Raw genomic sequence first — 144,179 nt, 5'->3', positions numbered from 1 at the left:
CCTGTTAAGAAACTATGAAAATGCATAGACTTATATGATATGGATGTTTATCAAAAGCCACAGTATCAAGCAAAGAGATATGGGAAATTTGGAATGAGTAAATAACTTTCAATCAAGTGAGAAGGAAAAGATAGAATGAAGGTAAAGGTGGAGCCTTGGGGTGGCAAAGATGGTTTCATAGAGGAAATAACACTTCATTAGGACTTGAAATCAATGAGTACTTTTTATATGTCATCAGACGGGACTTCAAAAGAGGAAGGTGAGGAAAAGTGAAGCCCATTCTAAGTACAAGAGATGGAGAACAAGGAATGGAGATAGGAAAGGACAGGACAATGATAGGGTGAAAGTATTAATTCAATGTGGCTTGAACATAGAATATGTGAAAGGGAATATCATGTAAGGTTAACAAGAGTCATACATAGAATCACAGAATCACAAAATTGTAATTGGGACTTGACAGTTCACTGGTCCAACAAGTGCACGAACAAGAAGCCATTTTAGCCTTGCCTACACTTGACTAGTAATCATCCAATCTTTGCCAAAAGACTTCCTAAAACGGGAACATACTACCTCCCAAGGCAACCTCTTGGTCTTTCTCAATTTTAGGAAGTCTTGCCATACATTACGCCTAAATTTGTCTCTCTGCAATTTTTATCGCTGATCAGTGGCCAAGTCCTGAAAAGTCACACTTACCCTAACAGTGAAGGAAGCCACTGGAATCCCTGATGTTCTTCAAATAAGACATTCCATTTTACAGCTCTGGGAATTTTCACTGACTTTCTCCACTAGGCCTGGAATGTTCTCCTTCCTCACCTCCACACTCTGGCTTCGACCTCCTTTAAATTCCTAGTAAAAGTCCCACTTTCTACAGGAAGCCATTCCAAACTGCCTTCTCTCTTCTGATTATTTCCAGTTTATTTTATCTGTGTCATGTTTGTACATAATTATTTGCATGTCGCCTCCCCCATTAGATTGTGAGTTCATCAAGACCAGGGACTGTGCTTTGTCTCTTTTTTCCTTTTGGCATACCCATTCAAATTCAAAATGCTAAATAAATGAATTAATGAATTAAGTGAATGCTTAATCAATGTATATTGACTGACTGCCTGACTATTTGATAGGCAATGTGAATCCAAATAAGTTTTTTGAAAAGAGTGACATGATCAGAATGGTGAGGAAATAGATGAGGCAAGAGGACTAGTTAGGAAGAGAAAATAACTTCTAAGTTATCTAATTCCTAAATTCAGATCTTTCTGTATTACTTTTTTCTCAAAGTTCCTATAACTTCCTATAACCTCTTGAAAGCAACATTTCTCCTTTAAAATGGCAGTAATGTTAAAATTACTAAATCTTTCAGCAAAAGATTGAAATAGCCAGTTTCTGGGAGGGGATGCAGTTTAGAGAATTCTACAGGATCAGTAGCTTTAGTATTTCATTTTTCTTTCATATTCATTGAGAACAAGTATTTAAAATTCAATTTGACCATTTAACTCAAACATACACATATGCAACAAATTTAGAACTCATCTTGAATGAGATTGGAGAACTATTACATAACATTCAAACCAAAATACAAATAACCCAGAATTTTTAGATAGAAGGGCAAGAAGCTCTTGGGCTTTTTCTGACCAAAGGGCATCAGAAAGGAACAGATATTAAGCAAAGTAGTTTTAAATAAATTTTTTATACATACATTGCATTTTACTATTTGGCTTCTGGTGTCTGCCATTAGAAAGCAATAGAAATAGGGGAAGTTGTGTAGGCAGTGATTGTGTGATTAATTAGCAGGAGGACAGATGAATTGCTTGCATAACTTGAAAGAGGGCCAGGAAACTTAAGGACTAGAAAGGGGAAAAAATACACTTTGGGCATTAGGAAAGGAAAAAAAAAGTGAGGAAAAAGGAGTTAAGGAAGGAGAGAAGAGACACACAGAGACACACAGAAAGGGAGAAACAGAGGGAGAGACACACTGAGAGAAGGCACCAAAAGTACTTTCATAATTTCTATGGAACATATTTTGAAGTTATTCATCTATCGTATTATACCAAGATGCCTGAACACTGAGTAGAGCTAGGAATAAAAGAGCATTTACTTCTTCTGTCTCCATTATCTTACAGTGAAATGAGTAGATAAAAAATGACAAGGACTCAATTAGGCAAAGTTAGCATACCTCTGGCAAAATGTATATTATGTATTGCTCTAATCACCACAAGAAGGTAGGGGCTATAATTATTCCCATTTTACAGATGCGGAGACTGAAGTATATAGAGTGACTTGTCAATGGTCATAACAGCTAATGAGGATCAGAAACTGAATCTGAACTCAGGCCTTGGCAACTCCAACTCTTATATTCCAGCTATTGTATCTGGCTGTAATTTAAGCCTATAACTTGATGCTTCCCTTATTATTTTAAAAATAACTTCCAAAACCAAAGGGGAAGTTGGAAAGAAGAATAAAGATGTGGATTTATATACTAGCCTATTCAAAACTTCAAAGATGATGGAAAGAACTTTGATTTATTTCCAGAAGTTCATTTATTCATTCATTCAATCATTCAGTCAATCATTCATTCAATAGGTATTTCTCAAGTATCTGCTACACACAAGGAATATGTGCATACCTATGCACAAGGCAGAGACATGTAGCACAGGAGTGGCTTTGGGGGTGATTGTACAAATTAATCCTACCTTTTATTTTCCCTTGTAGAATGTTTTAATCCAAAATAGTTCTTCTATCTTTATATAGAGATACCTTTGACAGAAAAAAGCACAGGATCATCATTGTTTTGGAAGAATAGTGGTACCTCTAGAAAGCTCATTCTCTAGAAAGTTCTAGGAGATATGCTAGAGAGCACCAGTAGATGGCCAGTTATATACCTTCGCTAAGAGGAATTCAGATTTCATTGATGATGTGGATATTTTTATTATGCACTTTAGGTGTCTCCATTCATTAACTCTTCTGTAGATTTCTACAACTGAGGGTAATGAGTAGATTCATTTTTTAATCTCGACATTATCTATTAGGGAAAAGCTTCTCCAAAAAATATAAATAGACAGTAAAAACAAATATACTGTCCATGTGTCATTAACCAAGATTAGTGCTACAAAGATAGACTACATAGGTAGACATATAGACCATGAGTCAAAAAGATACCACCCAAGTAACATTTTGCATCTGGGGTGTTGCATTCTGTCTGGAAAAAAATCCTTCTTAGTGTGTGTTCATATATGTATTTACAACAGATACATAGACATATATGTGGATGTATAGATGTCTACACACACATACAATATACAGATATGCATGTCCACATATATTTAAAAGCATATGTACATATATATGTATACATATATACCTAAACACCACACATGTATATGTGTATACACATGGCATGTATGTATGTGTGTGTATACAGATGTACATATACATATGTATATATGCACTTAGATATGTGTGTGTACACACACACCCATTTTTACACCAATATTCCCCCAGTAATGTTAAATAGCAGTGCTTCATGAAACACCATGATTTCAAATGGATAGAATCTATAAAAACCCAAATGACAATGAAAAAACATATCAAACATAAATAAGGTTTTACATATTACCAAAATATAGCCAGTTCATAAGAAGCAGCAAAAAAAAAAACTGCTGTAGATAAATATAATCAAATATATAGATTCCAAACACAATACAGATATGGGAACTAGAGTCTAGGAACTGAAACTTGAAATAAGCTGGGTATGGATAATGTATTTAACAACACTTCATGGAAGTAGGAGATCCATTGATTGGAACAGTAGAACCAGAACAGGAAAGGGTGATGACCTGAGGAGACACAGGACCTGTATCACAGGGAAAGCGAGAGCATTGGACCAAGTAATTCACAATAGCCTTTCCCACTCTAGGTCTATGATCCAGTGTTAGGGGGAACAGAGTTGATTAGAATGATTGAACAATATTATTGTAGAACAACTTTGGTTAGAGAGACATTGTGCAGTAAACAACAGGACATAAACATTGGCTTATCTTAGATCCCCTGTCAATGATCTCACAGTGTATTATTCCCATTTTGTAGACAGGGCAACTGGAACTCAAGGAGTCTAAGTGTCTCATCCACAGTCATAACACTAGTTAGGGAAATGATGTGACTTTAACTCTTTTCACTATATCTTCCTTCCTATCGCAAAATGCTGAAGTGCTATAAGCTGGAATAAAGTTCTAAATGCAACAGACTTTTTATACTGGAATATAAATAAATCATAGGAAATGCTCAGATTTCCCATGTTGCTCATCTCCTTGCCCATATTTCAAATCCATAAGGTGTGTGTGTGTGTGTGTGTGTGTGTGTGTGTGTGAATTAGATTTCTACTCTTATTTCCTCTTTGGTGAGGTTTGTTCTTTCACCAGTACAGATTGCGATCCCTCTATGATTCATCTCCCTGTTTGAACCTTGTTTATGTCTTTTCATATATCAACCAAGTAGGGTCTGCCAATGTCTTTCTCTCCTGTTTTTAATAACCCATGAGCATTGCTGCAGTGATTAGACTCGCCACCTGTTGTCTCTTCTTCTCACTATGTAACAGATTCACATTCTTTTCTGCTTATATGTCATACCTAGAATTTTTTTCTATTTCTCGTGATCAGCCCATCATTTGGTAATATGTCACCCTATTTATGTTTGACATGTATTTCCATTATCATTTGGGTTATTTATAGGTTTTATCCTGAGATCACAGTGTTTCTTGAAGCACAGTCATTTAACATTACTGGGCGAATATCAGCACTAAAGAGATTGGCTTTTGCATCAGGAAGCAATTCAGAAGAAATGAAATCACTTTACATTTTCCCAAATATGATCCAGCCAGATCTCCTCCTACTCGATTCTGGGCTCAATACCATTATCCATCTGCAGCATCTGCCCGAGCTATGCTTACTGATGGACTAATGTGACAGGCTTCTTATCCAGCTGCATTCATAGTTCAGGCAATATATATTTTTCATATATTTTATCAGACACTGCTGTGGATTTCACTAAGAAAGCTTTGTAGTATCTGGGGTTTAGAGCAATTATTAGGGGAAAGGAAAGGATGAGAATAAGTATTTATTAAATGCCTTTTACGTGCCAGGCACCGTACTAAGCTCCTTACGAATTTGTTTCATTTGATTCTCATAACAATATTGGTAGTGAGGTGCCATTATTATCCCCATTATGCAGTTGAGGAAACTGAGGCAAACAGCTTAAATGACTTCCTCAGGGTCACATAGCTACTCAGTAGTGGAAGCTGAATTTGAACTCATACCTTCCTGACTCTAGGTTCAGCACTCTATCCTCTGTGCCATCTAGTATTATCATATGTGAAGTGGAACATTTACAAAACTTCAGCATCAATAATCATTATTTTGTTTGGACTTTGAGTAAAATATCTCATCAGGCTGGGAGGGAAACAGCAACAGTTACAGATAATCACTCCAAAGCCAGGAGGGTCCAGAAGAGACCCTATAGGCAGGGGGCAGGGGCCCCATGTTGTCTGAACTTCAGAGTACAGTAGGCTCAAGGGGAAAGGGAGGGGAGGAGAGGAGAGGGGAGGGGAAGGGAGGAGAGAAGAAAGAAGGGGAGGAGAGGGGAGAGAAGGGGCAGAGAGGTTCAGTCGACTTTCTGCTAACCTGTGCCACTTTCCAAAACAATGATCTGCACCAGCACTTTATCTACTAACCATTTGAAGTCCATGTCATCGGATTATGCCACAATCTCCAGAGTATCCAACAACAACCATTCAGGACGGATTGTTACCTTTACCAAGTTGTCCATGTCTCTTATAACCTTTCCCTTAAACATCCGTGTAGATGACACATCTGATACTAAGATCTGACAGTTTTAGCAGCTCTTCTACTTCACAGATCTTAACTATATTTTAGCCAAGATCTTCTTCAGCAAAGAAGGACAAACATAATTCATGATATTAGGCAGAACATTACTTAAACATGTATCTCACTGTTTTACATTTTTTTCTTGTCAATACTCAGCACAGATTGATGATACAATAATATCATTTAGTTAAAGAAATGCCTTTAGTTGGATTTGTCATAAAGTCTTCTATAATTTTAATGTCGTGGGAGGAAAAACTTTCAAATCTGTATTTTTCTATCTAGTCATCTTAATTTCACTCTTTCAATAAATATGTGATCTCATTACTTTGGGTACTCTACAACAAGTGAAGATTGTAACATCGATTTTAGCTCCCTTTCTTTGAGTTGGACTCTTGCCTTTGTTTTCCTTTACAAGGGTCCACCCAGAATGCTAGGACCCTTAATCTACCTCTCTTGATATCCTGAGAAATACCTCACTCTTACTACAATATGGCCAAAGTTCCTATTTCAGTCATACAACTCTGATGTTATCTTTGTGCCATTTTTTCCCATGTACTTCTCCAATAAAAATGTCATAAACAAATCATTCCTATCACATTCTTCTTCAGTGATCTTTGGATAACTCACAACTTTAATTCTTTGAGGATTATGGCACTGTATGACTCAGTCACACTGCACATCTAGAAGATTAGTGATATTAAAAAGAAGGTCCTTCATTCCATTAAAAGTACCAAACAATGTTTCATAGGAAATTCAGTCTATTCCTTCCCATTGAACTCTCAAATGAGTTCAGTACCCATATACAGTGTCTTTATAAAATCTAAGAGTTGGCTTTATTGTCTACAGGCATTAAAAAAATCATTTCATAGAATGCTTGGTAATCTCTACCTAATCAAATCTTTTTTTTAAAAAAATCAATTAACAATGGACTGAATGCAATCTTATATTCTCTATACCTCTCAATCAGTTGTATAACTTCAAAGATATGGTCCTACTGTGGAAAATTCCTTTACTGTGAAAGCTTATTTTTACCAGCTTCTTATTTTTGACAGAGTGGAGACATATGCAATTTTCATGAAAATTTAGTAGAGATGATTAAAGAAAGTATCCGGTTTAGTAGGGACAGATGTCTTCCTAGTTACTTATTTAGGGGTGTGGTGGGGTAAATGAACTAGATTTCTCTCTTTACAATAACTAAGAAATGGATCCCTGAGTGCTTTTAAAATTGGATTTGTAGTTTGGGCTTAAAACAGCAGTTGGGAGAATAATTTACAAGTTCTTGTTTTACTAATATGTGTCTTTTGTATGATTTAACCATCCTGAGATTGCCTCCATTACAGTCTGGATGAGAGATGGCCACATGAGAGTTGGCAAGGTTTATATCCTATTGACACCATTTCTTTTCTGGAAATCAGAGGTAAATAAAGAAGGATAATGGTAGATTTTGAAAAGATAGCAATTCTGTACCCAGAAGGGAGTAAAACTCATTTGTGGACTCTGATGTCAAAGCCCAGACTAATGCAAGATGTATGATTGACATAGCTCTGAGCTCCCATATAGGAAAATGATATGCCTCAGACAGGTGTGGGCAGAACTCGAGCCAGAGTATATAGGAATGTATATATTACTCAGTCTGTTTCAGAAGAAACAGTGGCTAAAACAATGGGGGATAGATGCACACCAAAGCGGCAATGAAATACATAAGTTTACAAGGTAACATGATAAACTTTGGCAGCTCAGACATGTAATTAGTTCATCCTGAAATTGACTGAAATCCTCATCTTGTAAAATTGCCATTTGCTCTAAGTTCTAAAACATAGTTATCCCTTTGCTTTGAAATGACCTAAAAAATAGAAGGCTTATTGGTGTGGTGGATTCAGCACTAAATCAAGAGTTCAAATTCTAATTTTGCCACTCACTAGCTCTGTCACCTTATGTCCCTGAATTTCAGTTTCCTTATTTCTAAAATGAAAGGTTTGAACGGGGTAATTTTTATGGGCATTCCAAGGTCCAAAATGCTAAAATTTTATTCAGTCTTTTAAGCGAGGATTTACTCAAAATTTACAATCACATAGAATAAGCAAATATATTTGGCTCACATTTCCAATATTACTCACCCAAGAAAAATGAGAGTCCAGAGTGAATTCTCTAGAAACTAATGAACAAAGAAAAACTGAAATTATTAAAAATGAAAAAAAGTTCATTTAATGTTTGAGTGCAACACTACCATGGTGATTATAATCCCACACAGTGCCTCCTGCTAACGCGTATCTTACCAGCTCTATTATGAGATAATTCTTTGCTACAGTTTCCAACCAGGGGACTAGCAGTCACAAGTACCTTGCTTAGTAACTTTGAAAATCATCCAGGGTTACTAGTATTGATAAGGTTTCTGGAAATCAGCCATGTTAAGGGCAAACCATGACTTGAAGAGAGATCCTATTGGTCCTATTAAGTGACCTCATTTATGGCTGACATTTTTACCGTTCTGTTCCATGTTTCTGTCAAAGACTTGGAATATGGCAGACTTCTTAAACTTATGAAAGACAAATGTGACCTACCTCTCAAGAAACTGAAGGAAGTGAGTTATGGCATTGAAGGCTAGAATTGGAGCTTAATATCCTTTGGTTTATGTCAAATTGGCCTGATTTGGTACCCCTTACTCAAATTTCTGGATATTTTAAAAGACTGTTTCCAAAAATAGTTGGGGGGTTTCCCCCTTAAGGGTCATCTTTCTTTATTTCTTGCTTGTTTACTTTGTCACATCTTTCTTTCCCTCCCCATTGTTCCTTCCTTCCTTTTTTCCTTTCTTCTTTCCTTCCTTCTTTATTTTCTTCCTTTTTTCTTTCTTTTTCATTTCTCTCCTTCTTAGGAAATTTTGAGAGTTATGACAATTAGCCGCATTACTCAAGGGAGAGGGTGCACTGGGGAATGGGGGGCGGAATCAGTATGCTGTAGCTATCTATTCCTGAGCATGGCCTTGAAATAGACTGAGACTCAGTGCCACTCAACTGCTTTCTGAAGACAGAGCTAGTGGAGTGAGACATACTTTTCCTACCCCTCAGGCTATCTTATCATTTCCTTCAGCTCCTGATCCCCTGGATGCAGAGGAATTAAGAGCATAAACCTCCCTCCCACAAACAACTCTGTCAGCAGAAATGCCCAAAATTAAGCTTCTTAATTTAGCACTTTTATGTTTTAAACCAATCTCCTGCTCACTCACTCAGGTCCAAGTCAGGTATTTATAAAAGTTCTCACTTATCTGACAGAGTCCAGCCTCTTCCAAATAACTTTCCCCTTCTCCAGGGAAGTGCTTATTCAATATCTTGTCTCCTCGTGCAAGGAAGGGAATCATCTTGAGGATGAAGAGCTCCACCAGTTACCAAACATGGATGAACTCCTAACTAGACCACCCTGATTTCACTGAATGAAATCTCCCAGGTTAATGAGGCTAAGGGATAGTCAGAGAGTCATTAGCATCAATCCTAAAGACTTCTGGGAGATCTGCTTTATTAGGCTGCTTTCACAGGTGAGAACTGGACCAGCATAAGAGGACTTGCAAAGGGCAAAGGAAAGCTGCAGGAAGGTAGATAAGCGGTGCTGAAAGTATGGGAGAAAATGTCGAAAGGGAATTTGGGAAGACATGAAGAAAATTCTGTGTATCTCACAGTTTTAGTCTGGAACAACTCTGCTTAGAGAATCCAAACTTAGGCTATCTCAGGGATCTCTGTTGCTCAGAAAATCTCGTAGATTTTTTCAGTTTATTCCACAAGGGCTAGACCTGGTTTTGTTCAATTTAAAGTTTTTAGGCGGCACAAGAAACCTGGTCGAAGGATTCTTTTCTGATTTCTCAATGTATTACTTAATGCAGCCAACTGAGTGCTATAATGGTCTGCAGTTGAGATAGTTGCACACAGATTTTCATGTCATTCATATATTTAGAGTCTGTGCTTAGTAGAAGGTGAAGCTCTTTGAGAGCAGGGACTTCCATTTTTGTCTTTGTGTTCCCAAGTGCCTAGTACAGTGCTTGTACATAGTAGGCACTTAAGAAAGGATTGTTGAATTGCATCTTATGTTGTAGAATTGAATAATGGTTAATTTCATACCTTATTATACATGGCTACTCCCTTCTCTGATTTAGATTATGCTCTCTTTCCTATAGATTTTTGTTCCTATATGTTTATGAATTTTCTTCGGAGGACCTCTTCAGTACACTGAAGGGCTTTTTCCTTTTAGCTATGCTCCTCATCTTCCTCCTCACACATTAAATCTATGAAGAAATGATCTGTGAGAATTAGGTCTAGACTGACTTTAATGGTTTAAGGACTCACTGACATTTCTAGTCTCTCAAAAGACACCAGCTTTCTAGATACGCTCTATTAATGGAATAGAGCTACAGTGTTGGAATGGACCATAGAGATCACCCCATCCAATCTCCACATTTTACAGAAGAGTAAACTGAAGGTAGAGGAGGGTAAGTGATCTGCCCATGATGACACAGCAAGTGAATGACAAGCGTTGGCGTGGCAACTTAGATGCTGGGAAAGCACTGGATTGGGAGTTAGGAGGCCTAGGTTCATGACCTAGCACAGTGGAAGAAACATGCTTTTTCTATGCTTTTATTTAAAGTCTGTCAGAGACACTTTTGTTGTTATTACAAGCAATTGCTAGGAGAGCTATTGGATTGACAGTTTCCCTTTTAACAGCCCCAAAGCTCTGATTATAAGCAATTTTCCGCTAGTATATATAGAGCCAAAAAAATGAAGAAGTAAAATCAAGGGCAGTTAGGCTGGATCATAGCTATTACTAAGTACAAGAAAAAACATTATTCCATAAAAGGAGAGATATGGACAAATTATGTAGTTCTCAGATATGGCTTTGTAATGTCTTGTAACTACCCAGGCTTCTCGGTATATAGAGTGCTGGAAATAAGTAGTTTCCCTAGAATAAGGAAGAACTGTATTCAAATCCAGCCTCAAACACTGATTGGCTTGTGTGATCCTGGGCAAGTCACACTGCCCATCTCAGTTTTCTCATCTGTAAAATAGGTATGATAGTACCACCTGCCTCCAAGGGTTTTGTGAGGATGAAATGATATGATATTTTTAAAGTGCCTTCTAAATCTTAAGTTGCTATACAAATTCTAGGTATCCTATTCCTCCTCTTCCTCTTCATCATCATCATCATCATTTTATAGCATTATCCCGGTGATAAGAGAAACATTAGGAACGTTAAGAAAATATTGTGAAGGTCTTAGTTCTTTGGATTTACAGAGGTCCCAGTGCCCAGCTCCTCAATTTGTATCTTTTTAATGCTGCTACACTAAATTATTTAGAGGATCTCTTGGGTCTTCAGGCTTCTAAAATACTAGCAATGTGATCATGGGTAAAAATCACAGCATTATCTTGAGCTTTAGGTTCCTCATCTGTAAAATGGGGATAATTCTTATAAACTTATATTACCTATCTCAGATGAATGCTATATAACTGTGGGTAACTGTAATTGAATTTATGTCTTCAGACTTCAAATCAATTGCCTTTTTCATTAAACATGGAGCAGTATGTCATTTCAAGCTATACTTCTATCTGATACACTACTGTCTTGACTCTTCCTTCCTACCAATGTAACTTGAAGAGAGCACAATTTTGGAAGAGCTTTCAGATTTATGGGAAAGGTGAGAGCATCTTGTACCTCTTGTTCTATAAGGCATATTCTACAAATTAAACTATCTTTGGCCACTGGTTTTCAAGAGCTGATAGTTTCCAAAGAAAGTCAACATAAATAATTAATATTTTCCATGTAGTCAATATTTAAATTATATGTCTTGGTTAGAAATGGAGTATACAAAATAGTACACCTAATAATAGTAATGGAGTATACGTAATGGAGTATACCATAAAAATATATGTCTGAAGTAAGTATAATCATAGGGGTTTTAAAGTAAGAGGAAGACTGTCTATAGTTCTCTACCAAACTAATTTTCATATCAGAGTTACAGTATGAGAAGAAGAACAGTAATATGTCCAATAATTCACAAGAGGAAAAGCAAATTGAATGAAACCAGCAATAAAACTCATGTATGATTTCATATGCCTATAAACACATGTATGAAGATAGACAAACAAGGCAGATTGGAGATGTTAACACATGAAGGCAAATTAGATGGAAAAGCTATCAGTGAGACTTCATGGTTTGGTACCCATTATTTCAACATATTCCGGAAGAGTGTGCAAATTATTCAAAAGGCATTGAATCAATTTTTAAAGAAGATGATGGTGTAGGAATTCATTGTTAAGAAGATACATTCATGTGATTATAAGAAATTTTTGGCTAGTATACATACATATATGTGTATGTAAGTATATGTATACATGCATGTGTATGTATGTATATATTTTATGTATAAAATATGTAATATATATATAAAATCAGGGGCAGTTGGCCTATATCATTAACTGCTATTAAGTATAAAGAAAACATTCCATAAAAGGAGAGATTTCTTCATGTAAAAAAATCTAGGAATGAGAAGAAAGAGACACGGTAAAGTACAGTTGTATCAAGATCAACAGATAGAAAAAAAGAAGCAATATTGTCACCAATGTACACAGAACATATGGACAGAAGGAAGAAATTGATAAGAGTTTCAAAAAACACAGCATCTCAAAAGAAGGCATGATAAAGTAGAGATGAAGACCTAATTATCTGTCCTTCATCTAGTGCTCTCCCTCTGTCTAAAGCAATGTAGCTAATGATTTCTTGATTTGCCTCAATGATAATTTTATCCTCCAAAAGTTGGTTGAGGGGATGAGGAAAACTGAGAATACATACTCAATTTTCACCAGTAAGGAAGACCTCACTGCTGAAATAGAAATGATGTGAAGCTTAGTGGAGAGTGATCATTTCATCTTAGAATTATGAGAGAGAAGAAAGGAGTGTGGAAATAGTTTGACATAGATTCTAAACTTTGGTAGAGATTTCAAAGGGTTCAGAAAGCAGAAAGGATTTCATGGTCTAAAATATTAGAAAAAATTCAGTCCAAGTTAGAAGGGAAATGATAGGTAGATGTTGCAGAGAGGCCAATTTAAACAAGATAATGATAGCTAACATTAATATAGATATTACTATGTGCCAGGCATTGTGTTGAGCACTGTACAATTATTATCTCATTGACCTTCACAATAGCCCTGGAAGGTAAATGCCATTATTATCATTCCTATTTTACAGAATAAAAAAATAGAGGCAAAGAAAGGTCAAGTGACTTGCCCAGGTAACAGAGCAAGTAAATGTCTGAGTTTAGAATTGAACTCAGATCTTCAGTCACTCTGTGTACTGCACCACTTGTTGCATTGTTCAGTTGTGTTTGACTTTTTATGAACCCATTTGATGTTTTCTTGGCAAAGATATTGGAGTGATTTGTAATTTCCTTTTCCAGTTCATTTATAGATGAAGAACTGAGGCTAACAGGGTTGAGTGACTTGCCTAAGGTCACTTAGCTAGTAAGTGTCTGAGATCAGATTTGAACTCTAGAAGATGAGGGCATTACAATATATTTATCAACCAATAGCAGTTTAGTCAGCAATTCATCTCACCAGACTTGTGACCCTCTTTATATATAACAGGACCCTTCAATCATGTCACAATCTGATAATATGAGGAACTTGTAATGTAAAACAGTTGTATAGCATGGACAGGAAAACCTTGATTTTAAAAATTGATCTTCATAGCAACAAGCTGCTTAGGATCATTGAAAGTGACATGCAACAACCAAACTGAAATTGAATCTAGTAAACATTTATTCATTTCTCAAGTGCCTGCTAGGTGCTGTCCTAGGTACTGGGGATACAATTAATAAAAGGGGGAAACCAGGAATCACCTGGCATGGAGCACACTTGTGCTCCATGGAGTTGAACCAAGGCAGAGCAATAGAGGCAGAGTAGAGAAAGCAGAAATCCAATTTCTGCCCTCGATAAAGGAAGAGGCCAAATAATTTGAAGACAGACAAAATATTGTCACTATATGCATTTGTCTAGAAGAAAATCAAGAAAGCTACAAAATAGACTTTTGTGCATGTGTATGTGCATCTCTCATATTTGCTTCTATCTTTCCTTTGTCAGCCAGCACTCTTTATACCCTTTACACACTTGGATCTGGACTACTTCGATAGCCCTAGCCACAAGTCTCTCACCACTCCATTCCCTCCTCCATTCAGCTCTCAAAATCATCCTTTAAAATGTAGGTCTGACCATGTCATCCTTTACCCCCATTCAATAATACCTATGACTCCCTTTTGTTGTTGTGCTTGTCCTTTTCAAAGACCATGTCATCAGAGAAATGATGACATGACTTACACTTGACTTTGTCTTGAGTGAGGGAAGGCTGTGCAGGTCACCAGCCTCCCTTCTCCTCCAGAGCCATCTGGATCCAGTGACCAGATATTCATCAGGGTGATTGGAGATGGCCCAGGATGCGATGGGACTCCCTTTTACCTCCAGGATCAAACATAAAATCTTGTTTGACCTTTAAAGTTGTTTATAACCTAGCCACTTCCTGCTTTTCCAAACAACTTGAATTGTATTTCCCTCTATACTCCTTGACATAGAGGGGCACTGGCCTCCATGGTGTTCCTTACACAAGACACTTAATTTCTGCATTTTCACTGGCTATCTCCCATACCTCCAATGCTCTCCCTCATCTTCTGGCTTCTTTGTTTTCCTTCAACTCTTAGCTAAGCTGCTACCTTCTGTAAGAAACTCTCCTAACTCTCCTCCCCCATAATGCTCATACCTTTCCCCTGGAATCATTACCAATTTATCCTGTTTATATGTATACGTATATATACATATGTGTATATATACACATATGTGTATATGTATATGTACATATATGCGTGTGTATATGTGTATGTACACATATGTGTATATGTACATATACATGCGTGTGTATGTGTGTATGTACACATATGTGTATATGTATAGTGTGTGTGTACGTGTTTATTTGTACATAGCTGTTTAAAGATTGACAGAATCATCAGATTCTGAGCTCCTGGAGAACAAGGATCATTTTTTTTTTTTTGCCTTTCTTTGTGTAAGTGTTTAGCCCAGTATCTGGCACATATTCAGTACTTAAAATTCTTACTGACTTCTTGACTTAAAAAGGCACACATGGGAAATAGAGAAGTTGATAACTGTGTATGTCCTGAGAGGTGCACACATTCAGCTCAAGCTCCTACTCTTTCTAGGTGTCCTGTATTCTGTTCATTTCCCTTTGTATAATGTGCTAGCCCGTGCTCAGGAGAATGGCTCTGAGGGACTAAAAGATCCCCAAATGGCTACTGAATCATCAGAAAAATTTTCCCTTACTTTCTATATAGTTTTGGTATATGTGAGCTTTGTTGTAGTCTTATTTTTAAAAATTTATTAATCTACTTATGGATTTACAGACCCAGAATCTTCTGAGGAGTGTAAAAAAGCCCTATGGGCCCCAAAGCCCCAGTGGGTAAACAGTTGAGGCTGCTAAAATGAAGGTGTCCCAAAGTTAGCCAAATCTATAAATACGTTCTCAACTGGAAAGCATGAGGAGGAGACATGGAGAACAGGGCTGATGGGAGATCATTAAATGTGTTTGGTCCAGGCTCTGTTGGCTCAGTTCTTTGCTTTAAAAAGAAAACATTCTTGCATAGCCCCTAGTGCCATATATACTATTAAACAGAATATTGTTATTGATCATGATGGAGAAAATGGGAGTTTGCTCTACAGTAACTCCAAAATCCCAGCCTCCTTCAGAGACCAGCATCAGCTTCTGGGCCCATTTTATATAATGCATTAGAAATAAGTACTAGTCTGTATCCCATGCTGTCTGGGTCATTAGTATTAAGAATACATCTGAAATAATGAAATGAAATCATTTCAGTGTTACATAGAAATGGCTAAGTATTGGTAAAAGAGAATTGAATTGTTAGGAGATGTGAGTTCTAATCCCAACACTATCATTAGAGTCTTAGGTGATGTTAGAAAAGCCTCTTCCCTTCTCTGGGCCTCAATTTCCTTCACCAACACAATGATTAGGTTACCAGGGGTAGGGAACCTTCAACCTCAAGGTCATATGTGGCCCTGTAGATCCTCAAGGGTGGCCCTTTGACTGAATCCAAATTTCATAGAACAAATTCCCTTAATAAAGTGATTTGTTCTGTAAAACTTGAACTCAGTCAAAAGTTTGTACCCAAAGACTTAAAAGGCCACACGGAGCCTCCAGGTCACAGGTTCCCCACACATGGAAACTATCACCAAGCTTTTATCAGCTCTAATATTGTGTTATTTTTCAAAGCTTCCAGTCACTTGAAGTAGTCCAGGGAGACTACTGGTATGTAAAAATTAACAGCTTGGGGTATGTTCTCATGGGTTAGGGAGAAGAGATACTGTGTAGTCTAGGAGGCAGAGTGGTAAACAGTGCCAGCCTCTGTAAAACGAGCTGAGTGACAAACTCTGGGGGTAGGTAAAGCAGCTATTGAGAGGACAGACTACGTTTAGAATGAGTGTGGAACAGACTGCAGGTCACTCAGTCATCTCTTTAGCCACACTTGAATGACTGGATAGCAGCTCCGTCAGATGTGTCAGCTTTGAATAGGAAGAACACTGACATATGGGCTGGTAAATCTCCCTTCCTTTAAGGTATTGCCATTTCAATTACACTACCTGGAGGGATAGGATTTAGACTCCAGTTGGTTGAGGCATTCAGATGTCACCCAGGAGTTTCTCTGTTCAAAGACAATTTATTATCAGAGTGAGAGTTGAAACAGACCTCCAGCCTTCCTCTGTTCTACCTCTCTCTGCTTCTGAACAGGTAGCTGAAAACTCCTTCTCTCTTCCAAGTCTCTACCTAAAATCCCAGTTACTGACTGCTTTTAGGGTCTAAATTTTTATTTTTCAGTACTTGCCTCAAAGAGAAGAGGAGTGTTTTAAGGAAGAGAAATCAAAACGGCCCCCAGTTCTGTGTCTTTTTTCATATGATGATCCTTAACTTTCTCTCCCAAAGGACTCTGCCAACGTCAAACTGATCTAGGAAGCACTCAACAACAACAAAGATAAAATAATAATAAGGATAAAATAACACACTCCTTGCCCACGATACCCCCTCTCTTACCCACACATGATAGAAAGGAAGTTTAGAATGAAGATATAAAGTATAAAGAGTAAAGTGAGTGAACATCTGGATAAAGGACATTATGTATTTGAGCCTTAATTTTTAGTCTTAAGATAATAGCTCACTTTCTGTTACAGAAAATGCCATGATAAGAAAAAAAGTTCAAACTTAGGAGGGAAATTAGAGAAAATACTCCTTTTAAAAAAATGCTTTGTTTTGCTTGAGATTAGATGACGGGGTTCAAACACTGAGGTCCCTACTCTTTTTATTGGAATTTACACAAAATGAAGAGTGTATTCTCAAAAACTTTGAGGTGGGCACTCTCAAGAATATTAGAAAAGGATGTAGACAGACTTTTCATAGATGCATCTGTCACAGATCTCATTACAGTCATTATTTCATAAACACCAGTGTTTTCTATTCCCAAGACCTCACAAAATAGCCTGGTGCCCCAAATTTCCCCAGAGACAAACATATTCCCATGAAACACAAACAAAAATAAAAAAAAGCACTTAGAAATTGCAGACCTTCCTTCTCTAGGAGTTCAAATGCCCTGCCATAAAGATGTCTTATCTGACATGTCTTGTTCATACTTCTGTCAAGGCATTCAGCTCAGCAGCCAGGGTATACCAGTGAATTCAGTAACAACCCACCAAAACATCTGGATTTGCTCTGCTTTTACATACTGCCTACAGAGAGCCTCAGTGGGAGAAAGGCTAGCCTCTTTAGGGCTATTACTAACAACTCCTACCTTCCTATAACATACGGACCAGAGTTATTATCATCATCCTTATGAATGTCTTTACCCCTTTCTGCTAATGATCTACCAACTACATTCTTGGGCCTGGTAAGCAGACTGGGGAAAAAAAGAGGAACTCTAAATTGGGAAAAGTCCAGTGAAAATATTAACCCTCTATGTCTGTTCACTTTGAAAACATTTTAAAATTTATATCAGTCTTCTATTTTTTATATCACCTTCATTTCCAAATATATCCGTGTTCCCTCCTCTACTCAGTAGTGAGTTAGCCAATTAAAAGAAAAAAAAACTCTGACAATGTATGTAGTGTTCCACAGGTGTAGTCCCTCATTTCTGCAAAGAATCCTTCTTTATATAACTTTAAAACAGTCCAGGAGAATTCAATACGCAGTGTAGATGGAACAATATAGGTCAACACAAGCACCTTACCCATTTCCCTCTATGAGCCTTCATTTCCTCGCCTATCATTACAGTAGCCAAAGGGATTCATCTATAGGAGACGAAAAGACAGGGAAAAGCAATTAGTGAAGGAAGAGTTAACCCCAGGGGCCCAAGACCTTTCATGGTTTTAGAAATGAATTTTGGTACTTGTAGTTGATCTTTAGTCTTTGCATCATTATTCATATTTCTAAAGCATTTTATCTAAGGAACAAAGATGTTTCTGAGAATGAGGCATAGAGTTGGAAAGGTGTTAGAAATAACTTGGTCTAATTGAATTATTTTACAGAAAAGAAAATAGAAAATTGGCAAAGCTAGGTGACTTGCCTAAAGTCATAGACTCAGACCTCTGGATCTAAATTCAATGTTCTTCCAACTGACTCACATATTCCACAGGTGGCCCTAGAAGTCCTTGGCATCAAGGCATAAACTCAACTTGTTCAGTACCAGAAAAAGGGGGCTCTCCCTAAGAAATCCACAGAAATGTCAATTTCCTAGTCAAGAGAATCTAGTGGTATGCAAGTACAATGAAATCATTTGCTATGACAACAGCAATATGTTCCATGAAGTACAGAATGGGCATATGTAAGAAGATGCCAGTGATGATATAACAGCCACAAAGGTGGGACATCCTGAGCTCTCTTTTTTGAGTGGAATTTGGTGAAGAGTGGGGGATATTAGGAAACATTCCTTTTCCTGTCTCAGTACCTTCTTTTGTAGATGTTGTTCTTCATTTTTGCAATATGCTCCTCACCTTTGCCTTGTAGAATCCCTTACTTTCATCAAAGAGCGGTTCAAGATTCATCCCCTATATAAAACCCTTGTGGAGTTCTCCAACTGTCAGTCTGGTTTTCCTCTAATTACCTCATATTTACTTCGCTTATATTTGTTTCTGAGTCGGAGAATAGTATAGCCCGAGTTAGAAACATCTCAGTTAAGGTTCTACCCCTGACACTGACAGTATCCTCCTGTGCAAATCAGTTCTCAATGCTCCAGGAAACCTTTTAAGAGCAGCTTCTGATCTACACTATTGGAAGGAACTTTTTCTTCCAGAGTTCTTTATTATATGGCCAATACATTGCATTTGCTTCCATATAAAGGACTGCATATAAGTTAGCAGCTGCCCCCTCAGTTACATATAAATCCCTTGAGGACAGAGAAAATTTCATTTTTTTTTTTTAAGTAAAAGTCTTTTAGGGTAGCTCTACCAGCTCCAGCTTTTGGCTTGATAGGCATTACTGTGCTCTTACCTTTAGGTGTTACAGTGCTCTTTGCAGCTGGATTTCTACTGTGCTCTTTTAGAAAGGGCAAGAAATTTTAGTACAGAAAGAGCAGAAGGTCCTTTTCTTTGACTCCCTCATGGCCTTAGCTCTTAGTTTTAATTCCTCTCACATGGGATAGAGGAGAGATTATATAAAGCCTTTCCTGTTCAACAGTTCTTCCTATTTCAGTATGTGATTCCTTAGAAAGGACCTACCCTTGTTTTTCATATTCTTATTGGGATTTTGTGCAAATGGAGCAGCCTGTACTTTGGGGGCAAGTTCATTATCTTCATTGGACTTTTCTTATGTAACTGACCTAAGCAGAACTTCTGATCCCTTCCAATGTGTACATTCTTTTATACCCAAAAGGGTCTTTCCCCAATAATTTTCAGTCTAAACAGGGCACACCCTATGTTTGTATCTTCAGTGTTTCATCTAGTGTCTATTAAGTAGATGCTTCATAAATGCTAGTTGATTGATTGCCAATCTAAATACATTTCATATGTATGTCCTACTGACTCCACTTTATGCACTGTCACCACTCAAGGTCAGACACCCCACCTCTACTGTTATAATAGTCTCCTATTTGTTCTACCTTCTTTCAGGCTTTCTCGTTTCTTGTCCATGTTGCATACAACAACCAAAATAATCTAAGGCACAAATCTGATCATGTTACCCTGCTGATTAAAAACTGCCTGTGTTCTCCTCTCCTCATTTCCTCTGGGATAAAGCATAAACTTAGCCAGGTCTTTCATAACCTGAGTGAGATCTGACTTTTCAGTCTTATTTTAAATTATCTCCATTCACAAATCCTAGTCTGAAAACCACTCCTTGAACTGGATCATTTATTTGCCACCTTCATGCATTCATATGATCTTTTCTTTATGCTTGAAATGCACTCCATTTTCATTTCTAAAGTCTTAAGGAATCATCAGTGAGTAGGGCAGTACAGAGTAAGGCAATGAAAAGTCAGACTTGCCTTTATTTAAAGGGAACAGAAGTTTGGATGGACTACAATTCTGTCAGAGAATTAAACTTTGCCTTAATTAAGGTAACAGAAATGAACTGCCACTTTTCTAAGTTCTGTTCTATGACTCAGATTGAGTGGCTAGAGAATAATGTTGCAGACAGTGGTTTTAAAATAAATCTCTTATTTGAGAGACTACTATAAGTTCTATTCATACTGTTCCTTGTACATTTTTTCTCTAGTCTAAACATCCACTTCTTTTTGTGGCATCCTAGTTACCCTACACAACACCTTTTATCTTGATGTTTTTTCCTAAGATGTTGCTACCAGAACTAAATACAATACTTCCAATATAGTCTGACTGAGACAATGAAATGAGTGTCATTTTCCTCATTTGGGACATTATGCCTTGCTTAACTTTGTCTGAGATGTGTTAGCTGCTCTGTCGTATTATAGTGTTGAACTTTTCATTAACCTCCCTCTTCCCCTAAATGAACTGTTATCTAACAATCTCCCTCCCATAATTGCTTGTAAAGTTAGTTCTTCCAAACCAGGAGAGAAGAAATAGGGATTAAGGCAACAGCATATGGACTTTGGCAGAGCTCATAGATTTGGAAGATCTTTGAGTGTGAATCCAGCAATTACTTATATATTTGGCATTAGAGGGCTGGGCCATCTCCTCTCATTCTGATGAATATCTGGTCACTGGGCCCAGATGGCTCAGGAGGAGAAAGTGAGGCCAGCAACCTTGTATAGCCCTCCCTCACTCAAAACCAAGTCAAGTGCAAGTCTGATGTCATAGTCTTCTTTGAAAATGAAGGATGAACACAACAACAACAACAACTAAGAATCTTTGTCTTCCTTTAAGACTTAGCTCAGCTCAGGAGCCACTTTCTCTGTGAAGCCTTCCCCCAGTTCTTAGTTTTCTTTCTAACATACTTATTTGGGTGCATATTTCATCCCTCCCCTGGTTGCCTATAAGTTCCTTGAGGCTAAGGATCCCTTTACTTTTATCTTTGCATCAGTAGAATCTAGAAGAATATTATGAACAGTGACATAATAGATATTTATTCAATTAGACTGAGTAAATGAACGTCTTAAAACATCATAGAAAATGAATTGCAATATAAATAAATATATAGGTACTAAAAACTTGTAGAAATCAGATTTAAAAGTTTACATCTTTCAAAAAATGATGGACATGTTCTCATGACCTAAGACTCTAAAGGGAGATATAGTTCAAATAGATGAGACATTCTGGAAAATGTAACTGACTATGCAAGAACAAACTTGATAAAGAACCAAAAGGGAAACAGTTAAAGAAACCAATATAGCTACACAGGGACCTCACTAAGGAGTTGTAGTTTTCAAAAAGACATGTGTAAAGGGTAGATAGTTATACAAAACCGAGGAAAATTGTAGTCTAACAGGGAGACAGAAACTCATATGAATATTGTCAGCAAGATTAAATCCCAGAATGAAGTAAGGTTTTCAAAAATCCTGAGAAAACAACAACAAGAACAACAAAGTTTATATTTTGCTACACTTGGAGTAAGAAGATGAAAAAAGGTTGGAATATGTTTTCTCCTTAGGAAATACAACAATCTGCAGAGATGATAAAGATTCACAACTACTCATATTTTGCTTCAATTTTCTTGATCAATGGGAATGTCATCTTTAAATTAGAAAAGAAAGAACAGCATGGTTATATGGGAAAATAAAATGCAATAAACCATCCATATACTTTAAATGAACTTGAGTCTCCAAACCTAAATAAATTACATTCCAGAGTACTGAAAACACTTGCAACTAAGATAATGGAATTGCTGTTCATAATCTGTAATAGTTCATCATTTGCCTTATATAATACTTCTTTGAATATAAGTGTAGCCCTCCAATGGAATGAAATCTTTTTTGAGGTCAGAGATTGTTTTGTTTTTAATCTGTATTCTCATCATTTAACAGAGTGCTTTGCACATAGTAGGTAATTGATAAGTGTTTGATTAATTGAATAGATTATTCCACAAGACTTGAGGACAGGAAGGGGGGGAAGGTGGATTTTGACAATGTTGGTTGGCAAAATTCTATTATTTAATTTATCAGTATTTTCATCACCATCATCATTAAATATAAAGAAAGATACTGAGGCAATCATGAATTCCCTAAATGATAAATTTAACTCATTCATGTTTCTGACAAAGTTGTTGGGCTTGTTTATTAAGAAAATGTTTAGGATGGTAGTATTTTAAGTATAGATTATAGATTTAGAAGTAGAAGGTACCTAGAATATTGTATAGTCTAACTCCCACATTTTACAGATGAGGAAACTGAGGCCCAGAAAGGTTATCATATATCTTCATTTCTGCAAAATATTTAAAAGAATGCTCTCATCATAGACAACAGACAGAAAAATGCAGGTGGGGCGATAGTACCATTAAGTTGAGTCATAGCTGTTTGAACAACTATATTCAAAAGACTATTGATTCATGGATTGAAGCCAATGTGGAGGAACATCTCTAGCAGTTTGTCATAATACTACTCAACATTTTTATCAATGAAGACATAGAAGGCAGACTTACTAAATTTTCATATGACATAAATCTAGAGGGATAGTTAATGGGCTGGATGGTAGAATTAAAATTAAAAAAGACCTTTCCAGCCTAGAACAATGGGCAAAAAGTAATTAAGAGTAAAGTTTCAAACATATGTAAAATCCTACACATTTCAAATAATTGCATGAGAATAGAATTATTCATGTGACATGGAGTTAGAGATTTTGGTTGACAGAAACTTAATATGCACCCACAACGTGGCATAGCTATTTATAAGAGGTAATATGGCCATAAACAAAATGATGACCAGATGAAAATGACCTGAGGCAGTTAGATGGCACACTTGATAGAGCGTAGGATTTGGAGTCAGAAAAACTTGCTCCAGGTATCTATTAACTGTGTGAGCCTGGATAAGTCACTTAATTTCTCTGTATCTCAGTTTCCTCAACTGTCAAGTAGGAATAATAATAGTACCAAATAGTTGTTATGCGTATCAAAAAGGACAACCTGGTTTCATCCAAACTACTCCTATTATGCCCTCTGGAATGCTTGTTCCATCCTAAACCTTTTCCTCAATTCTCTCCCAGGGCATCTGCCTGGCATTGGCCATTCTCCCTTCTATTTCCCATCTTGATTTTCTCCTTGTTTTCCTGGTCCCATTATCATATTACTAGCTGTTGTTTCAGTCATTTTTCATTCGTGTCTAACTCTTTAAGAACCCAATCCACTTTTCCCATTCACTCTGTAGGTACTCTTCAAGCAATGACGCTGACCATCAGGCTATTTCATGAACAAGACTCTCCATCTCTCGACTCCAAGCATTTTCTCTAACTATCCCTTAGAAATGGAATATTTTCCTTATCTTTTCAAGTCCTAGATAAAATGTTACCTTCTACAGAAAGCCTTACTAAATTCCTCTTAATTCTCGTTCTTTACCTCTCTTAATTATGCCCCATTTCTCCTATACAGAATTGTTTATTTGTTATATCCCCCTGTAGTTAGGAACTCCTTGAGAGCAGGTGTTTTTTGCTCTTCTTTGTATCCCTAGTGTTTAGCACAGGGCCAGGTACATAAAAGGTGCTTTAAAATGCTCATTGTCTGACCAACTGAAATGTATAAATCAGTTTACAAAATGTAAAGAGCTATGTAAAGTGAAATATTGAAATGCTTATCACAGGGAAGAGGGAGTGCACGTCTGTTGTATGGGTGGAGAGGACAAGACTAGGAATAAATAGGGACAATTACAAAGAAGCAGATTTCAATTTGACATAAGGACAAAAACAACAACAACTTTTTGCCAATTAATTCTGACAAAGTAACAGGTTGTCTTGCAAAAAACTGAATGTCTTGTCACATTTGAAACTGGTCAAGAAAAGACTGGATAAGCCTCTGTGAGGGACAGCCTGAGGGGGGTTGCTACATGGTTAAGAGTTTGGGCAAAGTGACTCCTAGATCTGTTTCCAACTAGAATATTTTCTTATCCTGTGCTTCCAAGACATGAGAGGTTGAGTACAAGCCTATTTTCATAGACTGCCAGATTTACCTTGTGGGGAAACAAAGTACATGGTGTGTCTTAAACTGCACCAAAAAACTGTGACAGGTTATTTCCTTCCAAAGGTAAATTGTAAAGACTTTGCTACAAATTAAAAATTATCTATGAGATCCCAAAGGCCAAAGTATATAATTGTTATTTTAAGTTATAATGAATCCTCCATTGTAAGGGAGTTTGAAGCAATAATTGGGTCTCAGAGATCCTGAGAAACTTAAACCATTTCCTCAGTTTAACTTTAGGGTTATTGTTTTCTCTGAGCATGAGAAGTTGCTTAGAGCACAGAATACAGGCACTATGGTAATCTCCTTGAGGGCAGGAACCATGTCTTATTCATCTTGGTATCTTACTGAGGAGCCTGGTGTGTTGGAAGCACAGCAGATGCTTAGTGTTAGACTGCTGTTTAATTAGTGAAGGAAAAAAATAAACTAATCCAAAGTGGTATTGATGTTATGTTATGTTGAAGTCTTGTTATGACACTTACCCCCCGGACAGTAGCCATGGGAAAAGAGACACTTTAAAGTTGAAAGCACCTTTTAACTAGACCTCTTTGGTATTCCAATGTCTCACTCTAGGTAGCGGGTCCAGTAACAGTCACCTTAGAATGAATTTCATTTTATAGTGAGTAATGAATTCTCTAGTGAGATCCAGGTCTTATTGACATTATTTTCATGAGTCTGTATTTCTACTCTCACAGAATATTTCTTTCCAAATAGAATTTCTTGAATTTGTTGAACAAAAAGATGATTTTGATGGGAATATTCCCTTTGGAAAATGCTGAATTATTCAATTAACGTCAATTTTCACGTATGGCTGTTATCTATCATCTATTGATCTATCTATCTATCTGTTTGTCTGTCTGTCTGTCTGTCTATCTATCTATCTATATTTCTATCTATCTATCTATCTATCTGTCTGTCTCTCTCTGTCTATCTATCTATCTATCTATCTATCTATCTATCTATCTATCTATCTATCTATCTATCTAGTATACTTTAGCTTTCCTCATCCCTGCACAGACACAAAGTATTCCTCCATCCTGAAAACTCTCAAAACACTTCGTATCTGTCCATCTATACTTCTACACTATTTTATACTATATTTATTTGTTTACTTTTTTCTGTTTTTATGTGTGGAAGAGATAAGGACACTAAACGATGGCTAAAGTTCTGCACAATTAGTATTTAAAAAGATAACTAAGAAAATATTGGTAGCTATGATCCACCCTCATTCATTCATTCACTCATTTAAGAAGCATTTGTTAAGTGCTCTGTCTTAGACATTGCTCTAAAAGCTGGGCATACACAGAAAAAAAAGAGAAAAGAATCAGTGTCAGTCTTCAAGGGATTTATATTTTATGATGAAACAACACCATGTACAGGAAGATAAGTACAAAATATATACAGAGATAGAAGGGAAGTTGGATAGAGGGAGGAAACTAGCAACAAGGGAAACTGGCACAGCTCTCCTACTGGACGAGACAGTTTATCAGAGTTTTAAGGAATTCTTTGAGGAGAGGAGCAGGGAGAGCATTTTTGGCATGAGGAGACACCTGTGAAAATGCATTAAGATGGAAGATGGAATGCCACGTCCAGGGAACAGCAAGGAGGTCAATTTGGCTCGAATTTATAGTGGGTGAAATAATATACAATAAGCTTAGAAAGGATGACTAAAGCCAGATTGTGAAGGATTTTGTTCTAGACAAGATAAGGAGGAGCTTCTGGGCCTTTTGCCTGCTTTTGCATATATTTTTATTTAAAAAAATTTTTTTAAAGAAAAATAATCTACATATATAGAAGGCTAATAGTGCTAACATAATATTCACAGCACTTATGGCAGTCATGAACATGCTGGCACAGTTCTGAATCATGACATAAAATAGACTCTCCACATGGAAGACTGGACCAAAACATTTATTCAGACACCAGAAAGCCAAATCCATCTTAGTAAAAAAAAAATCTATGCACAATAATACACAGTGAGGAAGACAACACCATCCCCAAGCCTTCCTCTGCTAGGGCCTTCCCACAAACCAACAAACTCTCAAGAGCTGTCTGCCTCTTCTCTCTCCCTCAGTTGTGAGTGCTCTGACCAATTTCCTCTCAGCTCTGCTCCAGCTTCACCTCTTCCTGACTTAGGCTTCCATGTGATTTAAGCAGGTCACATGGGCCTATTAATGGATGGGAAAGATCTTCAAATTTAAATTACCATTACAAAGACATCCTGGGAAAGGTCTGAGGAGGGAGAGCAAAGGCTTTCCTAAATGACAATTCTGTAGAAATATCTTTATCTTTACATATCTTTCATGAACTGAGTAGGTCAGAGAACGGATGTCACCATGCTTTTAAAAAAATAATCATAAGAAAATGTGTATTTGTAAGTGTATATGTATTTATATGTCCATGTGTATATACAAAACAAAATAGACTCTTAGAATGTCCTTCAACCAAATGTCTCCAACCACTTATAATTCCTTTAAAGACTTAGCAACAACATGACTAATATGGAAATATGTTTTGCGTGACTACATGTGTATAATCTTTATCAAATTTCTTGCCTTCTCAAGAAGGGGGTAGGGAAAAGAGTGAGGAAGAGAATTTGGAACTCAAAAAAAAATTTAAATGAATGTTTACCTCATATTATATGCAGTTGGAAAATAAAATAAGATATAAAATTAAAAAAAAAACTTAGCAAGAGAAATGCATTTATTTGAAGATTTTCTGGTTACTGATAGTGAGGCACGAAAAAAGGAGAGAGATAACTTGCCAAAGGGGTTGTCATTATATGGGTGCTGTCCAGTGAAGAATGCAAATGGGAGATATATTCCTTATAGATGCTGAAGTTCTCTCAACTCATCTTTTTGCAGAATCACTGTATCATTTCCTAAAGGAGATCCATAATCACTATAAAGATTTAGGTCTAATTATCTAACTAGCTATGCGGGAAAAATTAAGTAGATGAAGATCATCTAATACTCACTTTATGATACAGAGTTAGATGGACACTCTATAAAGCTGGTCTGTAAGTAGACATAGCTTGGATAGCCACTGCAGATAGATGATGAACTAGGCTCAGAATGAGATTAGGAGGGAGAGAGCAAATTGAATTGCATTTGGAAAATTATCCATTCTTGTAATGACCCCATACTGCCCTCTGAAACCAAGTCCTATTTTTTTTAAACACAAGTTATCTTCCAGTGATGCTAAATCGCTATCACTGTGAATCATGGACAAGAGTCTTCCAAAAATTAAATCTGTAGGAAAAAGAAGGAAATGGAGAGATACATGATGGATACTAAATTGCAACATAATACAAAGAATCACATAATAGAAATGAAAATGGCATGGAACAAAGGCATGGGAAGAAAAACAAGTGAGTTGGGCATGGAGAGAGATATAGACGAACAACTCATTTACTCTAAGGGCATCCACATGATTTGAAGAGATCTAGATGAAAGTTTCCCCAGCATATTCAGTAGGCTATAGGGTGCAGAGTTTATGGGGAAAAAATGTACAAGGATCGCTTAGGATGAGAGAGATCTATATCTTTGAAGAGAGAAACCATTCAGGAAGACTAGACATTCATTGATGCTTCAAGTTTTGTGTTGTATTTGTGTATGTATTTTATTTTCTCCCTGGAACAGCATAAGATCCTTTGTAGTAGAAATGGTGCAGGATTTATGGGCCTCTATATGACAGTAATTGGAGGACATTCATTGTTCTATGTTCTTTAAAGCTACTGAAACTTTGAATTTTACATCTGGGAAGGGTCTTAGATAGATACATTGGTCTAAATTATTTCATTGATTATGATATCCTTCTCCCTTTCTTTCCTCACAATCTCAAGTTATGCCCTATTGGCAAGATTTTCCTCTAAGCAAAAAATCTCTTTGAGGACAAAGAACAAAGAGGAGAAAAGGAATCACTTCCATCACCACAATACACTTTTATATGCTATTGGGTGAAGCTTGCATCTGAGGAGGAAACAAAGGAGATATTGTTCCTGCCCTCAAGGAATTTATAGTCTAGTAGAGGAGTCAAGCCACGTATGTAAATGCCACATAAGTGATCCAGCCAAAATTCTGATGAGCTCAGAAAAGAGAATATCTCATCCTGGAATTGTCATGGTGATAACCTTTCCCCTTGTGACATTTATCATCCATCGGAATTCCCTTACTTTCTAAGCTTCACCTAGAGATGAGAGAGCTTGCATAAATGAAAAAGGCTCATTTTCTAGCTTAAAATTCAGGGCAGCTAGGAACAGGCTAATGCAATAAATTTGCTGACTGGTAAGTTTACCAACAAAGAATTCATGGAAAATTCCCCTTACCCCACCTCCTCTTTTCTGTCTATATTCTTCCATTGTTTTAGACATTTTCTAGCTTCCCTTCATTTTCTTTGTCTTCCCTTTTTTCTTCTGTGTTTCATATCCCTTTTGCTTCAGGCAACCCCCTCTCATCTTTCTCAGAATTACATCTCCCAAGTGGTCCTAACTTCTCTCCTCCCCCTTCCCTAATTTCATCTGCTGTCTCCTCCCTGCTCTCACCAACTTGCCTGGCCTTTTATCTACTTGCTTAATTTATGTATGTTTTACACAGCATTCATTGCCAAGACATCTGGCTTCTTACAGTCATTAAAAACACATAGGGAAAAAAAAGAATATTCATCACTCCAATGAAAGGCTTTAAATGGTTGCAATCAATAATTTAATTGAAATTCTCCCCCAGTCTTGGTCCCTCTCAGTTCCTGCCTCCTCATTTCCCCATTCACTAACCCCCTTCCTTCCAGTATAACTTTTGTCCCTCTCCAATGAACACTTAGGCTGTATCCACAGGCACCAAAACAATTTGTTCAGAAGTGAAAAATTCAGACAATCAGTAGTTGTTTTGTCAATATGATGGCTGGCAATCTTTTTGCCTGATTTAAAAAAATGAATTGACAGCATTGACCTGATGTTTTCGGCATTGTTATAGACAGGGCAGGACAAAAAGAACTTACCTCCCAGGCTACTCTGATAGTCTATAAGTTATAGTTAATGATCAGTCAGAAGGATATTATCACCCAGATTGACACCTTGCTCAGCTGGTTGTGTCAATGGCACATACCCTAAATGAAAATTCCTCTGCCTGCTTGGCTAGTTAGTGGACTCCCTTACACCCACTGCCTATGCTTCAGGGCAAGCTTAGATAAATATTTTTTTTTCACAGTCAGGCAACATTTGTCCTAACCAACATTTACCCAGATCAATACATTTTAATTGAAACTAATGGCAGTTAGCTTAAACAAACAGATTTTTCACTAGACTAAAAACATTAAATCAATGCATTTCTTTAAAAATGCTCTATCTTATGTGAAATCATGAATTTTTATTTTTATGCAAGACACGATTTTATTCTACTTTGTCTGTTAGGTTAAGGAGTAGGGCTCAAATAATGAACTAAGATTATTTTATAAGTTATACACCAGCAAAATTATCAATAGTTGAAATATATTCATCATTTATGTTTATGCAATAATGCCTATTTTCACAATCTTCATCCTCATATGTGTATCATTCACATGTATGACATGCATGTGATGTGAAGGCAATTTGCGTAATGGATGCAGTGCAAGACTTGGAATCAGGGAGATCTGGATTTAATTCTACTTCAGATACTAGCTGTGTAATCCTAGGTAAGTCACATAACACTTCTGAACCTCCACTTCCCCATTGGTAAAAAGAAAAAATCCATAGCTCTTACCTCATATGGTTTCAGGGGTGAGGGACCTGCAGCCTTGAGGCCACATGGGGCCTTCTAGGTCCTTGGGTGTAGCCTTTTGATGGAGCCCCAGTTTTACAGAATACACCCTTTTTTTTAAGGGGATTTGTTCTCTGAACTTTGGATTCAGTCAAAGCTACACTTGAGGACCTAGAGATCCCTGGTGATTTATCAAATGAGTAGCCTATAAATCATATATGAATTTGGGCTATTATTATGTTATATAATTATATAGTAATCCCCCACTGCTCCAGCTCATTTGATTAGAGCAGGAGATCAAAGTTATACTTTCAACCCCATGTTAAAACCAATAACTATTTCTACTCTGTGTCCATGAGCAGTCATAATATCTAAGATTTAGACAATACTTTACAACTTATTGAACACTTTACATACATTCTCTTGTTTGATCCTATCAACGAGCCTGTGAAGGAAGTACTAAAGTGATTATCTCCAGTTTACAAGTGAGAAGTTCGCAGTGGTTGTGACTTTCTAAGGCACCACGAGTAAAACGTGTCTGCGGCAAGATTCAAGCACAGGTTTTCCTGATTCCAAGTCTACATGAACTCTTATTATGCTATTCTCCCATTAGCTTTGTTTGAAGGGAGAATATAGGAGTTTCATATAGCCAGTTCCCACACCAGGAGGGAAACACAATAAGTCAGAGAGCATGAGCTATTGCTGACAGATCAGTAGGTCATCTTCAATTCTGAGGAACAGTATATTCATAAATGGCAGCTTCCATGATAAATAGTGTACGCTCACCAACAAACAAAAAATGGAGCACACCCAGAAGAAAGGTTATACAATTACAAGTAGCTATTACATAGCTATTTATATATATTACATATAATACATATTTATATATATTACATACAATATATATAATATATATTAACATATATGACAAACATGCAAAATTTCGATTCTAAATGAGTAGGAATCTGGTGAAGATGTCATGACTTTCTTAGCTTTCAAATAGAGAATCTTCCAGGACCTAAGACCAATTGGGTGACTAGGCAATGGGAGAAAGAATGGTCCCAAAACAATGTTATAACTAGGACTTTTTTTTTACCTGGATCAAAAAATGATTGAGCAGGGGATGAAAATGGCATGTGAGTAACAGGTGAGAAGGCATCCTGAGTCTCTGTGAAAGCTTGCTGGGCAAATGGATGGACAGTTAGTCTTTCAAAAAGCCTGGCCCTCATCCTGGAAGACTTAGGGATGAGAGAGGTCACTGGATCCTGGAAAGGGGGCTTCCAGCTAAGGAATTCTGTAAGAACCAAGGACCAATTAGGCTTCTATTCAGAGGAAAAAAATTAGGGACCCACAGACAACCAAAACAGGACTTTTAAAAAGTATGTGGCAAAAATAAGAGGGAGGAAGAAGGGAGTCTACCCATGGGTATGGTCCTGCTGGAGTGTACACAGCCCATCCTTCAGAAAATCTAGGCCTCATGAATGTATGAGTGCATATGTACGTGTGTGTGTGTGTGCGGTGTGTGAGTGTGTGTGAGTGCGTGTGCATGTGTGTGAGTGTGCATGTGTGTGAGTGTGCATGTGTGTGTGTGAGTGTGCGTGTGTGTGAGTGTGGGGTGTGTGCGCGTGTGGAGTGAGTGTGTAAGTGTGTGTGTTCATGTGTGTAAGTGTGAGCGTGAGAGTGTGTGTGTTTGTGTGTGTGCATGTGTATTGTACGCATGGGAGAGTGAGTGAGAGACAGAGAGAAGATATCATGATAATTGGATCCTGGGGATAGTGTCTTGAGAACAATTGTTTTGTCTGATGGCTCATGACTTCTTATGGAATGAGTCCTCCTACCTACTAACACAGTCACTTGGGGCCAAAGTCCCACTGACCCCATACTGATTACAGCTCTGTTCATAGTTACTCAGATGATTCAGCAATGTAAGTCTTAGTATGAGTCTTCTGTTTCATACTGGGTCTAGTAGCTCATTTCTTGTGTACCTGTTCACTAAGCTCACTGCTTTTCACCCTTGTGCAGGAACCTACTTATTGTCTCCCTGGCTTGGTACCCTAATTTCTCACTCAGTTGCATCACTCTAGACTTTTCCATCAGGTTGCATTCTGCAAGATCATATTAGCCCTGGAACTCACATTTTGTCAGTACTCTCTGAACCTAGTACACCATCTTTCCTCTGACTGGAAGACAGGAAGGTCTCCTCCCAGGACCTCCATTTTAGGAGGGAACCCAGGTTAGTCATCTTTTCATTTCCCATCCACTTTGCTGAATGCACAATTCTGATTTTCTCCCTCATCGCTTCCCATGTCTTCTCTCCCCCAGCCAGCCTTTTCTTTTGGATGTTGTCTTTCTCCATTCAATTATAAGCTTCCCGAGGGCAAGGATTATCTGTTGCCTTTCTTTGAATCTTTAGTATTTAGCTCTGCACCTGGCACATAGTGGGCACTTAATACATGTTGACAGGCTGACCAACTGCTCCAAATTCTATTTCTAAGGACTGGAAGGAAATAGTTTTAGACCTTAATGGGACCTTAAAGTACAATTTTCTTATTTTATAGATGAAGAAACTGAAGCACAGAGATCTTAAATGATTTGCCCAAGATCCCACAGCCAGTACATGTGCTCTCCCAGTCCTCCTCCAATCTGGAATGATGAAAATGGTGAGATGTTACCTTGATGGAGCCCTATACTTCATTTTCCTGGTCAAACTTTCCCTTAAAACATATCACTAGGACCGTTCCAGATCTTCTGCCTGTCCTGACACATCTGTTTGGCCTGCATTCCACTAAGTCTTGTATGAAGATGGAAGAAACACATGGGCATTTATCATGTCCTTTCCCTCTGGTTTATTTCACATTAATTATTTTTCTCAACCATACTAACATAGAAGTTTCATCCATTCAATCTACAAATATTGTAATATCTTCTATATGTAGGACTAAGATTAGGTTTATGGGAAAAGGCAAAAAAGTATAATACTCATCTTCATTCCACAAGGAACTTCTGATCTTACCGAGAAGAAAAATTCATCTACATGAAAACTTAAATCACAATAAAAAAACAACAAATTTGGAGACATCATAAGGTAGACTAAGAAAAATGTCCAAAGAGCTTTGAATGAGCTAAAAAGTTTGTAAAAATAGAAGGGTCAGGCTTCCTAAAACCAGAAATGGAGCCAATACCACCCTCAATTAGACAACTCAGTTTTCATAACTCATTTAGTTAAAACTAAATATCATTGATTCAGGATCTGACCTACCAACAGCTGACCTACACAACCCAAACCCAACTTCATTTGGTAATTCCCTAGTAAAGTCCCTCCCCTCCTAAAGAATACACTTCCCTAATGCACTACCTCCTTTTTCCTCTTATTTTTATCCTTTTGACTTTCATATGTATGCTCTCAAGGTTAAATATATCTATATCTATATCTATCAGCATAGATATAGATATAGAGATATATATCTGTATGTCTGTATTCTATTGATGGAATATCTAATTTGGCAATCAGGTATCTAAACTGGTCTAGTAGATGAGACCTATGAGAAATAAAGTATCCATCTGCCCCAGAAAGGTATCTCTTTCTTTTCCCTTCCTTCCATCGAAAGTCTGCCAGTGTCCAAGTAGAGGTTGTGGTCATCTTTTGGAGCATTCACTTTCACTTGCAAGATAATTAGCTGCCTAATTGCTTACCCAAACTTTTCTGATGAATTTGCTTGTGCAAGTAATTATGATTTATTGAAAAATCATCGTTTGCCAAGCTTCTGTGCTTCATTTCCTACCTATTTGATCTCTCAGGAATAAAATAGGATTTTTGATGTTTGTAATTTAACTTTTAAAAATCATGAATTTGTTCAAGATATCATTTTTTCTCATACCTAGAGAGTCTTGACCATACCCAACAACTTCTAGCTAGTCCTGTCTCTGTTTCACCAAAGTTTTTAGTGTTTCCAGTTAAGTGAGTATGATGAAAATCAGTTTGGAGTGATGGATAACAGAGCAACCTTAGAATGAGATGGATCCAAGTTCTGGTCTCTGACACACACTGGCTCCCTTATTCCTCTAGGCAACTCACTCAGATTATATATTATAAACTCATTGAGGCTATGTCTGTGGGTGAGGATACCTCTGTAGAAGTTCTTTTTATCAATAATATCACTGGTCTACATATGTATCTTGCTGAAGATCATTCAGCTAGTGAGTCAGAGGCTCATAGGATAATAAGTTTTTGAGATAAAAAGGGGTTAGGTAGTCAAGCCCCGTTGTATGATACACAAAGAAAGTGAACCCTTTGAGATGGGGTGGTGACCACATAGGTAGCAAGTAAGAAAGTCAGGTTTTCTAATTCTAAACCCAGTATTCTTTTGGCTATCCCACTTGATCCTAAAGTATAAATGTCCTATCCCCTTTAATTTAGTTGGTTGTTTGTCTCTGATTGTATTGGGAGACACATTAGTACACCAGTGAGAATCCAAATGAGAAAAAGGATACTTGCTGTTTCCTTTTTTCACAGAAGGCAGACCCATGTTACATGGACAACTGGAGACAGAGGCCTTGGTATAAAATCAGCTTCTGAGTTTGATTGGCCTCTGGGCAAATGGAGGTAATGGAGAGAACCCAGTAAGACTATTCATGAATTTCATCACTGTGTTCATGACCTCAAATTCCAGTTATTTGTTAAAGGCATTAATTAGAAATTATTTCCATGTATCATAATGTTCATTCATTTATAGAATCATTGACTTCCAGAGTTAGCAGGGATCTTGGTGATCTTATAAGCCAAACCTCTCCTGAAGCTAAAGATCCATTGTTCATCAGAATAAAAATAACATAGGAAAGATCTTTGATTGTTTCAGGGTGACAAAACTCCCAATGTGGGAACTATCTTCATTAGTGCAGATTGCAACCAGAATCCCATCCTATTACCCAGTAGATAAATCCTAACAAGTTACCTAAGGCAGATAGAGATTAATTAGAGATTAAGTGACCTGCCTAGGGCCACAGAACTAATAAGTGTTAGAAACATGATCTGAACCTAGTTCTTCCTTACTCCAAGCCTAGATCTAGCCACTATAGCATGTGGCCCCTCCCAAAAGTAAGATGTCTCTATACCAATAATGATCAACATAAATCACTGCACTTGAGAATTTCCTTGCTATATTGCTGTACTCATATTTTACGGCCTGCAGTCTTGAAGAGTGTTTAGCAGTAGATGTTTTTTCCCTATAAGGTTTTCCTGTGGAGATAACTTAGTCCATCAGCATTGATGCATCATCTCCAAATTTTGTCCCCCTTTCTACAGATTTATGTCCTGACAATGGAAGTGACAGAAACCTGGTCACAGGGGACCTTTGATATTAGATTGAACAAAATATTAGAAAGTGCAGCACACTGGGAGAAACAAGTCTGTACTGGTGCTGGGAATGTTCTTGGTGACCCGTTAGGGCTTCTCCATATCTAATTTTGGTAATATGATTGATGATGTGATTTCTCATAAGTGGTAGAAAGAAACTATATCAAAATTAATCACATTACACTAGCTTGGGGGGAAGCCTGAATAAAAAGGTATGTGAACTCATTATCCAAGGATTTTTTTTGCCCACTTGAAATTAAATTTTTCCCAAATCTATCCACATTGGACTAAAAAAACCTGTGAATGTGTTTGTAAATGAGAATGACCAGAGATGGGTAATTTGGCCCAAGTGATTACAATTTATAACAGGAAACCCAGGAGTTTTCTGTCTATCACAGACCAAAGCAGTTGAAGTTAAAAGAAAGGGTGAGTAAAGATTGAAATTGCAGATAGTTACTCTCTCTATCTTCAAAGGAGTAAAAATAAAAGTTTATGTTTGTAGAGTGTTTTGATTGAAAAAAGCATTTTACACCCATGATCTCGGATGATCCATTTGTGAGAAGCAGAACTATGATTATTCACTTTTAACAGCTGAAGAAATGGACTCAGTGACTTGGTTAAGATTTCATAGTCAAGTGGCACTGTAACTGACCCCAACCATGTATTCTTTCTATTCTATCAGGAACACCAAGATCATTGTGCACTTTTCTCTTCTGAAGGTGTAAGGTTTTTTTCTCTGATTTAAATTCTTTCTTTATAAAAGACAGCATTTAAAAGTACTAAAATGAGAGTTCAGTTTTCTTTGCTTCCCATAATCTTAGATGGTAGCTACATTAGCTTTATGATAGCATCTATGGGGAAGGGGAGGGGATTAACCTTAATATAAAAACATGCAGCTTGGAGAAGTCTTTTTTTTTTTTTTTTTTTTTTTGCAATATGTAGTATTGAAACTATAGAGCTGTACACCCTACACTTAAGCTATCAAGAAATTTAGGCTATTTGAAATGTTATCAATGTGCAGGCAGGGTATGGTTATTATGTTAGATAGGCAATACAATTTATGGGAGATATAATAAATAGAGGGAAATTTAGTATGTTTGTTCAATACAGAGTAGGTAATTGAAGTACAGGATACAAAGTAAACTATAAACAATAATTAGATAGTGAGAATGTAGAGAGTTGACCGTGCCCTACATAATAATAAAGCTGAGAATCAGCAAAGACAGAAGCCTGTGTGCAGTTGGAAGCTAGTTGTAAAGAGAGTGGAAGCTTAATAAACATCTGGAGACACTGTGTGATGCTACTGAGAGGAGACTCTTCCAAAGGAAAGAGCTGTTTCTGCCACCACTCAGAGCTTCCCTTATAATCTTAATTTGTAGAGGAACATATGATTACGTATATATGATTATGTACATCTGGAACGGAGTTAATTGGATGCCTCTGTATCCTAAGTAATGAACTAAATGCGGTAAAAACACATAGAGTTGTTTAGTACATTTCCTAGTTTCCAAGCTGGAAGTTGCCCCCACCACCACCATGCTCCAACCTTCAAGATAGTCGATATTAAAAACTTATTCTTACTCATGAATATATGATCAATGAAAAGTCCTTGAAGACAAGAACTGTATCATTTTTGTTTTAACGTCACTGGTACCTTGGACAGGGTTTGGCTCATAGCAGGTGCTTAATAAATTCTTGTTGATTGATTGGTTAGAGTAATTTCATGATGGTATTTATTTAGAGGCTATAATGAAGTTAAGTGGATCATTCATTCATTCATCCAATGCCTTCCCTTTTTATATTTTTATATTTTTTTATATTATATATATATATTATAATATATACATTATATATAATATATATTCATATTTTTTATATTTTTTACCCATTCAAGACATGTAATGTATAATAAGGCTATATAGATAGTTTTTTTTATAGCTATCAGTTATATAACACTTCAATTTTTGTGAAGACTTTACAAATATTATCTCATTTTATCCTCATAGCTACCCTAGATGGCAGGTGCTGTTATTAGCCTCATTTTGCAGTTAAGGGACTGAGGCAGACAGAGATTATATGATTTGCCTACAGTCACACAGGTAGAGTCTGAGGTAGGATTTGAACTAGGTTTTCCTTACTTCTGGTCAGGATTCCAACACTTGATCCACCATACAAGCTAGCTGTCTCTAAGTAGTTCATGAGGGGTGGGGTGGGAGAGGATACAAAAGAAATGTTGGTGCAAGACATTCATATGAAACAGCTAAGTAAAATAATGAACAGTATATGGTAACTAAATGAAAACAATTGCAGAAATTCAGAAAAGGGGGCAATCAATGGAAGATGGAACAACTGAAGAAGTTTTTTGTAGAGGAGGGAAAGGAAGAGGAGGAGAAGGAGGTTGGAATTGATGGGAGCCTTAGTTCTCCTGGTTATGCTCATTTCATTTTGTATCAGTTCATAACAGTCTTCTTAGATTTTTCTGAAACCATTCACCTCCTTGTAAGCCTTAATTCAAATTAAATTCAAAAAGCTTTTTAAAAAATGCTAACATGTGTCAGGCTGTATGCCAGGTGCCAGTGATGCAAAGAAAAACAAAATAGTTTATGCCTTCAAGGGGCTTGGATTCTGTTGGAAAAAAAAAGTAAATGAGGAACTTCTCTGAAGCAAAGATTGAAATAAGAAAAGATTTTGTGTAGGAGGTCTACACAAGCATTGTATTGAAGGAATCTTGGTATGAGATATGACTTATGAGGTATACATTTTATGAGGTAAAGGCAAGGAAGGACAATGTGCCAGGCATTAGGGATAGCCTGTTCAGAATCACTGAAGTAGGAGATAGAATGTCCCATACTAGTAATCACAGGTAGGCCAATCTGGTCTGCATGTGCAATACAAGATAGAGCTTCATATGAAATCAATCCTGAAAAAGGACTGATCTTTGGAGGATGGGTGGGATTTGGATATACTGATAGGCAAAGGGAAAGCACTTAGGTGGATTGAAAAGCAGGAACAAAGACTTGGAATCATGAAAGAGCACAGAGCACTCAAGGACAGCAATGAGATTGACTTTATGGTGGCCCAATGTGCCATTGTAGTAGAACACAATGCAAAGGGACAGGAGGCACAGCTATCTTTTCCCTGAACAAAGATTGCATTTGAATTTTGTTCACTAGATTAAACACTTACACCTCACATGGGACTTATCTCATTGAAATATGGATTGAATGAGGTACATTTGCAGGTAGTAAAATGCAGGAATCATTTGATCACAGTGCCACTATTATGAATCACTGTCAAAGCTTCTCTCCTTCTCCCAAATAGGTTATTGGCAAAAACTGGGAATATGTTGTGGACTGCAATGAAATAGGATGGGCAGGGTGACCTAGAGACCACAAGGAAAGCACAGACAAGTTTGGAGCAGCAGGATATACTTTCAGGTCTGAAGGTGGATTGATAGTGAGAGACTGATCTAGGAAGAGTCTTAACAGGGGCAAACAGGGCTTTATTTAAGGTATACCAACAGAGCTGGTAGAGCATACTTCCTTCTAGTGGTGATCCCTTTCAAGGTATAATACCCAGTTGCTCTAATGGAATTCTGTGAGGAAGGGATTCCAGTGGGATTTTGTGGCAAATGGACTCCAGTGGGATTGTGTGGAGAATGGACTCCAATGAGATTCTGTGGGGAATGGACTTCAATGGGATTGTGTGGAGAATGGACTCCACTTTCTCCTGCCACTACAATTGCATTGGAGGCAGGAGTACCTTGGTGCTCATCAGTCTGATCTCCTCAGTGGAGGAGGGAGGGAGAGAGCAAAAGTGGGAAAGTGGGGGTTAAGAGAAGAGTCAAAGGACAGAAAAGGAGAGGGAGAAGGGAGATAGAGATGTTATGCATGTATGGGAAATAAGTGTAGGTTAACATGCATGTATATAGCAGATTGAGTGAGGGAGGTAGTCAATGTCTCCCAGAGTATGTATAGAATATAGGAGTCCTTGCTTTGCATTAGAATCTGGTTTCAGTAAGACTGTGTATAGGGATATAACCATGATCTGGCTACCAATATGGCCCCAGCATTGGTGAAAAGGTTAGTACAGCCAATATTGTCTCATACAGCATATCTAAATGGTAGGTTTCTGAGTTTCTCTTGCTTGGTTTGATTTTGAAAAGATAACAGCAGGTCACCAAGGCATGAGGGCATGCTGCAAGTCCTGAGAAAACAGCTCATGTTGGAAACTAAATGAACTGCATTTGGCAAGGGTAAATTATTAATCACTTTGGGCAAGAGTTTTGAGTGACTGTTAACAAAGCTGATTTAGTACTTTGAAAGGGAAACTTTCTCAGACAATTCCCTGGAACCATCAAAAGAGTTAATGTTCTTTTGTTGGACAAACATTTTCCTCACAAAGAATATTAGCTTTATCCACACCAGACTATGTCAAATGTTGGAAACTGGCTACAAAGGGAATATTTAATAAACATTCCCTGATGCATTTATAAATTATGACAATCTAAACAAATGTAGTTTTATTACTTTCAACTACTTTGCATGTTATAAAATAAAATATAAATGGGGGACAATGGCTTAATTGAGTCAACAGGGACTGACAAGCCACCTAAAGACATAGTGAAAAGGATGCTTTGTGTGTTTTTTGTTTCATTTGCAACAAATTTAATTTACAACAAAAAATACATACTAATGCTTCAAGGAGTCATGATTTGATTACTGTGGGAAAGTCCTTCCACTGGCATAGATAGCCACCCCTCTGTTTAATGGGTGATCTCAGAATTTGATGAGATTAGTGCTTGGTTGACAAACATGAGATCTGTATTAAAAATCTTTACAGCTTCATTAGACTTGCCAGATCTTACGCTGAACTTATCATACTGTTCAAGAACTGAGGGTGATCTCCATGCCATGAAAAGGAAAAAAAAACAAACAACTAGATAATTCAATTAAATTTACCAAATGTGTTGAGCACTTGCTAGGTTTAAATCATTGTGCTAGGCCTTTGGAATGTAAAGATAAATACCAAAAACCAAAGATCAAATATTCATTGCCATTAAGGAACCTATATTTTATGTACTTTTTCCATCTGAACTTACAGTTCAGAAGACCTGAGTTCAAATCCAGATTCAGATAATGACTAGTAGTATGACCCTGGACAAGTCACACAATCTCTCTCTGCCTCAGTTTTCTTACCTATAAATTGAGGATAATAATAGAACCCAGTTTCTAGGGTTGTTTTTAGGATAAAATGAGATATTATTTTTAAAACATTTTCTAAATATTTAAGTGCTAGTTACTTTTATTAGATTCTGTCATACAGGCATTTAAATGGGAATTAATGACTCAAATATTCTATGTTGTATATTGTTGAAGAAAAATATGACTACCATTCATTCAAGGTTTTTGTTTGTTTTGTTTTATTTTACAATAGTCTTTGAAAATTTTGGTTATTGCTTTGGTAATACATTTCTTCAAAGAAGGAACTCTTAGTGAATTCCTTGATAATATGTGCCCATTCTATTCCTGCTTCATTCCAGTCTTTGACCAATCTGTTAGTCAATAAGCATTTACTGAGTGCCTACTATGTGCGTGTTCATCATTTGTTGCAGAAGAAGACCATGCCATCAGAGAAATAATGACATGACTTGCACTTGACTTTGAATGAAGGAGGGCTGTGCAGGTCACCAGCCTCAATTCTCCTCCAGAGTCATCTGAGTCTAGTGACCAGATATTCATCAGGATGACTGGAGATGACCCAAGATGAGGCATTTGGGGTTAAGTGACTTGCCCAAGGTCGCACAGCTAGTGAGTGTCAAGTGTCTGAGGTGAGATTTGAACTCAGGTCCTCCTGACTCCTGCACTAGTGCTCTATCCATTGCACCATCTAGCTGCCCCTCCTACTATGGAGAAGTGAGGCTGGTGACCTGCACAGCCCTCCCTCACTCAAAACAAAGTCAAGTGCAAGTCATGTCATTATTTCTCTGATGGCATGGTCTTCTTTGGCAATCAAGGACAAACACACACGCCTACTATGTGCCAAGCACTGAAAATACAAAAAAAAAAGGCAAAAGATAGTCCCTGCCCTCAAGGAGATGATAATTGAATGGATAAAGTCCCTTCTACTCCACAAGACCAACCCCTCCACTTGATTCAGCCTTGACTGTCAATCTCCTATTGTCTCCACTGGTAGACAACTCTCACAATCATTCTCTTTTCACTCTCTTATTGTCAATCTTTATGTACTTGCTTATCTACAAACACATTCACGTCTCCCTCATCCTTAAAACAACAGCAACACCACACCTTTCATTTACCCTATCTCCTCCTGTGAGTCTCCTATTTCTTGCTCTCTTTCATAATCTAGGCTCCTAGAAAAGCCATTCTGTCTTCTCCTACTTAGTCCCCTGCAATTCATTTTTTATCCTTGTCACTCAGTTCAAACTCTTCTCTCCTAAGCTAAATGCAAAATTGGGTGAATTTTTCTCAGTCCTCTTCTTGACCTCTCTACTATTTGCTCAACACTAGTTTGAACTACATTTCTTCTGGATTTTTGTGTTCCCTCTCTATTCTCATTCTATTTTTCTTATTTTCCCTTCTTAGTCTCATTTGCTGGATCATCATCAATATCATACCCACTAAGTAGATTTTTACCCCTGAGTTCTGGGCCACCTCTCTTCTTTCTCTAGTCTGTACACTTCTGCTTGTTGACCGATCTCAACAGCCTTCATAGGTTTGTCATATTTGTGCAGATGATTCCCAGACCTATACATCCATTGTATCCTCTCTAGTCCTACATCATTTTAAATTGGATTCCCAAAGGCAACTCAAATTTGACATGTCCCAGACAGAATTCATTATATTTTCCCCTAGTCCTCTTTTTAAAATCTCCCTGTTTCTGTCAAGGGTACCATTATCCTTCCAGTCGCCCATGTCCATACCCTTTAAGTCCTCCTCAATTCCTCAGTCTCTCTTACATGTCAGTTACCAAATCTTGTCACTTCTACCTCTACAACATCTCTCCTATTATCTCCTTCTCTCCACTTACATAGTCACTCTCCTTGTTTAGGCTCTTATTGACTAAATGCAATAATGATCTGCTAGTTGTTCTCTTTGCCTCAAGTCTCTTCCCTCTCTGGTCCACCCTCCTTTCAGCTGACAGAGTGATTTTCCTAAGCTATCTGACCATATCTCTCCAAATTAGGGAACAAGCTATGATATTATGGATGGGACACTGGATAGAGTTGGAATAAAGAAGATAGAATCAAATTTTCCCTCAGACACTTACCAACTAGTTGTGTGACCATGGACAGGTCATTAACTAATGTTTTAACTCTCCTTACTTGTGAAATAAAGAGGTTGGACTCCATGACCTTCCATGGCTCTCTGAAGCACAATAAAGAAATCTACCTGCTTAATAAACTTCAGTGGGTTCCAATTACCTGTAGGAAAAAAAACCAGACTTCTCACAGCCTGTCATTTAAAATCCAGTATACTCTGACTTCCGCCTACCTTTCTATGTTATTTTCCTTCAATTGCTTTGTAGTCAAGTCAAACATGCCTATTTGTCTATACACAACATTTTATCTTCTGTCTTTGTCCCTTTTTATAGACTCTCCCCTACCTGAAGTATACTTTCTCCTCATCTCTATTTCATAGAATTCCCTAGGTTGTTTTTTTCAAAGCTTAGCTCCAGTTCTACCTCATCCACGAGGTCTTCCTGATTCCAATCCTACCTCCCAATAAATTACCTTTCACTTATTTTCTACATACACCTGCACACCGTCTATTCTAGCAGAATGTGAGCTCCTTGAGGGTAAGACCTGTTTTATTTTTGTCCTCATGTACCCAATGACTAGCATAAAGTAGATGCTTACTACTCAAGTTTTATTCATTCTCAAATCTTTACTCTCCCTCAGCCCCAATAGCCAATCAGTTGCCAAGTCTTATCAATTCCACCTCCACTACATCACTCCTATCTATCCTCTTCTTTTCATTCAAGTTATCACCCTAATTCAGACCCTCATAACCTCTCATCATAATGGTTGCTATTATCTTTTCAAATGGTCTCACTCCCTCCTATTTCTTCCCTCTCTAGTCCAAACTCTACAAAAGGTCATTTTAAGAATATTTTGTTTTTAATATCACTTAAATTTCCCTTTGTATACTGCTTATTCCTTCTCCTAGAGAATCATTTCATATGAAAATATTTTTTTTTAATTAAAAGAGGAAGAAAAGAAAGAAAAATCAGCAAAACCTATCAAGACATCAACAAAATTTGACAATATATGCAGAGTTCCATGCCTGTGGATCTCCCATAAATTGCCATTCCTAAAACACATCTGATTACATGACTCTCTTACTCAGGAATGTCAACTGACTATACTTCCAAGATAACATAACTCCTCCATTTGGCATTTGAAGTCTTTTAATATTTGGTGGAAGTCTGCCTTTTCTGTTTTATTATTCTTCAAAATCTTTCACAAACTCTACGGTGCAGCAAAAATGGCATCTTTGCTGTCCCTCTCCCAAGACATTCTCTCTATTGTTTTTACATCTTTAGATAGGCTTAGACCTCACTTTTAGAATCCTAGCTTCCTTCTAAATTCAATTCAAATGCCACCTTTGACATGAGATTTTTCATTACTCCTCTTCCCCAAATGCTAATTCCTCTCACCACTTCTTTCAAATCATCTTGCACTTACCTTGCAATTTATATCTCCTCATATGTGTATATGATTTTCCTTCTTCCCTACTCCCTCAGCCCCAGTAGAATGTAAGTTACTTAAGAGCAGAGGATGTTTTATTTTTTTGTCTTTGAATCTCAGCACCTGGCACATGATAGGTAATATTAATAAGTACTTTTTGACTAGATGCAGAAATCTCCTTTGTGGATGAATATCTGTAAGCAAATAAAATCTGTTACCCCCATGATTCTTCTTTCTCTGAAGGAGTTTTTAAAGTAACTGAATACAGTAGTCAATCCTGATATGATCCTTGTACCAGAAGAGAGTCTACAGACAAAAAATAAGACTTTTGCATGACTAGCAGGGTTCTAGGAGGTCATGAAGAACCTTAGAAGAGCTTTTACTTTGATGAATGCTTTGTTAAAAATGTACAGTTAAATTTATTTATTGTAGGACATTGAAAGATTAAGTGCCTTGCCCATGGTAACACAGATCTAATGTGTATCATATGCAGGACTTGATTCCAGGTCTTTCTGACTCCAAAGCCAGACCAATGATCATACTGGTTCTAGACTCTGAAAGTGAACAAAAGAAGGTATCTCGTGGAGGTTTGTTTTTTTAATTCATAAAGAAACATGTATGCAATGGCTGAAATGGCCATAAATATTGATTTAGTGGGGTTCAAGTTAGTGAGGTTTTATTGCATCCTTGCAAGCCAAGAGCTCCTGAAGGCGTTGAAATGTTACAGACACACTACAGTGACTATTGCTGAAGTCTGACTCGCTGATGCCAAACAAGGGTTGAAGAGGGCAAATTCTTCCTGGTACCCAATGTCAGCACTTTTTAATTAGACTATTATGTGGTATAAGGTGGACCTATAAGATGACCCAGCAGAGGAAGTCAGCACTTTTTGAATGAACACCAGCATATTTTTACTTCATGCTTCAGCCCCCTATTCACTTTCAAATGGATCAAGTTTCCTTTCTTTGGATCTTTGGCTTTGTCCATTAGTGCCTCCCCAAAGACTATTTTATCAAACAAAGCAAAAACACTTTACAAAAGATTTTAAGGGGTTTTTTGTGGGTTATAGCCAGTGCTTTGTTTATGTATAGTGAACATTTACTGAGTTAGCACTCCCCAAAGGAAAATCTAGGGAGATATCAGAAAAATGTTTTGGGTAATTGCTCCTTGGTTTGATTTCTGGGTATTTTGTGATGTTTTATGTAGTCTTAATGGTATCACCTGAGATGTTCTGGGTACAAAAGACTGCCTAAGCAGAGGGCCATTATCAGCTGGAGGGGGGGTGATTTTCAAACCTCTGTAGGAAATGGAGAAGTTAATATTTTAATATTCCTCTTAGAGAAAATTGTCTGGAGAAGACATGTCCATGTGAAATATTGGTTGTGGAATCAAAAAAAAAAAGCAAAAAAAGAAAGAAAGTTTGTGATTACTGCAAACTTGATCACAAATATGATAAATAAGCACATTAGCACTTCTAACATGTCTTGGCCCATATCACAGCACCCTTTCTGATCAATGGATTTCTCATTATCAGTCTAGCCAACTGCTATCAACACTTGCTTCAGTTCCTGGCTGATCACTCCTATAAATTGGGGTAAAGAAAAGTTCTTCAGCTTGGTCAAATTAGTTTGGCTATTGACATTTGTACCTCCAGGCATCTAATACTAGCACATGTTAATACTCTGAGCCCACACATGCACAGTCACACACACACACACACACACACACACACACACACACACACACACACACACACAAACTCCACTACCATGAGAGCTATTCTCTCACTCTAAAAGTTCTGTCATTCAGGGTCTTCTCATTGTGCAACATCCCTCTGACATTCTACAAACCTCCTTTTTTTATTGACAAATTCCCTCTGAAGCCTTCCATTTGGGGGATAGAATCAGGCCAACCATGTTTCATTTCCTTCCTGAACGTAATTCTTACTCTTTGGACTCTGCCTCCGGCCTTCTTGCCTTCTTACCTTCTCTCTACTCCCAAGTCCCTCCTTTAATTCTCCTTCATGTATTGTTTCCTCTTATTAGAATGTAAGCTCTTCGAGGGTAGAAATTGGTTTGTTTGTTGTTTTGTTTTGTTTTTTGCTTGAATTTGAGGAGGAAGAAGTCCTTGCCTGCCTTTCAATTATAACAATAATTGTAACTTTTGACAACCTCTCTCCTTTTCCTGAATCTCCCTTAGATTCAAAGGTTGAAGGGCTGAGCTTACTTACGATTTGCTCCAATATATACCTACATACACCTATATACAAAAAGACAACTCTGATCTTAATATTATTATTGACAATTTTTCCTTCATCCTACAGCTGAGTTAAGCATTCAGCAGCACAACAGACGCTATCAGTATAAAGCCAAGGGCTATACTATGCTTACATGAAAGAGATGGGAGACCTGGCTTGATAATTCTTTATATAAAAAGCAGACCATGAACTTAATATGACTCCCAAGTATAATAAAATGTCTACAAATCACTGCAAAATTTCAGGTACTATATCTGTTTTCCTCTTCAAAAGATCATAGATTAGAGAAGTGAAAGAACCTTAAGTATATCTAATCCAGCCCTTTAATTTTAAGACAAGGTAACTGAACCTCACTGAGATTAAATGATGTGTCCTAGGTGACAAAGGTAGCAAGTGGAAGAACTAGGATTTGAACTAGGATTTCTGATGTTAAAAACCAATGTATTTTTAGTAAACCCACATACTATCATCATCATTACTATGACTACAAAATCATTCTCATCTTCTTAGGTGGAATTCTGATAGAAACAGTCCTTATATAAGATATTAATTTTGTTACAATATTTTTAAAATGTTTAATTTTCTGTACATTATACAGGTAGGTATAATAACCACTTTTTGAAGTAGAATAAAATTCTTAAGATTTAAATTCATCTTCTGTAGGCTCACTGACAGCATCCTTGGTAAAACTTCAGTAGTATACATCATGATGGGATTAGAGGGACTTTATCCTCTCCCCACCTTATTTTACTATCTTCTGTTATATTTCTGTACTTTAAAAGTTTTTCGTTGCAAGCAGTTTAAAGGTTATGAGTATTTGATATGATGACATCTATTAAAAACATAGTTCTCAAGTTTATTGTTACTGTTTGTTCAAATGAATCAAGGATATTATACTAGAAAATGAGGGGGGGAAGCAAAAGTCCCATATCTGTCTATGCTCCAGCTCCAATATTTAGGATATTTTTGAGGGCTGTATTTTCGTTAGGGGATTTGCTGTCTCTCAGGCCGTGAAAGATAGGGAGCTCCTGAGGATATAATTCTAGCTACTATGCTCTCTCCTGCTATATATTGGAGAGATGCTAAATACTTAATCTATGGTGATATAATGTATAATTTCCACAATTTCCTCGTATAATAATAATAATTTCCAAACTATGGGACATAATAGTCCACATGCATTCACTGGTCAGACCACAGTTGGAGAATTATGCTCTCCTTTGGATGCCACATATAAAAAGAAGCAATAATAAACATTAGTTTGCCCAGAGTAGAGTGAGAGGTATCTCAAAAACATGTCATAGAAATGTAGCTTTGCATAGACTTTTCTCCCTCTTTCATCTCAACCTATTTGGGAAATTAGCAGCAGTTGGTGGAAATGGCAGTGGGGTAAGTACCTGATGGGTACTGAAAATAAAAGATGGACCAGTCAGCAATTGGGGGAGTGATAACATGGATCAGAAAAGACAGACATATTAGGGGGTCTTTATTTTCCTTTGGGGAAATGGCAGCAAACGATGAGGAAATCTTGAATCTTTTCATTGCCTTGTTTGAGAATGTATCTACAGGCTTGGTATAGATCTAGAGCAAAAGTTTCAAACTTATTTAGACTACTGCCCCCTTTTCAAAAGAGAAATTATTCAGTACTCCTCTGGAAATTTCCTTTCTTTAACATGTTAACATTTAAATAATTTCTTTGAAATTGGTATCATTTAGAAAGATATATCTTTTTTCTTAAAAATTACATTTTTAATAATTTATTGCAAATCTGTGGTTTTTTCCTGCACTGAGATTCTGATGATGCAGTATTGCATCATGTAACCATATAGTATTGTATTGTAAACGTCATTACAAGCACATATTCCTGCTGATGCGTGCTGTACTTCCCAACAATGCCCAAAACACTCACCTGCAAACACTTGCTTGTTAAGACCTGCTAGTGAACTTGACCCCTGATTGGTTATAAAATTTACATTTTGTGTGTTTATTTGGGAAAAAAATGTAATCCCTATGACTTTAACTTTGTTAGACAACAGATGAAACGTGCAAACGATTTTTCCAAATTTTGTCTTCTCTTCTTATACTACCAACTTAACTTATGCTATTCAATACCTTCTCTGCAATTGCTCCTGGGGCTGCTACTGAGCCCCCCTCATTGTTCCAGGGCTCTGTCAGGAGGCAGTATCTTCAACTTTGGGAACCTATAGGATTATAGAGGATGCAGTGCTAGAGAAACTGGGGAAGAGAGACAGACACAAAGAAATTCCAAGAGATTATGAGAGAGATTGACAGAAAGAGACAGAGAAAGACAGTAGCACAGATACAGACACAGAGACAAAGCCAGACAGAGAGAGAAGCAGCAACCACAGACGGGTCAGAGAATCTATGTGATGCAAGTGACTCTGGGATTTACATAGCTCCTTAAGACTAGTGGCTTCCAATTCAACAACTTCAGTTTGTGCCCCCTCACCTCCACCACCATTTTCAGTAACACTTTTCTGTAACCACATTAAATGACATGCTTGTAAGTGTAATCTATTTATCTCAATATACAGCAGAATCATAGAGGAATTTTTGCAAATTTCTTGGTGATCAGAAGGTGTATGTTGTTGTATTCATCCTTCATTTTTGAAGACCATGACATCAGAGAAATGATAACATGACTTGCACTTGACTTTGTTTTGAGTGAGAGAAGGCTGTGCAAGGTCACCAACCTCATTTTCTCCTCCTGAGCCATTTGAATCCAGTGATCAGGTATTCATCAGGATGACTGGAAATGCAATGGGAGACCTTGGTCTTTTTAGACTAGGTATTTTCACCTACTCACTTAGAGGCAGGTAATGTCCATTGAGTGAATAGACCTCCTTAAGAACTAGTCCATTTAAATGAGCCAAAGGAAAAAAAAAATAACTGAATCAAATTGGGAGGGAAACAGAAACTGTTAGTATTGATAATCACTCTAAGCCAGCCATTAAGTGGAGCTTGGGCAGGGACCTATTTTTGTCCAGCCTCTGGGCTTCAGAATGCACTGAGTTTAGGGTTTTAGGAAGGAAGGAAGGAAGGAAGGAAGGAAGGAAGGAAGGAAGGAAGGAAGGAAGGAAGGAAGGAAGGAAGGAAGAACATCAAGCCAGTAAATCCCAAAGCAAGGGGAGGGTGAGATAGAACGGAGAGGATGAGCTGGGTTACCCAGCTAGCTGGGTCCCCACTCAGGCAGCTTGGTCTATTCACAGGTTATGTTTGTCCTTCATTTTCAAAGAAGACCATGACATCAAAGAAATGATGACATGACTTTCACTTTGTTCTGAGTGAGGAAGGGCTGTGCAGGTCACCAGAGTCACTTCTCCTTCAGAGCCATCTGAATCCAGTGATCTGTCTGGTCCACGTCTGGTCACTGGACCAGACATTCATCAAGATGACTGGAAGTGCACCCCCCCCTCCCCCAGGGATAGTAGAGTATTACCAAAGTAATCACAAAATGGAGTCACACTGTGGAGAACTCCCCTGAGCAGGAAACATGCTTTCCCCTGCCCCGCTGTCAGCACCCTAGAAAAGTCATACTTGCCTGGTATCAGTGATGGTTCTGCATTGGTTCACTATTATCTTACTTTCTGTATTGGTTTTGTATATATTTGTCCCGTCAGATGTTTTGATCTTGGATTATAAGCTATAAGAGGCTGCAATGCAGTGTTTAGCATGAATATAATGATACTTATAACTAACATTTATACATTTCTTGCTATGTGCTAGGCACTGTGTTAAGAGATTAACAATTATTATCTTATTTGATCCTCACAACAACCTTGGGAAGTAGGTGCTATTATTATTACCTCCATTTTACAAATGAGACAAACATAGGTTAAGTGACTTTCCCAGGGTGACAGAGCTATTAAATATGAGAGCAGGTTTGAACTCAGGTCTTCCTGACTCTAGCCCCAGCACTTTATCCACTGTACCACCTAGCTGCCTCATTAAGCTTTTAGATAATAAATATAATGATCTTAGTTCAATAGTCTATCCAGCAACAAAATGGTCAAGTCTTTAAAACATTGTGATTTTTTTTTATGAAAAGAGTTGCACTAGATAGCTTTACTACTTTAGAGGTTGATATTTCTCTGAGACATAAAACTGCATTTCTGGTGGCTACCACAAGATGCCAAAGGTGATCTGGAGGGTGCAAACTTCCAGTTCAAAAATAAGCATGTGAAGTTTCCAAAGAACAATTTTTCTAAGCTAAATGGAACTCTTAAAATATCACTATCCATATTGCCCAGATTATAACATGCAGCTGGATAGATGACCCATTTCTACATATCATAAACAAGAGCTGCAGATGGCCAATGAGCTGCTCCTAGAATTGAGTAGGAGGAAGAGATGGGGCTGGATTGCCTTTAAGAAACTGTGCAGCACTTACAATTAGTCCAAATTGCTTACTGCCGCTAAAGCCTTTCTCTTTATTATCAATATGCTCCTTGTAACACTCTAAATCATGGAGCACCACAATTGGGAAAGAATCAAAATTATAAGAAGCCCAAAGGATAATGGATAGGCCCACGATTGGCACAAATATGCAGTAGCATCTTGACTATGATGACTTGTGTAAAAGACATCAAGGGCAGTTGTAACCGGAAAAGGAGGTGGCTGGGTCATGTAGTGAGAATGAGACACAATAGAGGAAAATTAAAATACTGAGAAGAATGGCCCCAGCATGATTAGTAGATTATTTGTGGAAGATTTATGGAAATATAGCCATAGGAAATTTACAAGATGAGGTTGAAGGCAGTGACAATCTATACTGATAGAGGGATTATCCATTTTAATGACATTACAGACCCATCAAAGTTTCACTATTATTCAAACAATTCTCTATGAGAATATTATACAGAATATCACTTAGTGTAAGAGTTAAAATAGGAACCAGTTGCTTTTAAGTTCCCATTGATTAATTTCGTATTTTTCAATTGCTGTAAGTTGCTACTTCATTCACTCTAGGGCTTGCTTTGTCTTGGTGCCTCCTTCCAAGATTATGCATAATTCTTTTTTCCATTTCTCTCCAATGTGACCTGGGTGAACTGAGAGGCAGGATGGTACAGTAGAAAGAATACTGAGCTGAGAATTAAGAAATGTGAGCTATACTACTGATTAATTAGCTAGCTGTGTGACTGTGAACAAGTGATTTCATCTCAGTTTCAGTTTCCTCATCTATTAAATAAAGGGTTGTGTTAGGTGATCTTGAAGATTTCTTTCAGCTTTAATAAGCTTCTTTAACTTACTATTGTAAGATTTGATGCATCAGGGATGAGCATGAAGTTGAATGAATTTACCAATCAATTTACCTGCTATAATTAGGGCCCTATTTCCCTGTGGCCCAGTTATTCTTGCCCATGAACCGTGGGTAAATGTCTCTGTCCTTTTTCATTTTATTATTCCTTTGACCTGCAACTAAATTCCTGGCTTATTTCAAGACTCAACACAAATGCTGCCTTTTGAAGGATGCCTTTGATAACCCCTGCAGTTATTAATGCCTTCCCTCTGAGAGCACCTTCTATCTATTCTCTGTCTCCCTGTATCTTTCTTTCTGTCTGTCTGTCTCTCTCTCCCCATATCTTAATTAATATCCAATATATATGCATATATGTATGTATGTATGTATATATCTTGTATGTACCTAGTGTTTTTTCGTGGTTGTCTGTTCCTTTATGGTGTGAGCTACTTGAAGGCATGATCGATTTTTGCCTTTCTTTGTGTTTCCAGTGCTAAGCATTATGGCTGGCACATAATAAATGCTTAACAAATTGTTGTTACCTGACTGACTGTCAAGTGACCCCACCCTCCAGCTTCTAAGAAACCATTTCCTCTCAGGAGTTCTTCACGACTGGTTTGAACACAACATAACTGACTCTGAAATCTGCTGTTTTTTATACATAGCCCCAGAGGGCATGGTTCTCTCCAACCAATCTCACGATTGGTCGTGGCATCCAAGGTTGAATTTGTCCCATGCTATCATTTGCTTTCATCCAATGACCCAAAGCTCCGATGATTCAAGGTAACTCAGAACTTATGCATCACTAGTTCACTTTTGATTCATTTGAAATGGCCAAGCTTTCTTTGGTAGGAGTGCACCCCGTCCCCCTTTACAGATGGAACTATTCTGGATATGGCTAGGTTGCCAAAACTAAGGACACAAGATGTAGTGGGGAGAGCAACGTGCTTAAAGAGATCCTCTTTTTTAATGGAGATCAGCAAGTGTCAGATATGGATCCATGCTTAAGAGGAAAAAATTGTTCAAGATTGAGATCTGTAAATTTTCTGACATAATAATTCTATCCTACCATTCTTTTCTTTCTCCTTCTATTTCTAGTTAAAGTTCTTTTTAACTGGAGCTAATTTCCAGGTAAATACATTTTTCCTGTTTCTTGTTAATCATCATCTGTCTGTGGCCAAGAGCTTTGCTCCCGTAGATTAAGTCATTGTGTGGAAAAACCATCTTCTTAGGCAAATTCCCATCTCTTCCATTTTCTTCTCAAGTTCCAGCTTTCATTCAGAAGTAGTGTTGAAAACACCACCTGTACCTTAAACTACTTCAGTTTCCTGCCCAGAGCTTCAAAGTCCCATGAGATTCCTTCCAAGTTACTTCTGGCAGTACCATTTGTTCCAACATGAATTGGAAGGAGTGAGTAGCAGCTGTTTGTTTGGTTTGATTAATCTTTGGTGTTAGGATACCCAATCTGCCTCCTTTCCTACCCCTACCCCCAATGACTCCTTCTAAAACAGAGACCTGAAGATGAGCTCTGCTATCTCCAAATTCAGGCAGGTTGTACTAGACAAAATCTGATCATCCAACTCTTTATCATTGTTAACTGCATTCTGGTAAAGGGGCAGGGCACTAGGAAACAGGCTGTAAATTCTACTTCTGTGCCCATAATACAATCTTCATAACAGGGGAAACAGTTCCATGACAAGTTGCGTATTGCTTGGGATGCCAAACCTCTGCTCTCATCTACTGACATTTTTACCTGCCAGGCCACTTATAAAACAAGCCATCTGGAACTTGAACTCTTCAATCAGCTGCTTTTTGCTCCAAACACATCCCTATAACATGCATTCATTGCAAATGCTACCCATTCTTTCCAGTAATGCCAAGTCCATAGCCCCAGGATACTTTTACATGACTCATATAGATCTCTACTTCCTGATGCTGCTAAAGACCAGCTCTTCTCCTCTACCCCCAAACAATTTGGGAATACAATCCCTCCCTCCCAGTGCCAGGTGATCTTCAAGGCCAAAAGATGGAGAGGGAAAATCTCTTACAAAGAACATCTCAGACCAAGCCGTCCCAAGCTCCTGACATTGAAAGGCACTCCACCATACTCTGAACAAATGCCCTAGGAAGATCACACACCTCTTAACTGATCATGGCAGATCAATCTCTGTACCCTTCATCAGGTTGTTCCTAATAATTACAATGTGTCTCTTCTCCCTACAGTCAGCAATGGATTTTCTCTGTTCTGCAGTACTCGGCAGATACGTCTTATTCTGTGGCTGCTTCTCTTTCACACTGAGGACCTGGTTCTTCCATTGACTACCTGCTGACCTTGGACAGATCAAACCATCTCTCTAGACCTTTATTTCCTTCTCTGCCAAAAGAGAGGGTTGGACCAGATGACCTCTAAGGTCTCTTCCAGCATGAACAATTTTTGATTCTAAGAAGCTCTCCTGTTTTGAATGAATTATTAATAAATACTTAATAACATTCCCCTAATTTAGGCCCAAGCAAATTTTTTATCTGCTTGTGCCAGGCAGAGTCCTCTAAGGGGGAAAATATTTATTCTAACATCATTAACATAACGAACACAATAAATTTTAAAAAACTATAATAATAATTTCATATTCTGACTCCAAACTACCTTTTCAGACTTATTATACTTTATTTTCCTTCACGTATTTTCTACTTCAGCAAAATTCGGCTATTTCCTATTCCTCATCCATTTCCTTCCATCTTTTCTGAACCTTTGAACAGACTCTTTCCTATACCTAGACTGCATGCCCTCCTGTCCCTGGACTCTTGTGGTTGTTAAGTTGTTTTAGTTATATCCACTTCTTCATGACCTCATTTAGGGTTTTCTTTGTAAAGATAATGGAGTGGTTTGCCATTTCCTTCTCCAGCTAATTTTATAGATGAGGAAACTAAGGCAAACGGTGACTTGCCCAAGGTCACACGGCCAGTAAGTGTCTGAAGCTTAATCTGAACTCAGGTCTTCCTGACTACAGGCTTTGTACTCTATCCATTGTGCTATCTAGTTGCCCTATTAGAAGCTTTGGTTTCCTTCAAGGTGCTTAGCATATTGCCTGGCACATAGTAGGTATTTAATAAATGTTCTTTTTGACTGATTGACTCAAAGCTCAGTTTAAGCACCACCTCTAAATAAGGTCTTTCTTGATTCCCTACTGGGTCCTCTCCAAAATCACCTTTTATTTATTTTCTGCATATTTTATATATTTTCAAATAATCTAATTTTCTTGAGCATAGAGACTTTCATTTTTCTATGTTTTCTTGATACCTTGACCCATGGCATGGAGGAGGCACTTAATAAGTTCATATTGATTGGTAATTACCATTTATATAGTTTTGTGAAGCACTTTATGTACATTATCTCACTTGAACCTCAAAAAACCCTGGTGATGCTAGATCTATCATTACTGTTCTCATTTTACAGATAAACAAATTGAGGGACAGGAAAGAAAGTAACTTGTTTATGATCTTACATGGCTACTAAGCACCAGTGGAGGGATTTGAATCTATGTTGTCCTGAACTCAAGTGAACACGATGCCCATTAACCACACTGCCTCTCATATAAAAACAAAAGTTTATTCTTTCAACAATTGTTTAATGAACATCTTCCAAACGTAAAGTACTACATATCTGTATTTTGGAGAGTGAGGCCTAATATTTCTATAAGTGGTCTCTGAGTCAGAATATGGCAGACCCTGATAATTTCTTTCCATTTCCTGAAAGGCTGCCTCCTTCTTTCCTTCCTTTCTTTTATTTTTTTTCCTTCCTTCCTTTCTCCTCTCCTCTACTCTCTTTTCCTCTCCCCTGCCCTCCTCTCCTCTACTCTCTTTTCCTCTCCCCTGCCCTCCTCTCCGCTCCTTTCCCAGAGACACTTATTAGTGTCTGAGGCAAGATTTTTAACCCAGAATTTCCTGATTCCAAGAATAGCATTCTATACCACCTATTTGCCTCAAATATATACAAAAAATGCAAAGTAATTTTTGAGAGGCGGATACTAATAGCCAAGGACAGAGGATCAGAAGAGACTTCATGTAGAAGGTGTGTTGGAAACTAGAGATGCTAAGAGGCATAAAGGGGACATTCCAGGCTTAAGAAACAGCGCATGCAAGATCACAGAGATGGAAGATGGAAGGTCTTATAGGAGGCACAGCAGAAAGCCAGTTTTGCTGGTGGGCAGGGTACATGATGCTCTTAGTGGTTTCGGGGTGTAAGATAGTACTAAACTTCAGAGAGATTTTCTTTCCTCTGAAATATGACAATTGCTCTGGAGGGAGGGTGTGTATAAAGACATAGAAGCAAGTAGAAGAAAGAGCATGGTTCTATCAGATATAATGTGAATTTAAAAAATATATTAAAATGAACATGTATAAACACAGGCAGATGCCTTTTTAATCTGTCAGCATATTCTTTGCATTCAGGCATAAACATTATTATCACCCTTAGTGCGTTCCTGCAAAAATTATCAAAGTCCTCAAAACGTAGCCTCTGTGGCTTTGAGTTGAATATGAACTTTGGGTGCCACGATGTGAAAACAAGCTAAGAATTGGAGGGGGAGGGACTTTTCATTTTTACAGATGATTAGCTAAGGTTTCCTTCACTAACATCGGATGGAAAAGAGCAAATATTTTGTGTTGAGTAAAATACAGCCTTGTGGCTGTATCAAGGCACATACTTGGCCTTGATGAAATTTTCCACTATAATTCACATAAAATATTAACTGTTGATAAAAAGAGGACACCAGGGAAGGGGCCAGAGGGGGGATGTGGCATCATTTCAGAGATTTCCAAGATTACTCATGGCATCCTGAACTCTTGTCATGGTATGTTTAGGTGCAGGTTGGGGAAGGGGCATTAGCTCCATCCTCTTCGTATTTATAGCATTGACCTTTGCATTATAGCCGCCTGCTCTGAAACACAGTTATTTCTAATTGCTTTATGTGCCCATGGAGATCTTCTTTTGCCTCAGTTAGTTATATACAGTACCGAGGCGCATATGTTTGGCTAATGAATCTTTCACTGACTTGATATTTATGGCAGCATTGGAATATGAGAGGTGGGAATGTTGCATTTTGGTGGGGAATATGTGTGTGTTGTATGTTTGTTGAAATGGTTTTTACTGTCTGCATGGCTATATACTTAATGAGGTGACAGAAAGAATTAAAAGTGACAGATTGTTTTGACGGCGCTGGGGCCCTGAGAGATATATTCTCCTCTAATACAACTCAATAAACCCAGCTTGTGTGAAGCTCTGTGGGTGTGATTCATAGCTGCAGCAGGGCTACTCACAGAGGTTTAATGAGAGATGGTCTTGGGCCAGGCTTTGGGGAATTGGGATTACTGTCAGAGGATAGGGAAGCACCGTGTTCCAGGATGGCTCCAGAAATTCACAAGGATGAGTTGTCACAGACATAAGCTACATTGTGGATTTTTTAACCTGTAGTCCATGGACTTGCTATTATTTTTTTATAACTGTATATCTCTGTAATTGGTTTCCTTTGTAATCCTATGTGTTTTATTTTAGGCATTTAAAAACATGGTTCTGAAAGGGGTTGATAGGTTTCACCATACTGCCAAAAGGGCCAATGACACAAAAATCTCAAGAACTATGAGATTCCTTATTTTCAGTTGAACAGGCTCTTAATGAAACCATGTGACTTGAGCCAACTCAAGCATACCAAATCTAAGAGATGAATCTCTATAGTACAGTGTAGTTTATAAGATTCATTATTCATGATCTCGTTGCATCTGAAAAACAACATCAACCACCTTATCATGTCATCCATTCTGACTGAACCAGATACACTGGTAACCAGTCCAGAAAAGCTGAGGAAAGTAGAAGAGTGATCTAATTTCTTTTTGGAGGCAACTGGATTGCCAAATTTCTGGTTAAACCCACAAACCTATCTTCAGAAAACTATTGTTAAAACTACAGCCCTTTGACATGAGTAAATTAAATACAGGAAAGTTGCAATTAATCCTTAGTTAACTTGTGTGTATGTGTTTTTCCCACCTCAAAAGAGACATATAAGAGCAACATTATATTTCACCACTAAATAAAGCATCCCAAAAGTCTAATTGCAGTTCCAAGGTTTAATAGCCTTAATTATACCCATGATTGTTAAAGTTTACAATCAGTAAATATAATCATGTTAGATCCAGTTATGGATATAGCTAGCTATAGTTATATCCATATCCATATATATATGTATATATAATAGCTATATCCATATATATGTATATATAAACATATATACATAGCTAGATATCCATGACAACTGCCCTTAAAACACCCTTTACAATGCTTAAGATTTACAAAATTTTTTTCTTATAATAATACTGCAAAGAGGGTAGAAGAAATCCTGCTATCTCTTTTCTTTTAATGAAAGAAACTGAAGCTCAAAGAATTTAAGTGACTGGCACCAGCATATCCAGTTCAGAAAGTCTAACATATTCACCTGGAAACAGGTCTGATGATTCCCTTTTCAGTGCTTTATGTACTGTAGCATAGCCAAATAAGCTTGTTGTACAAAAGAATTCAAACAAAACTGCTGCTGCTTCTAAAGTAGATCCTGGGTATTCCTCCTATATATTAGGAAATATAATACAAGTCAGTCAATGAAAGTCAATCAAGAATGCACCTGGGCAGCATGTTCTGATGGGCCTATTTGCAAGAAGATCATGGATTTATTTCCCTGTGTTCTTCAATCAACTCACCCAATTAAATTCAATATACTCTAAATACTATGGCAGGAAACTATTGTAATGCATTTTAGAAACATTTTTCAATAACTAGAATTGAAACAAATAAACAAAACAAGAACTTTCTGAACATTCATATGCATATGTGTGTGCATAGATAGGTAGATGGATAGATAGAAAGAAAGAAAGTAGAAAGAAAAAATTAGGGGCTACTTCAAAACCACTTTCCCAGGAAAGGACTAGCTTGGACTTCTCCTGGACTCAGTAATGACCTTTTCTCATAGTATGACCTGCTTATAATAAAACTAATGGGTTGCCTTCTGAGGAATCCTCATTTTCCAAGGACTGCATAGAATACACAGAATTCCCTAAAACAAAATCCGAATGTATAGGTTTAAGAGTCATACTGACTCTTACCAGCGGCCAATAGGGGGTAGTATATCAATGCTGCAGGTGACATACTCTGCTTCTCATAGTCCTGTTGAGGATTTCAGTTGTACAGCATGTAACACTGAATACAAAAAAAAAAAAAAAAAAAAAAAGAAAACCCAAAAAAAAAACCCTTCCCTGCCAAAGTACAGACAAATAATCCAACTAGATCACCATTTTTAGCCATAATTGCCATAATGTAGAGAGAGGTTCGGTTGCATGAGGACAGCTGTTCCCTGTACAGACAGTGCTCTACCATGTTAACCACTTATTCTTTCTCTATCTTAGTAGGCTGAAAGTTTGCTCTGATGGACATTTTAAAGAAGATCGTGGCTTTTCCTGAGCTTCTTCAGATTGTTTTGAAAGACGCCTCCACCAGGTATCTTTGTGTGAGGAACAGAATCCTTCCTGAGTAAACACAGTCTGATTTTATCTCTGTCAATTTCCTTTACATTTGGACTGGGAGGTGTGGCAGCTGTAAACCCCAGACCAATTTTCTGGTTTACTCTCAGTTAATTAACCACAGTATCCCATTCCTAAGCATTCTGGTTACTCAAGGTCTTACTATCATAGACAAATAATCTTTTGAAGTGCTTCTTATCTCTGGAGCCCCCGATGTGAGCCCTGAACCCAATTATGTACTTTCTCATGATCATATTTTGATTTATCGGGTACAGATTTAAAATGAAAGATCAAGAAATAACTGAACCAGAGTAATTTCAGATGTCAAGAACTAGTTATTCTTACAACAAGCTCCCAGGTCTTGACAATGTCGGCTGTTCACTGTTTGGTTTGATTCCTCCTGAGGAGGGGAAACAAGGGACCAAGGGATTTAAAGTGACTTTGTACTGAAGAAGCAACATATGCTTTTGAGCCCTGCAGCTGACATTGGTTGTGTAGGAGTTTTTCATTATTTTTTCCTTGAGAAACCTGCAGAGGTATTACTGCCTGTCACCAGCAGTGGGCTTCTGTTTAAGCAACAGACCAGAGGAATCTAAATGGGGTAAGGGAGGGGATAGACAATGAAGTGAAAAACTTAGTGACAGAAAGACACATGACAAAAGTCCCTTCTGAAAAGGAAATCATTGCTCTAACACAATGCTTTTTAAACCAGCACCCTGAAATGTGAAAAGCCCTTGTCCCATCTTCAATCATTTTTTTCGATGCTCCTTCAAAGGGAAAAACAAACAGACGAACAAACTAGAAGGCCCAGGATAGACAACTCTTCCAAAGCAGCATCGTACGGAGGAAATTAAAAGCAAAAATTGTGAGGAACTCATTTGATCTAGGATAAATTCTGAGCTAGGCCTTCTTCCTAGAAAAGAAACTTGATTTAAGTGATAAGCAAGTATTTCCATGTCTTTTACTGATGCTAGAGTTCATTTCGGTGCAAGGTACTGGTTTTATTCTCTTTAAATGACCTAACATTTTGTACATTGTGATTTTTTGTTGTTCTACCCTATGTCATTTTATAGCGATGATAAAAGTAAGTCATAGTAAAAGCTCATTCATTGAGATATAACTCCTTTACTCTCTGGTGGCAAAAGAAATGTGATACTATGAAAGGTGGACACCCATAATTCTTGTTACCCTTACAGACCAAGTCACTTTGGCCTCCTCCATGAAACACGGATAAATGTATTATGATAACATTTATTTGGGAGTCACTAAAGTTTTGATTTTGGTTAGCCAGCAGACTGGTATGTAGAGAGACTTGGCTTCTATCTTGAAGGAAATAAATTAGAGAGCTCTGAATAAATTTGTATTATGTCTCTTGAGTGTGTAAGACCAGAACATACACCAAAATAAAGTCCTTCACTAACTTAAGCTGGAGCCCAGGCTGACTTCTGATGAACTTGTAACTCAGTAAGCAGTAAACTTCTTACCATCACCACCAATCTTTGTCTTGAGTTTTAAATTTCAGAAAGGAATGAACAACCTAGAGATCATAGGATATAAAACTGTAACGACCCTTGGAAAATGTTATACTAAGCAAAAGGTTAAACTGACTGAAGGTTGTGGGATAAGTAGAGTAGGCATGAACAATTGCTGGCTAAGGTTCAATGGGTACCTTCTTGGAGAGCTGTTGGCTACCATCAACAACCATGAGACACTATTACTTTGACAAGTTTGGAAGAAGTAAAGTTGGTACCTTGGACTTAAAGCTATAACCTCTTCCCCTTATAGGAAAGAGAGACATTTTTGTTAGTAAATCTTAGTGCATTTGTTTAGTGAGGAGAATACATGTCCCACCCTCTGAATACAACAGAATTTCCTTATGGAAGGCATTGTATTTGAGTATCTTTTAAGTTGCTTTATCAAACCAGACATTGATAAACGTGAACAATTTCAAATTTTGCAACAAAAGCATCCATGGTTTGACTGACTTTAGGCACAGTATATAGTTTCTCTTTAAGTATCTCATTTATAGTTCACTTTTAATATCTAGGAAGATTCATCTTTCTATTAGGTTTTAGTATGCAATTGTGCTCTTGTGTATATATTTGACTCAAGGACAGTGTGATTAGCTGTTCCTCCTCTCCCATTATTTTCCTTAGTACAAAAGATATGTTCTTAGCTTTCAATTGCATTGAGGCTATGACTGGATCCTGAGAGAATGACACTGGCTTCCTATTATATACTCCCAGTTTCTTGGAGAACACACTGAGAAATCCACAGAGAACACGGTGTAGTGAGCGGTTTTTAGTGCTATCAAATCAGTGACTTCTTTAGAAACCTTTGAAATTATGAGACCAATCACATCTGTGAAAAACCATTAGATCTTTGAACTATAAGAGACCTTGCTCTTGTTTTAGTTGTTCAGTTGTGCCTGCTCTTTGTGACCTCATTTTGTGTTTTCTTGGCAAAGATAGTGGAATGGCTTGACATTTCCTTTTCCAGCTCATTTTATAGATAAGGAACTGCCGCAAACAGGGTTAAGTGACTTGCCCAGGCTCCCATAGACAGTAAATATCTGAGGCTGGATTTGAACTCATGAAGATGAGTCTTAACTGATTGCAAGTCCAGTGCTCTATCCACTACATAGTTGCCTCATAAGGGACCTTAGAGAGTATCTAATTGAATTTTGACATTTTACAGATGAGAAAATTGAGGCCTAAAGGAAGGGAATCACTTGCTTACAATTAATTTTCTGTATTCTACTGGCTTTGCTGGTGATTACTCTCTGTCTATATATTATGGACAGTATTTTTATTACAAGCTGCTCCTTTAATTTCTGTGACATGTAGTGATTTGGTCTCACTGGCTAGGGCCTTGTCTTGGGCCATTATAGATGTCAAATCTAGTTTACTCAAGAGGCTCTCCTGGAAGGCTTCATAATGAACTCTCTATACAAGGTGATCCTGCAACATGTCATCTAACAAATCCCTAAAGACAGATGGTACAGCTCCACACTGAAAGCAGCAACACCCTCGCGACCGCCATCACACAAGTGTCACAACTTTAGGCCACCTTGAAGATAAGGGGAACAGCTGAAGTAATACTTCAAAAGTGTCCATTGGTGCAAGAAAGCTCTCCACAAGAAAAACACTGACATCTAGCTAAAGGGTTGTGTACCTTTGAGAGACTGTTTTTCCTGGTCTCCCATTCATACAAAATTTCCTTCCCCAGCCAAGGTTGTTCCTCTCCCTTCCTACTGTGGTTCCGTCCTTATTCTCTGTCATTTTGCTCTGTTATTGGCACCTCTGTTTCTTCTCTCTTCTGTTGAAGATCTTTGCCCTACTTCATCCTCTCTACATGTTCCAGTTGCTATCACTCCTGACTGCTCGACCCCCACCTTGTTCCTTCAGAATAGGCACTAAATCAGAAAACCATATTCTGCGGCCTGAAGTCAGCAGACACATTGATATTCTTTGCTGGACAATGGCCTTTGCCAAACTTGACATTACTCAGATTTATTGACAGCAGATTATTGATCATGCAACTGTATGTGTCTAAATGATCATCGCGGGAGAAAGGGGCATTGCAAATTTCGTGTTTTCAATATAAAGTTTATTTGCTTCTGAAATTTTTTAATTGTTCACAGAGAGCCTGATTTTGAGGGATCCGGGTATTTTGCTGGTACTCTTATTAGCATATTCAACAGAGGAAGGCAGGTGGTTCTCTTTTATTCTCTAGAGACAGGTATGTGGTGCAATGGATAGCATGCTGAAGGCCTGAGTTCAAATTCAGAATCAGACACTTACTACCTGGGTAACCCTGGTCAAGTCACTTGCTATGTATCTCTTCATTTCCAATACTGTAAAATGAGATTAATAACACTTGCACCTACCTCTCAGGGATGTTTTGAGGATCAAATGAGAAAATATTTGTAAAGTGCTTTATGTCCTTAGAGAGCTATATTATTGCTAGTTATTATTATTAATACTTATAAATGAGTAATAAGTATCAATAATGATTTATTAACAATTAACATTATTCATGTTTTAATGGATCTATGATCTTATTCATGCAGGTACTCCCTCAAACAATGCAGATGCTACCAATCCATTCCTTCTCCTCTGTGACCCTTTTCCATGTCCTCTCATAAATCTTCCCCAGAGGTTCTACCCAGCATGCTTTTGCTGTGGCTCTTCCTCTAAAATTCTTGAAATTGTACAGATATCAATGCACTACACCACTAGCCATGTGCTCTAGTTAGCCCTCACTCCTACTACATGATCACTCCATTTACATTTTTGGTTATACATCTTTCTGGTATTTTTATGCCATTTCCTTCATACTGTTCTTTGCTGATGACACAGTGCAGCTTATTGGTGCCCACCATGCTTTTGTCCATTGCCTTTAAATGACTCCTAACTTTTCTTCTTTGGATACTATAGTATTTCATTATTTGTAGCCATACGGTGTCATTAGAAGAATATTACTGCTGAAAATATGGTTGAGGTTGGAGTGGAGAGGTCATTAGAAGTAGCATTTGATTTCCCAAAGGCCTTCAGCTTACTGATTTTCTCCTGTTAAATTCTAATTCCACCTTATTGTTGGTGTGTGGCATCTAAGATGTGTGTGTATGTGTGTGTTTTCTAAGGATTTTTCTCTTTGAGTTGTCCAATGTCCTACATGTCATGGTCTAAACAAGAGGCATTTTTCATCTACTTAGTTCTTCTTATGTGACTTAATAGGCCAGCTGTAGAGTGATCTTTACTTTTTGGGGAGGTTTCAGGAGAAACAGCAGATAGAACACTAGATCTGGAGTCAGGGAGTCCTGAGTTCAAATTTGGCCTTAGGTACTTATGTCCTCATGTCCTTGGACAAGTTACTTCACCTAAGTCTTCATAGACATTTTCTTTTATTTGTAAAATGAGAAGAATAGTTCCTAACTTCCAGTATTTCTGTGAAGATAAAATGAGTTATTATTTGTAAACCTTTGCTTTGCAAACCTTAAAGCATAATACATGCAACCATCACCATCATTGCCATGGTCATCGTTATCCTGGTCATCGTTATCATCATTATCGTCATCACAATGTCACTTCCAAACAACAGAACAGGATCAAAGTAACAGGAAATGTTGGGAAGTCTTCAAGAAGTCCTAATTGTTTTGACTTATTCAATTGAAGTAATTTATTAATTGCCGATAATGTGTAAGATCCTTTTCAAGGAGATATGAAAGCAAAGATTTTAAATTTTTATACATATATATATTTATATGTATGTATGTATGTATGTGTGTGTATTTGAGTGAAAAAAAGTGAGTGAGAACTTAGAATGTACCGTGTCACTCTGGATTCTTCATCTATGCTTATGGAACTGACTCAGTGTGTCACCTGTGATGTAGCTACTCTGAGAACCAAGAACTTCAGACTTTTCCAAGACTCTCAACTCCTACTAGGTTTTTCTCCCACAAAAGGCAATCATAGAGGAGGCATTTAGTAGTTTATTGCAAAAGGGCAGTCCATGTGCTGAACTTGCTAGCCTAGGGATGCTTCCTGGAATGTCAAACAGTATTAGAAATGTCAAGACCAAGGTGATGCTAGTATATCACTGTGAATAGAAACCACTGCTTCTCCCTACTGATGCTTCATTTGTATAATGCTAGAGTTTAGACACAAATGTCAGAGAGTACCAAAACATCATCTGATTCTTATCAGGGAACAATAAAACCTTATTGTCATCTCATGAGTCGAGAAGTTCTGAAATTGCCCTGATGGCTGTACCTTTTCAATTTGTATGGATTCCGAGCTCTCTGTAAAACTCTTCCCATATATTCCCAGATCTATTCATTTGGTGTCTCTATCAAAACAGAAATGAGGTTCATTAAGAAGAAGGGATGACTTGTTCCTAATGAACCCATGCTCAATTGTAATGACAACTTCCCTTTCTTCGCATATGCTCACAAACCATACTGTAATAATGAAGTCTAAAATTTCACCAAGAAATTGATTTTCTTCCTTAAAAAAGTTGAACATTTACCCATTTCCAAGTCCTTAAATACCTCTCCCATTCTCCATAATTCCTTAAAGATAGCTGAAAGTGGTCTAGCAATCCCATCTTCTTGGGATTCATTTGCTCTCAATGCTCGAATGCATTTAATACTATCTTCTTATGTCTCATTTGGGCATTAGTAAGCAGGCTAGGGTATGGTGCAAATGAGGTCAGAGAAATGAAAGTGAGCACTGGGAAGCATTGGACAGTCAAATCATGAAAGACCTGTTTAGAATCCTGCCTTCAACACTTACTAGGTGACTCAGTAGAGGTAATTCAGCTAACATTTCTAAGCTTCAGTTTCTCCTTCTGCAAAATGTGGGAAATGTTACTTTCATTATATACTTCACGCATTTCTTGTGAAGCCAGTACAGTTCTAGAACCGTTAGACGTGGTTATGATTACTCTGGATAGTAGTTTGTAAAGGTTAGTTCACTTTAATAAATGAATGAAAAAGTACTAATAAGCTTTCTACAGGTTAGCATGAACTATGCTTGGACTTATTAAGAGCATCTGGGTACTGTTTTACAATCTTTTCACTCATCCCACCTCTGATGTTTACTATCTGTGTGACCTTGTACAAGTGACTTTACCTCTCTGAGTCTCTGTTTCCTTATCTGTAAAATGAAAGGGTTGACCTTGAAGTTTTTTTTTCCCAACTCTAGATCGATGATATTACAATCGTGAGTTTCAAGTCTCTATTTATTTTTTATTTTGTTCTGACTCCTACTATGATGATCATTCTCCTCAGTAAAAATAGTTGTCTCTTCCACTTATTTTCTGTTGTGTCAGATCCTCTTTCTATTCCTTGATCTTTCTGTTGTCCTGAATGTAGTTAAAAACACATTGTCTATGGTTATTTGTTTTTGAAGTCATTACAGGAATGTTTTCTTATTATACTATAGACTAAATGATGTTTCTCCTTTCTTCCTGCTTTAAATCTATGAGCCCATGTACACTCCTCATTCTACTGCTACAAGATCATGTCACATTTTATATTCATCTTCAGTTACTGCCTTAAATTCCATTTCTTGTTCATGTTCTTTTAAAATCTGAGTTCAGAGATGTTACCTCCCCAGTCTTATCTCCTTTTTCTTTCTCATAAGAATAGTTTTTGACTTGGTCTCTACAGTTTCATTCTTGAGAATTTTCTAAGTCTCCTTGTCTTAGAGATTCAGACCATAGGATTTGACCTTATATTTCCGTACTCTTTGAAAATCACATATCCCAAATGTAGGGAAATGTTTCTGGATCTAAAATGTATTGAAGCTCGGTAATATATCTAAATTCTCCATTGACTTTCTGTGTCATGAACCTTTGTCTCAGCTCAGCATCTCTCAACATCTGATGAAATGGAGATGGAAAATCTGAAAGAAAGAAGGAGATGTAGACTGGATGAATGGGTTGCAGGAGCTGGAGAACAGAAAATAATTTCAGATGATTGGTAGAGACTCAGCAAGGAAGAGAACTGGGAGCTGAAGTAGAAGACACAAAAAGAAAGTTTCATTTTAATTTTATAGTTTTCAAAAAGTAAGAACTTTTGGTACTTAGAGTTTTATGAACTGGTAAAAATCTGCTCCAGACCAACAGTTAGGAAATATGGACCTAAAGTATACGGCTAACTCTGTCCAACATTTCCCTTCTTATCTTTTGTGTGGTGTGATTGTTGCATCCTGAACTTTCCATCATTTTCATTTTACTAACCATTTACTACCTGTTTAACCTTGGGCAAATCTTTTCACCTCCCTGGTCTTCAGGTTCATCACCTGTGAAAGAAGAGGTTGGACTAGATGCCCTCTGACATTCCTTCTAACTCTACATCTCTGATCCTATGACCTTATTTACTGATCAGTTTTGGAAAAGAAAGGATCCCCTTTAGATAAATTATTTGTCAATTCTTCTACCTTCTGAACGAAAGGGAAATTAAGAATTTCTCAGCTATTCAGCTTTTAACACAGAGAGAGCTACAGTAAATGTTGTTGTTGTCCATCCTTCATTTTCCAAGAGGACCAACAACATAATGGGTGATGTCTTGACTTTTGTGTGAATTTAGTGAGGCAGAGTTGCACAAAGTCATCAGCTTCACTATCTCTCCCAGGTTCCAGTAACAAGACAAAAGTCAGATGATTAAATACCCATTAAGTCAAAGTCAACACTTAGTCCTTATCACAAATTTATCCTGCCTCTGTTCCAACTCTGCGATCTTTCTTAGGAACTCATGCCCATTATAATTTTGTCTCTACTTCCTAAATACTGTCCCTCAGAATTTCTCTGTCCTGTTCCTGAATTTTCAAACAGGTACCTATCTACTTTACATATGAAGCTACCTCACAGGCCATTTGATTTGACCTGTCTTTTTTTTGCACAAATTCTATAGCGTTGCCCTCTATCACTATATGCCAGTCACAAGATACACCTCCATCAAGTCTCTGTAGGAGTTTGCATTCACTTCATCACATTGATACCCAGTTGTCAAAGCAAATACCTTGACATATAGAGGAGGGTCTGCTATCATGCATTCTTAGGTCTGCTTTTATAAAAGGAAAGGCAACTTTTGAGGGGTCAACAATCACTTTAATCAAGCACATGTATCATTCACTTAGTTCAGGGCGAAAAGTCAGCACCCTGAACTTCAGAGAAAATACAGAGAAATCAAAATCAACAGACAGAGCTTCCAACTCTCTGACGGTAAGAAGTACATACATCACAGATCAACAGAGAGATAATTATCTGACCATACACACATAGTTACCAGAGAGAGAAGCACCAACATCTGGCTTTTCAAAGCTTGGAGGGCTGCTTAGCTGCTTCTCAGAGTCTCATCTGCCATAGCGGCTTCCTGGAATTTCATTTCGCACACAAACCTTCTTCTAAAAACTAAGAATCAAAATAAAACCTCACCTCCAAGTATTTATACACTTTTCAGAGCCGGAGGGCATTGCAACCCTTGAGAACCAGTGCCTCATTCAAAAACTAACAAAAGGTGTGGGTCTCTTCTAATCCAGCTTCCCTTAATGAGCAGGCCCATTAATGGATGGGGAAAATCTTTAATTTCATTAACATTAAACCAGCTCACTTTATTAGTCACTATATACAAAGAACAACAGAATTTCCAAGTTAGAAGCTAGCCTAACCTACAACCCTTGAACGGTATTGTCCAAAACTTGCCTAACAAATAATATGTGCTTCACTTCAAGTGAAGGAGATCTACTGCTACCCAAGGAAACCTCTTTCACTTTGGAATGGGTACTTGTCAAGACACTTTATTCCTTATGCCCCTCTTTGTGATTTCTAAATATCTGATCTTGTGAGTATCATCTCTTCCATTTCCCCATCACTGTCTCTTAACAATTACTGAGCATCCCTACTGCTAATCTTCTTCCTATATCTTAGGAGCTTTTGAAATCTTATGTAGTTGAATGAATGAATGAAAAAGTATTACTACATGCTAAACACTGTGCTTAGTCATGAGGATATGAATATGGAAAGGAAGAATCTCTACCTTGAAGAACAGGCCATACTAATAGGGTGAAACAACACAGCTAAGAGGGGTGGTGATCAGGGAAGGAAGAGTGTTTTGGTCTGGAAAGTCACTGGGAGGGTGAGTAGAAACATGGGGAAATACTGTGGCATTCTATTTCTAGAAGCAAGATAGAATTTATCTGATAATGTTTTCAGAACTGGAAGGAGGAGGGAGGAAGGTTGTTGGTGGGTTATCAGGAGGAGCCAAGGGGAAAGCAGCTAGCCACACTATGACCAGGGAGTAAAGTAAAGGATGGCTGGATTTGGATCCACATGTAGTCAATGACATGCGGCAACCACCAACTATATCTGGGCCCTTTTCTTCCATTCCTTTCACTTCTTATAGTTATTTTTAAATCAATTAACCTTCACAAAAAAGCATCTTCCTAAATTTGCTTAGTTATGTTCCATCCGAGGTCACAGAACCAGGAATTCTATATCAGAAAGTCAGATTCTATCCTTCAAAATCATCTTAGTTAGGTTCTTATATTCTATTTTCTCTTCTAGAGTTCTTATCTTCAATTACTAGCTGTGAGGAAACCTCTGCCAAGGCACCTAAGAAATACCTCCATTTTCTTTCCAGTTTCTCATAATCCCTGGAGATATTTTCTTCATTTCTTCTGATGGCATCATTTGATCCCATGTAAAGAATTGGAAAAGGTGAGCAGTCTAAAGTTTTAACAGATTTCTCATACTCTATATTGTCTTCCCCCATTAGAATGTAAATGCATGGGAAGGGACTAGTTTTCTCTTTGCTTGTACTTATATTCTCAGCAGTTAACACAGCTCTTGACATAGTGCAAGTGATTAATAAATACATCTTGACTGACAGTTTCAGGATATTGTCACATTTCCAATACACATACTGGGAACATAGCACACATCATTCATTATTCTCATAGATCATCAGATTTCATTCACTCATCTTGTTCTCAGAGCTCCCAATGGATGTTCTCATTCATAGGTTATACTAGGCATGTCATGTTGGCATCTCTGGAGCCCTCTTTTCTCTCTGTGGAACAGGAAGTGCCATCTCCTCTTAAGAAGATCTACTAATAGGTTTGAGCTGCTCAGTGTTCTTTTCTTTTATTGTCTTGTTCTCTGCATTATATTCAGTGGTTTGAGGCTAAATGTTTAACAATTAGTTCTCCAGGAGAAAAAAAAACTCCATGATACACTTTTAAGTTTAATCTTCATTATTATCATTTCCTGCATCAACTCTTTTTAAGTCTAGAAAATCAACAAAACAGTAAAGCAAGCACCAAATTGGTGCATTAACTGTTTTTGCAGGTGAAAATGTTTGCAGTGAAAATTGAATAATGTTTAGCAAAATCAGGAGTGGCTCCAGCATACTCTGGTTTCATACATATACATACATACATATGGATATATGTGTATATATCCATATGTATACATACATATATGTATATGTGCATGTGTGTGTTTACATACTTATATGTATATGTGTGTATGTACATGCATGCATATATATGCGTATGTATTTCTACTTTTTAACCTCTTGATTTTAACTTCCCCTTTGGATTGCTCTTTGTCTTTTTAGAGTATTTTAGAAGACACTTACTATGTGCCAGTTACTATACTAAGACCTGGGGATACAAAAACAAAGCATTGCTTGCCCTCAGGGAGCTGAGAGTCTAACAACTGGTCTCAATAAGCTAGAGCCTAGTATCATATTCCTCTTTTCCTTTAGATTTTTCTTCATCCAGAGAGGCCGATGTGCATTTAGAACATATATCATTAAACATAGACTGCTATGACCAAAACCTAAACATTTCCCATAGGTCCAGAACGATTTTTTCATCTTTCTTGTTTTCATCCTAAGCTTAATGAAATTGAGACCCTCTTTTGTGACTCTCCTTCACTACTCTTGGTGCAAACTGTCCTGGAAAGTAGTCTTTTCCATGTTTGGAAGGAAGGAGTGAGAAAAGGGGAAGCTCAGGAACAACAGCTTTCATAGGCTGCCAATAACCCTCCTCCTGTGCATTCTGCCCTCATCTTTTAGTTTCCTGGTAACTAGTACCATCCTGACTCTCCAATGATAACAGTGATTTCATTCAGTAGTTGCCTTTAAAAAGCTCTGCTGGAAAAAATAAAATCCAAGTTCACTCCCTTCCTTCTACTATTTCCTCTCTTTTACAGCCTGTTCTTTCTACTATGACAATTGATGTCATGGGGTATGTGCGCCATATTGATCATAGATGAAAGCATTCTCCCTTAGTGATTTAACAATGACAGAACACTCAGGGGTGCAGCAGACATGGAAAAAAGACAGAGACAGAGAGAAAGAGAGAGAGGTGGGGGGAGGGAGAAGGGAGAAAAGAGAAGTAAAAGAGTTACTTTCCCATAATGCCCAAGGCACAAGACCTGATTGGAGAAGAACAAGAAAGACTGGAAACAAGAAGGTAAGAAGTATGTAGGAATGGGAGAGATCTGAGATTACGGAAGTAGAAGTGGTGGTAGTTTTGGTGGAGAGGGAAGGGACTGAAGTTGAGAGGACTCAGGAGTGACATGTGGAAGTCAGTGAAGAGGCGAACAGATCAGGGTGAACAGATACCAATATGGCATACGAATTATATCTTTACCAAAGTCCAGGTATATTGGAAAGAACAGATGGCATTTGGAGTCAGAAGATCTGGATATTAACGTCAGCTACAATATTTACTATCTGGGTAGACTTGAACAAGTTATATACCCTGTCCAGACCTTAGTTTCGTCATCAGCAAAGTCAAAGGGGTAAGACTGTGGGAACCTTGGCGTCCCTTCTAACTGTCAATTGATGATCAAGTGACCTTCCACTGCACCCCTGTCTACTAATGAGCCTTTCTCATTGAGTGAGTCTATCTATGTGGGAATGATGTGACAAAAGAATGACTTTATTATGGCTACTATAAAATTATTAGACTTAGAGATGAGCCTAATTGAAGCCTTGATATGTTTGTATGTAAATGTATATGTATGCATGTGGGTAACACCTGTGATATGGAATATGTTACATGACACGTGTGTGTTTATATATACATATATGTATACATATATACATACATATTCATTTTACTTACAAACCTAAATATAGAATTGTATAGTTTAGCACAGTGCCTGGCATATAGCAAATGCTTAGTAAATATTTTGATTGATTACTCATGGATTTTATATATGTGTATAAATGTATACATATGTATAAACATACATATATACATATAAGTGAACATACATATACATATATGTACATACATACATATATATACATATATATGTACATACATACATACACATGTATGTATGTATGTATGTATTTAGAATACACATAATAAATTGTAGACTACGATGGCCAAAAACACAGTAATTCCTGCAGGTTACCGAATAGCTCTTCAATCTTTCTCTTTCTCGTCTATGCTCAATGCTGCTGATGTTATTGGTGTTGTAAGTGAGACTCTTTGGTGACTCTCCTTCACTACTCTGTGTGCAAACTATCATAACATACATACACACACACACGCACACACACATACACATACACACACACTCCTTCTGTTTTAAAAAAAATGCTTCTTGGTGGCCATATTTGTTGGCTGGTAAGCTAATGTCCATATGATGTGTGATATGCTAGTCCTGGAACTTTGCAGTCCTCCTCAGGCTTGTCATTGCACAGGGGCTCCACTCTCTTATCAGACCCTGTCCTAAATATTTCTCTGCTATATTTTCTAGGGACTCTCCTCTTTTGCCCAAGGTCTGGCTCCTTAAAGTTCTATTACCATGGCTACCTTCCGGACACTCTCAAAGGGCCAGGGTACAAACAGGTCTGTAGGGCTTGTGCTTCCAGTTTCCTGGACAGCTCCATTGTCCTCTGCATCACTTCAATTCTTCCTCTGTCCCTCTCCTTCCCTCACCCCCCACATGCACTATCTACTAACATATCAAAGGTTTACATATATAGGTTTAGAGCTGAAAGAGTCCTGAGATGTCTAATTCCCAATGGGTAAGGCAATCCGGACTCACTCAGAGACATTAAATGATTTGTTAGTAAGTCTTGTGTCGGAGCTGAATCTAGACCTTCCTGACTCCTCTATCCATTGTGGCTCCCCTGACATTTCACCTGATGGCCATAGGTGCGAGGAGTACACAAATCCATTCTGAGGTTTCTCCACTTGCTTTCAGCAGGTGGTATTCTAGAACTGTTCTGGAGCAATAAATCTCCGTCTTATTGAAGCCTCAGTTTCCTCTGTAAAATGCAAAGGGAAGATAATAAGAGCTGCAGTTGCTGCTTCATGGCGTTGTTACGAGGAACAAAGGAGAGAATGCATACACAAAGTTTTTTGTAAATGGTAAAGCTCTACGTAAATGTCAGTTATTATTATTACTGAAAGTATAGTAGATACACTTTTAGACTGTTCTCCAGAAAGTACGGACCGATTCACAGTCTCTGGAGCAGTGCGTTGGCGTGTCTGTTCTTCTACAACTCTGCCCAAAATTGATACTTTCTTTCTCTTTTGTTAAATGTAATACACACTTGTTATAAAAACCTGGACATAATAGAAGTTTCATGTTCAGTCTCCTGTTTTGTTCTTTGTATTACAATACTTTTTCTGAGACTATTCTTCCCACGTACTCTTTCACTTCTGTGTTGGGACCACTGAGGGTGGAATACTACTACCACTACTACTACCAACCACTACTACTACTACTGCTACTACTACTACTACTACTACTACTACTACTACTACTGCTACTGCTACTGCTACTGCTACTAATCCTATAAGTCAAATTATACATCAATTGTCATAGGCCGTGAGCCACCACTGATGTGATTTCAATAGTAATCAGCCAGTAGAGTTTATTAGGTTTTAAGAAAGGCATTCACTAAGACAGTATAGTAAGACATCTTGGTACAAATCATTACCTGAATAAACCTAGGGTACACTCACTCACATGGGAAAAGTGGGCTCAAACTTTGAGCATAATGGTAGTGAGTCAAATGAAAAAAAGGTCACTCATTCCTCCTGGCAGTAGATGTTCTTTCTCTCTTCATAAAGTCTTTATACAATTCTCCCTCTGGTAGACAAGCCACTTAACTGGGGACCCACTGTCTACTACTTTCTTGAGTTCATAGTTGGCATTCTTCTCTTGTGTGAGAGGTCTCACTTCTTAAAGTTGCTTCTTTACTTGTGTCATTATCTTTCTGGGTCTGAATATGTCCTTTGTGAATCTCTTTGCTCCCAGCAGGATGCATTGTCTTTGAATTATCAAGTAGTTGAGATGACAGGAACAATGGGTGGAGAAATTCCCCTCTTCTTCCTTGTTGCCCTCTAATACACTCCACAAAGTCATCCTAACTAAGCCTTTATTCCTCCACTGCTAAATGAAATGCCTATTTTACACATGGGCCTAAGGAACTTTACTGATTCTTTCAACTCATTACAGGATGTTTCTTATGTAGTATCAGCTTCTTGCATCCAATGATCAAGGCTCTATACTTCTTTCAAACTGATTAATTATTTGTTCACACATTTATTGTGGGGTTGGAAAGAATTAATGTCTTTTTTCTATTTCATGATATATTTTGACCCTTCTGAGACTGCATCATTCTGAAATGAAAGGGACACTCCCTCCCTTAAAGTATAATGAAATGTTCTCTTTGTTGGTAAAGTTGAGAGAGAGAAAGACAGAGAGAGACAGAGAGAGAGAGAGAGAGAGAGAGAGAGAGAGAGAGAGAGAGAGAGAGAGAGAGAGAGAGAGAGAGAGAGATTATTTTAAAGAAAAAGAAAACACAATTCTAGACTTGGAATCAAGTCTAAATACCTAGGCTAAAATTGTGGTTCTAGCTCCTACTACTCATGCACCATGGGTAAGCCACTTAATTTCTGATGCTCAGTTTCCTCATCTACAAAACTGGAATAACAATGGATAGATATACTACCTACTTTATAGGGATTTTTAGAAGAAATATCTTTGCAAATATTAAAGTATTATTCAGTCATTTTTTTAGTTTTGTCCAACACATAACCCCATATAGGGTTTTCTTGGCAGAGATACTGGAGTGGTTTACTATTTCATTCTCATTTTGCAGATGAGGACCTGAGACAAACGGGGTTAAGTGACTTGCCCAAGGTCACACAGCTAGTAATTGTTTCAGGTCAGATTTGAACTCAGGGAGATGTATCTTCCTGCCTCCTAGCCCAGAGGTCTATCCAATATGCCACCTAGCTATTAAAGTACTGTAGAAATATTAAATTACTATAATTATCATTGAAGATTTATTTTTCTGTCCTTTTGTATTATTGATACTGTACACTGAAACCACATAGTTTCACAGCACAGAGTTTAAGGCATGCCAACATTGGCTTCTCAGAAATGTTAATTATAGTACATGCCAACAGGTACATTAAAGAGCTAGGATGTTTTCCCTCTTAGAAACTAGCACTGTCATTTTCTCATTCCTGTTCACTTTCTTTTATTTCCTATCTGACAAGGATAGACACTCAATAAATACTCGAATGAATCATCGATGAAAGACTTGTGGACCATCTACAAACATAGCAACAGAAGAGTCAGTTCACTGTGGTTCTGAAAATAACTGCTGATCTATATCATGGAGCTATAATCAGTTTACTAATATGCCTACCTTTGGCAAGTCACGCCAGATGGCAGTGAATTGGTTCAACTGTTGAGTCAAAGCTATTATATGAAATTATTCTGCTGATGATATGTAGACATAATGCAAACTTTTTGTTCGACTTTTGTTTTGGACCCGTGATTTTATCATGGTAGAGAGCTCCTAACATGGAAATTCCTTTCCCAGTTCAGCCAATTCTCTATATAATTTCTAATCTAATAGTATTTCCTTGGCTACTGAGATGTGAAGTGACTTGTTCATGGTCCCACAGCTATATGTCAAGGTCAGGATTGGAGCCCAGCAATATGATGCAATACACAAAGCATTCCCCTTGCAGTTAGAAGAGATTGAGTTGGACACCTGCCAGTGATAATTACTAGCCGTATGAGTTTTTAAAAATCAAAGGATCATAGATGTTGAGCTTCAAGAAACCTCATAGTCCATCTAGCCTAAATGCTTCATTTTATAACTGAAGAAATTGAACTGAGTGGAAATCTAGTCATTTTCCTAGGGTGTCTGGATAGTGAGAATCAGAGGATCAATTTGAACTGGGGTTCTTTAACTCTAGAGCCAGAACTCCTTCCAATGATCTCCTTCAGCCTCAGTTTCCTCAAATGGATGATAAAATGGGGATAATTATTCCCTAGTGTGTTTAACTTTCAGGGTTGTTCTAAAGATCTATCAATTAATAAATGTATCATTCAGTTGTTTCAGTCATCTCTGACTCTTCATGACCCCCATCTGGGGTTTCCTTGGCAAGATTCTGGAGTGATTTGCCATTTCCTTCTCCAATTCATTTTACAGAGGCAAACAGGGTTAAGTGATTTTCCCAGAGTCACTTAGCTACTGAGTGTCTGAGGCCAGATTTTAACTGAGGTCTTCCTGACTACAGGCTTGATGCTCTATCCAATGCACCAAGCAACATTTTACTTAACCTAAAATCACTCCATGTCAGTTTCCATTAGTCCATACTCAAGACTTGCACTGACCACAACACACGGCCCCCTATAACAGTAGCTAGCTCCAGCTGAAGTGACTGTCAAATACAAACCTATTGCCAAAAGTTGACAGGAATGGAAGTCCAACTTCCTTTTTATAGTGACTCAAACTTAGCAACAGCTAGCTTTGTTCATCAATTCTGAAGCTTTGACAAAATGGAAATTAAAGAAAAATATGTACTCCTTCCAGGGGCTTCATATTTAAAGAAATATATAGGCAATGAGGCCAATATTACACTTGCACTTGCATACACACACACACACACACACACACACACACACACACACACACACACACACACACACTTCCTGTAGACTTCAATGTGACTGTGTTGCATGTGTACTTCTAAGGGTATAATTTGACCAAGAGCAAGTCAATCAATACATACCCATTTTAACAAAAAAAAAGTGGATGGAAAAATACAGAAAGCAATCACGTAAAGTAATATGCTGAGGATGGCTTCAGGAGAACAAAACAAAACTGTTTTCATTGAGATCAATCATGTCAGCTTTCTTTGGGTGCCTTTTTTTTTTAGTCTTAATTATCGGTGCCAAGCAGGAATCACAGATTAGACACCAATGAAGCTATTTTTAAGTTTATCTTATTCAAACCTGTTCTTTTGAGTGAATCAAATCCAAAAACATGCTGTTGGCTTTCCTTCTGAAATAATTCTCAAAATTTCCTGAAAAAGCTAGAGGCTGATAGGGTAAAAAGGGGTCAGAGAACATTGTAGGGAGTCCTCACTGAAAAGACTTCTCTACTTTCATGAATTTGTGATTCCATCAATGTGGATGCTTCCTCCCACCAATGGAAAGGATTACTCCCTCTTCTAGCATTTTCATCTTTCACAGCTCTTATCTATATCTTCTTGGAAATTTTCCCCAAGTATGCAGCCAACTTCTTGAGTTCCTTCTTCTGCATTTATTTACATTGTATGACTATCTTCTGGCATATAAACTGGCATAGAATAAGGTGGATAGATTTCAGCTAGAAGATGCATTAGAAGCCATAGAACTCTCTATGAGGCCCAGAATGCCTAAGTGACAAGATCAGTAAGTCTGAAGCAGGGTTCAAATTCAGGTCTTCTTGACTCCAAGGCCAGTGTTCTAACCACTTTATTGTCAGTCAATAAACATTTATTAAGTGCCTGCTGCGTGGAAGGGATTGTGCTAATTGCTAGGGATACAAAGAAAAGTTAAAGTTTATTGAAGATAAATAACGGAGTGAAGGTCTAGAATTAAGGTGGATTGGGAAACACTTCCTGTAGAAAGTAAAAAATTTATCTGGGACTTGAAGTTAGGGACGCCAGGCAGCATAGACTAAGAGGGAGAGCATGGGGTGAGGGGTGAGGAGAGAGTCAATGAAAATGCCTGGATGTAGATGGAGTATCTTTTTTCAGCAACCTCAATGAGGCCAGTGTCACTGGATTGTAGAGTGCATGGGAATGGAGGAAGTAAAATGTAAAAAGATTGGAAAGTTGGGGGTAAGAAGCTACAAAGGGCTTTGAGTGCTAGATAATTATATAGCTGATCCTGAAGCTGATAGAGAATCATTGGAGTTTACTGAGTAGAAGAGTGATATGGTCTAACCTGCACTTTAGGAAGGTTCCTTTGGCAACTGAGTGCACAGAGATTTAAGGAAAGGAGACCAACCAGCTAGTTATTATAATAGACTAGGTGTGAGGTGATAAGGATCTCCACCAGAATGGTGGCAGTATAAGAGGGGAGAAAAGAGCATATATGAGAGATGTTACAAAGGTAAAATCAATAGACTTTGGAAACAAATTAGATATTGGGTAAGAGTGAGAGAGTGGGGAGTCAAGGATGACATCTAACTAATGAGCCTGTATGATCGAGTATGATAGTACTCTTCACAGTAAAATAGAAGTTAGGAAGAGGGGAAGGTTTTGGGGAAAAGACACTGAGTTCACTTTTGGGTATGTTGAATTTAAGATGTCTCCATGATATCCAGTTTGACATATCTAATAAATTGGTGGAAATGTGAGAGAGGCAATCAACAGAGATTATTGGTGTATTTGGTTATTTTTCAAGCACTCTTGTATGATTTTAATATATGCATGTGTGTGGGATGGTGAGACCCCTACTCAAATTGACTACTTGGAGGCATCTCAAAGTACAAACAGAAAGTCCTTTATTCTGCTCTCTCGAGAAGTGGGTGTCACCTTCACTAGGCAGTCTAGAGAAGGGAGGCACAGTACAGAAGCAGAAACATGATTATATAGCCCAAAACCACAAACCTCCTGCCCCCCTTACCTTTTTGGTCAAGAGCTTGAACAAGCAACTTATTCTCAGAAACTTGCTCCAGATACAAGGAATAAGGAAATGGAATTAAGCAAACAAGGAGAGAGGGATGGTGAGGTGATTTCATAATTTCCCACATGTCACTTGATTCCCAGGAAACTAAAACTTAGTCCTAGGGTCAGATCTACTTTAGACTTAAGTCCCTGAGAATTCTTCACTGACTTATCACATTCACATGGAACCTTCCTTACTAGAGGAGTACCTTTAAGCCAACATTTTGCTCCACCAAATCAAATGTGTGTGTTTTTTTTTGTATAGTCAACAATGAAAGCACTGTGAGATTTTGTTTTCAGAAATTTTCAGTCAGTTATGTGATGTTACAGATGTAGATTGCTATTGAAGATCATTTCTGAAAGTCTATTCCATTCTCCAACCTTCATGCCCTTGATATATGTGTACATTATTTTCATAAAGACTTTATAGAGGTGATAAAATAGAATCATCAGCAATATTTTTTAAATTATTTCATTTGTTTTCAGTTTTCTACAATTACTTACACATATCTTAGATTTTTTGCCCCTCCCTCCTTCTCCTTCTCCCCTTCCTCTCCCCTTCCCTGAGACAGCATGCAATCTTATATAGCTTCTATGCATACATTCGTCTTAAATACATTTTCACCTTAGTCATGTTGCACAGAAGAATTAAAATGAATAGGAGAAACAATAAAACAAAACATAACACAAGAGAAAATGGTCTGCTTCATTCTATGATCCAATTCCACTGAATTGATCCAATTCATTGGATCCAATTCATTGGATCCAAATGATCCAATTCACTGAATGTGAAAGGCATTTTGTTTCAAGAGTTCATTAGGAATTTGTTAGGCGTTTGCATTGCTGTGAAGGACTAAGTCTACCAGAAAAATTCCTCACACATTGTGGTTGTTGCTGTGCACTAAGTTCTCCCGGTTCTGCTCCTTTCCCTCACCATTAGTTTACATAAGTCCTTCCAGGCCTCTCTGAAGTCTTTCTGTTCGTCAGTTCTTACAGCACAAGAGTATTCTATTACATTCATATGCCGCAACTTGCTCAGTCATTCCCCAATTGATGGGTATCCCCTTAATTTCCAGTTCTTGGCCACCACAAAGAGAGCTACTACAAATATTTCTGTGAATGTGGGACCCTTTCCCATTTTTATGATCTCTTTGGGACACAGTCCTAGAAGTGATATTGCTGGGTCAAAGGGTATGCACATTTTTTGTAGTCCTTTGGGCATAGTTCCAAATTGTTGTCCAGAATGATTGAATCAGCTCATAGCTCCACAATAATGAATTAGAGTTCCAACTCTCCCACATCTTCTCCAACATTTATCATCTTCCTGTTTTGTCATTAGCCAATCTGATAGGTGTGAAGTGGTACCTCAGCGTTGTTTTGATTTGCATCTCTCTAATCAATAGTGATTTAGAGCATTTTTATATGACTACAGATAGCTTTAATTTCTTCCTCTGAAAACCATCAGTGATATTTTTTAAAAGATGCTATTTTAGTAATAAGGCTTGATTTTTTTCCTCAAGCAGCTGGTATTCTCCCCACTTTCAGATGGCTAGATTATTGATTCCTTATTGCTTTATTACTCATCTCAACCTCATCATCAACATTATTATTGTCAAGAAGCATTTACTAAGTGTCTACTATGAGGAAGGCACTGTTCTACGTAAATAGTATATAAAAAAAGGCAAAAATATGATCCCTGCCCTCAAGGAGCTTTAATTTCTAATGGGAGAGACAATATACAAACTATATTCATTCAAGATACACAGCATGTAAATGAGAGAGAATTTCAGAGGAAAGTCACTAACAGTGGCCAGGAGAGCAGAGGCCTCTTGAAGAAGGTAGGATTTGAACTGAGCTTTAAAGGAAGCCAGTGAATCTAGTAGGTAGAAATAATAAGGGAGAACAATCCAGGCTTGGGGGACAGTCAGCAAAAAGGCTTGGAGATGAGAGACCTAGTGTGGGAGGAACACAAATAAGATGAGAATCATGGGATCTTACAGTATGTGGAGGAGAGTAAAGTATAAGAAGACTGAATAGGTAGGAAGGTTACAAAAGGCTTAAAAAAGCAAGTCAGATGTTTTTATGTTTGAAAGTGGAGGTGATATGGAATGACTGCAGTTTGTTAAGTACAGGAGATGGGAGTGGGAGGAGGCATTCAATATGGTCAGAACTTTGCACAAGGAAAATCATAACAATGACTGGGTAGAAAGTGGATTACAATGGGTGGAAACTTGAGTTAGGGAGATCAAACAAAAAGGCTTATGGAATGAACTGTGTGACATCATGGAGGCCTGAAGCAGGATGGCAGTAAGGAGAATGAAGAGAAGGGGGTCATATAGAAGAGATGTGAAGGAGAGGACAATTCAGAGGAAAAGAAAAAGAACTCAATTTTGAACATAGTGAGTTTAAGATCTCTGTAGGATATTGAGTTTGATATGCCCAAGAAGCAGTTAGTGATGTTTTGTCCTGGCTAAAGATTAGATCAATCTTTCAATGAACAAACCTCCCCAGGATGGTTTTCAGAATGCAGATCTAATCTGTTGCCCTGATTATACCATGATGCCTTTCTGGCATAGTAGAACTTGTCAAAGCCTGTATGGATTCTGAGAATTTACAGTTACTTCCCTGTCACAGTGAGGTAGGACCTTGAGGAGAATTCAAAGGATGTGGTTGGGTAAATAAAAATGATTCTAGAACCTATGTACACATATATAAATAGCTTGAAGGAGCCAAACACATGAGCAGGGCTCAACAAGTCCCCATGTCACCAAGTAAGCTGATTCTAGCCTGGTCTGCATTGTCAAGAACAAAATGAAAGAAAGAAAGAATTTCAGACAGGAAAAGAAGGAAAAGGAAATATGAGCAAACAGAACAAAGGAAACTTTTAAGGATGAAAGTTCAAGAGTGGAAACTGACAACTGAATACTAGTGATGAAAATTAAAAATATGGAAAATGAAAAGAGTGTCAACTTAGATAGAAGCAGTAAGAGAACCAAAACATATTCCCTCAGCTGAGAAACTCTCCTGATAGCTCTTATTTCACTGTTAAATATATCAGCATCTAAATCCATTTGAGCAACTTTGATAGTACCTCTGAGGCCAAATCCTGTCATGTACTTGCATATACACAGGGAGAGACAAAGGACTTTTTTGCAAGCTCTGTGCCTAACACCCCTTCCATTTTGATGAATTGGGCAGGCACAACATCTGTGAGCACGATGGAAAGAACAGCTTTCCTTTCACATAGTTTTCCATACAACGGATACTTCCAGACATATTAAAAAAGAAACATTAAAAAGAAAAACCTTGAATGATGCTTTAGCAACTTAGCTTCCACAAGGTTGGTACATAATTAATGAGATGGGAGATGGGCTTGAGAATCTGCTTTCATCTAAATAAAGGTGGCCGATGTTTATCTGTACCTTTGTGTTCATTGTTGCCTTGAGTGCATAGAGCTTCCTGTTGGTACAGAACACTATCGATCTGCTGACTAATCTTTTTATCTGATCATTATAGATTGCAACTCTCTGTCTATAACCTTTACACATACAGCTATTGTGGTTAACTAAAACTAGGTACAAAATAATTAACATGTTCCCATATTGATATTTCCCTTCCGGGCAAGGGCGGATGCCCAGCTTTGGTTTGACAACTGGACCTGGCCGTATTTTTAGAGAAAAGTATAAATAGAAGAGGAATATACAATCTTTAGTTCCTTAATATAAATTACTCAGGAAAAAATAGTAGGTAGCCTTGGGGAAATCAACAGCCTCTTCAATTGAATTGCTTCTGTCACTGCATGGACACAGCCTTGTTTGATGTCCTCCTACCATTTGTCTTGTATGGAGTCTTTTATCTAAATCCAAAGCAATGCAGTCATCACTGCTGCAATTCAATAATGACTCTGCGGGAGCTGTCATCCACAGTTTGCTATTCATCTTGTAAAAGGCTTTGAGTTTTCAAAGTACCAAGGAAGGTTGGTATTTCAATGCCGTGGACAGATCACTTAAAGTTCTTTTGTATTCACACACACACACACACACACGCAAATCTGAATTGAGGATGGGGGGATATTATATGCCAACAGACTACTACTTTAGGTGACTACCAACAGCTATTGCTAACTGACCCTCTGGGATGGAGACAATTAGCTATCTGACCCACATGGAAAGGGCTAGAATGGGGAGGGGGAAAGCAGTCAGGACTCAGTATAAGCTTGTTTAACATCAATACTATAATTGGGAGGCCTCTGAGACCATAGAACAATCACTAGAAAAGGACAAAAAAGGAAAGCCACAGAAATAGACTAGCCATCTATTGTATATGAAAATAAGTGCACTGACCCACTATGAGAGGGAACTTCAGCACCTCAAGATATAGTTTCTGGGAAGCAGAGACTGAGGGGGACTCAGGGACATACTCTGAGATTATAAACTGAATTAGCCAAGTCAAAGTTTTTGTTTTTGGCTGGGTGTGGTGATACATGCCTGTAATCTCAGCTATCTAGAAGAATGAAGCTGGTGGATTGCTTGAGTTCAGGAGTTCTGAGGTGTAATGGGCTAAAGTTAAGAGGATGCCCACAATAAGTGTAGCACAGATATGGTGAACCCCCAGCAGTGGGGCAAAGAGTACCAGGCTGTGTAAGGTAGGGTGAACTGGTCCAAGTTAGAAATGGAGCAAGGCAGAACTGTGCAGATTAGCATTGGTATGGAGGCAGGGGAGTAGTTACTTTATTTCCAGCCTGAAGTAGACAGGGATCCAGTCTCAAAAAAAAATAATGGTCCTAGTTTTATGATGTCATGAGTTCAGGGAAATCCCAGTGAAGAAACTTCCTCTGCTAATACCTATTTTGTCTCATAAATTGTTCTCTTACAGTAGAGTCAGGGTTCTGAACCAGTTTTCTTTTTTGGTGTCCTGGACCCCATGGGCACTCTGGCAAAGTTCATGGATCCTTTCTCAGAATAAAAAAAGTTCAAAAACCCTAAGTTAACAATCTCTGCAATGGAGAATGACCTGGGATACTGGTAACTTTAGATATTTCTCCAGGGCAGTCAGTATGTGCCAAAAGTGAGAACTAATCCCAGGTCTTCCCAATTGTGCTTCTCTATACCACAACATCACTGTGCCTCTTAGCCTAGCCTAGTTACACCAGCCTGTCTTGGACTACACCCTCTGGAAGCCATCTGATTAACTAAAGTCAACTGTTCAAGTACTTAATATAAAAAACAAACTAATGCCAAGTCCTACTAGAACTTACCCATCATCAGCATCCCTCCTAACCCAGTCATTTTCTTAACCCTTCTGGAATGGGTATGGAACTTCTTGCTGTACATTTTCCATACATCCCCTTCAGGCAGTTTGCTGTGTTAGGAGGAGAGTAATAAGGATCTTTCAAACTTTGGGGAATGTATGGAAATGGAGATTTGTTTCTACTAAGTTTACTGACACCCATTTTCCCTCTATTGGGAATGGAGTTTCAACAAGGAATCAATATATTCTTTTTCTCACCATGAATACCTCCCCCTCTATATATGCATTTTGAAATTGATGACCCAAGTCAAAGTCAGAGAGGATCTGTATTGAGGACAGGAGAAAGTTGATCCACATAGGACTCAAAGCAAGACATGTAGAATGGAGTAGGAGACAGAGCACTGGGATCGAATCGATCTTAGATACTTACTAGTTCTATGACCCTAAGCAAGTAAACTTCTTTGTGCCTCCGTTTCATTACCTTAAAACGAGATGGCCACTAACAAGTCCCTTCCCGCTGCACATCTGTGATCCTATGATTCCGGCCTCATTAATGTTCTGCTTTCTGTAGTGAAAAGTATTGATATGGTACCTGTGTGTGTGAATCGGTTGATGAGCCCAACGAATGACTAAGTATTTCTTCCTCACAGGGGATATGTATAGTTTTCTCTTTGGTCAGCGCCTCCTGATGTTACTTGCAGAGTTTCTCACATTTTCTGCCCAGTCACCTCTCTGCCTTAAAGCATTTTTTCTTTGGATTGAGCTACCTCCTTTGACAGCTGCCTGCTGGAGTGATCTAGGTTTAACTGCTACCACTTAGCAGTCAGCTACTCAGCCACATGGCCCCAGGACATGCTTCACTCAGTCTTTGGAATGTCTGGTCTATCTATCTAACTTTGGCTGGCTGTTTTGGGCTTCCTCTGCTTTGTGAGGTTCACTCAGCAAGCTTTAAGGAGTTAGATGCCTGTTGTTCATCCTTTATTTTCAAAGAGGACCAATGCCATCATGGTGTGATGTCTTGCCTCATGTGTGAATTGGATTTAGGTGAAGCAGAGTTGCACAAAATTGTCAATCTCATTCTCTTTTCTGGAGTCACTGAAGTCCAGTGCAAGACAAAGGCCAGGATGATTGGTAATGTCCCAGGATATACTGGATGACCTTGGTATCTTTGATGTCTGACCAACCTCTATGTGCTCCACATTGCCTGCTTCAGCTCCCTTCATAGAGGAACACTGGAACAAATAGTTGTCATTCTCCCATTCTGCAGGGTCTTTACTTGCTTGGGCTAGACATCCCCCTAACTCACCAATGGATTTGAGACCTATGAGTTATCCTCAGTGTGGTTTGTCCTGTCTGTTAAAATAGTTTCACCAAGATGTGGCCACTGTGCATGCTACAGCTTCTTAGAGTCACAAGTGAGAATTATGTGCCAGGCGGACACCAAAGGTAGATGAACAGCCCTGACAAAGTTCTTAGGAAGCTCTCACACTGGAGGTGTTAACACCTGAACACCTCATACACCATCCAGCCATGTGATCTTTCAATATTATCAGTTCTGGCAGCGTACAGGTAGTGTCCTGAGTGAGCCATGTATTATTAATTCCACATTAGGTCCAGTCCTCATTTGTGTATACTGAATCCCCAAGAAGCATTTCTTGGCAGAATGTCAGCCTGGTCTGGAGTAGGGGTACAGAAAAGATCTTGCAAATGTTGTGTTTCTTATGCATGTGACCCATCATACTAGAATTTTGTTCCCAGTCCTTCAATGGCTTTTTACTAGCTAAGCAAATGAAGTCCAAGTTAATACTCTAAGCAGTCTGGTACCCCACTATCTTGTCAGTGATATCTTATGCTGATCCCTTCACATCTTCTATGTTCCAATAAATTTGATTACTTTCTATTGTTTCAATATATCCCATATCTTCCTACCTCTAAGATGTTTGCAAGGCTCCCTCTATGTCTGAGATATTTTTCTCTTTTTATCCTCTATGATCCCTTAAAATTCTACCTAGGTTTCAAGGCCCAGCTTAAATGCTACCTCTTTCATAAAGCCTTCCAGGATCCTTGAAGTTACAAATGATATTTCCTTACTAGAATCTCATGCAGCCATTGTTTGTATTTCCATTATATACTATGTTTCTATTGGGAATTTTGATGTTCCAATGGATCCTCCAGTGGTTTAGCTTATTGCCCATTCATGTCCTCTGATCTTACAGGACCCTTGTCCATGTTCTCCCATAAAGCCTCCAAAAGTTATTCACCCCAAATGCCCGGGGCCTCTCTCTAACTCTCTTGACCTACACAGATATCATTGGATGGATGGATACCAGGGCTTTGCTTTTGCCACATGATCAACCCATCTCCTTTTCTGGTCATAAGTATTTCTGATGGCATGCTTTAGACTAATTCTTTTATGTAATACTTCACAATAGAACTTAAGCATACCACAAGGCCTGCCCCTTTCATCCACTGTTAAATTGTTGGTGGGAGAGCAGGTGGAGAAGTGGATTTTCACTTTTTTGGAGACATCCTAGGTCAGTTTTTATTTTCTTCCAGTCCAGCTCTTGACATCCAGACTTCAGAACAATGTACTAAGTACCCTTAAATCCGTCTCTCACCTTTTGAGCTTCCTTTTGTGTGTTTTCTTTTCCTATTTAGAATTTAAGCTCTTTGAGAGCAAGAAGTGTCTTTATTTTTCCTTATATTTGCTGGTATACTTAGTGCCTAGAACACAACATTTAATAAATATTTAATAAAAATATTTAACAAATATTTGTTTGCTTCTTTCCTCCTTACTTCATATACACCCTCTCTATTGCTCTTTGGGTGACCCACAATTTTTATTGTTTAATTTCTTTTGTATTCCATTAGTTATAGTTACATAACTTTGTATTATAAATATTAGTGCAAGTTCCATCTTTCCCTTTTTCTATTGTAATACCTATGAGAAGGAAAAGTTTCTTATTTGCCTCTAGCTAACCCTATACCCACTAACATTACCAGCATCCAGTTTCTCTAGATGTAACCTAGTACTTTGCACATAGTAGGTACTACATTAGTATTTAATGACATGAGTGTTGTTGAATTTTAATTAATTTCTAATCCCATAGCTATCAGACTCTCCCCTAGCGTAGAGATGCCATGTATAATAGCACTGGGTGATTAACATCTATGGTGCTAATGAACACCTTTGTCTGCTTCCAGGAAAGTTTATACATGACCTTTATCTTTTTTAGGATAATTGTTAGTCCATGATGTTATGCTAATTCTCAAGAGTGATTCATACATTTTATAATTTCATTTTCTGTTATGTGTTAGAAGAATCATGGGAATACTGAAAGTCCTAACTGATTTTCTGTAAAGAATTATCCTAAGTGAAGCAAAGAAAAAGAAGCCTGAACTCCTCCCTCTTCCCAATCTGGTTTCACTTTCCTGTTCTTGTCACTTAATGAATACCACCTTAAGTTTGAGAATCACCCAGTAGTTATTGCCACCACTTAGTTCTGGTCTTTCTGTGGTTTCTGAAATTTCCTCAAGGTTCTTAGATCTCTGTCTACTAGTCAATCTCTAATTACTTAACAAATTACCTATACCTCATGCCTCAATGCCCTTAATACATACTCTGAAGTTCCTTTTAATCTACTTTCTGTCTCCCTTCTTATACTAAAACTGTTTGGTCAAAAGTCACCAGTGACTCTTTAATTACTAAATGCAAGTTTTTTAAAAATTCTTTCTTCTTTTTGACCACTCCTTCCTCCTACCCCTCCCTTTACCTTACAGATGTTATACTCCCCTTTTCCTACTCCTACCCCATAACTATTTTTTCTCCTTTACTATGCCCCTCTCTGCTCACTTTCTTAATCCTTAAAGATAGGTATTCCCCAAAGACCACTTCTTTTCTCTCTCCACATTCTCTTACTTAGCAAGGCAATCTCATTTGTTCCCATGGCTTCAGCTTTTGCCTATGTGTAGGTGACTCCCATATCTCTAATTATCTTAAATTCCAGATCATGCACCTTTTTCTAACCTTCCTCCCCTCTTCCCCACCTCTTGGAGCACATATTAACAATTCAAAGGGATGTTTCACTGGGTCACAAAATTCAACATGTTCCAAACCAAATTTAAGATCTTTCCCTTTAAAACATGCCTCTTCTTTTGATCTCCCCATTTCATTTAGTGGTAACACCATTTACCCAGTCTCCAATTTCAAGGCTGTCTTTGACTATTCCATTTCCTTTACCTCTCATATCCAATTACCCTCTGCAGCATCTCTTATAGCTACCCCTCCTCTAGATTTCTACTGCTATTTCTTTAGCCCAGTGATACTATTCCTTGAAGCTAGATGGCAATAGTAGGTAGTAGGTGGTATAGTTGGCAGCTCGGTGGCATATTGGACTTCAAGTCAGAGTATGGAAGTTTAAATATTGACCAAGATACTTTGTGATTGTGGGCAAGTCACTTACCCCCATTCAGTCTCAATTTTTTCATCTTTAAAATGGGAATATTAATGGTACCTACCTTACATGGTTGTGATGAAGATCAAATGAGATAACCTACTTAAAGCATTTTGCAAATCCAACGTTATAAAAATGCTAGCTACTATTGTTGCAACACATACCACCTTACTGGGTTGTTGTAAACACCCTCCAAACAGTCCTACCCTTGACTTTATTCTCTTCATCCTTTACTCTTCCCTACTGATACTAGTCTGGAAGGTACAACAGGATTGGAGACAAGTAAAGCAATAATGGGCAGCTAGATGGTGCAGTGGATAGAGAGTCAGGCATGGAATCAGGAAGACTCATCTCTCTGAGTTCAAATCTTGCCTTGGATACTAACTAGCTATGTGACCCTGGGCAAGTCATCTTGTTTGCTTCAGTTTCCTCACCTGTAAAATGATCTGGAGAAGAAAATGGCAAAGCACTCCAATATATTTGTCAAGAAAACTTCAAATGGAGTCATGAAGAGTTGGCATGACTGAAAAACGACTGAACAACAAATAGCATTAATGATAACAAGCATTATATATAGTTTTTTTTTTTACAAATATTTCATATGATCCTCATAACTGCGAGATTTGAGTGCTTTATTATCCCTATTTTATAGAGGAGGAAATTGAGACAGAAAGTGACTTGTTCAAGGTCACACATTTAATAACTATCCAAGGCCAGATTTGAACTCTTCCTTACTCCAGGTCTCTCTCTCTATCCACTGTACCACTAAAAGGGGGAAATGTTTCAAATTTTAATAAAGAAAAGGAAAGGGGTCAACAAACTATAAGCTAATGATCTTGCCTTTGAATCCTGGCAAGATTGGAGAACATGTTTTTAAATAGATTATGAAATCATTAGTGATCATCTAGAAGAGGAATTGATCACAAAGAGCCAGCATGGTGTCAGCAAGAATAGTCCACCATTGATTAACCTCATTCCATTTTGTTTAAGTTCACTAGACTACTGGGTACAAGGAATGCTCTATATATTGCTTATCTAGATTTTAGCAAAGCACTTGGAAATCTCTTCTGCTAGTCTTACAAACAAGATGGAAATGTATGAGAGTCAAAGGACAGTACTATTAAGTGACTTCAAGAACAGTTTTATGACTGGCATAAACATTGATTTTTGATATCAGCTTGGAAAAAGATCTATAATGGAGTGCCCAAAGGATGTGCATGTGATCCTACATGATTTAATATTTTATCAATAACAAATACATTGATGAGCAGCATATCAAGTTTGCTAATGACATCAATCTAGGAAGGATAATTAGAATGTTGAATGACAGGATTCAAAATGAACGTAATAGTATTGACTCCACTAATTTTAATAAGATAGAATTTAATGAGGAAGGGAATAAATGTAAAATCCTATACTTAGGTTATGGAAAACAACTTTTAAAGTTGAAAAAGTTAAATATGAGTCAACAATGTGATATAGCAATCAAAAATAATAATACAAATATATTGAGTCATAGCACTCAGAATTATGGTGGTGAAAGTCTCACTGTCCTCTGCCCTGGTCAGATACAATCTGGAATACCATATTAAGAATTAAGCATCCCGTTTTAGAATAAACATTTATCAGTGAGAGAGCATCCAGAGGATCATATCCATGGTGGCCACCAAGTAGCAAAGTAGGTAGACTACTCAAGTGGAGTCAAGAAGATCCAAGTTCAGATCTAGCCTCAGATGGCCTGGTCAAATCACTTAATCTCTGTCTTCTTCAGTTTTCTCATCAGTAAGATGGGAATAATGTTTTTCTTTTTCTTTTTTTTTTTCTTTTTTTTTTGAGAACTAAATGGGATAACATGCAAAAGTGCTTGTAAATCTTAGTGCTATGTAAGTGCTAGCCATAATAATAACACTATGGACATATGATGATGGTGATGATGATGATGATGATGATAAAGGACACTGAAATCATCTCATATGAAAATCAATTAACATGACTAAGGATATTTAGAAAAGACTTAAATGGGAAAGGGTGGGGATGGGCAGAGGTATCTGAAGAGCTAACATGTGGAAAATTCATTCTCCATGGGCCCGGTGGCAGAGCTGGGAGCAGTGGTTGAAAGTGACAAAGAGACAGGGTTGATACAAGGACAAAATTCTTAACATTTGGAGCTATCCCCAAGTGCTGTGGGTTGCATTGGGTCTTTTGCTAGGTATATTAAAAAGTAGATTCTTGTTCAGGTATAGTTAGGTGACCTCTGAGCTACCTTCCAACTCTGATTGCCCCGTAATGCTGCGCTTCTGTCATCTTGTGGCAAGAAAACCTATTCAAATATTAGACTAGGCATACCAATACACAGGAGAGAGAAAAGAATCTCACACCCATTCAAATTCAAATCCACAGTCTTTGACAAGCTATTTCCTCACACTATCTCAGGGCATTTTCACAGTAACTAACAGATTATTGAGGTAGAATAATTTCCCAGAGGATCCCCAAAATGATTCCTAACAGTAACTTCCAGGTTGCTTGTTGGCCTCTTAAAGAAAAGTGCATAGAGTTGGAAGTTTAACTCTGACCCCCACCTTTAAACTTTGTCTCCTACTATGCCTCTACCCCAAATTCTTTTCTAGTCAGACTAGGATACTAATTCTCCCTTGAAAATGACTTACACATCTTGACTCCAACCCTTTGTTAAAGTATATTTCTTTTCTCGTGAGTGCTCTAGGTAGATAGGTGACTAAAGGACAGAGTGCTGGGGCTGCAGTCAGGAAGGCCTGGGTTCAAATTTAACCTTAGACACTTACTAGCTGTGTGAGCCTGGACAAGTCATTAACCTCTGTCTCAGTTTCCTCATCTGTAAAATGAGGAAAATAATAGCACCTACCTCACAGGACAATCAAATGGAATATTATTTATAAAGCCCTTAGCACAGTTATTGGAATATATTAAGTGATTAATAAATACTTATTCCCTTTCCATTCTCTTCATGCTCATTTCTGGCTGGTCCATAGGTTACCTCTGATATTTAGCGCTCTTTCTCAATATCCTCTAAGTTCTTGAAGCACTCACCATACTTGCATGTACTGTTTTCTTTATATGTATACACACACACACACACACACACACACACACACACACACACACACATATATATATACTTTCCCTCTTATTCCCCCTCTCCCATAGACTGGGAGCATCCAGAAGGCAGGGGGGTATGTCATATACTTCATAATCTTTTCACCTATGTCTAATTGCTCTGCCCCAAAAGCTCTGCCACATACACATCAGATAATTGGGAATGGTTCAAATAGTGCTGTCAAAGCTTTACCTGTGGGTTATCTTGTGACAGATTTATCACCACTAAACCTTTTCCACATTATATTTTCCCCTAAACTCCACTACATCAAAGCTCATCCCAGTGTGTTAGTCTTCCTCATGGAAACCCACACAACACAGAGGAGTATAGGACAAACCACTAAGGAACAACACAATCCTCTCTCCAGCTCTCTTGCTCCCACCCCCAAACTCTACTGTTCTACTTAGAGAACTTTCCAGGATCATCTGCAGCAGGAGAATGAAATTTTTAGAAACATCACCCTAGAATTTCTGCTTTCTCTGGCTATCTATAGGCAGCCCCAGAATGGGATGGAGACTGGTATAATCCTTAGATCTAGTGCCCACAGCTGTGGTTCGCCACACCAGCCCCAACAGCTCAGCTGAGTTGACTTACCTAGTGTGATTATACTAGCATGTGGTCTTGTTCATAATAGAAGTTCAATAAATATTGAGTGAAACTGGACCTATTGTCACATCTGACTTCATTCTTTCTACAAATGTCAGACAAGAGGCTGTCAGTACTGATGTACAAGCCAAACTCATGATACAGACTCAGGAAATTGGCTCATTTCTCTCAGTAGCCAAACCTCCTCACGAATTCGTAGCCTTTAGATTTATTCAGTTCACTGGAGATCTTCTTTGGCTAAATCTCCTCTTCTGGCCTTTTGTTTTCAGTGGTAACCATCTGAAGGGGCAGCTAGGTGGCATGGTGGATAGAATGCTAGACCTAGAGTCAGGAAGACCTGAGCTCAAATTCAACCTCAAACATTTACTAGCTGCATGACCCTGAAAGTGTCACTTAACCCTTTTTGCTTCAGTTTTCTCATTTGTAAAATGAGCTGGAGAAGAAAATGGCAAACCATTCTAGTGTCTCTATCAAGAAAACCCCAAATGAGATCATGAAGAATCAGACACAACTGAAAAATGACTGAGAAGCAAGAGTCGTGAGTGATCACAGAAACTGAGGGTTGCAAAGGAACCTCAATAGGAGTCTCTACCTACAAAGATCTTACAATCACTTAAAAATGTTCAAATAGCTTCTACTTGAAGACCTCCAGGGACAAGAAAGCTACTTCAGCCTGAGGCATTCTTTTACGATTTTGGATATATTATCTGATGATATATTACAATTATCTGATGATTCTGATAGATTTTGCCTCAGAAGGTTTTGCCTCACATTGAAATCACAATCCTTTTCCTCCTTATAAATAGTCCTGAGAAGCTGATCTAATTCAAAACCACATCATTCTGTTGATGATAATCTCTCTCTGAATTTAGCTAGGATGACCTTCAGACCAGAGATTTAGAGCCTGCCACTGGACCCACACTCGAAGTTCTTCTAGCTTGGTAGAATCTGCCAGATGCCAGGTTTTGGTGGCACAGACTTGAGAGTGCCTGCTCCTCCTCATCCCCAGCATAATAAAGTATTACAGGAGGAATTCAGAGAAACCCGTCCTGATCTTTTCAAAGCTGATCCTCACACAGAATGTTCCATCTCTTATCTTGGTGCCTTTGTACAGACTGTCTAGTTCGCCAAGAACATTCTCTTCACCTCTGCCCATGAGTGTCTTGTCTTCCTTCTAGACTCTTTTCAAATACTTCTTCAGAGTCCTTTCTAAGCCCCCTCTGCTCCTACTTCCTCTCTAAGGTTAACCTTCTCTCTACTCTGCACGTATCTTGTGAGAACCTATTTGTATAACACGTTGTCTACCCCATTAAAATATTAAGCTCCTTGAGAGCAAGGACTTTTTTGACCATTTTCTTTGCATCTCTGGCACAGTGCTTGGAAAGGAGTATTTTAAGTGTTTTAATAAATGCTTGTTGATTTATGAAGTAAAATTGTAAGTCATTAACAGTTTACCTATAGGATTATATTTTATTTGGAATATTGTGCTGCATTTTAAGGAGAATATTTTTTAAAAGAAACTAAAATGGATTCAGAGGTGGGCAAGAAGATAGTGAGGTAACCAGACACTGTGCTATAGGAGAACTGACTGAATTAGCCTGGAGAAATAAAAGCTTGATGGGGGATGGGAAGCATGATCGCTGCCTTCCGCTATTTGAAAGACTTGCACATGGAGGGCTTGTGCCTCTTGCTTGACCTGAGAGGGTAGAAATAAGTGCAGGGAGGGGAAACCTGCAGCCTTGAGGCCACATGTGGCCCTCTAGGTCCTCAAGGGTGCAGCCCTTTGACTGAATCCAAACTTTACAGAACAAATGCTCTTAATAAAAGGAGTCAAAGGACTGTACTTGAGGATCTAGAGGGCCACATGTGGCTTCAAGCCCTCAGGTTCCCCACCACTGAAAGGTGAATGAATGGAAGTTGTAGAGGGGGAAATTTAGGTTTGATGAACATAAAAACTTCTTAATGATTAGAGTTATGCAAAAGTAGTTCGTTTGAAAAGAATGGGATCCCCCATCTCCGGAGCTCCATTAAAAGAAGTCAAATGACTACATGTCCCAGATTTTGTGAGGAATTTCCAAAGTACAAGCTGAATTGGATGACCTATGCACTCCCTCCCAATTTTGAAACACTTAATATGCCTCTGAGCCTAAACCTACTTCTCTGCCTCTTTCATTCATTGTCCTGAGGCCAGACAGAACATATCTTACTCCTACCACACTTTTTGATATCCCTTCAGATAGCAGGAGATAACTTTGTTGTTGTACTGTTTAGTCATTTTCAATAATATCTGACTCTGTGACACCTTTTGAGGTTTTCTTGGCAAGGATATTGGAATGATTTACCATTTCCTTCTTCAGCTCGTTTTACAGATGAGGAAACTGAGGCGAGCAGGGTTAAGTGACTTGTCCAGGAATCAAACAGCTAGCAAGAGTCTGAGTTCAAGTGTGAACTCAAGTCTTCCTGACTTCAGACATACTATCCACTGTGCCAACTGTAGGGTGTGTTCAATATCTATATTGACCTAATTCCCCTGAAACTGCAGCCACTATACCTCATTACAAAGTCTAATATGGGTACACAGGCAGGCTCTGAGACTCAACTACATGAAAGTTTTGCTTTTTCAATGCCCTAAATCAGGGAACCTCAGCTTTCTGTTCAAAGACGGCAGAGTGCTTTAAGTTCTACTGAAAAAATGATCTCTTTTCACCCCAGGAAAAAAAGACAAGGGCAGGTGGGTGGGAGGCAGAAAGGGGAGTAATATTCAAGAGTCTTCACACCAGGAAGAAAGCTAGAGAAAGGACCATGAGAGGAAGAGGAGAAGTGAGGATTAAAGGGAAGGAGATGCTCCTTGAGGGCTGTTTCATTTCTTTTCATATTCCTAGTACTTAGCACAATGGCTGTTTTATAGTAGGTACTTCATCAGTAGTGCTGATTAATTCAGATGAGAAGTGAACTAGGAAGTAAGCAACTTAACAGGAGAAATCACCAGCCTCAAGGGGCCTCAGCTCCAGAGGGCCTGAAAGGAGGAAACTCATCCGCTAAAGATGCCCAGCAGGGACTGGAGACTAGAAGCCTGGGAACCCCAAAGGTACTAAACAGATGGATAGAAAAAGCTTTTATTAAGCATTTACTGTGTGCCATGCACTGTGCTAAGGACTGGAGATACAAATACAAGCAATCAAGTCGGTCCTTCCCTCAAGCACCTTACCTTCTAGTTTGAGAAGACAATACATACATAAGGGGGAGTTGGAAAGTGGGTAAGGGGAGAGGAGGAGTTCTCTCTAGGGGCTGGGGTGAGAGTTGGCCTCTCTGTGGACTCAGATTTGGAGCTGAATGCTTCATTTATCAGGGGTTCATTTTAAGTCTGCCTCATCTACCTACTTCTCAGAATGAAATTTTAAATTTGGTGCTGAGCATGCTTTAGTCTGGTCAAAGATATAGGGTACCAGGGATATACTAACCCATATACAGTGGAAGAAAAGTCCTTCATACCTTCTCCATTACCACCACTGGCTCTGCAGTGTTTGGAGCAATAAGCCTAGGAATCTGATGTTTCCTCATAGCATACACCGATGTGGGCTCAGTCATCACAAGACTCTATAGAGTCACGGACCCTCTCAATTGATTCCTCCCATTCTGTGGTTGGTAACCCCTCCCCTGCCACGCACACATACCATCTCCCTTATCCCTGATTTAGTCACCATCTGTTGAGGTTAAAGTGTTTCCTCTTGATATTTCTCCTCAACCTTTTACCCCTATGCATATCAGCCCTCTCTCCACATGGTCTTATAAGATCTACCTACTTTGCTATTCCATCATGTTCTCTGGGACCCCTAGTGTGCTGTTAATAAGCTGCCCTTCTTAGATCACATAATGTAGCCTGAATGACTAGAGTGTTCCTGGAAAGAGATCAATAGAGCCTAGATATTGGCAGCTGGGGGTTTGTTTCTGGTCTACGTTTTCAACGTCCTTATTTTGGTAGGATATATCTATAGTGTCATTGATTTAGAGCTCAAGAGACTTTAAAATCCTGATTCCTCTTTTTTTGGTACAGAGGAAAAAACTGAGGCAAAAAGGAGTTAAGTGATTTGCCAGGGTCTCACAGTTACTAAGTGTCTAATGCAGGATTTGAACTCAGGTCTTCCTAAATCTAAGGCTGGTACTCTATCTCCGTTCCACCTCATTACTGCTATTTATGGTCAAACGTGCCACTCTCAGTTTCTGACCTATGCTGTTCTAATGCCTATCCATAGCATTTAAGAATAAGAGAGACAAGCACAGCCATGCTGTAGTTATAATCAGTTCTAGACCCAGCATTGCATTGTCTACATGAATTTTACCAGCTGAAATTGCTTCTTGTTTCCTTCCCAAGGAAAGAGTATGCTGCATGAGAGGAGGGGAAAAGGGGATCTGGGTTCACTTGCTAGTCAGAAATCAACTTGTCCCATTTGAAGGTATAATATACAGGAACAATAATTAGTCTGAACGTCCCAATTCTGCCACTAAAATTTGCTGTGTGACCTTGGGCAATTCAATTCAATTCAGTGAACTAGTATTTAATAAAGGTCTACTAAATATAGGTAAGTTTTGGGCTAGATATTTGGGCTACAGAGACAAAACAGTTGATTAACCTTTACAGGCTTCAGTTATCCCATTTATAAATTGAGGGGGTTGAACTAGTGAACTCCAAGGCACTAAATTTCTATGCTTTTATGACTTTCTGATTAGCAGCTGTTTAAACAGCAGATTAGAGAAAACCTCTGTTGATTTGAGTATAGCTGCTCTGGGCCCAGTAGGCCAAGGTTCAGCTGTCAGAATACTCCAGTTTAAAAGCTGACTTCTTTAAGGGTTTCTTTAACTCCAAAGGGTCACTTGACATTTTGTAATGACTGGTATGGAACCTCTGCCAAGATCCAGCACTGGTGCCTCATCATAAAATGGAGCTGACCTTGGGAACACAAGCTCTGGCAGGTTTTGCTAGGAAGTTGAAAAGACTTCAAGTGTGGGCATAGTGACAGACTCAATAAATGTCATCCAAGGACCCTCCTCTTTCTCTTGAGGAGATTCTACAGCAGGTATGAACCATTTTGGCCACAGCAACTCATAAACAGGGCAAAACAAAACAAAATCTACCAAGGTATGGCCAGGGCTACTCTCTCTGTCAGGAGATGAAATGTCCACGGTGGAAAATCACTAATGAAAAGGAATGAAAAATATTTATTAAGCTCTTTCTATGTACTATGACTGAGCATTGTGCTAAGCTCTGAGAACAGGTAGAAAAATCATCAAAGAACTGGATTAAAAGGAAATCCTAATCCACTTAGTTTCGTTGGCTTTGTCCTCCTCTCCCCATACATTCACACAGATACATGCACATATGAGAACATACATGTGTATGCAAATACATGCATGGGTACATACACATGTGTACACACACACCTAGGACCTGTGATTCTATTATTATGGGAAGCTTGCTTCACTGATACTGATGGGCAATTTGTTCTTAGCTTGTCTCTAGAGAATTGTTTAGGACCCCCCAGAAGTTAAGTGACTTGTCCATGAATAGGTAGTTAATGCTTTTCACGGGCAAGACTTGAACCCAGGTCTCCCTGACTCGAAGTAGGCCCCTATTCACCATGCTGCACTGCCTCTTATTAGTTAGCTAGTCTGAAGAAAATGCCTGAAGATGCTCCAAAGTCTGTTTTTAACCTTGACTCAGACTCTTGTCCTACTCTAATGATAAGAAATAAAAATATAATATCAAGATCTATTTTCCTTTTTTTGGAGCAAGGTTTACAATCCTTTAAAATACAAAAATTAAAAAAAAAGTCAGGCTAGCATTAAAATGTAAAATACTCCAGATATAAAAATTATTCAGACCCAGCAATACAGAATAGAATTTAAATTGAGAATATTTCAACAGCATTGGGAGGCCTCACCCCAGAGCTAATAATGTAATAGTTCTACCTCCCCAATAGCTCCAAAGCTGGAAAAGACTCCAAGTCAGGGAGGAGAGCTATGGCCTACTTTATGAAATACCTTGGGGGAATTTCCATCTATCGATACATCAGAACCAGAACATTTATTAAAATGTTTCTCTCTTGCTTTCAAATATTCTTCTCTGGTAATTTTTGAGCTTTTGTTTCTGAATCATTTGTTGTTATCCTCCCTCTAAAACAGGAGGGATCTCGGAGCAAATGTCTTCTCATTCAAATTTGAAGACTACGTATTTTTGGAGACTAAAAGAGTAGAATTGGTCAGGCATCAAACTATGTGGGATTCATTCAGCTTGGGCTTAGGTCAGCTTGGAAAAATGTGTGTGCCTCTGTGGTGGCTTTTTCCTAGGCTAGGCTGCACTTATTCCTTACGTGAGTGTGGGATAAATCTAGTAAGTAAATCGTAGCATGTCAGTTACAAGACACTTGAGAGATCACTTAGTTCAACCATCTCTTCATTTCACAGATGTGAAGACTGAAATCTAGAGATGTGAAATGACTTACCTAGAGCAGCGAAATGACTTCCTTTGAGAAATAACGGGCTACAGATGACAGGTGCTAGACTAGGAATCAGGAAAACAAGGGCTGAAGGCTCACTTCAGGCACTTCCTAGCTGTGTGACCCAGGGCAAGTCACCTAAAGACATAATTGGACAACAGCCTGTTTTGTATAGTAATATGTTCTGGAAATATTCTACTCAAACTAGATAGAGCAGGGTTGGAATTAGTAGACTTCCATAAAGTGGTCCAGAGCAAAGGAAGAAGACTGAGGAAAAATATATACAATGACACTAACAACATAAAAGGAAAGGAAGAAAAGAGAAACTGATCATTGTGTTATAATAATCAAGAATGGCCATGAAAAGATAAGAAAATTAAAGGGCATAAGATTTTCAGAAAATTTTTTAATTAGTATATCTGTTTGTTTGCTTTTTCATGCTACAAATCCCTTTGGGAATCATACTTTTAAATGTATGGTTTTGATTACATGAAATTAAAAAAAAAATTTCCACAAACAAAACTAATGCAGTTAAAAATTAGAAAGAAAGCAAGACACTGGGGTAGGGGGGAGGTGACAGTAATTTTCTCTGATAAAGTCCTCATTTCTCAAATGCATAGGGAACTGTATGTATACACACACATATATCTTTATCAATATCTATCTATCTCTATGCATATGTGAAGTCTGGATTAAATTTGTATTAAAAGGAGATAAATACAGAGATGCATAAAGCTATTCTTTAATTGATAAATGGTCAAAGGATATAAACAGGAAGTTTTTTTAGAAGAGGAAATCAAAGCTATCAGTAGTCACATAAAAAATGTTCTAAATTGTCAATTAGAGAAATGCAAATTTCAGCAACTCTGAGGTACCACCTAGCATCTCTTTCATATTGGCTAACATGAAAGGAAAAGAAAATAATAAATATCAGAGGAGAAGTAGAAAAAATAGAGAAACTAATGCACTTTTGGTGGAGTTGTGAACCGGTCTAATCATTTTAGAGAACAATTTGGAACTATGCCCAAAGGGCTATAAAACTGTTCATACTTTTTCACCCAACAATACTGTTACTACATCTGTATCCAGAGGCAATAGGTGGCCCATTTGATTAAGGGTGTCTGGAATCTGGGGTCTGGAGTCATGAAGATCTGAGTTCAAATCTGCTTTCAGACATTAGCCTGGACAAATCACTTAACCTCTGCTTGCCTCTGTTTTCTCATCTGTAAAATGGAGATAATAATAGGAACTACTTCCCAGGATTGTTGTGAAAATCAAATGACATGACAATTGCAAGACACTTTTAACGGAGAGTCTCACACATAGTAAGCATTTTATAAATGTTACCTATTGGCTATTACTATTACATCAAAGAGATCAAAGATAAAGGGAAAAAAGGATTTATATATAAACATTACTTATAGAAGATCTTTTTGAATGTCAAATAATTAGAAATTGAGGAAATGTCCATTGGTTGGGGGATAGCTGAACAAGCTGTCATATATTATTGGGATGGAATATTATTTTACATATGTGCATGTGTGTATACATATATATACATATATATGCATATATATACATATATATGTGTATACACACATATATATAATATATATATGTGATATATATTATATATATATATAAAATAAGGGAAATGGGATCAGAAAAACCTGGGAAGACTTATATGAATTGATGCAAAGTGAAGCGAGCAGAGCCAAGAGAACATTCTACATGTTAAGAGTAGTATTATAATGATGATTGTGAAACACTTAGCTACTCTGATAGATATAATGATCCAAGACAATTCCAAAGAACTCATGATGTAAATTGTGTTCCACCTCCAGAGAGAGCTGATGAACTCTGAATGGAAACGGAAGCATATTTTTTCACTTCCTTTATCTTTCTGGTTTGGGAGGGGGCATGGCTACTATGTAACTATGTTTTACATGACTTCACATGCATAATGAGTAACATTATGGGGGGGAGGCTGGAGGAAGGAAGGGAATTTATAGTAAATAATTTTTTAAAAATGAATGTTAAACATTATATTGTGAGCTCTTTGAGATCAGGGACTGTCTCTTTCCTCTCTTTGTATCCCCAGTGTTTAACACACTGCCTGACACATAGTAGGTCCTTAGTAAATGCTCATTGCCTGATTGACTCAAAATATGTAAATAAATATACAAAGCAAAGCAATTATGATTATAAAGGAGATTAATTATAATGAAATACTTGTTTTGTTGATTAGTTGCAGCTGATTCTTCATGACTCCATTTGGGATTTTCTTGGAAAAGATACTGGAGTGGTTTATCATTTTCTTCTCCAGCTCATTTTACAGATAAGGAATACAGTTATTTAGAACTAAAACAAAAGGCGCACATACATATACACACACACACACACACACACACACACACACACACACACCTCCATGAGTCCCGGGTTAAGAAACCTTTAAGTAGAGGGACATTTCCCTGGCCTTTGTATGAATGAATATGAGCCCAAGTGACACATGCCAGTGAACCAGTTTGTTTCTACCATAATAATGGTTACCCCAAAGAAGTTGTTTTCAGGCTCAACACTGGCTGTGGGTGTTCTGCATTATCAATAGGAAGACAATGCATGGAGGCAGCTAGATGGATAGAGCACTAGACCTGGAGTCTTCAAACGTTTACTTCTTGTGTGACCCTGGGAACAATCACTTAACCTCTGTATACCGTAGATTCCTCCTCTACCTCTCAGTTCTATTGTGAGGACAAAATGAGACAATATTTATAAAGCACTTTTCAAACCTTAAAATACTGTATAAATGTTAGCCATTTTAAAAATCAGCAGCAGTATCCAGAGTACAGGAGATAAGGGAAGAAAATTAGGAGAGGAGAGTGAGTGAAGAGAAAGAAGGAGGCAAATTGGTATCCACATACACATAACAGGTATAGACAGACCATGGTATAGACTTCTTTGTTTTGTTTTCTTGCTATCCTTCAACCTCCTGGTGAATCAGAGCCCTTACTTACTATATGTCCAAAGTAGCCCAGCTACTCTGGGGAAGCCAGAAGCTGCAGAAGACATGGGCTCTACCTTGAAGGAGATGACCATTTCAAGTTAGAGAAAGTAGCCTATGGAAAATCAAGCAACCAGAAGACAACACAAAACAACCTAGTCTGAAAATCAGGACAAAACTGGGAGGCTCTGAATATATGTGCTGCCAAAATCCAGAAGAGTTGATAGAATGTTCAGTCGTTAGGGAGACTTCCTGAAGAAAGTGAGACGACTTGGAGACTGATAGATTGATCCGTTTGGCTAGATGGAGAAGAGAAAGGAAGGCCTTTTAGACTGGAAGAATGACGTGATTAAAAGGAAAAGTTGAGGAAATAAGCATGGTACCTTTGTAAGAAAGGTTGGAGGTGTACTTGATTATAGAGGAGAGAGCACATTAGGAAGGAGTGGGAGGCAAATTTGGTTAGGTAGTAATAGAAAGTAAGCTGAAATAAAATCCGTGAAAGTTTTACAGAGAAGTTTAGATGAGGTGATAGGAAATAGGGAGTCATTAGAGATTCTTGAGCAGATGAGAGAGATAATTGTGCTTCAGAAAGAAGGGGAAGGATGAATGGCCGGGTACAACTCAGAAAGTCACCATGGAAAGGAAATTGCTTAATTCTTAACCTGCCTATGAGCATCTGCTTTCCCAGATAAATCAGCAAGGGCAGTACCCTTGGTTTCCATCCTTTGCCTTCCAATACTGGTTTTTTACTCATTCCCCGGTCTTATATTGGCTTTTCTGAACTCTGATCACTTAAAATCTATGTAGAAACACAGAAATCATCTTTCTTAAACCAGGAAATTTAGAAGTGTTTGAAAATGGAACACTATATAAAGTTAACTGAATTCCAGACAAGCTATGGATTGGGAAAAAATGTTAAGTGCAAAAGAGGTGAACTAGACCTTACTTGAATCAAATCAATTAGTTTCCACTTTCTGCTCCTAAATAATAAAGGCAGATTGACTGATTGTATGCAGCCTTGAGACACTGAGGGCATTGTTGTTTTTCCTTCTTTCTTGAAGAGGACCATGACATTGGGAAGGTGAATTGAATTTAAGTGAGGCAGGGCTGTGCAGAGTCACCAGCCTTACTCTCTCCTCCTGAGCATCTGGGTCCAGTGGCAATATATAGATCAGGAAAACTGGAGATGGTCCCAGATGTAGTACAAGACCTTAGCCTTTTTAAGCTAAGGTCTTTTCCAGGTCTCAGTTTGACTGAGGCAATACCCATTCAGTGATTAAGGCTAGGTAAGAAATGAGGCAAAAAAATGGCCTCTTTTACCTAGTCAAAAAAAATATCAATCTGGGAAGAGAAGACCCTCAGAATTTCTGACCTAAACAGAAACAATTACTATTTACATTCACTCTGAGCAATCAGAACCCAAACAAGTACCAAGGTAGGCTCAGGCTGGGACCCAAGGTTTGCCAATCAGTTAGAGTCAGAATGATTTAGGTTTAAGACATAATCCTTAAAAAGAAATCTAGCCCTTAAACTCAAAGATATCTTGTGAGATTTTAGCAACAAAAAATATATATTCCTTTCAGCAGAGTACCCACAGGTAAGAATATGATTTCCTGTGTGGACAGAGGGAGAGGAGGGAGGGAGAGGAAGGAAGGAAGGAAGGAAGGAAGGAAGGAAGGAAGGAAGGAAGGAAGGAAGGAAGGAAGGAAGGAAGGAATAACCAAAGATGAAGTGAACAGGAATAAATAACTCTCCCTCATCCCTCAATACATTTTTCAGGTTCACTGTTTGTCACTGTAAGCATTCAGGAAAATAATCTCAAAGAAGTTGAATTTTAAAATTGTTCCATTCTACAATATTAGGCAATAACAACATTTGGAGTTCATGATTCTTTAAGTTTCACAATATACTTTATATACATTATCCTATTTGACTGATGACAAAAAGAGCATCATAGGACACTTGGAATCTCATTTTCTGGGGATGCCACGTTCACAGAAGTGGCCTTTCTCTCCATGTTCCTTTTATTAAACAATAACCTCCTTATCCGATTGTAAGCTTTTTGAAGGTAGAGTCCAAGTTTTATATTGTTTTCAATGCCTAGCATGGTGTTCTGCATCAGGAATCTGATTCATGAATGCAGCAGCTCTTCTGGCCAGGCTGGGCTATCTCCAAGGAGGCAAATATTATTGCTAAAGCACCTGTATTTCTTCTAAATGGAGAAATCACAGCATTGGAACTAGAGGGTGGCATTTCTGTTACAGTGAAAGCTTTCAAAGAGTCCCCCTATGCTTAAAGCTCTAGCCTCCAATCCTGAGCCTTTAGTATAAATCTTTTCATTTGTACTTGGAAGAAACAAAGCTGCCAGGGATTTTGGAAACTTACAATGCCTTAGAAACAGTCCAGCCTTGGCACAAGAGCATTTACACAAATGTTCACTGACATCATTCTGTCAATAGAACCTTCAAACAGAGACATGAATTTGTACAAGAGCTTCCTACTTCAGGTAGGAGTTAGATTAGATGGCCACTATGAGAAGCAAGGTGATGTTATGGAAGGAACGTTGAATTTTCTAAAGACCTGGACTAAAGTGATGCTTCACCATAGATAAGTAGTCGAAGGGTATAAACAAAAGTGCTCCAGAGATTTGTAAACTGTTAACAACTCTAGGAAATAATGCTTCAAATCACTAAAAGGAGTGATGCAAATCAAAATAACCTCAAGGTTTCACTTCCCACTCTGCAAATTAACAAAGATAAAATTTGGAGAAATTTTGTCAAAAGGGTTTTTTTCTACATCTTTGGCATAATATTGTTTGACGTGATATTGTATGATTTTGTCATTCTGATTATTAATCTGACACATGTTAGACATGATATATACTAATATATTACTGCTACTAATATATACTGATAGTGTGCTGCTACTATGTTAATATGTAATATACTACTACTATTAATATATAACTACTACATACATATTACTACTAATAATATATAACAATATTTTTTTCTAATATTTAACCAACTCTAAATTCCTGGCATAGATTCAACCTTGATTTACATATAACCTTTGTGATTTGTTGCTATAACCTCTATTTTTTATTTACATTTTTGCATTAATGCTCATTAAGGATATGTCTATACTTTTCTCTTTGTGTTTTGATTCTCCCTAGTTCAGATATCAAAGCATTATTTACGTCATTCAAGGAATTTGGTGGGATACCTCATGATAATTTTTAAAAAAAGAAAAATATTTTATAAAAAAAAAATATGTTGATAGTCATTGCTGGAAGAAATGTGGAAAGACATGACCTAATGCTTTGTTGGTGAAGCTGTGAATTAGTAAAAACCATTGTGAGAAGCAGTTTGAAATGATGTAAATGAAGTGATTAAAATGTCCATATCCTTTGATTCAGAGATCAAGCAAATACCCTAAAGAAGTCTTTGAAAAAAAGTAAGTTTCCCTAGACACAAAAATATTTTTGTGACAGCATAGAACTGAAAATAAAGTTAATGCCTGTAAATTGAAGAATTGCTAAATGAATTATGGTAAATGGATGCAATGGAATATGACTGTGTTGTTGGAAAAAAATGACCATTATAAATACCTAGAAACATAATAAAATGCATTTGAACTGATACAAAGTGAAGAAAGCAGAACCAAGAAAACAATATACACAATTACGACAATAATGGAAAGAGGACAACCACCAGAACCAATAAAATAATTAATATTGTGAAATTACAAGGAACTCCCTTGGCCCAAAGAAAAGCAACCATGTGAAAAGTCATTTACCCCCTACTCTGCAGGCGGGGATGTTGCATATAACGTCAGATTTTTTGATGTAGTGGTGGCTTATGTTGATTTTTTTCTTTTTTAAATAATAGTTCTCATTATAAAGGATGACTATTTGGAAAAGAGAAGAGATGGAGGGTCTAGAAGAAGTAAAAATAAAGGGTACAATTAAATAGATATGTATGTATATCAGGGCTCAACTCTTGTTTCTATAAGTTACTATTTTTAAGATATTCAGAAAGTCGTTTGAACTACTTAGGTCTCTTTTTCCTCATTTGGAAAATGAGGGAACTGGCATATGAAAAATAACTCCAAATAGTTAAGAACATAAATGAAAAACCCAATCAATTTGCTAGGTATAAGAAGTTTCACCTTGACATCATGGCAAAAAACAATACTGTGACATGAATGATAAGCACACAAACATCATTAGTGGTATTGTGAATATTTTTCTCTAATCTGGAAGGAAATTTGGAAGTATGATAAAACTGTAACTAAAATAGTCTTACCTTTGATCCAGAGATCTAAGAGTTGGCTTCCTACAGAACAAGGAGGGAAAAAAAGTCCTATAAACACCAAACTATTCTTAGCAGGACTTTTCTAACATTAAAGAACTAGAAATAAAATATACTCCGGTTGACTGAGAAGTGGCTAAACAAATTGTGGTGGACTTGTGTAATGAAATGCCATATGAAAAACATCAGTGTGAAAAATTCTGAGAAATATGGGATGTCATGAACTGATCGAGAGCTAAGTAAGTAGAATCAGGAAAAACATATGCAGTGACTATAACAATGGAAATAACAATGAAAAAGATATTTTTAATTGTGTAATTTTAATGAGCAAGAATGTCATGAAAAGATGAGAAAATTAAACCAGTTAAATTTAAAAATTAATGCCCTTAGCACAGTGCATCACACATACTAAGTACCACATAAATAGTTATTCCCTTTCCTCCTTCTTCCCTTCCCCCAAGATGCATCTCCCTCTCCTCTTCCCAGAAGGCAGGGGAAATAACTATGAAAAAATTAGGTTCTATATTGTCAGATTTGGTTGATGTGTTGGTCAGTCTTGTTGAGCTGCTTTTATCCCCACTATATTCTTTATTACAAGGCAGGACTTGCTGGTTAGGGGAAATAGGAGGGACATATTTAGAAAGGAAGCTGATATAAGAGGAAAGACATCAAACAGTAAAAACTTAAAGCAGGGGATGTTTATTAGATGATCTCCAAAATTCCATCTAGTTCTAAATCTTAGAACCCTAAGTTCTCTTTCAACACTATTCTACATTTTAGAAAAAATAATGCTATTAATGCCTCTCCTGTCTAGCCATCAGATTCCTAATAGGTTGAAGTTTCTAAAACAGAGTCCTGATAAATGAGTAAAGAAAAATGTTTTCTTAGTACCTAAGTAATTTTATGTTATCACTTAGAGTTTTTTTGTCAAGTCAACAAGCATCTATTGAGTTTTATTTTTCTTCTCAATATTCCTTAACATCAGTTTTCTTGAATCAGAAATAGCTGAAGGAACTAGCTATGTTATGCCTGGGTAAGAGCAGACATAAAAGGATCATGATAATCACATCCAAATATTTGAAAAGCTATGTGGTCTAAGGATAAAATTTGCTCTGTGCAAGTCAAGATAGCAGAACCAGGACCAATGGAGGGATATATGTGTATATGCAAATATACACATACATGAACACATATATGTATGAATATACTTATTCATGAACATATCTGTATATATTATGTATATTAACATATTTATATACATACATATATATGTTTGTATGTGTGCATATATGTGTATGTATGCATATATATATACATATGTGTGTGTGTGTGTATATATAGTAACTTTCTCATATTTGGACCTAGTGGAAATGGAATGATTATCTTACAGGAGAGTAAACTCTCCATTGCTAAAAGTATATACCATTCTCCATCTACTTTTAATAATTTAGTAGTCTCCATTGTGTGAAAAGCTGGGCTAAATGACCTCTAAGGTCCCTTCCAGCTTTGAATCCTTCATTCTATGACATCTTCACAGCTGGATCCAATGACTCATTGACCTCTAATGTTTCTTTCAACTCTAAAATCTATGGTTCCATCACCTCCTTTGACATCGCTTCATATAATACTTTTCTGCTTTACTCATACATTTCAGACCCTAGATTTAAATTCTAGTTATGTTTACTAGTATCTTTTGTCCTTATTATCATTTAACCTCACACTTAAAATGGAGTTGGACTAAATTATTTTGAAAGTTTCTTCTAGTTCTAAATTCTGTGATCCTGGGGTCCTCAGTCTCTTATTTATCATTGCATCATCCTCATTGTGTCCTTTCATAAAGTGTCATCACATGTTTTCAAAAATCTCATCTCACCACTAAAATACTCCTTTACTACCAGTCTTTTACAAGGGTATATAGAAATTGAAGCATGTCTCCCAATCATTGTCATCTTGTACTTTCTTAATGTTGAAACCCAAAAACATTTAACTATGAAATAATTCTATATCGATCATGCTCTGAACTCCATTTTCTTCTGGAAGATACGGGAGCTGCTTTCTGGCTGTTTGTCTTAATATTTCATAGATTCTTGAAAAGGTCCCCACCAGGCATAAATACCCTATTGCTGAGAACTCTACATAATAAAACTACATTTATGTAGAAATATAAATACAGAATATGCGTATATACAGAATATAATACAAATACAAAAATTTCTTGATCAGTTTTACTAGTCTTTGTTGATATTTTTTGAATTTTCCACCCCCACCCCCTTTGAGAACCAGTATACTATACTTTGTTGCCTTGCTCCTTTTTTTTCCTATTGTCATAGTGATATTTTTCTACTATGCACAAATGGGCTCATCTGGCATGTTACTGTTCTTTTATCACATCTGCATCCTATATCATTCAAATAAGATATGTATTTTCTTACGAAATGTCCAGACCACACACATTGATGGCTAAATAGGCAGTTTCTTGTTAACAGTCTTGTGTGAAACTATTCTTTTTACTTCTTGGACAATAGGGACATTGATATTAGTTTGTTTTAAAAAGTGTTCACATATTTTAGCTGCAACATGTCATAATCTCTGCATGGAAAATCACCATTCAATCAAGTTATTTTCTTGATTCAGACATTATACATAATATTCTCATCTTCCTCCTTTGTCTTGCCCTATTAGTTGTCTGAAATTTACTAAATGTTCAACCTTGGACATTGTTTCATTAGGTTCCAATAATTACCCTTCAGGTACACAGTGTAGTCATTGTGAGCTGCATTGTACAGATGGGAGGACTGAGGCCCCCGAGACTGGAGGCTTATTCAAGGCCAGAGAACTAGAAAGGATAATGGAACCAAAAGCTTACAAGTCCAATTCCAGGGTTCTTTCTGAAATATGATGCTGTTGCACATGTACAAGCAACACACACACAAATGTGCATACTCACACATACACATACTCACATACACCCCACTTACACACACAAACACCACATCATACCTATACTTACACACCAATTTATGGAACTCTTTCCCACCAGATATACTGAGTTCTGCTCTTGTCAGACTTTACACCAATTCCTTGCCATCAGTGTTTAGCAATATTAGTGACTTTCAGTTTTTAATATCATCCCTCTTCTGATTTAAAAATAGCTTTGCTAAAACGTGCTTCACTGGGCTGCTCATTTTTCCTTTCTCCCATATGCCACTGAGTACAGCATGAAGAGATTTGCTCAGGCATTGAGATCATTAGGCTCCAGAGCATTTTGCTTTGTCAACAACTTCATCTTTCTGTTCACTACTTTAGCTGTGATGTATTTGTTGCATCATTAGCTTTTTCATCGTTGGATTAGTGCCTTGGCATCAGTCCATTCCCCTTCCCTTCTTTCTTTATCTTTTCTTCTACTTGAAAGTTCTATAAAGGATCATTCCATTGACCAGAGTTTCTTCTCTGACCACATCCTAATCTGTTTATTTTTCTCCTTCAAGTTCAATACCATCCTCTTTTCCTCTTACACACACTAACATGCCTGAGTGTGGTGCCTTTATTCTTAACATGAGTACATCCTTCTCTCATCACCTTGACTTTGTCTTTGTAATTGTTCCTCATCGACTTCACCTTCCTACTTTTACTCCAAGGTATTCATCCTTATTTTCTCAATTATGTTCTTCATTGAAGACTTCTGTAAATTAGAATATCTTAGTTCTTTGAACCCTTTATCATTATTCCTTCCCTTGAGAATTTTCTATGCATCATATTAATTTCCTCAAGAATATAAATTACTCTTCTCATTTCCTCTCTTCTTCTTATATCCCCATGATGTTTCATGGTGCCTGGAACATAATTGACTCATAATAAATACTTGTTGATGAACATATCCTACCTCTCTGTATTCCTGGGAGAATAAGATGTTCTTGAATTTTTCTCCAACTCTTTCCAGTTTATTCCCTTTCTAACAGGAATTTTCTGGTCATTCACATAAAAATACTTGCGCTGAATTTTTCAGCTGCTGAAAAAATATTCAGTTGTTGCTATAACATGTTTAGAAAGAGAACTATACTTTCCTTTTAGTTTCATAATTTGTAGGGTTTTTTTTATCAGTTACAATATTTGATGTATGTATTTTTTGAACTGTTTTCTGCATTACTTATAGGTATCCCTACACAAATATTTTTTAATTCCTTGTTCTGATAGATTAATCGCAAGTGTTTAGCTTTTATTGGTCATTTTCTGGTTATAACACCCCAGCATTTTTGGTCCAAGCAAATGAAATCACCTCATAGCACCACCTTCCCTGTATTCGGGGAAAGTGTTGTCCCATTCAATAACTCTTCACATTCATATTTATTTTGGAGGATATACGCCTGCAGAAATTTGTTTTCACCCTCTCTAATTTACATCCATCATCATATATATTTCAGCTCAGATTGTAACACCCTTTGTGAAAACTAATTCTTTCTCTTTTGAGAACAGGTACACTAGTGACGTTAATACAAAAAAAAAATCACATATTTGAGTTTTTCTGTAGCATGTCATATCTCTGCACAGAAAATCATTGTTCAATCAAAAGCTTTTTTCTTGATCCAACCATTATATGTTTTTTGAACATTTGCAGTTATGTGTGATAAATAAAAAACCCATCCCTCATAGAATCTCAAAACTGGAGAGGACCTTAGTGACTTAGTTCAAGTCTTATCTGAAAAAGAATACCCCCTACCAATACCTGATAAGTAGGTACGCAGTCTTTTCTTGAAAACCCCTAATAATGGGGAACTCACTACCTCCTGAGGTAGGCCTTTTCTACTTTTAGGTAGTTGAATAGAAGAAATGTAAGGTTGGGAGTAGAAGTATTTCAGAAAAGGTAATGGGTTTCCCCTCTTATATCAGTCCTGAACCTATATCATATCCATTAGATTCCGGAGTTCTACTCACCAGTAGGAAGAATCCCCAGGCCAGGACTCTCACAAAGAACAAAACTTTTTTCATAATTCTAGGAAAAGAAGCAAGTCTTAAAAGCTGAATCTGATCTACTTCTTAAAAGCAAACAAACTCATTGGCCAAAAATCTCTTTTTTCTTTCCCCACTTCAACCTCTACCTCATGATAAGAAAAGGAAAAAAAAAGAAAAAGAAAAAGAAACCATTGTGACCAGTATGTATAATTAAGCAAAACAAATTCACACATTGACCATGTCCAAATTTAAGTATCATTCTGTATTTTGAGTCTCTCGTTTCTCTGTCAGATGGTTAATAACACGCTGCATTATCGGTCTTCTGGAACACTGCATTGCTCATAATCTCGAAGTCTTTCAAAGCTATTTATCTTGACAATATAAAGTGTTTTCTTGGTTGTGTTCACTTTACTCTGAACCAAGAAATATAAGTCTTCCTAGGTTTCTTTGAAACTATCTGCTTTGTCACTTCTTATGGCCCAATAACATTAATAACTATAATAGCTAGCATTCATGTAGAACTGTGCAAATATCTCATTTTCTCCCCACAACAATCCTGGAAAGTAGGTGCTATTATTATCCCTTTGTTATAGATAAGGAAGCTGAAGTAGACAAAGGTTAAGTGACTTGCCCAGGGTTACACACATAGTAAGTGTTTGAGATCAGAGTAATACATTTCTTCCTAACTCAAGAACTAATGCTCTATCTACTCTGCCACTCAGCCGGATTCATATAACATGGTTTATTTAGCCATTCTCCGCTGGATAGCCAGCACCTTTGCTTCAGTTCTGTGTCACTGCAAAAAAAGAACTGCACATATACATATGCATATACACATACATACACATATACACATATATTATATATATATATACACACACACATGCACACATACACATACACACACACACACATATACCTTTTCCCTGATCTTTTTGGGGTGTAAACTTGATAGTGATATTGCTTTCTTTCAAAGGGTGTGCACAGTTCGATAACTTTTGAAGCAGAGTTCCCAAGTGAATCAACTTCTTTATTCCCAGAGGCCTGTGGCTAGCTAGGCCTTACCCTGTCCACATTTATATACATGTGATTCCATTTAGTACTTCAAGATTTCCTCTGGACACCCTCATCTCTCCTCTCCCTTGACTCTCCATGTTCTACCTGCTCTTCCTTCAGTTATGTTACTGCTGCCTTTTGATCTTTCCTTCTTCTTGGAATATGGGTTCTGTCTACAGTGTTCTATTGTTGTCATTCTTTTTGATCTTTCCTTCTAGTTTCATCTTCTGAGTTACTCCCACACCCAACCTTTCCCTTCTCTTTGTACATCCAAACTGCCTCTTTGGCCATAAATGTTCCTTGGGCTTGTGTTGACTTACCTTCTTCCTGCTGTTTTCTCCCCACCCTCTTATTTATCCCTAGCTACTTTCTTGTTCTTTCTTTCCCCACAAAACCCTGACATCGATCTCCTTTATTTTCTCCCCTCTCTTCCTAAAGCTGCCTCTTACTCCCTTCTCCTTCTCTTAACAGTCCCCAGAGGATGCTCTGCATTCATTTAGACAGATGTTAGTAGCTCAGTTGTTTCACTTCCCTTTCCCTTTCCATTGTGGGTCTTCACAGCTGGCCCAACTGGGCCTGCATCCCTGTTTTATGATGACATGCACTTGGGCAGTTTGCATAGATACATCCTTTGTCACCACAAATTCTCTTCTTCCAGGAGACTCTACTCTGTCCTTATTCTCTACATTAAAAACCCTTTTCCTAAGGACACATTATACTCAGAATATTTTTAAATCATCTCTAAAGCACGCCTTCGGCTGTCCCTTTTCCCAACCAAAACTCTTCTCTATCTCTAAATGAAAAAGTACCTGGAAGGTAGTTAACACCATTCTCTAGATTCCCTTGCTCTTCCTTGTCCAGACCCCCAAGCTACCTGAAATTTTTACAGGACAAATTTATGCATCACAATATCTTTTAAGCCATTTTAAACAGTGTCTCTTATATCATGAAGAAAATGAACAGAGCCTTGAGGAAATGGAATGACAATGGAAAGGAATGACAAGGTTCTTCCAGTACTTCTCATCTTTTTTCTGCTTCTAAAGCTTCAAAATAAATCCACTTTCTCTACCGATCTAAAATTCACATCAAGTGTAAACAGCTGCCAAAGTCCCCATATTTGCCCATTTTCCTCCTTGTTAAAATCCTTCCCTCAACCACTAACACAATCTCTGTTTTTGTTTCTTTTTAGCAATACTGCAAGCATTTAATAATCACTTAGTAAGTGCTAGATATGGGGCTAAGCACTTGGGATACAAAGATAAAAGTAGTCCTTGCCCTCAGGGAGTTTATATTCTACACAGTGGCATGTATGGGGGTGGGGGAGCAACAGGGACACAGATATAAAAACATAAAATATAGATAAAGCAAATTGATCACCACTAGCAAATGTGGTGATCAGGAAAATTGTCTTGCAGAAGTGGTACTTAAACTAAAGTTGGAAAGGAATGAGTAATTCAAGAGTGAAAAATTAGGAAGCAGATTATTCTTAACATAGAGGACAGGATACTGCACAAAAGCTGGAAGATGGCATATGGGAGACCATGTATACATGCATATACACACACACATATGCACATACATATATACACACGTACCTATGGGTATATACCTATGTGTGTATACATATGTATATAGGTATATGCTTTTTGTATATATGAAGTCCAGTTTGGTTGGAATGTATAGTGCATGAAGAGGAGTAATGTGAAATCAGTCTGGAAAGATAGATGGGAGCCAGATTGTGAAGGACTTTAAATACCATCCCAAGGAGTTTTACTTTCTAGCGTGTTTCACACATGCCTACATGTTTGCATGACAGGGGAAAACAAGCTTCACACATCCTTTTCACCATAATTGCAGAAGCCAATCCACTTCCGTTAAAAATGAGTATGATGTCCCAATGGCAAGCTTATGGGACTCTGTTCAAGATTACTATCCTGCTGATTACTGACAAGAAGAGAAGAAACTGCTAATCCCTTTCATTTTCAGGTCCCTCTTTGGGGCTTCCAATGAGTTCAGATTTCAGAGTAGAAGCTTACCCTTTTTAAAATAATAGGTGTTTACAAAGATGAGGCTAAGCATTGATTAACAACTTGTATAGAAAGTGGATCCTGTTTAGGAATACAGGTACATCTCTCTCCAAAAAACAGTTGAGTAGGGAGGAGGACCATAAGAATTATTATAATCATTCTTTGAAATGTGGGATTACAATTTAGTAAGTATTGTTATGAGTACACATCCACTAATGTTCTACTTTAGTGTCTGTCATTATAAAAGGATCAAGTTCCTTTAGATTACTCAAGGCTATGACAGTGGAGTATAAACTTCAACAAATTCCACTTATCTGGATAGGCTTTGAGGACAGAGATCATAGAAAACTCTCCACAGCCCTCTTAGGACCATTCTTCCTTCATTGGTGACTTCCTCCCTGGGATATCATTTTGGGAAGGATGCCAACCATGACTTACCTCAGTCATACTTTGACTCTTTTCAGACTCCATCTCCTTCTGCTTAACTGACACCCCTGGAGAATATAGTTTCTCCCCACTTTCTGGCCCTCTCCCCTTACCAACACCCTTATATGTATATGTTATCTTCCATTATAATATATGTTTCTTGAATAAGGATTGTCTTGCTTGACTATTTGTATGTTTGTATATCTAGCATTTAGTACAGTACTTAGCACATATTAAATGCTTAACAAATGTTCTCTCTCTCTCTCTCTCTCTCTCTCTCTCTCTCTCTCTCTCTCTCTCTCCCTCCCTTCTTTCTTCCCTCCCTCTCCCTCATCCATGGATTGGGACCTAGCTAGAACATCATCACTGAATTGGCTGCTGATGGATGTTTCAGCCTTATCAACTGTTTATCAGAAGCTATCTGTACAAGGAGAAGAGGATATTCATACTAATGAAAGTAGTAACCCTCAACTGTTATTATTGCTACCAAGCATTGCTAAAAAATGAATGCAAATTACAGGAAAAGCAGCAGCCGTTGTAGAAACACAATAGGTTAACACATAGTCAACAGTGGGTCTTAGACCACAAATTATCTGAAAATTAACATAAATTATAAGAGATTTTATTATATTTTGATTTACTTTAATTATTTTTGATTAGTTGAATTTTCCCTCTTGTTCCTTTGTGCCTCATTCTGTGGTCCTTAATCTTGTCAAGTTCCCGTTAACTTGAATCCAACACTCTAAATGGAAAAATAGTCTATAAAATACTTAGAGTAAATGTTTATCTAATGCCTAGAAGTAGCTCAGATGTTTTAAATCAATTAATCAATCAATGCATACTCTTCAATAACATTTATTCAACAAACATTTATTAAGTCTTCTCTGTGAAGGATTCTCTGGCACAAAGTGAGAGAAATAAAAATTTGAGAAAAGACACAGTTTCAGACTTCAAGGAGTTTACAGTCTAGAAGAGGGAAAAGGCACACAGTGTTAATTATAATGCATAGTATTACATGAATAAGTGCATTACAGATAAGGTGAGATGCCAAGTCAGATGGGAAAAAGATTGTTCATTAACATGGGTGTATGTGGGGGGGGGTATCAGGAAAGGCTTCCCAGAGGATTGGCATTTGAGATAAATATTAAATGATAATTAGGAATTCAATTGGCAAACAATGGGGGGAGAGGACATTTCAGGTACAAGGAACTGCGTGAGCCAACTTATGGAGGTATGAGAATGAGATCTATATTCAATGGATCGAGACTTGTTCCTGAGCAGGCATTTAGAAGTAACAAAGAGAAGTTCCATGAAATGGTTGTTGTCGTGTTTGTCCTTCATTCTAGAAGAGGACCATGACATCAAGATGATGACATGACTTTCCGCTGACTTTGATTTGAGTGAGGGAGGGCTGTGCAAGGTCATCAACGTCACTTTCTTCTCCAGAGCCCTCTGGATCCAATGGCCTGATATTCATCATGACAGCTGGAAATGGCCCAGAATGCAATAGGAGACATTGGTCCTTTCAGGCTGGGGTCTTACAGCATTCTCACTTTGAGTGAGATTCACCATTAAATGAATAGCCTTCTTTAAGTATTTGCTCAAGGGATGGCCCCTTTAATAAAAACAATCAAACTAGGAGGAGAAGACCCTCAGGATTCTTGGGTAAAAGAGAAACAATTACTATTTAGTATTTAATAGGGTTTGTAAGAGAGCGCACTAATGTAAAGTTGTATTGGCCCAAATTTGAGGGCGAAGGTATTTGAGTTTTATTCACTCAGTGATAGGACATCCCTGAGGATTTTTGAGAAGGGAAATGACATGATCAGACTTATACATAAGGAAAGTTATTCTAGCATAGTACGAAGGGCAGATTGGAGAAGTAAGGAAAGTGGAGAGGAAGGGACACCTGCTAGGAAGGCATTGCATTAGATCAGGTAGATGGTAATAAAGAACTGAACTAAGATATCGAGTGGGAAGAGAGAGGAGAGGACAGAGTAAGAGATGTGACTGAGGTAACACAGATCATTGGAAATTGATGTAGAATAAAGAATCATAAAATCTCAACTTGGAGGGGAGCTGAGAGGCCATATAATCTAAACATTACTGAACAGAAATCTCCTCTACAGAAAAAAAACATGGTGGTTATAAGGCTGCTACTTGAAGATCTCTTCCAAGTATACCCTCCCTCTTCCAAGGATATTCCTTCTATCTTAGGACAGTTTTAATCATTAGGAAGCATTTTCTTATATCTAGCTTAAATCCATCTCTCTGAAATGCCTACCCATTGCAGATATATACCCACATATACACACACATGTACATACATGCACATGCATATACATACATATATGCATATGTGCACACACAAACATCCATGCATGCATGCATGCATACATATGCATGGATGTGTGTACATATGTATATATGTGTGTACATATATGAACACATACATATTATGTATTTTATTTCAGCAATCAACAAGTATTTATTAAACACTATGTGATTGCTAGGGGGAAAGCATGCACATGCATGTGCATGTGTGTGTGTATGTGTGTGTGTGTTCTGTATTTTTTTCTAGAAATCAAAAAGCATTTATCAATCACTGTGTGCCAAGCACTCAGCTAAGCATTGGGGATATGAAGAATGACAAAAACATTTCCCTCCCCTCACAGTACATACATTTCAATGGGGGAAAAGAGAGATAAAATGAAAATAACTAGGTTCATGGAAGATAAATGCAGAGAAATTGAAAGATGACCTAAAAGGCAAAGGAACTAAAAGCTAAGGTCAGCCAAAAAAGGTTTCTGCACAAAGTAGGTTTGAAATCAGAGCAGAGTAAGTCTAATACTTTTGAGCATGACAGTCCTTTAACTATTGGAAAATAGATAATGTGTTTTCACTGTATTCTTTTCTCCTGATTAATTAAATCAGCTAGTATTTATTAAATGTCTACAGTGTACCAGAGACAGTATTGGATGCTGGGCATACAAAGACAAATGTGAGTATTTGAGAACAGTTCTTATTTTCAAGAAGCTTACATGACATTGGGGGAGATAACACACACATATGCAGAAAGAAAACATATGCAAAATAAATAAAAGAGAATTTTGGCAGAAAGGGAACTAGCAACTGATTAGATGCTTGAGGTAAAGTCATCCCTTTAATAATATAACTCTAGAACTAAATGCCCTCAGTTCCTTTGAATTAGACTCATACAGCACAATCTACTGTTCCCTCACCATTCTGACTGCTCTCTTCTGTATTTATAATATTTTAGCTTGTCAATGTCTTCCCTAAAATGTGGCACAAGGAACTGAACATTATATTCCAAATATGTTATGAGCATAATAAAATAAGATTGTGACAGTTTCCCTCATTCTAGATAATATGTCTCTCTTAATTAAACCTATGATCATATTAGGTTTGCTGGATGCCATATAGTAACTGTCTTTTTCTTGTTCATTCTTTCTTTGTATATTTTCAGACTTTCAGAAAACTTTAGAAACTGCCTCTGTTCATCAGCTTCTGCCTTGGACTGCTAATGCATGTGAAACATGTAAGTGAGTAAAACTCTGAGGTTTTGCTGTTCAAATAGATTTTTTTTTTAAGTTATATCTTGGGCTTGGACAGTTGACTTTTTAAACTCAAGTTCAAGACTATAAATTTATTCTTATTAAATTTCATCATATTAGATTTGGCCCTTCATTTCAGCCTGTCAAGATCTTTAGGAATCTTTATACTCTGTCACTCAATGTGTTAGCTATCCTTCCTAGCTTCCTGTCACATACAACTTTGATAAATATGCTACTTGTGCATTCTTCTAGGTCATTTGTAAAAATAAAGAACAGCACAGGACCAAGGACAGCTCCCTGTAGTGTTCCACTAGAAATTCCCCCTCTAATTTGACATTGATTCTTTATAGACTGCTCTTTGGTTCGATCATTCAAGCAGTCCTGAAACTACCTAACTTTATAATCATAGAGAAGCAACTGTGGTATAGCAGAAAGAGAATTGGACTTGGAATCAGAAGACTTTGGTTACTTAGCCCTTCCATTTACTCGGTGTGTGACCTTGGGCAAATCATTCCCTCTCTGAGTTTCAGTTTCCCCATCTGTCAAAAGAGGAGATTAGATAACCTTTAAGATCTCTTCTAGATTTAAATCTATTACCCTATTATTTTCATCTTGTTTGAAAGGGTATCACAAGTCTCCTAACAAACTTTACCTAATTCCTTCCTGAAATCCAGGTATGTAGTATGCAAGATTCTCCTGATCTAGCAGCACAGTTACCTTGTCAGAAATGGAAATGGTGTTAGTCTGGCATGACCTACTCTTAATAAAGGATGTTGGCTATTAGTGATCACAATTTCCTATGCTCAAAATCCATCTCTTTAATAATATACTTTAGAATTTTGCCAGCAACCAAAGTCAAGGTCACAAGTCTGTACTAACACTTTACCTTCCTGCCTCCAAAAAAAAAAAAAAAAAAACCTGGATATTTGCCCATAATCAGTCCTGCAGTACTCCTTCCACTTTATATGATTTTTTTTTCAAAATCACAGACAACAGCCCGATAATTGTAAGGTCTCACATCCATCTTAGGCCTCAACAAATAGACTTCTGGGGCAATAAACAACCTACTTAATAGGGACTCTAAGGCATCACAGATCCTAAGCCTCATTTTTAGGAGATAGGCAGTGTTTTTTTTGTTTCTGATGACTCAGTGGTCATGAATTGAATACCATTGACAAGTGCAGGGTATCAGGGAAGGAAAGAGTCATCAGATAACTCTGATGAGGAATTTTTAAACTCTATTTCCTTGTTGATGTTAGAGTGAGAAAATTTTTGCAGCTGAATACTAGACTGGGGCTGCAACAAAGGGTTACCAGACAGTTCTTTTCATTTTACTGATGATCCAGCAGATACCCTTGAATAGACTTCCTTATCTGCTAATCTAGGAATTCTCTACTTCATTAGCAGGACTGTTACCCCCAAAAATATTCCAGTGGAGAAGGGGGAAATTACAGACAGCTCTATTATACTCACATGTGCACACAAAACTTTGCCTTGATTTCTCCTCTGTGCTACTACTCTATTTGGCATAATTTATCCAAACATGGGGCCCAGTCAGTGGCTGCATGGATTGTGGAACTAAAGGTGAAAAAGAATTAGCCAAATGTATTTTCCTTAAGACTAGGAAAAATTGCCCTTCTGTGACCTCAAAAGCATATGAACACAGACTTTATAAGCAGCTTAAAGCACATTATTTTTTATTCATTGTTGTTAGTCAATAATTTAATTTATTGGTGCCATACAGGCCTGTATCCCAATGAAGTCAGTTAGGCTTATCCCTTTTTAGAAGAGCAAGTCAAATCTTATTTTTGATCAAAGGTGGAAAGTGTCATGTTAGTCCTGGACTCCCATTATAATCATGGACAGATTTCCTGTGTCAAGCCCCTGAAATGAATTCTACAGAATGTGAGAGTTGGAGGGGTCCTTAGAAGTTGGGGGAAAAGAGAAGGTAGAAGGGGGGTCATAGTGGATTTATTTGGTGAACTGAGTCAGACTCATTCCCCATTGTACTTGTCTCCCAGGTGACTCCTAAAGGAGGCAGTTAAAGGAAATCTGGGCTTCTTTTAGAATGCAGAAAAATAGATTTCTCTTCCTATTTCTTCTTATTGCAGCTTATCACTTATACCTCAGCATAACTAAGGTTTCAGAAGCCAAGAGGAACTTAGTTAAACTGCTCAGCAAGCCTTACTTGTCCTTGGATCTGCTCTGTGCCATCAGACTATCCCTAGAATATCTGTGGACTCTTAATATTCTAAGATTTCCATGACCTTGGAACTTGCTTGTCAAGTGTTCTTTGTAGAAGAGGCAATTCTTTCTGCTTGTGGAGTTGTCTGAGAGTCATTTCAGATAGGTGGTATCTCTTGACCTGAATAACTTACTATGTAGTAAGACCAAGAGCAGATCACAAACTCTCTGGGGCAGCTAGGTATCTCAGTGGTTAGAGTGCTGGGCTTGGATTCAGGAGAATCTAGGTCAACTCCAGACTCAAACATTTACTATTCATGTGAGCCTGGACAAATAACTTAACCTCTTTCTGCCTCAATTTCCTCAACTTTTAAATGGGGCTCATAATAATAGTACTTACCTCTTAGGGTTGTTGTGAGGATCACATGAGAAAAATTTGCATTTATAAAGTACTTAGTACAGTACATTACTCATAAGAACAAACTCAAAAATCTGAAATCGTTTTTAAAAGAAATTTATTAGGTTGTTTGGTAGAGGAGAGTAAGCAGGAAAGGAGGTGTGGTTCCCATACAATTTGACAAAGGATTGTGCACATGAGTCGCACACGAATTACCTGACAAAGACACCACATACAAGTCACACACAAATCACCTGAAGGTAACCCAAAATAAAAACTTAGGCTGACCCAAAACAAGACTATTTTGGGTAAATCCAGGACCTGAGGGAACCAAAATTCCTTGCGGCCATCTCCAGCCTTCCTAGACAGTTACTGGGTCAGGAAAACATTTTGGGTACAAATAATCTCCATTTAGATTTAAGTAGTATAATAATTAATAAGTTTTCTAAACAACATAATAAAACATTCTTTCCACAAGTGTCTGGTGCATAGAATGTATTTGACAAATGTTTCTTCCCTTCTTTCCTCTGAGCCTCAGTTTCTTTATATATAGGATGAAGGGGCTAGACTAGATGACTTTTGAAGTATAATTTAGCTCTTGATATATGATCTTATATGATCTGCACACTGTTATCCTTTCAGTCACCTAGATTCACAATCTCATAATTATATCTTTGTCCCTTCTCTGTATCTCACCCTATTTCTATACCCATATGTAATTACTTTCCAAGTCCTGTCAGATCTACCTCCAGAACATCTGCCATATTCACTTTCTTCTCTCCACTCAGCTGTTACCTTAGTTTGAGTCCTCATTATTTTTCATCTGGATAACTGCAACAGCCTTCTAATTTGTTTCTCTGCCTCATCTTTCCCCTCTTGAATCCATCCTGCACATAAAATGATATTCCTAAACATAAATCTAACCATGTATACCCCCTGTTTAAATATTTCCACTAGCTCCCTATTGTATCTAGAATAAAACATAAAATTCAAAATCCTCAGCTTGGCTTTTAAAGCTCTGGACAACTTACTTTTCACCTACTTTTCTGTCCTTATTTCATATTTCTCCCTTTCAACCATGGTATTCTGTTTTAGTCACGCTGACCCATTAGTCATTCCTCATACACAACGTTGCATTTCTCACTCACTGGAAAAGTAGTTCCCTCATATCTGGCATCATTTCTTTTTACCTTCCCTTTATAGAAATCCTAGCTTACTCAAAACCAGTGTCACCTCCTTCATGAAATCTTTCCGGAGTCTCATCTCAACCTTAGGGGCTTTCTCCTCCTTAACATGACTATGATTTATTTTCTATATGGGCAGCTACGTGGCACAGTGTACAGAATGTTGGGCCCAGAGTCAGAAAGACTCGTCTTCCTGAAGTCAAATATGGCCTCTAGACACTTATTAGCCAAGTGAACAGGGACAAGTCATGTAACCTTGTTTTCCTCCATTTTTCCTCTGTAAAATGAGCTGGAGAAGGAAATGGCAAGCATCTTTGCTAAGAAAAGCCCACTTGGGGCTATAAAGAGTCAGACATGACTGAAATGACTGGAGAACAGCAACATTTTCTATATAATCTGTATATACTTATTTGTGTTTGTGCTACATTTCACTATTCTGTCCAAAAGATCATAAGCTCCTTGTGGACAGAGACTGTTTCATTGTTTTTGTAATCATGGCACCTAGCACAGTCTCTGCTACAAAACAAGTTCTTGGCAAATTTTTATCAAATTCAATTACTTTTCAGTCTGGCCAGACTAGGAAATTTTAACTCATTGTTGGCTGCTCCATATGTCTTTACTATCTTTTCACTTGTTTTGTACTTGGACTCCTGGTAAATCACTTTTGCTTCATTTTTCTCCTTGCAAGGAAAAAGAAAATCAGGGTTTTGGTGAAAACTGAATGAATAACCTGGAGTTCATTAGATGACAGAAACAAGGAAGGGAAGTTCAAGGAAGGCATTTTAACCCAGAGGCCCTGCTGCTGGATCAAAGACAGAAAAAAAGGCAGAGGGGGGCGGGGTTCTTCTATAGACCAAATTATTCATAATAGCACTTTTTCTAGCAGCAAAGAACTAGAAGCAGAGCACATGTGTATTTTGGGGAGATGGGTAAACACATCATGGTATATGAATGTAATAGCACGTTGCTATGCTATAAGAGTCAATGAAATGTAATTTTCAGAAAAGTATGAGAAGACAGGTGAACAGATGAAATACACAGGACCAGGAACGCAACAGAACACAATGGTTCCTCTAATGTAAACTGAAAGAAAAGGGGAAAAAAGACGAAGGCAAACTGTGCTTAATTACAATGACAAACCCTTGCCCCTGAAAAAGAGACTGGCAAATGCAACTCACTTCCTTCTTTGTAGAGGCAGGGTCTATGTATCCTTGTATATACTGTCACTCAGTTGATAGGCTATTTAGCTTTGCTCAGCTGTAATTTTTAGCCCTTCTTTTATTTTTTGCGGCAAGAGATGGCTCTCTATGTAGGGATGGAAAGAATATATTTGAAAATGAAGATGATGTAAAAACAAAATGTGCCAATAATTTTTTTTTAAGTAAGAGAGGTACAGGGAAGGCATATTGGTGAATAAGTCAGTGAGTGATTTATAGTGATGACATATAGTGTGCCCTAAAAATAAGTAGAATTTAGATGGGGATGCAGGGGAGTGAAAAGGAGACAGTCTCACTGGATCATAAGGTGTAGGTTCAGGGGCAGGGGTAGAGAAAAATAAAGCAATGTTGGAGGGTTCTGGTGGGGCTAGATTATGATCCTGAAAGCCAGGCAGGATATATCATAGCTTCAGAGACAAAAGAAAATTATCTAAAATTTCATTCAAAATAATTGCTTTTGCTCTGTTGCTAAGAATCTAAGCCTTAAGTTGTATTGATTGGACAAAGCCCTGCCTAAAACAGGGAATCAGAAACGTATGGCCATAAATTCTGGCTCCCCAGCAATCTTACTGTATGACAGCAGACAAATCTCAGCCCCTACTGCTTCTGTGCTTCTGTTTTTTCATCTGTAAATTGGATTTGCCTTATCTCCCCTACAGGAAGGTTAGGAGGAATAACTAAATAGAAGCAATGAAAAACATACACTTTCCTCACACTGGATTCTTTCTCTGATGTACCCAAGTACAGAGTGGACACTCAATAAATGTTGATTAACTGACTACAGTAATGTTCAGGTCATGCTAGAGCAGTCCTGGGGATAACTGATCTAATTTGAACACCACCAATGTGTGCATTTGTCCTTTGCGGCTGAAGAAGACCATGCCATCAGAGAAATAATGACATGTCTCACACTTAACTTTGTTTTGAGTGAGAGAAGGCTGTGCAGGTCACCAGCCTCACTTCTCCTTCAGAGTCATCTGAATCCAGGGATGACTGGGATGACTGAATCATCAGGATGATTGGAGATGACCCAGGATGAGTCAGTTGGGGTTAAATGACTTGCCCAAGGTCACACAGCTAGTGAGTGTCAAGTGTCTGAGGTGAGATTTGAACTTAGGTCCTCCTGACTCCTGCACTGGTGCTCTATCCACTGCACCATCTAGCTGCCCCTAACATCACCAATATATGGAGGCTCAACACCTGCTACCATCTTCTAGAAAAGGAAGATCCATCTTGAGAATGGAATCTCACTTGGGTAAATAAGAATATATTGAGTTGATATTAATATACAGCTGTTTATATATATGTATGTATGTATGTATGGGAAACTATGTCATTTCATTACTTACTAGAAAGTTACGCCCCTTTGCAGTATATTGACACCTTTCTTCTGAGATCAAAATATTCAATCAGTGAATTAATTTTGTTTTATTATTTAAAAAAAGAAAATTATATATAATCTTGTTCTCAAGTAATTTCATGCTATAAACAATTTCAATTTGTAAAAATCTTATTTTAGGTATCATTTATCCAATTCATATTGATAAGTCATTATCATAGATGATAGATTTAGGGCTGGAAAGAACATTAGAAATAATTTAGTCCACCTCCTTCATTTAAGCTAATGTAGCTACTGTGCTAAAGTGATAATAACAATTGATATTTTATTTACAATTTAATGTCTATAGAAAATATTTTCTTCATACCTATGAGGAGCCTATTGCAAATGTTAATTTTTGTACTTCAAAGTTATATTTTATTTTTCTGATTACATGTAAAAATAATTCTAACCATTTTAAAAATATTTTTGAGTTCCAAATTCTCTCCTCCCCTCCCCTTTCTCTCCCCTATCATTGAGAAAGCAAGCAGTTTGATAAAGATTATACATATGCAGATAGATTTAAAATATTATAACTTCCATTTTATAGATGAGGAAACTAAGACCCAGAGAGGTGTTGTGATTGGTTCAAGGTTATAGTTTCAGAACCAGTTCTAGTACTCTTTCAATATTCCATGACACCTCATAGAGTTGCTTAGAAAAGTCCATAAATAGAGTACTGCTTTACCTATGACATCTCATTTTTTGGATGAAAATAAAGCACTTTTTTTAAACTTGAGAAATATTGGTACATTTATTCAAAATGTCAAGGTTGAGAGCTTTTAACCTTAGCCTACGGGAGATTGCATGAATGCATATAGCCATGGTTAGACGCAGGCTGAGTTGACTGTGATGAGGAGGTATAGATAGAAAGGAGATGAACCGGAGGATTGTGGGTCCCAATACCTACTATAAACCCATTCTGACACTTCTAAGTTACCCCAAGCAGCCAGTGCTCCCATGAATGTATTCTTTGGGGTTATTTTATCTTCTTTTTCTTCTATTTTATGTTAGTGATTAGGATGAGTATTTGGGGGGTTATTATCAAGGCTTTGTGGAAGGAGAAGGAAGCAGGAAAAGAAGAATGGATAAGGAAAGAGTAAAAGAGAGAATAGTGTGAAACAGATCAGTAATGAGTTAAAGAAGAGGGAAAACAATTGGAGGTCAATATAGCTTAAGCACAGGGAAGGCAAAGGAGTTTTTGCTCAAAATATCTTAATTTATTATTATTATATTATTATTATTTAAATTTTATCATTTACTAATGATTACGTATTTGTATTTCCTGATATATGTGTTAAAGATCTCTTAAAACATGAACTTTATCTTCTATATCTTCTTGATCAACCATATAGCCTATGATAGGACTTAGATTCTTGTCGGGGCTCAGTAAATATCTGCTGATTGATTCTCTAGTACTTTAAGCCCTTGATAAATGGAGGAGACAGACTTTGAAGAAAAAATACAGTGTGACAATTGTTCAGAATCTAAAAGAAATGCATTCATCTTATCCAAAATCTTCCTATTGTAATATGATTAAATCTGTTATAAGTACTAACTTGTCCCAACCACTTTTCTTCAGTTTTTTACACTACTCATATTGTAGGAGACTTAAGAACACTGCTATCTGATAAATACCGAAGGACTTACAGAGGTTTCCAAACTGTTCTTGTTTTGGTGGGATTTAAGTGAATCTCAAGCAGTTTTGTGATGTTTTATCTACTTCATATCACTGTGACCTTAACATGAAAATAGCTACAAATACCTTTGCCAACAGAGATAGGAATGTATATAAAGGCAGTAAGGGTTAGTGACAAGAGTATTGGATTTGGAGTTAGAGGACCTGGGTTTAAATCCTACCCTTATCATTGAGACTATTGATGCTGGCAAGTCTCACAATCTTTCTGGAGCTCAGGTTTCTCATCTGTAAAAGAAGGGTTTTAGATTTAATGGTCTTCAGGTCCCTTTCACTTCTAAATCTATAAATAATTGACAGGTATTTGTAATGAACGTTTGGGATCCTGCCCCATCCCAAGCTAGATTCTAGTGACAAATCCAATGTGATCTTGAATACCTCCTTGTATTCTTGCTGGGCTCAATTTTAGGCAGCTGAAATAAAGGTAGGCCGTATTCCAAAAGTTCTGTATATAGAAAGCAGGTTCTACATAAAAGTCTCTGAGAAAATAGCATCGTGGTAAATCTGGCAGAGCTTGCGTTGTAACATGCCGTATTTGAACTGCCTCTGTGTTAATTTCTATGGTGCTTCATCAGTAGAATGTCAGGAAGATGTCTGTATTTCATACTCATCAAGCATGTGTGGAAAGTTATGCTAGTGAGATATCTTTTTCTCATGTTCAATACATTCTCTCATTTGCCTGAAGAGAATTAGAACCTGACTTCTGACCTCTATTAATGCTCCTAATCTAATTGTTCTCAGCATGAATTTATAAGGATTATTTGCCACACTCTTTACTATGGCCTTGCTACTTCCTCCTCCAAGATGCTTTGTCACCTGCTGCAGCAGGCACCCTCACTGGAGAGCCAAGGCATAGGGAAGTGATATGACGTAAGCAGCAAGGTAGAGCCTGAGAGAGAGATTTCAGATCCCCTTCCAAGGCAAAATTCAGAATCTTGGAATATCTGTTCCCAGGCTTTTCTAGATGAATACCTTCCCCTTTTGTCCAGTATTTACTGTAAATGTTTAATATTTTATGCCAGTTTGAGATGGATGAGCAAATGCTAGATGAAAGTAGACAGCATAGAACCTTAAGGCAGGAAGGGTGCTCAGCTATATTTTAACTCGACCTTCTCCCCATTCTACAGAACAGAGAAGTAATACAAAGTCAAGGATACTTTCTAGGACACTGGTCTCTTGAAACCTAGCCATCCATTACCTGTCCTTCATGCACAGGAACCCATACCAACTCTCTAGTTTATCTTGTCAGTTGTTCAATTTTCTATTTAGTGCTCCAGTTCCAGTTTCAGAATGCTAGCAGTTCTTAAAGGCTAGGATGGAGGGAGTCTGACCTGAAACATGGCTCCAGAGGTGACCTACCACCTCTTCCAATGATTAGCTCCTTTCCAGGGTCAGTTCAGATAATTCCTTTTAAATAAGATACTTCCCATGGTTTTTCATTTACTTTGAATGTAATTTACATCTCCTTATATGTACGTGATGTCATTCCTTTCCCTCCAATGCAATGTAAGCTCCTTAGAGGCAGGGACTTTGTTCATTTTTGTCTTTCAAAAATTTTCATTTCATTCATTCATGGACTAGCACAGTGACTTGCACATTTCTGTTTCTTTTGTATCAGATCTGTGTTTTTCCAGAACTCCTGCAGAAAAAAAATTCCCTTTATCAATGCAGATCAGCCCCCAACCTGTAATTTATAGGTTCATATTGTTGCCTGGGGTACTAAGGTGTTAAATACTCTGAAATGCCCACAGTTACACCACCATTAAAGCTCCAAGGTGGGACCTATATGCAGGCCTATAAGGCCAGCTCTCTATCCAGTATACCACACTACCTCGAACACAGTAGGTGTCTAATAAACGCTCATTGAATTGATTTAAACTATTTCCACTGTTTCCCTTTCCTACTGGGCTCACTGGGCTGTTAGAGCTCCCCTCCAACTCGCTAGGTCTCCCTGTCCTCATCTAGAGAAGGCCTCCATGCTCTGACAAAGCTGAATAATTATTTCTTACTGTATATTATGTTTAATGGCTGAGTTCTTTCCACATAACCTTCTATTAACCCATATCCTAAATAATTCCATTTCAAAATAGACTATAAATCCATTAGGCTGCAGCGAATGCTCACACTGCATGCTCCATTTACAGATGCTACCACTGTCCTTGATATTGGAAACCTCTTTTGCTCTCTCTCACATATTTTAATTGGCTTGGGGGCTGGGGGGTGGGGGCTCTGTTAGGTAAAAAGATCGAAAGGTAGCTGTTAATTTCCCAGCAGTTGCAATAATGTTTGCCTGTGCACAATACCCCAATTCGGTGGCGCTCTAGCCAGACCCCCTTCTTCATTCCCATGCAGTGGTCTAGTGCTCATTTATCATATAGGAACAACTCACCCCTCTAGTGGCGGGAGTGTGGAAGTGCTGCTCTGCTCACAGCTTTGCAGCTATCAGTTCGACTGTATCTATAGATTTTTCAAATAAGGTTTTCCTCTTTATGCTGGTTTGTTATTAAATATAACCCAGTAGAGAAATCTCTTTAAAATGTTAATTTGCTTTCTTGTGTTTATACACAAGGAAATGCCTAAAGCTATAAACAGACATTACTAACACTAATAGGTTTTTGTTTCACTCATCTCCATTTTTTCCTTGTTTAGACCCAAATAGGAATTGATTGGGAAATGGTTTCAGTATACTTTACAGAGTTAAATAATAATGAAAGAATAGCTTTTCCAATAAGCTTCCAATAAAGACTTTCATTATGTTAAAATCAATCAGTTGCAGTGGAATGAGTGCAGGGTATAGAGTGAAGGGACCTGAATTCCTCTCCTAGCATGGCTACTTCCCATCAGTGTGACCTTGGGTAAGTCATCAAAGCTCTTTGCATGGGGTTGAGGGGAGGGGGGAATGAGGGGTAGGGGTGTCAGTCTCTCCTCACCTGTAAAATTTCGGAGTTGGACTAAATGACCTTCGAAGTCCTTTTCAGCTCTTAATCTATGTTCTGATGATTCAGCCAAAGAAGGATATGGAGATGTGTCTGGTACTCTGAAATGAAGATATGGCTACCAGTCAATATTCATCCTTCCTTTTGAGGTGATGTTAAATTCATGAAGCTCCAGCTAAGATTTTTTTTTTGGGGGGGGGGGTGGTAGTAGGAATTTTCAGTCCTAAATTCCATAGATTGTTCTTAACACATAAATATATTTAAAGAATTTCTACCATGCATGTGACACTCCGTGGTTCTGCTCCAGATGATGACAACTTTTTTTAGGAATTCTAAGGACCAGATATACCCAAGGTTGTGGCTCTGGAACATATACGGTAATTTGACTGCTTGTAATCTGAAAGAATGGTGAGCCTCTCCTTCCCCTGCTTTAGGGTTGTCCTCCTCTCCCTTTTTAGGGGGTGAATGGGCATATAAATTAAGAATATTCCAGGGCTTGATCCAGAGTTTTCTGCCAATAGGTTCTTTATTTCATTAATACACAGTATTTCAGGAGTATTAGAATAATACTAATCTTATCTTTCAGATATGCAGCAATAAAAGGGGATATAACAGCAGAGTTAAATGTAGAATTGGGATTGGATTTGATTCTTTTTTAAACTAAAAAGCATTAAACACAATGCAGCTATTGAACCAGACTTCCGAAATAACTTCACTATAATTCAGACACTATGACATATTAGAAACTAAAGATTGTTATAGTGAATATTGGTTTTTTTTCTTTCTTCTGCTGACATCATAGCAATTTATAAGGAGGCATTATTATCTCAATAGATATGGATGTCACGCAGTCATTATCCCCAGATCATAACATGGTGGACCATTAATGACTCCTTCGGAGACCTTATGGTCTGAGATGTTAACGAGCAGTTAGGGAATCCTAAATCTTGGGACTGCTGGCAGGATACTATGGACCATAGCAGAATCTTCTGAGCTATTACAGTGAATCCTGTCAATTTCCATTAAGAAGCTTCTTAATTCCCCAATCATTAACACAATGAAAGGACTTATTCTACTCTACTGTAGTTAGGGCATGTCTAAGCCATAAATCCATGCTGCAGTCTACCTTTTTCCTCCATCTCTCCCTAATATGATATTGGGAAAGGCAAAGATTTAACAATAAAGTATTTTGGGGATTCAGAACTATAATTTCATTGATCTAGGGAATCTTCAGTGTATGAACTTCCTCCACTGATAGGGATGGACAACTTACCCCAAACTTATAGTCTTAGACTCTTGCCTGGGTCACAGAGATGTAAAGTGACTTGCTTTTAGTCACACACCTAATATGTATGTGTCAGATTAGAAGCTATAGAAATAAACAGAGAAGTAGAAGCTTGATTACTGTGAGTTGTACTACTGCAAGTTTCTCAAGACACACAGAGAAGGAACAAAGAGCCAACTATCAAGTGAAATTATGTGCTGCCACTAAAATAAAAAATGAAAAAAAAATCCAATCCATTGACCTGGATGGTACAGAAACTTAAAGTTCCTTCATTCTTTTTGATAATCCTAGACTTTTCATCTAAATTTCATTCGACCTCAAGCAGACATACTTTTGGCTTATTACTGAAATTTCATTGCTGAAATTTCCCAGTGTAAGAAGTTTTCTAATCAGGAGCTAAATTTATAGAAAATTTCCATGATACCAAGGAAGAAATAAATGGCTTCTCTTTGAGTAGAGCTCTTGAAAATTGAGTTTAGCTTTATTGTAGGGTTACCCAATGAGATCCTCAAATCTGACAATATAAAAATTCTACAAACTATTAAGAGCTGACAATTATAATGAGTTTTACATACATTTTACATACATTACCCCCTGCCTCATAGCAGTCCCATACGATAGGCACTACAGATATTGTTATAGATGAGGGAATTGAGGCTCCGAGAAGTTAACTAACTTGCCCAGGGTCACACTAATAAATTTCAAAGACTATTCACATTGAGATCTCTTGACACTGGATTTAGCCATCCTACTAAGCCATCCTCTTTTTCCACATCTCTAGAAAAGGTCAGAACATATTGAAAATTTAGAAAGAGCCCAAAGTTTGCTGGAAGACGTTAATAAGAAAATCCTAGATTGTAGCTTGTTTCATTTTGGATAATTAGAATTTTAATCAAATGCAGAACTGAGACTCTGGGATATTGCTTTGAGTTCCTTGGATCCAGTGATAAGTCGCCCCACCCCAAGACTTTTTTTCCTTTTATTATGCCATGTGTAGCCAAGGAACCAGCAAATCTGTCTATTTCCATTCAGTCCTTTAGATAGTTTGAGAATGTCTGCACATTTTCAACTGCCAAGGACATTTTCATTTGCCTTCTCCTTCCTGGCCACACCTCATCCATTATAGTCACTCCTACTGCCTCCTACCGCTTCACTAACACTAACAGCCCTCCAAGTTGCTAATGGCTCCCCATAACACTAACTGCATCCCATAATACTAAGCTTTGAGGACATAAACATCTCCCTGGAGCCAGAGCCAGAGTTCATTTAAAATAAACAAAAACACAAATTCTCTGAGGAAAAAAGATGAAAAGAAAGAGAAAGAACTGGCAGGAAAGAAAAGAGAAGGACAATATATTCATAGACACTGTCTGGTGCTTGGCCATCTAGCCCTTTATCTTTTCTCTCTGATTCAACATTTGCTCACTCAATATAAACATTTTTAAAGTGGTTACCATATGCAATGAACAGTACTAGATACTGGGAGACCATCAGCTTGAAGTCTTTTGAGCCAGGTGGGACTTTATAGATTATTTAGTCCAGCCCCTTCATTTTACAGATGAAGGAACTGAGGACTAGGATGTTTAAATGATCCTTCCAAGGTCACAGTCTCTAAGTAACAGAGCCAGGGTTTGTTTGTATCCACGGCTTTAGACTCTAAAGTGCAAGGGTCTTTCCATTGCACAACTGCCTTGAAAGATAAATAAAACAATCTCTATCTTTAAGGAGTTTACGATATAGTATAGGATAAAACATAACATAACATTTTGTAAATCAGAGTGTAAATGCATAATAATTTTTACAACAATGAAAACAAAGTGCCATGGTATCAGATAATGGAGAAATCCGTGTGCCATAGAGAGAGCAGCCTATTAAGGAAATCATAGTTATGTCAGGAGTTCTATCAGATATTTGAATAATCCCTAAGTCAAATCATTGCATCTAGCTCAGGAACTGAGTTGCTTCTCTTTTAAAGCCCCCTTTGCTCTGGTGATGTGTCACATGTAAAATACATCTGCTTTCTCTGTGAGGGCAAACCTCCTATCTCTATCCTTAGATATGGGTGGTAAGTGTTTGTGTGCACACAAAGAAATATATTTCAGAGCTGTCGAGAAAAGATCCAGCATTAGCCCAAGATCGAATTAGAGATAAAAATCCAAATCTTCACCAAATACAGTCGCTTGAAGGGTAGATGTAAATTGGATAAGCTGAAGTCCTATAAGACTAACAGAAAGGGAGGAATCAGAGGCAAGAAAGAAAAGCACACCAGGGGCACAAATCATGTCTATTTTAAATCACATCTGAAGTGAAAATTAGACTGGGAGACATGTGACTGAACTGGGCTGGTGTCCTGCTTTATATAAAGAGCATGAGCTGCAGATACTTCTGGCCCCATGGAAAGTGTTCAGAAGACAGCCTGAGCAAGGATGGTCTTGCTCCAACTTAGAAGCAAGGGCAATGAAGTCCAGGGAGCCTTCAGTCTGGTTGTCCATTTGGAAGGTATTGATAATATGCAAAGGGGGTGGCTGGGATCCCTAAACAATAATGATAGCTAGCATTTATGTAAGGTTTAATATTTGGAAGGTATTTTACAGATATTCTCTTGGTTGATCCTTATAACAAGCCTGGAAGATAGGCGTCATTATGACCCTCATTTTACACTACCCAGGGTCACCCAGATAGAATCTGAGGTTGGATTAAAATTCAGGTCTTCCTAACTCCAGGACCAGAGCTCTATCCATACATAAAAACAGTACAAATTAGAAGATGAGTTCATAAAAAGGCCATGGTTACTCATTCATACTCAAGGCACCCACACACACATAGACTGCATCTGTGATGAGGTAACAAGAAGGCAAATGGTAGTAATGCATAGGGATGACAAGGTATGGGGAGATAACAATCTACATTGTTGGAGGAAGTATTCACACCAAAGAAATCACATATCTAATTGATGCATTCTGGGTGCACACCAAGAATATTGGTGTACCACCTGAAATGATGGGGAATAAACATTGTCCTCAGACAGTCTCCAAGTTAAAGAAAGGCAATTATTGGGATGATGCACCCAAGTGGGCCTGCTTTCCATGAGGCAGAACCCTAACAGGTTCTACCCTACATGGGAGGCAGAGTCTAGACCGAAAGTCCTACTTGTGGAAGGTAGCAGAATGGGCCTGCTTTCCAGGAGGCAAAGGCAGTTGTTGGGGTTAGGTGTCTGGTTTAAATAAAGTTTTATGAAATAGAAGGAAAAAGGACAAGAGAATGAGAGGGGCCAGTATGGCTCTGAAATGCCAGGGATATCAGATAGTCCTGAGATGCCTTGATGATGCAGATAAACAATGAGAATAGGAAATGGGAGGGGAAGAGCTGGGTGTGCTTTGTGAAAGCACACAGGTAAGTCCACAGCGCAGGGAGTGGAGCTTCAATGCATGGTCTTCTTGGATCACTTTTCTGGCTAGTCACACCCTGCATCTTACCTCACATCTCACATCCTGCATTCTGCTTGCTCTATCTGCTTCAAGCATTCTTTCCTACCTCATCATTGTGGGTCAAAGTATCAGTGACTTAGGAGAAGTACAAGGTCTCAATGAGGAGCAAATGAGGGATAGCTCTCTCCTTACTTACTCCTTAAGGTGGGGAGGGAGTTGTGATGTACAGGTATAGAAAGATCTGTGATTTGAGTTGTGCTTTAAAGAACTGATAGGGTGTCTCACACATCATGGGTGGCCATCTATTTAATGTGACTTTTTAGGGTGTCAAAGATTCCTCTACCCTGACAGATGTTCTCCATACACCTTTCTAATATCCCCACCACTTTTCTAGGTTTTAAGGTACTGAATCAGGTCCCCTTTAAAATGTCAATGAGTAGATTAAGATGAGAATCTTATTGGGGGAGGGGGTGGTGGTAGAGTTTACCAGATTAGAGAACAGAAAACAGAGCACTCAGGGAATAAAATATAGCATAGGCAAATCTGGGTAGGGGAAGAAAAAGAAATCTTGTGGAGCACAGAGACTCTACCTAGGAATGGTAGAACCTTGGGTGAAGCAGGGGACATTAAGGTCGCCACAAAACAGTAGTGGGCACATAAGATTGAATAAGAAGACTCCATCCAGAATGATAGAGATGTGAAGCTCTCTCATGTATATCCCATATCTATCTCATCCCCCTGTCCCTAGGGGAAAATAGAAGTTCCTTGGGGAACTGTCATTTAAAATTGCTTTTGTATTCCCTGGCATCTATCACATCGCCTTGAATATAATAATTGTTTGTTGAATTGAGTAGCTGGAAATAATCTTTTCCCGTTCCATAATTGTATCTAAGAGTGACTACTATCAAACCAAAGGATAAAATACATATTTTTTTTGTTTTGGCTTTTAAAATCCTTCACAAATGGACTACAACCTATATTTGCAGGCTTATTTAATGTTATTTCATCTCAGACACTTCATGTTTTAGTCTGTCATGTCTACTTGGCATTCTCTGCCCTGTATATTTCATTTCCCATGTCCACACCTTTTCATACCTAGAATGCTCTTTCTCCTTACACACTATTGGTCATAGCTCCCCTCAACGTTTAGACAGGGAGCCATTTCTTACTGATTCCAGCAGTTCGTGCTATCCCTTCTCTGAAATTTTTCTAGCTATTACTTTGAAGAGATATTGTATTTCTTGCATTCTCCCCCTCCTGTTCCTCTTCCCCACTAGGAGAATGTTAATTGTATTAGGTCAGAGACTCTTGGTTTTATTTTTGTATTTCTAGTACCCAATAGTCTCTTACATATAATAGGTATTTAATAGGCATTTGTCTAGTGAATAAAGAATTGGACTAAGGAAGCATTAAGCATGAAATGTAGTTAAAAAGAACATAGAGAACAAGAAAGTATCAATTTCTCTCCACTAGACAGAGGTGGAATTCTCTCAGGCCACAGTATACCTGTCATTTAAATGGGTGATAATTGAAGCAGCACTCCCATCTGTTGATGGACAAATATAAAACTCTGTTAGCCATCATGGATGGCTGTGAATCCTAGACATATGTGACTTGTATGTCTAAAGTGGCAAATTACCTCTAAATCAGAATAGTAAGTTGGAGTTGCCCATAAGACAGAAGTCTGAAATGAAAAACAAAAATAAATCAGTTTTGTTAACATCTAACAGATTGAATTCCTGGTGGGATAGGAGAACGACATAGGGCCTGCTGTGAAATGGAAGGAAGCATCAGGGATATGTGATGAAGGTAAGTTACGGATATACTAATGAGCCATTTGTACCACCTGAACAACCCATTCTGCTCCCTCCCTCTTTCAGTTATGGGAAGTTTCTTTTTTTTTTTTCTTTTCTTTTCTTTTTTTTTTTTTTTTATAAATTTGGAAGAACTATACACAAGCCACAGTAATATGGATGGAAAGCAACTTATGTAGCAAAATGCTATCCAAGTAACTGCACCCATTTTAATTGATCAATGAATGAAGTCACCATTGTCTGAGGGGGAACAAAGGAATGTTGGCACAATGGTGACATTAAAATTCTCTCATCTACAAAACACCAGCGTGTGTCACAATGCTGCAGGAGTGAGAAGGTAGTTGTTATTCATTATAGAATTTCCCAGGGAGCTACCACATTGACTCAGGAAAATTAGGTGTTTTATCTGATGCTAAGAATCCATTCTTCCTACAGTATATCTACACGGGACCTTCTTTCCAAGGAACTCAAAGCCCTTTCAAACCTAACCTCATTAATCACTACTGCTCCATGTGAGTGAGGAGGCAGATGTTATTTGCTGTAGTTGGAATGCTGAAACTCAGAAAAAGTGAAGCTGTCATGTCCACAAGATGTAACGGGCCCAGGGTGTGGACCATGTGTTCTCATACCTTGTGCCATAAAGACTCTCGGTCCTAACATACTGGTTCTTCTGTAGCAGTAGTACAAGGCATGATATGCCTAATTTCATCAGAGTGCTACAAAGCACAGTTTCCAATATCTGCATATTTTTGTAATGATGCAAAGTAAGGGTGGAGAGGTAAAATGAATTGGTCACCAAGCAAGGGACAGAGCTATAACCCATGATTGGTGTACCTGGGGTTAGTAGCATAAAATTCAGCATCCACTCAATTGTTTGGGGTGGGGAGAAATGGAGCACCTGGCACACCATAGGACCAGTGATTAGGAGACACCTGCCAGAGAAGGCAAGACGGGCAATAGGCCTGGACTAGGCTCAGAAGGAAATTCCCTGAGGTTTGGGGGTGGGGGGTGTGCTGCCAAGGAATGTTATTGCTATCTTGGTAGCTTCTTATTTTAGCTAATTATTTTTGCTACCTAGCTGCTAATCTCAGTTGTTTCTGTGCTATTTAAGGACTGAAAGTGCTTCCTATGTGCCTCTCAATTTCAGTGCCAGTGGTCCCAGCCTAATTATGACTCTAGCAGCAAAGAGAGGAGAAAGTCATAGGCATCTCTAACCCAGACCTATGCGTGTTTCTTTGCATTCCCCTCACCCTTCCAAGTAAAAGTCAGTGTTGGCTCTATGAAGTCAGTTTATTTTTCATGACATAATTAATGCCTTCAATCTAACGGCATGTCTAGAAGCTTCCTGACTTATCCTGGCACTCTCCCTCCCCCATCACCTTCACTTGTTCATGCTGCCTTTTGTCTCCAGGTTTCTGCTGTAACCCACACTAACCCCTAAACGTTTTCTAGTCATACCCAGCACACCAGTTACTTCAGTAATTAGCCTTCCTTTGTACTTTCCTCCATGGTTCTCATGCACAAATATTATCATGTTTTAGCCATATGTATGCATATATATGTATATACTCTGTATCAAAAGCAAAATATATCCATGTATATGCATACATGACCATGGGTATATATGTATGTGCAAAGATAAATTTACATATGTAAATAAAGAGATTTGCATATGTGTCTCTATGTCCATGAATCCTCAGAAGTAAAACATATTGTTCTTGCAAGAAGTCATTTATCTTGAATTCCCAATTCTCTGTAACATTTTAAAATCTTGGGATTAAACAAAGAAAAGGGAAAGCAGGGGCAGGTAGGAGAGCAGACTGAGCATTCAGTTTCATAAGCCATGCACAAAAGCTCACCAAGTTTACTAGGAAATATTTGTCAAGTTCTGAGAGTTAATTTACTCTTATTTAACATAAAATTCTAATGAATTCAGTGATCCAGTTTCCTATCCCAGAAGAGGAACAGGTTATAACTAGAGGCCAGCACCTTGACAGCATCCAGAAGAGACACCTGACAGCATAAGAGAAGAAAGATTGAAGCAAAAAAATGGAAAAAAAAAACTTATGTAAGAACCTCAGAGGAGCAGTTAGATGGGGCAATGGATAGAGTAGCAAGCCTAGAGTCAGGAAGACTTCTTCCTGAGTTCAGATTCAGTCTCAGACACTTCCTAGCTATGTGACCCTGGGCGAGTAATTTAACCCTGTTTACCTCAGTTTCCTCATCTGTAAAATGAGCTGGAGAAAGAAATGTCAAATCCCTCCATTATCTCTGCCAAGAAAGCCCCAAATACGGTCACAAAGAGTTAGACATGATTGAAAGGACTAAACAACAGTAGCGAGGAACCCCAGAAGTACAGACGTCAGAGGCCATGTAGCATGGAATAAATGGCTTTACACCTGGAATTCTTCACCTTTTGTTTGTGTGATGGACTCCTTGATAGTCTCATGAGATCAGTGGACTCCATCTCAGAATCATGCTTTTAAATGCATAAAATCAAATACCTAGGATTTTAAGAGAAGTCAATTATATTGAAATATACTGATCAAAATTCTTGCCTTCTCAACAGGTGGGAGAGGGGAAGAGAGGAGGAAAAGAATTTGGAATAGAAAACAAAATAAAAATGAATTTAAAAAAATAATTCACCCCCCCATACTCCTAGGCTAAGAATTCCTGCTTTAAATAATTAACAAACCTACCCCCACTCCTTCTCCATCTTGAACACAGTATGTTCACTATAATTAAAATATTCATACGGTACTTTAGAGTTTGAAAGAGTTGCTTCACAAAATTCCTATTAGATAGTTCAAATATTATTTCATACAGTTTAGAGATTAAAAAAAACAATAACACTGAGGCTCACAGTAGTATGTTAACTGACTAGGGTTACCTTGTTAGTAAGCGTCATGTGTAAGCAAAGTATCCCAAAAGTCTTGCTGCAGATTAGACTATTGGAAAAATATCTATCTATATATATGTATGTATGTATGCACAAATAGGTATGTGTATATATATATGCATAGTCACATACCTGTGAATACACATTACATATATGTGTGTACATGTACACACATATCTCATATATAAGCCTTAATATATGAATATAATAAATCTTAAATATTTTAACTCCAAGACGAGCATCTCTTTTTCATTATACTATGGGTTGCTAAACATTCTCTGTACAAACTGATTAAGAATGTACCTTGTGATGGTTGATTAAAGTTCAAAGAGTAGATATTAAAACAGCTCTGACCTTGATATTTGTATCTCCAGAGTCTGGCACATGATAGGTGCTTAATAACTACATATTTACTGACTGATGGATGGAAGTTTTGAGTAGCTTGCCCACAACTACAGATGAACACCTCATGAACACAAGAGAAATTCCTCCCCTTCTTTATAGTGTTCACATAAACCCTTTCCTCTTCCCTCCATTTGAAGAAAACTTTGCTGTCTGATTAAACTGCAATGCAAATCTACAACTGAGAGATTCCCACCTGCTGCTGAGTCACCCATCCCCAATTCCCAACCCCTTTCCCTTAACAAAAGGAACATGTTTAGATCTTAAGAGTCTTTAGTTGTTTGTCAGTATTACTGACCTGATTCTTAAAGGGACCCATCTTATTTTACAAGAAAATAAGTTTTGCTAAGGTCATTCAAGTCTAGGCATGCCAAGGACCACCCTACAATCAAGGTTATAAGCAGTTACAAAGCAAAAAGATATAAAAAGCCAAGCCTCAGAATCAGGCAACAGGAGATCGTATCTGATGATCTCCCTCACCAGTTCATATTGTATAAAGTCCATAGCAGAGGAAATGATTTGAGCTAGCCTTCTCTCCCCAAAGGAGATAATAGAAAATAATAGAAAATGCCAATTAGACTTGGACTGCCTCTCTGCTCATGAACATGAGAGGCATATCAGCATACACCTGTACAGGCAGGGAGATTTGTACCCTGGGAGACTGACCTGGTATGCACTGGGGGCCAAAAGCAACCACATCAAACTTTTGTTTGGACCACCTAGATATGGAATGTGTATCCTTATAGGTATAATTCAATTAAAGAGAAAACAAGAACATATGGGCATGAGTATGGCATTGCTTCTATGCAAAGGGGAACACAGTTGATCTTGAAGTTTTAAAGACTCCTCACTCCACTCACCTTGGCAGATCTTGACATGGTGCTTGTTTTCTCCCAACATACTATGACTAGACGCCAATACAAAACAGAAGGCAGGAACATATGCAAGATGTATTTCAGAAAGATAGCTATCAAGGCAGTTGAAATAAGTATTTGATGCTTAAGGAAGGTAAGTTTTAGTTACCTGGAGAACTTAATTACATGGTGTGCCTTATTCCCCAGTGGTTCCAGTTCCATGGGGTTTTTACTGGGTGTCTATTTTTCCTCTCATTAATAAGTTCTTAACAATAAAGGAAGAGATCTTCTTCTTCCTTTTGTCACTCTATCCAGCACCTAGTTAAATGATCTATACACAAGAGGTTTTCAAAAATATCACAGAATAAGTGACTGATTGACTCCAGTACCCTCCATTTTCCGGTGAGGAGAGAATGGGTCATCTTTGCAATTCCTATGCTCTTGGATACCCTTTAAACTGGCACTTTTGCCAGATAAGGGGAAAAAAGAGAGCAATTCTCAAAGTCACTGGCATTTATTGAAAGCCAAAGAAATTAGTGAGCTCTGACATTTACAGGTCTTAAAATATAAAGAAGTTGAAAGTAGCTCCAGCAAGGTTCATGTCTAGAAGGTAATAGCATAATGATTGGTGCTAATTCACCAATTATTTCAATATTTGTTATTTCAACAGCTGGAATTTTGCTTCCCCTTGAACAACATTGTCTCACTGTTTCTTCTAAACTTGTCCACTTCTAAACTGACCTGCAGGTTTCTGGGATAGGACTATTATCTTGGAATACATGAAGAAAAAGGACTCATTCACCAGTGAGCTAAGTGAAGAATAACCAGTTCTTCATTCATTATTCACTGTGGAGGAGAGTAGTTACCCAGATAAACCATATTAATCTATAATGATAGATTAAAACAACAATGCTTGAATAGGTACTTTTGGACGCATATTTATGGGTGTCTCTGATATCCTGGAAGTGAATATTTTGAGTCAAATAAAGGAATCTTGTCATCAGGGTATGCTGCCTGCCTCAAGACCCCCACTGGAGTACAAACTCAATAATGTGAGACTTAAGGAAACTGAGTGGGGTCAGACAATTGGGGTGCTACTCACCTGCCCTAAAGACACCCCAGTCTATACATTTGGCATGAAATAACTGAAGATCTAGCTCTAGTGAAATCTGAGGACCTTTATAAGACATGATCCCTTTCATACTAGAGTAAGTCACTTGTGCCACAGATCTAACCAGAAGCATCTGGGAGCCCAATGAAATAATTTAAATTCTCAGTGAAATTCCCTAAAAGAGTTCCCAGCAGTTGCCATTGACCTTGAATAGCACTGAGCACAGCACTACCACACCTGCTTACTTGACTTAGCTTATAAGGATTAGCATATAACAGGTGGCTAGTAAATACTTGTAAATTGGATAAACACCTATCAACAGACCAGAGTAGGGAGGAGAACCAGGAGATGAAGACTGGCATTAATATGGTTCTTGTCCTAATGGACCTCCTACTGTTCCTGAGTAAGGAGCATCTCCTTTGTTTTCTCCCTTCCCCCTAATCTTTACTCTCTCTACCTAACCACTGGTCAGCCTAAACACCTAACATCTCTAAGTCTTTTTTCCTGAGGTACCACCAGATGCCTTCTAAACAACTTCATTGTCATGCTGTTAGGATAACAGTAAAAGAAACCCAGTAAAGTTGTAGGGAACAGCTGAATTACCTATCAAGTAATTCTAGTGCCATTTGAGTTGGAAAATCAAAGGTTAGCTGGGCTACTTAGGGAAAAGGAAATAGAATGACCCTTGCTTATGGATTGTAGGACCAGTAACCACTCATTTGCCTTTTTGAGAGAAGCAGCTTATGTGTGAGCAGAGAAGTTGAGCCTCATGTGAGCTTGTGGAAGGGTGCAACTGTTCTCTCAGAGGCTAACTTCTGGATGTTCATTCATTGGAAAGCAGCTGATGGGGAAGATGCCATGTGTTTGTGTATTCCTTGTCTGGATGTTTCCAGTGGCCTGACTGTGCTTCAGTCAATCCTCTTAGAATAGGAAATTGACTAGATGATAGAGTTTTTGATGATCATGTAACTTAGAGCCAGGTAAGATTATGCATTACTGTGTGGTTCTGAGACTTGACCCTCCAACTTGAAGATCATGTCTGAGAAGCCTGGGTGTAGAAAATAGTGATAATTCTTTAGGAATCCTCAGAAAGTAGAGGAAGTCGAAGAATCCCTCATCTTAGATACTCATGGTTTTGCCACGAGATAATAAAGGACTCATTGAAGTCCATGGTTAGAGGGTGGCTTGAAAGCTCCATGGGTCTTAGGGAGGGGGGTCCCACCCTTCATGAGGTGCTCATTGAAGGCCCTTATTTCTACTCCGTCAGATTTACAATCTGCTTCCCTTTCCTCTAGTCTTTTATCCCAAACCATATTATTATAGAAAGATACAAAAATAAACTATGTGAACATATATACTATTCATATTTCTAGATCTATAAAAACACTGAATAAAAATTAAAATCTAATAGGTACCTATAGCTTGTTCATGTTTTTCTCTTGGTGGATTTTAAGGATTTGGGGGAGGGGTGAATTAAATGTGTATCAGCAAATGTCTGATGAAAATTCACCTGGGGGAATAAATGGCTCCTTCTCTCCATACTCACCTACAGAGGAAATGTTATTCTAGGATCTAGTTCGGCAGCCAGACAACTGAGGACAGGAACCTGGACTTGAGTTCTTAAGGAAAAAAGGTTCTTTGGCAATGTTTACATAGGGAAAGAGGAACTCAAGAGATTAAAATTAGGAACCATATATTTGAAGTTAGAGGGAATCAGATTTCTATTTAAAGTAATAGAGAGAAGTTCTCAAAATGCAATGTTATGACTCCAAAAGCCATATGATCTCTATCATCATTAGTATTTACACAGAAGATTCATGATGATATGGTGGGGACACAAGAGGTTTCTGTGTTAGGAAAGAGGTAGGTCTAGATCAACGATTCTTAATCTGGGCTCTACATACCTTCCAAGAAAGGGACAGATATTGAAGGATCTATGAACCTGGATGGAAAAAAATTGGATTTTTATTTTTATTTCTAACTGAAATTTAGCATTTTGCTTCAATGATTTAAAAAATGTTATTCTGAGAAGTGGTTCTTTAGGCTTCACCAGACTCCCAAAGAAGTCCATGGGAAAAAAGAGATTAAGAACCTCTGGACTGAGATTATTCCTAAGATCCCCTGATTCTACTTCTTGGTTCTTAACTGGTTCATTTATGAGACTCATTTATTGGTCATAGAAGCTAAAAGGAGAGAAGAGAGTCCCTTTAAAATGAGAACATATGAATTGTAGTCTCTTAGAACTAAAAGAGACCTTAAATGATACCCCAAGTCTCTCATTTTCATTCATTTTTTTTAAATTTTGAGTTCCAAATTTCTCTACACCCTTCCTGAGATAGCAGACAATTTGATATAGGGTTATACATGTGAAATCATGAAAAACATATTTCCATATTAATCATGTCCTGAAGAAAGACACAAACACACAGAAATAGTATGCTTCAATCTGCATTCAGATTTTATCTAGAGGTAGATAGCATTTTTCATCATGAGTCCTTTGGAATTGTCTTAGATCATTGTATTGCTGAGAAAAGCTAAGTCATTCACAGTTGGTCATCATACAATATGGCTATTACTATGTACGATGTTCTCTTGGTTCACTCTGTATCAGTTCATGTAAGTCTTTCCAAGTTGCTGTGTTTTTTTTTCTGAAATTACTCTGTTTGTCATTTCTTATAGCAAAATAGCATTCCATTGCAATAATAAACCATGACTTGTTTAGCCATTCTAAATTGATGTGCATCCCTAAGAGTTTTAAAAAGGAAAATGAAAAGGGTCTATTAGTACAAAAATATTTATAGCAGCTCTTTTTGTGGTGGCAAGGACTTGGAAATTTATGGGATATCCATATGAATATAGACAAGTTTGATTTCTTCATCTGAAAACTGCCTGTTTATATCCTCTGACCATTTATTCATATATTTGAGAAATGAAGCCTTTATTGGAGACCCCAACCCTCTCATATTCAAAGGAGGAAACATTACAAAATGAAAGACCCTACAATTTCATTGGTGATACAGAATTCCCAGATACACAAAGTCCCTCTACAGCTGCACCTCAGCACCTGCTTTGCAACTTAAAGTCTTAGAAAGTTGCCTAAAGTTGTTAGACATTAAGTGAATCACTGCAGGTCACATAGATAGTATAAGTTTGAGACAAGACCTGAACACAGGTCTTTCCTAGC

General features: G+C 37.8%; 2 long non-coding RNA genes across 3 annotated transcripts; one reads left to right on the top strand and one right to left on the bottom strand.

Moving 5' to 3' along the window:
• The first annotated feature begins 71,286 nt into the window (after positions 1-71,286).
• On the top strand, positions 71,287-135,825 carry LOC140511314 (uncharacterized). Of its 2 annotated transcripts, XR_011969493.1 has the most exons (5): positions 71,287-71,401; positions 105,039-105,319; positions 114,988-115,092; positions 118,123-118,194; positions 135,646-135,825. It is a non-coding gene; the product is annotated as an uncharacterized lncRNA (long non-coding RNA). The 2 variants fall into 2 exon arrangements; XR_011969494.1 differs by lacking the exon at positions 105,039-105,319.
• On the bottom strand, positions 127,338-129,299 carry LOC140511315 (uncharacterized). Its single transcript, XR_011969495.1, has 2 exons — positions 129,197-129,299; positions 127,338-127,905 (listed from the first exon to the last, which is right to left on the bottom strand). It is a non-coding gene; the product is annotated as an uncharacterized lncRNA (long non-coding RNA).
• Positions 135,826-144,179: the final 8,354 nt, after the last annotated feature.

This window comes from Notamacropus eugenii, chromosome 6 (assembly GCF_028372415.1).
Source record: "Notamacropus eugenii isolate mMacEug1 chromosome 6, mMacEug1.pri_v2, whole genome shotgun sequence".
NCBI lineage: Eukaryota > Metazoa > Chordata > Mammalia > Diprotodontia > Macropodidae > Notamacropus > Notamacropus eugenii.
Note: the sequence above shows the minus strand (reverse complement) of the source record. Positions and strands in the feature narration are given on the sequence as shown.